This window comes from Bos taurus, chromosome 7 (assembly GCF_002263795.3).
Source record: "Bos taurus isolate L1 Dominette 01449 registration number 42190680 breed Hereford chromosome 7, ARS-UCD2.0, whole genome shotgun sequence".
NCBI classification, from domain to species: domain Eukaryota; kingdom Metazoa; phylum Chordata; class Mammalia; order Artiodactyla; family Bovidae; genus Bos; species Bos taurus.
Window position 1 is genome coordinate 43,339,985 of NC_037334.1, and position 111,853 is coordinate 43,451,837.

At 55.1% G+C, this 111,853-nt stretch overlaps 8 protein-coding genes, 1 long non-coding RNA gene and 2 other non-coding genes across 24 annotated transcripts; 8 read left to right on the plus strand and 3 right to left on the minus strand.

Annotated features, from left to right (window-relative positions):
* Positions 1–27,489: 27,489 nt before the first annotated feature.
* Positions 27,490–38,207, plus strand: PTBP1 (polypyrimidine tract binding protein 1). Of its 3 annotated transcripts, none has more exons than NM_001302784.1 (15): positions 27,490–27,585; positions 29,828–29,858; positions 32,242–32,317; positions 32,484–32,656; positions 32,735–32,881; positions 32,968–33,138; positions 33,216–33,326; positions 33,400–33,574; positions 33,718–33,795; positions 34,386–34,534; positions 35,630–35,663; positions 36,054–36,146; positions 36,236–36,452; positions 36,590–36,667; positions 36,752–38,207. In NM_001302784.1, the coding sequence occupies exons 1-15, from the start codon at positions 27,578–27,580 to the stop codon at positions 36,882–36,884; spliced, it is 1,674 nt and encodes a 557-aa protein (NP_001289713.1). In that variant the 5' UTR covers positions 27,490–27,577; the 3' UTR covers positions 36,885–38,207. The 3 variants fall into 3 exon arrangements, with proteins under 3 accessions (NP_001289713.1, NP_776867.1, XP_010805519.1); XM_010807217.3 differs by having other exon boundaries at positions 27,495–28,491; NM_174442.3 differs by lacking the exon at positions 33,718–33,795.
* On the minus strand, positions 37,733–48,006 carry PLPPR3 (phospholipid phosphatase related 3). 4 transcript variants are annotated; one of them, XM_059888720.1, is made up of 8 exons: positions 47,591–47,828; positions 47,134–47,254; positions 40,928–41,113; positions 40,712–40,817; positions 40,431–40,626; positions 40,284–40,341; positions 40,038–40,211; positions 37,733–39,763 (listed from the first exon to the last, which is right to left on the minus strand). In XM_059888720.1, the coding sequence occupies exons 2-8, from the start codon at positions 47,206–47,208 to the stop codon at positions 38,408–38,410; spliced, it is 2,151 nt and encodes a 716-aa protein (XP_059744703.1). In that variant the 5' UTR covers positions 47,209–47,254; positions 47,591–47,828; the 3' UTR covers positions 37,733–38,407. The 4 variants fall into 4 exon arrangements, with proteins under 4 accessions (XP_059744703.1, XP_024850867.1, XP_059744702.1 ...); XM_024995099.2 differs by having other exon boundaries at positions 40,712–40,853; positions 47,591–47,825; XM_059888719.1 differs by lacking the exon at positions 47,591–47,828 and adding an exon at positions 47,881–48,006 and having other exon boundaries at positions 40,038–40,341; positions 40,712–40,853.
* LOC112447411 (uncharacterized) lies at positions 40,138–43,655 on the plus strand. Its single transcript, XR_003035600.2, has 2 exons — positions 40,138–40,225; positions 41,004–43,655. It is a non-coding gene; the product is annotated as an uncharacterized lncRNA (long non-coding RNA).
* A 3,983-nt stretch (positions 48,007–51,989) lies between the features above and the next one.
* On the plus strand, positions 51,990–54,888 carry AZU1 (azurocidin 1). Its single transcript, XM_002689142.6, has 5 exons — positions 51,990–52,059; positions 52,346–52,502; positions 52,888–53,029; positions 53,841–54,074; positions 54,622–54,888. The coding sequence occupies exons 1-5, from the start codon at positions 52,002–52,004 to the stop codon at positions 54,769–54,771; spliced, it is 741 nt and encodes a 246-aa protein (XP_002689188.1). The 5' UTR covers positions 51,990–52,001; the 3' UTR covers positions 54,772–54,888.
* On the plus strand, positions 53,355–53,461 carry LOC112447659 (U6 spliceosomal RNA). The gene has a single exon (XR_003035838.1). It is a non-coding gene; the product is annotated as a U6 spliceosomal RNA (small nuclear RNA).
* Positions 54,889–64,257: 9,369 nt separating the features above from the next.
* PRTN3 (proteinase 3) lies at positions 64,258–67,650 on the plus strand. Its single transcript, XM_002689143.4, has 5 exons — positions 64,258–64,335; positions 64,999–65,158; positions 65,573–65,714; positions 66,782–67,012; positions 67,369–67,650. The coding sequence occupies exons 1-5, from the start codon at positions 64,269–64,271 to the stop codon at positions 67,537–67,539; spliced, it is 771 nt and encodes a 256-aa protein (XP_002689189.2). The 5' UTR covers positions 64,258–64,268; the 3' UTR covers positions 67,540–67,650.
* A 3,688-nt stretch (positions 67,651–71,338) lies between these two features.
* ELANE (elastase, neutrophil expressed) lies at positions 71,339–73,744 on the plus strand. The gene is made up of 5 exons (NM_001105653.1): positions 71,339–71,430; positions 71,753–71,909; positions 72,072–72,213; positions 73,051–73,281; positions 73,436–73,744. The coding sequence occupies exons 1-5, from the start codon at positions 71,364–71,366 to the stop codon at positions 73,640–73,642; spliced, it is 804 nt and encodes a 267-aa protein (NP_001099123.1). The 5' UTR covers positions 71,339–71,363; the 3' UTR covers positions 73,643–73,744.
* Positions 73,745–76,282: 2,538 nt separating this feature from the next.
* CFD (complement factor D) lies at positions 76,283–78,819 on the plus strand. Its single transcript, NM_001034255.2, has 5 exons — positions 76,283–76,364; positions 76,985–77,141; positions 77,231–77,375; positions 77,463–77,720; positions 78,600–78,819. Exons 1-5 carry the CDS (start codon positions 76,307–76,309, stop codon positions 78,759–78,761), a joined length of 780 nt encoding a protein of 259 aa, NP_001029427.1. The 5' UTR covers positions 76,283–76,306; the 3' UTR covers positions 78,762–78,819.
* MED16 (mediator complex subunit 16) lies at positions 78,816–96,420 on the minus strand. 7 transcript variants are annotated; one of them, XM_024995104.2, is made up of 17 exons: positions 96,321–96,420; positions 95,398–95,531; positions 94,867–95,044; positions 94,211–94,318; positions 93,795–93,964; positions 91,938–92,369; positions 91,190–91,295; positions 89,325–89,480; positions 88,875–89,086; positions 88,037–88,243; positions 86,995–87,205; positions 86,492–86,625; positions 86,159–86,351; positions 85,448–85,664; positions 84,153–84,236; positions 83,526–83,666; positions 81,058–82,452 (listed from the first exon to the last, which is right to left on the minus strand). In XM_024995104.2, the coding sequence occupies exons 3-16, from the start codon at positions 94,997–94,999 to the stop codon at positions 83,540–83,542; spliced, it is 2,490 nt and encodes an 829-aa protein (XP_024850872.1). In that variant the 5' UTR covers positions 95,000–95,044; positions 95,398–95,531; positions 96,321–96,420; the 3' UTR covers positions 81,058–82,452; positions 83,526–83,539. The 7 variants fall into 7 exon arrangements, with proteins under 7 accessions (XP_024850869.1, XP_024850872.1, XP_024850870.1 ...); XM_024995102.2 differs by having other exon boundaries at positions 96,300–96,420; XM_059888717.1 differs by having other exon boundaries at positions 96,175–96,400.
* A 270-nt stretch (positions 96,421–96,690) lies between these two features.
* On the plus strand, positions 96,691–96,797 carry LOC112447653 (U6 spliceosomal RNA). Its single transcript, XR_003035832.1, has one exon. It is a non-coding gene; the product is annotated as a U6 spliceosomal RNA (small nuclear RNA).
* Positions 96,798–99,396: 2,599 nt separating this feature from the next.
* On the minus strand, positions 99,397–109,762 carry R3HDM4 (R3H domain containing 4). 3 transcript variants are annotated; one of them, XM_005209307.5, is made up of 9 exons: positions 108,769–108,912; positions 108,072–108,143; positions 103,531–103,685; positions 103,034–103,158; positions 102,537–102,660; positions 102,145–102,230; positions 101,602–101,687; positions 101,465–101,520; positions 99,397–100,389 (listed from the first exon to the last, which is right to left on the minus strand). In XM_005209307.5, exons 1-9 carry the CDS (start codon positions 108,849–108,851, stop codon positions 100,286–100,288), a joined length of 891 nt encoding a protein of 296 aa, XP_005209364.1. In that variant the 5' UTR covers positions 108,852–108,912; the 3' UTR covers positions 99,397–100,285. The 3 variants fall into 3 exon arrangements, with proteins under 3 accessions (XP_005209364.1, XP_059744364.1, NP_001040013.1); NM_001046548.2 differs by lacking the exon at positions 108,072–108,143 and having other exon boundaries at positions 99,399–100,389; positions 108,769–108,903; XM_059888381.1 differs by lacking the exons at positions 103,531–103,685; positions 108,072–108,143 and having other exon boundaries at positions 108,769–109,762.
* Positions 109,763–111,853: the final 2,091 nt, after the last annotated feature.

Consider the following 111,853-nt stretch of genomic DNA (forward strand, 5'->3'; position numbering starts at 1 on the left):
TTTTTTAAACGATTTGCTAATATTTAAAAATCAGGAAATTTTTATAAAAATCTGGATTTCTCACTTTTCTTGAGGAAGCCGAGCATGGCTGTGGCTGGGCAGCTCCCAGCAGATCCTGTGGGGAGAACCATCCCTCGGGTTTCACCACATTTCCCTTCTGCAAGAGAAGTGAGGAAACTATAATTGGATAAAAATTAGCGAGGGCAGTGCTGAGAGCAGTTTCTTTAAAAATAAATCCTCCTTTGCATCTTTTTTAACTTTCCATGCCTGCCATGCTCCCCCACCTCCATCTGCCTCTCAGACAGGCTGATGCCTGGACCCAACAGCAAATTTCCAGGCAGCGCCTTCTGTTGTTCAGTCGCTCGATCGTTTTGGACTCTTTGCGACCCCAAGGACTGCGGCACACCAGGCTTCCTGTCCTTCACTATTTCCTGGGGTTTGCTCAAACTCAGGTCCACTGAGCAATCCAACCATCTCATCCTCTGTCTCCCCCTTCTCTTTATGCTTTCAACCTTTCCCAGCATCAGAGTGTTTTCCAATGAGTTGGCTGTTCACATCAAGTGGCTGAAGTATTGGAGCTTCAGCTTCAGCATCAGCCCTCCCAGTGGGTATTCAGCACTGATTTTCTTTAGGAGTGCCCTCTAGTGGGACTGAATTTGGGGATAAAAACAGGGTCAGAGCTCTGAGGTTATTTGCAGGGCCCTGTGCCCCGGTTTTCAAAGGTGGTTGCTGCTGTGGGTTAGGTAAGCCCCCTTCCCTAGATTCATGTCTAATGAAAGCTCAGAATGTGACCTCACCTGGGGACTGGTCCGACTGGTCAGGGGTCTTTGGATTGCAAGAAAAAAAAGGTTGAAGTAAACTCTACTCAAATGGGCTTTGGTAATACTGGGCTTTACTGGTTCACATAAATGAATAGTCAAAGTAGGACAGCTGCAGGCTCAGCTGGTTCCAGCCCCCAAACAGGGTATTCTTCTTCACCTCTGAGAGCCCCAGATTCAAGACCCAGCTCTGCCAGCCTCAGTTTCCTCATCTGTAAGGAGACTCTGGTGGCTCAGATAGTAAAGAATCTGCCTGCCAATGTGGGAGACCTGGGTTTGATCCCTGGGTTGGGAAGATCCCCTGGAGAAGGGAATAGCAACCCACTCCAGTATTCTTGCCTGGAGAATCCCATGGACAAAGGAGCCTGGTAGGTCACAAAGAGTCGGACACAACTGAGCAACTAATGCTTTCAAGAAGTAGTCTCGCTGACCCCTCCATAGGTGGGTGGTTATGAGGGTTACCAGGCAGCTGACACACAATCAGGGCTGCATAAATAAATGTTGGCTCTTGTTGCTACTGACCAAGTAAACAAAGGAATCCTCACCAATCAGGGACTCAGATGCAACTTCCTGGATCGAGGCTGAAGGGAGCAAATGCATGCTGCCACCAGAGGGCAGCAAAACATTAACTAAGTAGCATTTAAAGGCCATGAACCCTGAATATTCACTGGAAGGACTGATTATGCTCAAGTAGAAGTTCCAATATTTTGGCCATGACTCATTGGAAAAGACCCTGATGCTGGGAAAGATTGAAGGCAGGAAGAGAAGGGGGTGACAGAGAATTAGATGGTTGGATGGCATCACCGAGCCAATGGACATGAGTTTGAGCAGGCTCTGGGAGTTGGTGATGGACAGGGAAGCCTGGTGTGCTTCCTGTCATTGAGGTCAGACACAACTGAGCGACTGAACAAGCAGCACCAGTTCTCATCCAGCATGAGAAAGCTGCCTCCCTACTCCTCAAATTGGCTGGCATTTTCCCAGAACACCTTGAGGGCCCAGACTGGAGAAAGTGCAGCATCCCCCCCGCCACGCCCACCCTGTCCCTCTTCCCCCACCAATCCAGAGAAACCCCTAGGCTGGTGAAGGTAAGGAGTAGGGTAGTGTGGAGGCAGCAGCACTGAGCGATGTTAGAGGAAACTATTTGCCTTCTAGAAGTGTTTTTATGTATTTTAAAAATCTATTAATTTTTTCCCAGAACAAAGTAGTTGAAAAAAAGCCAAAAAAAAAAAAAAAGAAAGAAAGAAAGAAAGGTAGGTATATTAAAATGGCATTATTTTAGGCTTAAATACATACATTTCATTTCTACTCTAAACAGAATTTATGCTTTTGTCCACAGTCTTGCCCCTGCAAACTGCGTTTCCTTCCTTGGTTTCCTGCTGGGGACCTGCAGTGTCTGGATAGAAAGTCCATTTGGCAAAGAGCCTCTGGTGTCTCCAAAGAATTCTAGATACCTTGAGGTAATATTGGGGGGGCTCGCTGGACAGGTGCCCACTGTGGGCACTTTGTCACGTGGGATTCGGAGGGAGGCAGGGTAGGGCGTGGCCGGGAGCTTTGGAGGGAGACCTCGTGCACTCTGCTCTTCCGCCACAACCTTCTGGGGCTCCCGGTGGCCAGTGGCCAGAGGCCAAAGGCCACTGACAGCACAGTCTCCAAGTCCTTCCTTCCTTCATTCACTCAAGCCTCCAAGTGCTGTCAGACCAGCAACAAGAAATCATAACAGCTCACCTTTGTGTGTGCTTAGGGAAACCCTTCTAAATCATCGTGGTCTTTATAGTCCTTGGAAACAGAACGCACCCTTGCTCGCCCCCTACGACCCCCACCCAGGCTGGATCCCAGGACCCCTCCCACCACCCCGCATCATCCCTCCATCATTCTTCACCCCACCCCATCCCACCCCTCTGGGACCCCCGCTGTCCTCTCCGCGGTCTGTTCTCCCTGTAGCCCGCAGAGGGCGCTTGAGCAGCCGGCCGGGGCGTCCCTGCTCTGCCCCGCCACCTGGGGACTCCCGCGTCCCTGGGGGTGGGAGTCCAGCCTTCCGCGCCCTGGGGCCCTGCACAGCCTGCTCCACCCTCTACCCACGTGGATCTCCTTGCTCCTCTTCCAACACACCTACCCTGGGACCTCCAACAGGTATGCGCGTCCTCAAATGCCCCTCCCCGCCACGTGGTATTTGCTCTGTAAGTACTGAGTGACTGAACTGACTGAACAACCTGTGAGGCGAGAACAGGCTAGAATGCCCAGGCCCAGAGGGAAGCCGGCAGGACCCGGCGTGCAGCCTAGGTGTCAGCCTGCGCGGCCCCTGGGGGCGTGTCCGACGGTCACTGGCCGAAGGTGGGGGAGGGTTGAGCCCCTCTCAGGGCTCAGGCCCCCTGCGCCGACCTCACGGGGCGAGACGAAGCCACCTGGTGGAGAGTCCATCCCGGGGGCCCGGCACAAAGTAGGTGCTGAATAAGTGTCCCACGGGCTGAAACCCTGGAGGAGAGGGCTTCCTGAGGTGCCACCTAGCTTGGTCTCCCCCAGCGTCTGTTTGGGGGGGGGCGGGGGCCGCCGGGGAGGTGGAGGCTGGACGGTGGGAGGACCAGTGGCATGAGCCCCCTGGGGCCAGTCCTGACGGAGTCCAGTTGACCAGTGCTAGTTCCAGGCACAGACTCGGGTGGCCCTGGAAGCTGGGGGGAAAGAGAGGAACTCTGACCTCTGACCCCTGACCCCCAGGCGTGAGCTTCAGCCTAGACTCCCTCCAGCTAAGCTGGTCTCTTTAGGCCCATTGCTCACCCACTGGAGAAGGCAATGGCACCCCACTCCAGTACTCTTGCCTGGAAAATCCCATGGATGGAGGAGCCTGGTAGGCTGCAGTCCATGGGGTCGCTAAGAGTCAGACACTACTGAGCAACTTCACTTTCCCTTTTCACTTTCATGCATTGGAGAAGGAAATGGCAACCCACTCCAGTATTCTTGCTTGGAGAATCCCAGGGATGAGGGAGCCTAGTGGGCTGCCGTCTATGGGGTTGCACAGAGTTGGACACGACTGAAGCGACTTAGCAGCAGCAGCAGCTCACCCACTCTGAGCCTGTTTCCTCCTTTGGAGAGCGGGTGGGTGGTCCTGGTGTAACAGTGTGACCAAGGCTCCAGGGGCTTTACTGCTGAAGTTAACACCCAGGATGTTGGCAGATGCCAGTCAGCCCTTGCGAAGGACTTCAGGGGATCTGGGCATGGCTTTGTGGGATACAAGGCCCAGCTCTTGGGGTCCAGACAACCACCAGCAAAGTGCTGTCATTGTCTCCGTTGTTTAAAAATTGAGGTAAAAAATCACATAACATGAAGCTAACCACTGACCATCCTAAAGGATACAATTCAATGTTTTTTAGTGCATTTATAAAGTTGTGTAACCACCACCTTCAATTCCAGAACATTCCCTCACTCCAAAAGAAAGCCCCGTCCCCATCAGCAGTCACCCCACCTCCTCCCCAGCCCCTGACAATCAGGAATCACTCTCTGTGTCTATGGATCGGCCTGTTCTGGACGTTTTCCGTCAGTGGAATCACACCCTGTGTGTCCTTCTGTGTCTACTTCTCTCACTGAGCATCGTGTTCTCAGGGTCCATCCACGTGGTAGAAAGGTTCCTTCACCCCTTTTCATGGCTAAGAGATGCTCCTGGGTGTGGAGGGACCACATTTGTATATCCATCATCTGTTGATGGTCATCTGGGTTGTTTCTACTCTGGTTGTTATGAATCATGCTGCTGTGAACACGTAAGTAGTTGTGAGTGTGTATGTGTGTGTGTTTCGTTTCCTTTAGACATATACCTAGGAGTGGAATTGCTAAATCATAAAGTAATTTTTTTTTAACTTTTTGAGGAACTATGGACTATCTTCCACTGCAGCTACACTGTTTTACATCCCACCTGCCATGGACAAGTGTTTGATTTCTCCACTGGGAGCTTCTTATAAAACAAAGCGCCCACCAAGGGAGGCAAATGGCTCAGGAGGTGGCTTTGAGCTGGTGAAGACTCTTCCTGCCCCTGACTGACTGTGGGTCCCCCGGCCTGGTCTCTTCTCTCACCCGCAGGCTCCTCATACGGGCTACACCATCCCTCCAGCCCTGTATCCAGTGTCTAGTGGACGAGGCAGGAATTAACACAGCCATGGAGAGGGAGAGGCCTGGGGGTCTGGGGTTGCCCTAGCTGTGTGGTTTACAGCTATTCTGAGCTGCAGTTTCCTCATCTGTAAAATGTATACGTTATCATGTGTGGGACTTACCTGGTGGTCCAGTGGCCAAGACTCTGAGCTCCCAATGCAGAGGACCTGGGGTTCGATTCCTGGTCAGGGAACTAGATCCCACATGCCACAACTAAGACCCAGTTCAGTCAAATAAATAAATAATTAATTAATAAAATATATTAAAAAAAAAAAGAAGAATCCGCAGGGGATATGGGTTCAATCTCTGATCTGAGAACTAGGATCCCACATGCCAAGGGGCAACTAAGCCCATGCGCCTACAGCCTGCAAGCTACAACAGAAGAAGCCTGAGCACCACAGCTAGAGAATAGCCCCTGCTCCCAACAACTAGAGAAAGCCTGAGCACAGCAATGAAGACCCAGCACAGCAAAAAATAAATAATATAAAAAAATAGCTTAAACGAATTATCATGTGACTCAGCACTTCCACGTGTGGGTATGTGCCCCAGAGAACTGGGACATATACTCAGGCAACTCCTTGTACATGTACGTTCACGGTATCCAGAATGCACACAACACAGATGTCCGTCAGTGGATGCGTGTTACACACCATGTGATCCTGCTGCACCATGGAATATCATTCAGCCATTAAAAAGTGAAACACTGATTCTTGCTACAATGTGGATGAACCCTGAAAACATAATGTTGATTGAAGGAAACCAGACACAGAAGGACAAATATTACGAGTCTGCTTGTGTGTGTGTGTGTGTGTGTGTGTGCATGCGTGCGCTCAGTTGTTCAGTCATGTCTGACTCTGTGACCCAATGAACTGTAGCCCACTAGGCTCCTATCCATGGGATTCTCCCAGGCAAGAGTACTGGAGTGGGTTGCCATTTCCTGCTCTAGGGGATCTTCCTGACCCAGGGATCGAACCTGCATCTCTTGCGTCTCCTACATTGGCAGGCGGATTCTTTACCACTCTGCCACCTGGGAAGCCATTCATTTATTTGAAAACCCTGAAACAGGTGGGTTCACAGAGGAAGACAGTCAATAGTGGTCACCAGGAGCTGCTGGAGCGGGTATGGGAAGGCTTGCTAGTGGGGGCAGGGCTTCCAACTGAGGTGGTGAAAGTGCTCTGGAGTCAGACCGTGGTGGCATTTGCACAACTCTGAATGTACTACCAACCCCTGGATGGTTCATTTTAAAATAATGGATTTTGTGGTCGGTGGTTACATCTCAGTTAAAAGAAGATGCTTCTAGAGCTTTTTCAAAAGCAGCTGCCCCTCCTGTCACCTTCCTATCAGTGACATGAGGAAGTTCCCATTGCTACGGGCCCTGGCTGACACTTGGCATTGTCGATATATTTGGTTTCAATGGCTGGCCCCTCACTGGGGTCTTACTCTGCACAGGGGCCACACGGGGTTCAAGCTCTTTGGCCATTTGGGGTGTCCTTCTTTAGGACCTTCCCATTCAGGTCTTTGGCCCATTTTCTTCAATTGGGATATTTAGTTGCTTTTTTTTTTGTCATTGATTTGTGAGAGTTCTTTATATATCGTAGACCCCAGTCCTTTGCTAGATTATATGCTGTAAGTATCTTCCCCTACTCTGCCCTTTGCCTTTTGACTCTCCTAATGGTGTATTTGGACAAACTCACTTGTTTAAAATAAAAGACTAAATGTTTTAATTATAAATAAATTTTATAAGCAAAGAGGCTCAGCATGTGAGTCACCAGGGAGAAGGTTTGCCAACAGTAGCATCAGCTTTTCCATGCAGAGGGCAGAAGGGATAAGACTGGTTTCATTCACAGATAAAGAGACCAAGGTTCCCAGAAGCACCCTGACTTGTCCTGGGTCACCTGGAGCAGCAGCCCCGAGCTCTGCTGTCCTGCCCCTGCTTTGGGAGGGATGTTTCCAGAAGACACACATCCTGGCCCACAGAAAGGAGTTTCTGAGCAGATCTGGAGGTTTGGCATGAAACCCTTCATTTCAAGTTATAAAACCTCATTTCCCGTCAAGACAAATGGAAAAGGCTGGGGACAGGGAGACCACTGTTTATGTCTTGTCCACTCTGGCCGGCCACTGGCATAGTCAGTCATGTAACCAAATGATATGGGGTGAGGACACAGCAACCCTCAGGGGCTCCGGAAGACCGGGGTCAGCTGGCTTGAGCTGGACACTGCTGCTGGGGCCCATCCCCCACATGGGGGCCCCCAGGTCCACCTCTGTGTCCTCTTTGCTCTTCCCCTGGGGGCAGTGGGTGTTGGGAGGAGCCAGAGTGGGCAACCAGGAGCCACTTGAGTGATGCATGCCCCGCCTTTCTGGGCATTAGATATTTGGTGGTCGGGACTTCCCTGGCAGTCTAGTGGTTAAAACTCTGTGCTTCCAATACAGGGGTTGTGGGTTCAGTCCCTGGTTGTGGAAGTAAGATCCCACATGCCACACAGTTCATCCAAGAACAAGCACTAAGCAGACTATTTGGTGTTTGGAAAGTCTGATCCTGGATGTATATATACCCAAAATAACTGAAAATAGGTATTCAAAGAAAAACTTGTACATACACATTCACAGCAACCAAAAGTGGAGATTACCCAAATATCCACCCACAGATGATGGTGAAACATCATGTGGTCCCTCCACTCATGGAGCATCCCTCAGCAGTGGAAAAGAAGAAAGCCCTGACACTTGCTACCACGTGGATGGACCCCATGTTGGAAGTATCCTGGTGATTAGTGACGGTGGGCCTGCCCGTCACATCGTGGCCACAGGGACAGAGCAGACATGGGATTTTTTAAATTGTTTTTGAAATTTAGCAGATTGACAATATCTGTTAGTTTCAAGTGTTCAGTAAAGTGATTCAGTTTTTTATATATATATATATATATATATATACACCTTATCAGATGATTTTGTTATAGGTTATTACAAAGTATCAAATGTAGGTCTTTGTACTTAGAATTGGGATTTTAAAAAATTTACTATTTATTTATTCTCGGCTGTGCTGGGGTCTTGGGTTGCTCTGCGTGGGCTTTCTCTAGTTGTGGGTGTGCAGGCTTATCACTGCGGTGGCTCACCATTTCCAAAGTAGTTGTGGCCCACAGACTTGGTGCTGGAGATGCTGGGCCTGAGGACCAAGGTGAGCCTGATCACACCCCAGCGGCTGGTCTGAGCAGGATGCCACCGCCAAGAGGGTGGCCGCAGGCACACCAGCCCTATTTATACCAGGAACCCATGGAAAGTTCTCCTGGCTGCACCAAGCTGCTCTCATCAATAAGTCATTAGCAGGATGAATATTCCACCCCAGGGGCAGCCAGGAGGCGCTGCATTACCTTCTGCAAGCCTGCCTTGGCAGGATATTAAAACGGCCAGTAGGGCTGTTACTCGGAAGGTCAAACGTAGAGTTTCTGTGTGACCTGGCAGTCTCCCTCCTGGGTGGAAATAAGGTGAAAACAGGAGTCCACACAAATCTGTTCATCCACGTCCACAGCAGCAAGAGGTGGACATGCCCAGACACACATCTGTGGAGGGCGGGTGATTGCAGTGTGGTCCCTTCCCACACAAGAGCATCACTAGGCCACGAAGAGAAGCCCTGACATTCCCTCCAAAATGAGTGGACCCCAAGAACAAGATGTTCAGTGATAGAAGCAGACACAGAAGGACACACAGGTTGTGATTCCACTGATGGGAAATGTCCAGAACAGGCTGGTCCACAGACACAGGAGTGGGTTCCTGGTTGTCAGGGGAGGGGGGTGACTGCTCATGGGGTGGGGTTTCCTTTTGAGGTGATGGAATGTTTAGGTATAGGATAGAGCTGATGGTCACATAACTGAATATATAAGAAACCACTAAATTGTATAATTAAAATTTTTTTGTATAATTTAAAAAATGTTTACTAGTTTTTTGCACAAATTAAGGTATACAATACAGCAGGGTATAATTTCTTCTTAAAAGCCTGTCCCAATTCATCAATGTCCCATAATTCCATCAAGCTGTCTCTCTAGGAGCAAACACTTTTATTTTCCAGCTTTATTGAGTATGATTGGCAAATAAAAATTGTATATATTTAGTGTGCAGAATGTGATGGTTTGACACATGTTTACATTGTGAAGTGATGACCCAATCAAGCTAATTAATACAGACATCACCTGATGTAGTTACCTCTGCTCTTGTGATGAAAACATTTACAATCTACTTTCTAAGCGACTGTCAAAGACGCTGAGCAATATTATTAACTGTAATCACTGTGATTAGATCCCCAGGACTTATTCATCTCATAACTCAATACCCTCCAGCCCCTGGTAACCACCATTCTGCTTCTTTGAGCTTGATTTTTTTTTTTTTTGGTTGCACAGCATGCAGACCCGGCATGCAGTATCTTAGTTCTCCTACCAGGGATTGAACCTGTGCCCTCTGAAGTGGAAGTGCAGAGTCCTAAGCACAGGACCACCAGGGAAGTTCCTGCATTTCTCCATCTGATATATAATGTCCTCTGTGTCCATCTATGTTGTAACAAATGGCAGGACTGCCTTCTTTTTTAAGACAGAATAACATTTCATCATATATATATATATATCACATTTAAAAAATATATTCATCCATCAATGGACACAGGTTGTTTCCATATCTTGGCCATTGTAAATAGTGATGCAGTGAACATGGGGGTGCAGATATCTTTTCTGCTTAGTGTTTTTTGGTTTTCTTCAGAGAAATACCCAGCAGTGGAATTGCACGATGATATGGTAATTCTATTTTTAATTTTTTGAGGAACCTCCATGCTGTTTTCCACAGTAGCTGCATCAGTTTACATTCCCACTGACAGGGCACATGGGTTCCCTCTTTTTCTGAATCCTCACCAACAGTTATTGTTTGTGTTCTTTTTGATGATTGGCATTCTAAGCGGGCTTCCCAGGTAGTGCAGTGGTAAAGAATCAGCCTGCCGATGCAGGAGACACAGGAGACAAGGGTTTGATCCCTGAGTCAGGATGATCCACTGGAGAAGGAAATGGCAACCCACTCCAGTATTCTTGCCTAGAAAATTCCATGGGCAGAGGAGCCGGGCGAGCTACAGTCCATGGAGTCACAGAGTCAGACACGACTGAGCACTATTACTTCCTTACTTCCATTCTGAGTGGTGTTAGGTGGTATCGCATTGTGGTTTTGATTTGCATTTCCCTGATGAAAGCAAAGCTATGGTTTTTCTGGTAGTCATGTATGGATGTGAGATTTGGACCATAAAGTAAGCTGAGCGCTGAAGAGTTGATGCCTTTGAATTGTGGTGTTGGAAAAGACTCTTAAGAGTCCCTTAGACTTTACCAGTCAATGGTAAAGAAAATCAGTCCTGAATCCTCATTGGAAAGACTGAAGCTGAAGCTCTAATACTTCGGCCACCTGATGCAAAGAACCCACTCACTGGAAAAGACCCTGATGATGGGAAAGATTGAAGTCAGGAGGAGAAGGGGCTGACAGAGGATGAGATGGTTAGATGGCATCACCAACTGCCTGGATGAGTTTGAGCAAGCTCTGGAAGTTGGTCAGGGAAGCCTGGCATACTGCAGTCAATGGCATCGCAAAGAGTTGGACATGACTGAGTGACTGAACTGAACTGAACTGATGACTAGTGATGTTGAGCATCTTTTCACGTACCTGTTGGAAAAGTATTTATTCAGATCCTCTGCCCAAGTGAAAAGTATATATTTATTTGTGTGCACTGAGTCTTAGTTGTGGCATGTGGGATCTAGTTCCCTGACAAGGGATCCAACCCAGGCCCCTGCATTGGGCGCTCAGAGTTTTAGCCACTGGACCACTAGGGAAGTCCCCTCTGCTTTTCTTTTTCTTCACAAAATCTAGCTGTTTGTTATTTTGTTGTCACATATGGACCTCCCTTGCCCTGCTCTTATCAGTGTGCTCCCTCCTTAAAAAATAGCTTTCCATTTTTGAGCAGTTTTAGGCAGAAAAATTGAGCAGAAATGGCAGAGTTCCCACATAGACACCCTCACACTCATTTCCCTGCTGTTTCTTCCTTGGTCATGAATGTCTGGCGTTGCTGTGCTACAGAGTTACAGCCCATGATCAACTGTGATACTCTACTATTCACAAAGGTGGCAGTGACACAGGTTATGCTTCTTTAGTAACTTTTTTTTTTAGTAACTTTTTAATATTTTTTTTTATTTATTTGGCTGTGCCAGGTCTTAGTTGCAGCACGCAGGATCTTTGATCTTGTGGCGTGTGGGATCTTTAGTCATAGCATTTGAACTCTTAGCTGTGGCACGTGGGATCTAATTCCCTGATCAAGGCTGAAACTCGGACCCCCAGCATGGGGAGCACTGGAGTCTTAGCCACTGGGCCACCAGGGAAGTCTGCCGTAGCTCATTTCTTCCTAGCCCTGAATCACATTCTACTGTCTGCAGGTCCAGCGTGTGTCTATCCATCCACCTGCTGGAAGGCACCTTGGTTGCTTCCTGGCAAGGCAGTTAGGGCAGTTAAGAGTTAGAAGCTGCTGTAAATGCCCAGGTGCAGGTTTCTGTGTGGATGTGTCACCTGCTCTTACTTCTTCAGAGCTCAGGCCACTCGCCGCAAAGGTCTTGCTGAATCCTGGAGCCCTGGGCCAATGTCCACCACCACCAGTGACAGCGTGAGGGTGGGACCGATGGAGCTGAGCCTGGGGGCAGCTAGAGGCTGGGTTGGACAGACCCTGCTCCAAGTGCCACTTAGAGCTGTGAGCTGAACCTCAGTGTGCGCAGCTTCATGAGGCCCAGAGGAGCAGTGGGAAGAGGGCTGCTGGCACAGGCCTCCCCACCTTCCATCTTCTCCCTTCCCCCCTTCATTTTCCCCTGCTTCAGGTGGACGATGTTCGTGAGCAGCCAGTGGGGCAGCCACAGGTGGACAGCCATCACCCTTGAATCCTTGCTTGTCAGGGACAAGAGCCTCCAGACACGGAAAAGTGGGGCAGAAAATGTCCTCAGCAGGTTTTTCTGGCCCACGGAGTCCGAGGTGGTAACTCACCGTTGGGCTGCCTGAACTTGTCCAAGTTTCCCAATTTCCCTCCTGTGCACACAGATCTCAAATGAGGGAAACTCCCATGTGGTCTGACAGGTACTTCCCATGTCCTGACCCCGCCCCACCACAGCCTCAAGGGCCGCTGGGAAAAGCCGGAGTCCGCTGGTTTGAACCTGGGGACTCATGTTCTGTTCACCAAAGAATCCTGCTCACAGGTGGAATGAAGTAAAACGGGGCAGCTGCTGTGAAAACAGCAGTTCCTCCAAAAGTCAGACCTAGGTACCATCCATCCCAGTAATGCCAGTCCTAGGACTGTACCCCCCCCACCCCCAGTAACTGAAAAGCGTTAAGTCACTCAGGTGTGTCTGACTCTTTGTGACCCCATGGACTGTAGCCCACCAGGCTCTTCTGTCCATGGCAATTCTCCAGGCAAGAATAATTGAGTGGGTTGCCATTCCCTTCTTCAGGGAATCTTCCTGACCCAGGAATTGAACCTGGGTCTCCCACATTGCAGGCAGACTCTTTATTGACTGAATCACCAGGGAAGCCTGGAAACTGGAATAACTGAAAATAGGTATTCATACAAAGATGTGCTCACAACTGTTCATAGCAGCCCCAAAGTGGAGACAACCCAAGTGTCCATTGATGGGTGACTGTATACACAAATATGGTCCCTCCACACACGGAAACACCACTCATCATGAAAAGGAGAGAAGCCCGGACACGAGCTACCATGCGGATGGACCCTGAGGGTGTGATGCTCAGTGGGAGAGACAGACACAGAAGGACACACTGTGTGATTCCATTAATGGGAAACTATCAGAAGAGGTCAGTGTAGAGACAGAGACTGGATTAGTGGTTGTCAGAGGCTGCCGAGGGGGTGGGGGTGACTGCTAACAGGGACCACATTCCTTCTAGGGTGATGGAATGTTCTGAAATTAAATAGAGGTGATGGTTCCACAGCATTGCAAATGTACTGCTACTGAATTGTTCACTTGAAAATGGTCAACTCTGGGAATTCCCTGCTGGTCCAGTGGTTAGGACTCAGCACTTTCACTGCCCAGACCCAGGTTAGATCCTTGGTTGGGGGATTAGGATCATGTTCAAAACAATGTTACTCCCTATGAGACTTCATTGATCATGAAATTGACTGTAAATCTAAAAGAGCCGGTCATCTTACCAGCAAAATGGGTTTAGTGTGGAACAGCAGAAGAGTTACAATCTGGAACACACACTCCTGGGAGCCATAGGCCAGTATGGAAGACAAAGCCAGGAATCTTTTATAGAGAATAAAAGTCAGGAGGGTTGTTGTAAGCAAAGAGCCCATTGGAGGAAACTGGGAGCTAGGAGTGTGACAGTTTTTCATTGGCTGGGCTGTGGTGGTCTCTCATTGGCTGGGTTGTGATGGTCTCTCATTGATGGGCTGGGGTGGTCTCTCATTGGCTGGGCAGCTGTGATCCCCCTCATTGGCTCGGCTGAGATGATCCTTCATTGGGTGGGCTGTGGTGGTCCCTCATTGGCTGGTCTGTTGCTGGGCAAGGAGAAACGCTTCCTTCTCAGCGGGTGAGAAGTAGTAACCTTCCTGGTGGGATGAAAAAGTAAGTCTTCCTATTTGGGCTCTGCAGTAGTGGGGGTGAGGGTGCCCCCTTCCACCTCCAGCTCCACTTTATTTATTTATTTAATTCAAGTGATGTATTTTTTTTCATTTTTTGGCCTTGCTACTGGGGGTGGGGGACATGCAGAATGGAACCCATGCCCCCTGCAGTGGAAGTGTGGAGTCCTAACCACTGGATCACTCCAGAAGTTCCTTTTGACTCCATTTTAAGTGAGGTTTCCTTTGTTCAGTGTCAGAATTCTACTGGCTGGGTGCCTGCCCTATGCTGGGCAGAGATTATGGGCCCAGGTTAATCATAAAGGCCACCATCTTGAGTATGCGTCGAACGTCTGAACCTGGCCTCCAGCCTCCAATTTCCCGGAAAAAAATATTCCATTTCAACAACAGCAGTATCGCTGACTCTGTTGGTGTCCCACTTGAGTGCCGAAGCCCCCTGAAGCCTGACGGATATTCTCCAGTTTGGTCTTACCTGTCTTTCTGTGTGGAGGTCAAGACCACACAAAGGGCTTCTCACTGCATTGACCAGGCTCTGCAAGGGGCAAATCTTGCCCTTGTTTTAGAAGTGAGCCCTTTTACGCACAGGGCACAGGGACGGCTCCAGGGTGGTCAGCCTCACTAACTCTGTGCTGTGTACAGAAACCCGAACTGGATCACAACAGTCGAGGAGCTGCCCAGCCTGCAAGCCTCGGGGTGGTAGCCTCTGCCTCAGTTTCGTCGTCGGCAAGCTGGATGTCAGCTGTCCACTTGGCGTCTAAAATTCTGTTCCCTCCCTGATCCAGCCTGGCCTGCCAGTGGCAGAATCTCCTGCCCACCCTCCTCCCTACAGCGGCCACGTGGGGGCGGCCCAGCGGCACCGGCTGGAGGGCGGGAGTCGGGGGATGGGGGAGAAGCAGCCTGCGTCGTGGGCCTGGGGTCCAGTAGATGCTGGGCCCGCTGAGATGCAAAATAGCCCACAGTGTGGTAGTGGGGGGCGGGGCAGGAGGGGGCCTCTGGGAGGGTGCCTAAGGCTTGGCCAGGCGGAACTCAGCAGAATCAGAAAGGAAAAAGCAGTTCCTGGCGGCCTCTGACTTAAAACAAACAAACAAACAAAAGTGGGAAGGAGCGGAGGAATGCCAGGAATGCGGCCAGTTCCCCACGCGGGTGGGGCCCTGGCCGATAGCCTCCAGTCCCACCCAGAGGCCCACCCAGACCACCCCCAGCCTCTGCGCTCCACCAAGCGACAAAGACAATTATTAACAAGCTTGGAAGAAGCAGAGCCATTAAAATTGCTTCAAACCCTCTCTCTGGTTTTCTTTCACTTTTTGGTTTTGCTCGTCATCCCTCAGGCGGAAGTAAAAGGGAAAAATTATTAATATCAAAAGCGGTGCCTAGGAACCAAAGGAATTTTCCTTCCTTGTCTGGGGTCGTGATCTCGGCTGCCCTGCCGGCCCTCAAGTAAGGGGACCTAGGGGTCTGGCCGGGGAGTCCCTGGTAGTTTGAATTCTTCAAGCTCTGGGATGGAAGAGAAACCCCGTGGAAGGTTCCAGAGACAAGGGTTTCATAGGCAGGAATAACCATGAACTCTTCAGGGTGTCAGTGGCCCACCGGAATTTAAAACTGTGTTTCTAAAACCTTGGCCTGGTCTGTCCCTGTATGTCCCCATGGCTTTGCCGGAACCCCAGACAATATCTGGAAATGACACAGAACATTCCGGAGTCCAGAGGCCGCTCTCTGGAGATAAATACAAGACTCTCAGTACGTTTGTTTTTTTTTTATTATGGGACCTATTTTATCTTAAGCAGAAAGGAAGTCGCCAAGAAAACAGGCTAATGGAAGCTGGTGGGGCCTTCCTTTGCCCAGCTGCTTCTAGAATGTTCCTTCAGGGTGATGGATGGGAATTTAAAACCCTGTTGGCTCCACAGAGAAGCTTGGGGTGGGGGCAGGGGGTGCAAAATGTGAATTTCTTAAAAAAAAAGTTGGATCACAGGGAAGGAAAGGTGATCGCCCCAGGCTTTCAGGTTTTTTTCTGGTTGTTTGTCCAGCTCTGATGCTCTGATAGGAAGGCCCAGGGGCAGGGTTCTGGTGTTGGACGCTCTGGGGAGACCACAGGTTCTAGGTCAGCGGGGCTGGGGAGGGGGCTCCCAGACATGGGACTGGGGGCCAGTGTGCATGCACCTGGGCCCAGGGTGAATCCTGAGTTCAGAGTTGGCAGGGCAGTGGCCCGCATGAGGGCCCAGGGAGCGGTGTGAGGGCCGTGGCCTCAGCCAGGGGCTCCCACTTGGACAGCTAGCCAAGGATGTGCAGTGTTTCAACCTTGATCCAGTTAGAGTTAAAGGTGATTGTTTCCAGGGGTTAGGGTTCGGTCCCTGGTCAGAGAACTGAGATCCTGCAAGTCCTGAAAGTGAAAGTCACTCAGTCCTGTCTGACTATCTGCAACCGCATGGACTATACAGTGCATAGAATCCGCCAGGCCAGAATACTGGAGTGGGTAGCCTTTCCCTTCTCCAGGGGATCTTCCCAACCCAGGGATCAAACTCAGATCTGCTGCATTGCACGCAGATTCTTTACCAGTTGAGCCACAAGGGAAGAAGCCCAAGAATACTGGAGTGAATGGCACCCCACTCCAGTACTCTTGCCTGGAAAATCCCATGGACGGAGGAGCCTGGTAGGCTGCAGTCCATGGGGTCGCTAAGAGTCGGACACGACTGAGCGACTTCACTTTCACTTTCCACTTTTTCATGCATTGGAGAAGGAAATGGCAACCCACTCCAGTGTTCTTGCCTGGACAATCCCATGGACGGAGAAGCCTGGTGGGCTGCAGTCCATGGGGTCGCACAGAGTCAGACACGACTGAAGCGATGCAGCAGCAGCAGCAGCAGCCTATGCCTTCTCTAGCGGATCTTCCTGACCCAGGAATCAAACCACGGTTTCCTGCATTACAGGCAGATTCTTTACCAATTGAGCTATCAGGGAAGCCCTGGAAGTCTTGGGAGTGGGGAAAAAAAAGAATCGATGTTTCTGGAAAGTCCTGTGGATGGATGGTGGGGACGGCTGCATGACAGTGTGAATGTGTTTTGTGCTAGAAATGGAGAAGATGGTGAATTGTATGTTCTGTCTCTTTACCACCATTAAAACAAGAAAAAGGATGATTCAGAAGAAATATTAGTATCATCCAGAAAGTTTCAAAATATCAAATAAGTGGAAAGGAAAACGAGGAAACCATCTTAACAAGGAGACAGATCTCTCCCCTTGGTTAACAGAATAAAACTACAAAGTAAGAATTTAAAAACCTGTTCCAGGGAGCTTCCCAGAGGCCCAGGGGTTAAAACTTCCTCTTTCAATTTGGGGGGTGTAGGTTCTGTCCCTGGTCACGGGGCTAAGATCCCTTGCTGCCAAAAATAGAACATAAGCTAAGATTTATGAAGGGCTTCCCAGGTGGCACGAGTGTTAAAAACCCGCCTGCCAATGCAGGAGACTTAAGAGACACAGGTTTGATTTCTGGATCAGGAAGATCCCCTGGAGGAGGGCATGGCAACTCACTCCAGTATTCTTGCCCGAAGAATCCCATGGACGGAGGAGACTGGTGGAGTACAGTCCATGGGGTCACAAAGAGTTTGACGTGATTGCAGCAACTTAGTATGCACACAGATTTATAAGCACTTATTAAAAGCAGCAGAACACAGAATTATAAATACTTTTTCTTTTTGCTTTCTATGTAAGGCACTTGGAACATTAACCAGTAAATCCTACTTCAGTCTGTGGGACTGAGACTTTGTATATTAATTCCATCACCATCATTCTAACTTCACAAGGAAACATCATTCACTTTAATATAGATCATGAGCAGTTTTGTCTATCTACACATGCATTCCCTTCTTGGATCCTCATTCTTCCAATCGTTGTGGAGCTTCCATCTGAAATCAGTTTCCAAATCCTTCAATATAAACTTTAGGATTTAAAACACAACAGAAGCAACCATGTAACAAATTCAAGACTTAAAGACCTGCTGCATGTTTTACCTTTGGATTCCTGGAATGTTTGTTTCCCTTTCTGCATGGACTTTTAAAAAATGTTTTTCCTGCCTAAGCTTTGGAGATGCCAGAGCTGGTTGTTAACTGTATCAAGGAAAAATGGATACAAAAGGCTTGAGGACTGTTTACAAACCACAGGAGGGAACCTGTGTAACACCTGGGAGTGAGGTGCCACCTTTACAATCCCAGATCCCCACAGATGCTGGGGTGTGGAAAATGCCTGCAAGTAAAGAGCGTGAGCTTGGAGCAACAGGAATGTGACAGGACCAGGAGAGAAGAGCTTTGCACGCTTATTTTATATTTTTTCATAGTTGTGCAAACTTGCTACAATGACAGTAATTTTTAGGCAAGGTTTGGAAGATATCAGTGTGATCCCAATTTTGTGTATGTATCAATTGATGGCAGCAGTGAAAAATTTTATTTTCTTGGGCTCCAGAATCACTGCAGACAATGACTACAGCCATGAAATCAATAAATGCTTGCTCCTTGGAAGAAAACTATGACAAACCTAGACAGTGTATTAAAAAGCAGAGACATTACCTTGCTGACAGATGTCCATATGGTCAAAGCTATGGTTTTTCCTGTAGTCAAGTACAGATGTTAGAGTTGGACCATAAAGAAGGCTGAGTGCTGAAGAATTGATGCCTCGAACGATAGTGCTGGAGAAGACTCTTGAGAGTCCCTTGGACTGCAAGGAGATAAACCAGTCAGTCCTAAAGGAAATCAACCCTGACTATTCATTGGAAGGACTGAAACTGAAGCTGAAGCTCCAATACTTTGGCCACCTAATGCTAAGAGCCGACCCATGGAAAAGACCCTGATGCTGGGAAAGATTGAAGGCACAAAGAGAAGGGGGCAGCAGAAGATGAGATGGTTGGATGGCATCACTGACTCAATGGACATGAGTTTGAGCAAACTCTGGGAGATGGTAAAGGACAGGGAAGCCTGGGGTGCTGCAGTCCATGGGGTCGCAAAGAATCAGACACGACTTAGTGACTAAACAGCAACAACAATCTATGGTGTGTAAGTATTATATATATGCATACATGTGTATACATATGTTCACATGTGCACATCTATGTTTACATACATACACGCTTCCCATACAACCTACATAGATTCAGGAAGTATACTGAAGGCAAAACCTCTGATGTTAAAGGTAGTTACTGCTGACTTGGGGGGGGGGGCAGGTGTTACAGATGATTTTTAGTTTTCTTCTATTTCATTGTCTAATTGTGCAGAATGTGTATTTAATATATATAAATGTTAAAGTTGGTAAGAAAAAACACATCTAAAAGGCTCAGGAGCAAAGAGAAGCCTCACCCCTTGAGCAGTCACTTGCTCCTCCCCTGACCAGGAACCCACTCTCTGTATCTGTGGATCGGCCTGTTCTGGACGTTTCCCATCAGTGGAATCACACCCTTCGTGTCCTTCTGTGTCTGCTCCTCTCACTGAGCATCGTGTTCTCAGGGTCTGTCCACATGGTACCAAGTGTCAGGGCTTCTCCTCTTTTCCTGGCTGAGGGATGCTCCTGTGTGTGGAGGGAGCAGACCCATGTGTCTGTCTGCTGATGGACACTCAGGTTGTGTCCACATTCTATCTGCTGTTCATCCCTTTACCGTGAACTTTCATGTAAAAGTACTTATCTGACATGTTTTCATTTTCCTAGGGTGGAATTCACAGGATGGAATTGCTGGCCATACAGTAACTCTACTTTTACCCTTTGGAGGAATAGCCACTGTCGTCTATGGCAGCTGCACAGTTTCATCTCCCACCGTCCGTGGACAAGGATTCTAGCCTCCCCACACCCTGGTCCACACTTGGTGACTGCTGTATGGACACCATCCACCCTTGCAGTCGGGATGTGCAGTGTTGCTGTGGTCTGACTTTCGTTCCCTTTGTGATGCTGAGCATCTTTTCATGGGCATGTTGGTTGGCTGATCATCTATTTTTGCAGAAATGGAGAGGAATTTGGAGTCTTTGCCTTTGCCCCCACCCCTCTGGGTGAATGTCAAGTAGCCGCCACCCCTTGGCCCATCGAAATGAGAGTGAATTGGTGACAGACCATCTCCACCCCAGGAAGGAGACACTTCTGTGAAAACCATGGCACCACATGCATGCCTGCTGGTGTGTTCAGACTGAGAGGGGCCCATCCTGTTCCCTGGGGGGCAGTCATCAGGAGCCTCCCGCACAGGTGGCCCTGAGGCGCTCTAGCCAGCAGCCCGCGATGTGGGATCAGGTGTCCATTCCCTGCTATAAACTATTGATGCCAGTGATGTCAGCCACTCAAGGTCTGTGAGTCTCAGGTGTTACTGGCGGAGAAACCGGAGGGCTGCTGCTGCTCTGTCCTGGAGTCCCACAGCCCACCTGGGAGGCACAGTTCTTCCCCTTCCTGGATCGTTCCAGAATTAGCTTCTTACCAGGAAGGCTCCCACTCCCAAGGAGTCCTGACCTCCAGGAAGCAGGACTGCAGAGGCCCAGGAGGGTTTCGTTGAATTGGGCTATCTCCCTGCAGGCCCCTATGGCCCCAGAAAACATTCAGAAATACCAGAGTGTCTGGGCTGAATCTCTTTGGCTCACAGCATCCTCTGTGGGGCTGTCCTAGGAGCTGTGGGGTGTGGGGAGGCCTCCCTGTCCCCACCCACTCAATGTCAGGAGCCTCCCTCTGCCCCAAGACAAGCACAGATGTCCCCACATGCACCCCGGTGTGCCCGGGGGCAGAATCTCCCCAGGTGAGAACCGCTGCTTTACTGTGGTTAATTCTGGTCTTGGATTTGGTCTGGCCTTTTCAAGCCGGTCTCACACACATCCAGGGTCACAAGCCAAGATTTGGACAAGGCATTGACCGACTTTCCCAGAGCAAGTTCCAGACGAGGCAGCCCAGGGTGTGGCCAGGGAAAGTCTGGGGTCTCCACTCCCCTCACCCGGGCCCATGTCCAGCCTGGATCCCGAAGGCAGCCATGTGTTGCCCCATGACCCCGCAGACAGGCAGTGGGGGTTGGGGGGCAGGTGAGCAGGTGGCCTCAGATCGCTTACAGCTGGGCTCATGTTCCTTATCGAGATGTTGTCCTTGTCATGAATTTTGCAAGCTCGTGGAAGCAGCTGCCCTCCCCGCCTGGCTGGCCCCTCCTCCCCTTTTCCTGGGGGGCAGAGTGGTTTCCTGTGGCTCTGGCTGCTGAGAGCCCCAGGGGCGGGGTTGGGGTGGGCACCTAAAAGGGCACAGGGCTCTCCTCTTGCAGTGAGGGCCGGAAGCCTGAGGTCAAGGTCTTGAGGGACTGGCCCCTCCTGCAGGCCCTGCAGAGCCAGCTTCCTGGGGCAGCTGGCCACCTTGGGGCCACATCACCGCTCTGGGAAGGGGAGCCCACATCACATGGCCCCTCCCCATGTCTCTGTGTCTTCTCTTCTCAGAAGGACACCACCCTTGGCATGAGGGCCACCCACTTGGGGTGACTCAGCTCCTGACATCCCTGAAGACCCTGGTTCCAAACAAGGTTGTGTTCTGGTGCCGGTGGTCAGGACGTGGGCATCCCTTGAGGACCCAACCAACCCCTGGTGGGGTCTCTGTGGGTCCCTCCTGCACACGAGCCCAAACTCCAAGTGCTCCCCCATTAGAAGGCCTGGATTTGATCCCTGGTCTGGAAAATAAGATCCCACAAGCCACAGTGGGTGGCCAAATAAATACAAATTTAAAACAAAAAATCCACATGGGACCAGTGGCCACCTCACCAGGTGGCACAGATTCAAACAATAGTAAGTTCTGGTTTTTCACAAATTCTGTATCTGTGAATTCAGCTTCTCGCTGAAGTTGATTTGTATTTATCTGTAAAATGTATTGTTTTATTGTCAGTCAATGTGCCCGGTGCTCCTGTGGTCACTCTTGAACACACTATGGCATCCAAGCCCAGGAGATGTGGAACCAGGACTCTGCCTCTGGGTCTAATCCAGGATGGAAGCCAGGGTCTTTTCCTTGCTTGTTTAGTGCCTGGTTTTTCACATTAGGGCTTTTTGTGGGTGGTTTTGAATAAAAGTATTTGACCTAAGTTTTTCTATGACCCTGCTAGCCACTGAATCAATATATGTTGAATAAGGGGTCTTCAAACAGAAACTTGCACGAAACAAGATGTGTGTTGACTAGTTGGTGATGGTGTTTTGAGCAGAGAGGCTCAAAGGACCCTCACTCACCCTGCATTGCCCCCAGGACTGGGGATCTGTGTTCCCCAAGCCAGGACTTGCTGCAACTTTACAGACCCTGGATGTGAGAAAGATGTTACAATCACTAGGATTTTCTTTTTTAAAATATTTATTTGGCTGTGTTTGGCCCTATTAGTTGTGAGTGGGCTTAGCTGCCCTGTGGCATGTGCCATCTTTGTTCTCCAACCAGGGATTGATTGATTGCATCCCTTGCACTGCACAGTGGATTCCTGACTACCAGGGAAGTCCCATCACCTGGATTTTCTAAGCAGAATTTTTACTGAGCTGCAACTTACATGCAGCAAAACACCCCTTCAAGCTGCCATGCTTAGCCACTGACTCCCCAAGAGCGTCCAATCCCGATTTCTGGCACCGTGGGTGCGTTTTGCCTGATGCTGAGCTTCCATTTGTACACTTGGAATGAAGGTTTACCTGGCTGGTCTCTGTGCTTCTCCGCTGCCACGTGGGCTCCTGAGTGGAGGCACCACATGGCCTATCTGCATCCTTTGGGCAGTTGCTCACCTCCTTTCTTTCCAGTGTTTGTCTGTTATGTCCTTTTGTCAAAGCTGCTACGGAGTTTCTTGCCCAGGTTTTTGTTGACTGTTGTGTAAGCACGAAGGAGCACAAGTGCCTGACCTTAGGGAAGGCATACAGGCAACTTTTTAAGAAACTGCCAAGCTGTTTTGCAAAGTGGCTGCACTGCCCGCTCCCCAGCAGCATTTAGCGTTCACCTGCCCCATCCTCGCCAGTGCTGTCATTTCTGGTCTTCATCCTAATAATTTCTTAAAAACAGGTTTATTAGATACAATTCACATATCCATACTGCCTAGCCACTTGAATTGTTTTCAGTCTATTCACATAGCTATGCAGTGATCAATTTTAGAACAATTCATCACTGGGGAAGAAATGCCAGACCCTGACAGCCACTTCCCAGCCGCTGACAGCCAGGAACCCACTGTCTGTGAATCTGTCTGTTCTGGACGTTTCCCATCAGCGGAATCACACCCTGTGTGTCCTCCTGTGTCTGCTTTTTCCACTAAGCATCGTGTTCTCAGGGTCCGTCCATAGGGCATCTCTCCTTTTCATGGCTGAGAGATGTTCCTGTGTGTGGAGGGACCACGTTGTGTTTATCTGTCAGTGGTCACCTGGGTTGTTTTCACTTTGGGACTGTTGTGAATCACGCTGCTGTGGACATGCGTGTTCAGGGTTTGTGTGGACATCTGTTTTTGTTTCTTTTGGGCACATACCATAACTTTTGGGTCAGGTGATAACTCTACTTTGACCATCTGAAGACTGGCTAGACTGTTGCCCTCCCTCCTTGGTGCTCCCATAAAGGCAGAGCAGCCTGGGTAAAGCTCAGGCAGGGATGGGAGTGGGGGTTCCAGGCTGACAGGCCCCAGGCAGCTCACTCAGCCGCTCTGGGCTTGGGAAAAGGAGACTGTTTCTGACTCAGAGGATTAGAGTTAAAACAGAGCCTGTAGGGAGGCGCCAGCACAGGTTGAGCTCCCAAGGGTGTGGATGGGCAGGCGGGGGTCGGGGGGCGGCATTGCTCCTGTCCTAGGCAGGGTCTGGGGACACTGTGGGTCCTTCCTGGAGGGAGCGGCTGGCCTGCTGGTTTGGGCAGATAAGGTTTGCACGTTGATCTCAGAACCTGGGGCCGGGGAACCTGCTGTTCCTGAGGAACCCTGTCAGGGGGCAGGAGGCAGATTTTACTCAGGCCTGAGTGAACATTAGTGTCTGTTCTACCCCTGAGTTTTGGAGGCTGGGGTGGGGGTGGGGCTCCAGCCTGGAAGGGCTGAAGATAGCCTCAGGTCAGCACACTCAAGGCTCTGTCCCACAGAAATCTGAAAATGAGTCAGAGAGGCTGGTCTTCCCAGGTCAAGAACCCAACCTGCTAATGGAGACATAATGAGATGTGGGTTTGATTCCTGGGTGGGGAAGATCCCCTGGAGGAGGGCACGGCAACTCACTCCAGTATTCTTGCCTGTAGAATCCCATGGACAGAGGAGTCTGGTGGGCTACCAGCCATAGGGTCACAGGTCAGACAGGGCTGAAGCAACTTAGCAAGAGGCTAGGAGACCTCGCTTACTCCTTGGAAGAAAAGTTATGACCAACCTAAATAGCATATTGAAAAGCAGAGACATTACTTTGCCAACAAAGGTCCGTCTAGTCAAGGCTATGGTTTTTCCTGTGGTCATGTATGGATCTGAGAGTTGCACTGTGAAGAAAGCTGAGCACCAAAGAATTGATGCCTTTGAACTGTGGTGCTGGAGAAGACTCTTAAGAGTCCCTTGGACTGCAAGGAGATCCAACCAGTCCATTCTGAAGGAGATCAACCCTGGGATTTCTTTGGAAGGAATGATGCTAAAGCTGAAACTCCAGTACTTTGGCCCCCTCATGCGAAGAGTTGACTCATTGGAAAAGACTCTGATGCTGGGAGGGATTGGGGGCAGGAGGAGAAGGGGACGACAGAGGATGAGATGGCTGGATGGCATCACTGACTCGATGGACGTGAGTCTGAGTGAACTCCGGGAGTTGGTGATGGACAGGGAGGCCTGGTGTGCTTTGATTCATGGGGTTGCAAAGTCGGACACGACTGAGTGACTAAACTGAACTAAACTGAGGAGACCTCGGGGCTGGGGGAGCGCTGGCGGCGAGGGGGTTGGTAGGGGTGGCTATCGCTGCTGTGATCAAGGCAGTGAATAAACACAGGACCAAATACTCCCGAACTACCCAGCCATTTCCATTTGAAACACTGGGGAAAGCCCATGGGGAGGAAGGGGGCAGTGGCCCAGGCCTGCCGCTTGTGTTGACAAAGGAGTAAACTGAGGCAGCCCCAGCAGATCTGAAAAGAGAAATTTTGATAAGACCCAGCGGTCCCTGCCAGCGCATGGGACACTGACCCCCATCTGGCTCCCGCCCACCTCCCTTGCTCCGGCCCTGGAAAGTATCATTTTCAGAATTCTCAGACAATTGCAAGGTGATCACACATCCACATTCAGCCTAAATCATTGATGAGGCAGGCAGCTGGCAGGCGAGCTGAGCAGGGAGCAGGCAGACAGGGAGGCCAGCCAGCTCCCATGAACCAGGGCACTGATCCAGCTGAAACGTGGGGCCCAGGGGCTCCCCGGACACCTCTGCTCAGTGCAAATGTGGAAGGCCTGCCAGCAAACTTTCATATCTGATCCAGGTTCCATAGGGGGTCCTGGGCTAATGGGTGGCTCCCAAAATGGTGTGTCCACATTCTCCATCCCCCAACATAACCCCCCCTTCAGGATGGTTTGCAGGTGAGATGAAGGGTGGTGAGTGACGTGAGATCATCCCGCAGTCTCTAAATCCAAGGACAAGGGTCCTTTTTAGAGACACACAGAGGAAGGACAGAGAGGGAAAAGAGGACCATGTGACAACAGAGGCAGGGACTGGAGGGATGTCACAAGCCAAGGACACCTGAGCCCTCAGAGCTTCATGAAGCAGGAAGGATCCTCCGCTGGAGTCTCTGGAGGGAGCTTGGCCTTGTGGACACTTCAGTTCCAGAGTGAGAATAAACCTGTGTTGTTTTATGTCACCTAGTTTGTGGCACTTTTCCCATTTGAGCAGGGGCTGTCTTCTCCCTATTATGTTCTGGTGGCAGGCAAGACAGAAATCCTCAACTGTTTTGAAAGGCTGGGAGGCTATTCTGATGAGAGGGCCTGCCTTACAGCAGGCAGTGAAGGAAGGAGTGAAGGAACCTTCCTTAAGGGGAAAGCCTTGCACAGAAGACCTATGTAAATGAGGTCAGAAACCAAAAGGTGCTGGCAGTGTGGGGTTCTGTGGGGCCACAACGTCGGCTTGCGCTTTCTTGAGCCTGGACGGTGGTGATCACAAGTGGTTTTGAATAGATTCCAACCGTTTAGATCCATGCTGGGAATCTGGTGGAGGGTCCATGAACGTGGCTGCCCCCTCCTTTCCTTCTGGTCCACGGACACTCCCGCGTCTCCAACCATCCTCCCTGCTGTCACGGCGTGGTGGGGGGGGGCGCATCCCTGGCACCAGTCACTATGGCAACAAAGATAAGCAGCTGCCCTTGGTGGTGCCCAGAGCGGAGGGCAATGGGAGGCCTGGGGACAGCCAATCCGCAGGAATGCGCCGGGGATTCGCCCAAATCCACCGGGACATTCCTGATTAGCCATTCCTGGGCTTCAGTTGGCCTTCGGCGACACAGCCGGCCAAGGACCGCAGGGCGGAGGTCTCCGTGGAAATCGGCAGCCGCCCCCAATGCGAGAAAGCCCTTTGGCTTCGAGCCGGGTTTCAACGCTCCTGGGCCCCATCCAGGCCCGCGCGGCCCTGAGATGGGAACTGTTGCCATGACTTCGCCCAAGCTAAACCGACCTGAGAGGCGGGAGCAAGGGCCCCTAAGCAACTGGTCTTAGGGAAGCCAGAAGGATCATTTTTTCTCTCTCTCTAGGCTGGTACCAGTTAAATTTCCCTTTTTTAGCACGACTTACAGCAAACGGTATTGAGGCCAATGTCCTCTATTTATTGAACGTCTAAGCCACGCTGCAACTGCGCCAGCCCTGGATGCCCGTCATCTCCCAGATGCTTCCAGAAGTCTGGAGGACCGGACCGGACCGCCGCGGGCCCTCCCTGACTCCGTCTGCGCCTCTCCCCCTCGTCCCCCGCAGCCGCCTGGTTTCCGTCTCCTATCCTGAAGGCTCCCTTATCACCCACAGCCCTGTTCCACTCTTGGTATCGGCGTTCTCCGGGATACGTTTGCAGTGTTCCTCTCCCGAGATGGAGACCCGTCCCGTCCCGAACATCCCGGGACGGCGAAGTCGGCTCTACGCGCCCCTGGTCTCAAGTCCCCTGCGTGCTGGACGGGTGGGTAGCGTCCACCCTGCACCCCAGGGCTTCAGTTTCTCCCCATTGCAGCAGGCAGGCCGGGTCCACCCTGAACCCCGGGCCTCGTTTCCCTCCATTACAGACAGGCAGGGAGGGGTTCGCCGTGCGCCCCGGACCTCAGTTTCCCCACCCTTGCAGTCACGCGAGGGGATCGTGGTCAGGGTTCGCTGCTCTGGGGCGGACAAAAGACAGTCAGAGGCCACTCGTGGCCTCGTCGTGCCGCAGGCGTTGTGGCCAGCAGTGGAAAGAACCCCGGCGTCTCCAGAAAGCCTTAAGCCGCTGCCATTGCTCCGCTCGCTAACCTGAGTAACGTCTGAATTCGAAAGGGACTTCGGCCAGGTGCCCACAAACAACATGGAGCCCTGTAGGTTTCTGCCCGACTTCAAGATGGCAGTGAGCCTCCCTTTGACATCACGCCCGAGGTCGAGGTGGTCTCTGCCCGTTTGCAAGATGGCGGGAGGCTGGGGAAAGCACGCTTCCCACCGCCTGATCCGCCACGTACCCACTCCCAAGATGGCTTCTCCCGCAAAGCCCCACAAACGAGGTCAGCTCCGCTAACTGGCTCTGGCGCCATCACATGGTCTCACCTCTTCGCACCTCCTCCGACTCAACGGGCCATTTCCGCCTCGAGCTCTGACGGACGGCCGCCTTATCCAATGCCCGCTTGCCACTGTTCTTGGGCCCACCCCTCGAGCGACCTCCTAGCCATTGGGAGGCGCTGGCGGGGTCCGAGGGGGCTCGCCCCGCCCATCTGCGCGGCGGGAGCCAATGGGCAGAGCGCGCGGGGGACGTGTTCGGGCGTCTCCGCCATTTTGTGAGTCTATAACTCGGAGCCGTTGGGTCGGTTCCTGCTATTCCGGCGCCTCCACTCCGTCCCCCGCGGGTCTCCTGTGTGTGCAATGGACGGGTGAGTAGTGCTGGTTCGCGCTTCCCGGCGCCTATATCGCGATCCAGCCTTTGCCTCGCCGCCGCCCCGGCCTCTTCGGGGCGGTACATTCGGGGCGCCGCTCCGCCTCCACTCCAGGCCCTCGGGCGCCGCCGGGGTTTCTCTCCCTTCCCCCAAGTTCTGGCGCGGTTGCGGCCCGGGATGAGTAGCCGGACGAGAGGCTGTAGGGATCGGGGGCTGGGGGCGGCCGGGCCGAGCCTTGTCCGCTTCCGGTGCCCACGCGGCCCGTCCCGAGAGCACGCGGCGGTTGCGCCGCCCTTCCCGCTTCCCGTCTGGGCCCCAAACGCACGCGCCGCCTTCGGCCCGCCGTGTGGCCCTTGCGGCGCCCCGTACAGTTTCCGCGCGCCCCCTGAGGTCCCCCGCGCGCGTGCGCGGCTCCGCGCGCTCTCGGCAGCTCTGTCGCGCGTGCGCGGCCTTTCCCGCCGCGCGGACTCTACTCCGGCTTCCCCCGCCCGCCGCGGGCCGGGGCGCGGCTGGAGACGCCGCCCTCCTGCCCGGAAGGGCGCGGGCCCTCCGCCGCCCCCTTTGTTCCCGCCCGGCGTCCCGGGGTGGTGCCCCGGGCGCCTTGGGGGCGGGGCGGCTCCGGACCTGAGCCCGCTCCCCGCGTGCGGAGGTGTCGGTGTAGGCACCGCGGCGGCGGGGCTCAGCCTTGGGAAGCTAGTAGAACCCGGTGGAGCTGCGTTCTCGAGTCTGGGCCCCGCGGGAAGCGTCTGGGGGCAGTTGCGGATGTCTTGTGATGGGGAGCTTCAAGCCAGCCCTGTTTCCTCTGTCGGCCCTACCGGGCGGGGCGGGCAGTTACCAGTGCCTGGAGGGTCACGTGCCTTCGGTGCCTCGGGTTTGAAATGATAGGTTGCAGGCTGAATTAAGGTTAGCCTTTTAGAAAAATTGCTGCAACAAGAGGAACTTGATCTCGTGGTCTGTCGTCCGCTTAGGCTGGGACGTACCTTCCCAGAGAAGCCCATTCCTGAGCTGGGAGCCGGGAAGCCCGCCGGTCAAGCCCGGTGGGAAGAGCTCTCCTGGCCCCCTGGTCAAATTTCGGAGTTTCCCTTCCTCGTCACGGAAACGTAGTTTGGGGCGCGTCTGCGGCCTCTGGTCGGTTGTGTGGTTGTCTAGGCAGCCGGGCCTGGCCTGGCCTGCTGGTGCAGCTGCAGTTTGGCCTGCCTTTTTGAAAGTCGGGGGACCTTTTGCAGAAAGGCCATCTTTTTTGAAACACTTCCTGCGTCTGCGGTCCTCCCTGAGTAGGAAGCCGCCAGCCGTCCTGGGTTAGCAGTTGGGAAACTGCGTGCTTTTCATTCTTTGTTTTTCTGGGAAGTTGTTTCTTGGCTCAGTAAGATTTTTAAAAATCGTTGACATTAACCCTTAAGGTTTTTGTGGGGAAGAAGTGGCAGTCCCACGGCATAGGCTGGTGAGGCTGTGGGAGGGTCGGATCCCAGGTTGTGGTGAACCCTGAGCCCGATGCTGCAGGCAGTGGCCCCAGGGCCTCTGTCAGCCAGGGGCTTGGCCAGGGGACATGTGACATCACCGGAGGCTCTGGTCTCCTGTGATGGCAGGCTGGTGGCCAGGTGACCTGGTGGGGTGTAGCTGGCCAAGTTCTCCTGAGCAGACCCTTCCTGAGTCTTTAGGTGGCACCCTTCAAGGGCTCTACTGTCCCGAGGGCTTGGCCTGCAGGACCCTGGAGCCTGGGGCAGTCACACACCCTGCCTTCCCTAGCAGGTCACATGGACCCTAGTTGATGAGTAACTGGTGTCCCCTTTTATCTGATCCTTTTCACTGGGTCGACCCCTTTTCAGTCCCCTGGGGCGGCAGCTCTAACCTTGGGCCCCTGAGTTGCCTTTTCACAGCCTGCCTTTTGCTGGAAACCTCTCCCAAGCATTGCGTGTTTCTAGAAAGCAAGCAACAGCATTTCAATCCTAATTAGCATCTAGTGTCTTTCTGAGGGCCTGCAGAGGGGGTGTCTTTGTCTTTGGATGCATCGGAGGCGGGGCCGGGGTCTTGCCGGGAGGGAGGGAGGGGAAAGGAGCCCGAGGACAATGATGGCTCCTTTTCAAGTGGCGATTAGAGAGAGGACACCTCCCTTCCCTTCCTCAAGCCGCCTCATTGCTGAAGTCCTGGAGCAGGGGCTCCTGCCGCCCCTGGAGCCCATGCTGCTGGCATGTGGTGGGTGCTCCTTGCTGATGTCTCCTTTTTCTCTCTCTCTCTGCAGCATCGTCCCAGACATAGCAGTTGGTACAAAGGTAGGCACTGGGGACGTCGCTTTCTCCTTCCGCCCGTTCACTCTGCGGCCTGTGTGCTCCCATTGCCGGGCTGGGGGTGGGGGGTGGTGTGCCACAGCCTGCTCTGTAGTAGGAGTACGGGGTGGGTGGCTCCTCTGAGGTGAGGGGCACCCGCCCTGACTTCAGGACCTTTCCCCTGAAGTCCAGAACTGCATCTGGTTGGAGCTGGGATGCCCGCGGGCTGATGGGACTCTTGACAGTTTCAAGTGGAAAAAGTGGAAGTTTCTTCCCCAGGCCGTTTAAGGGGTGGGCATGGGTTGGGAGGATCCCTGGGGATTCTGGGGCGGATGGAGGTGCTTCTGAGGATGTTCTCGTCGAGCTCACTTTTGCTCCGAGAAGGGGGCCTCGCTGGCAGAGACCGGGTGTCCACCTCAGCCCTGGGGGTAGCCCATTATCCCTGGGAGCAGGCAGCAGCTAGTTTCTGGCTGTGGGGCCTGGGCTGGTTTCGGTTTTCCCAGGTGGACTCTTCACACGCAAGCCTTCCTGATCTTCCTGCAGATAAAACCTGTTTGGTGGCGAGAGGAGGGAGGGAGGGGATCTCATCCAGGTGTGCTTGTAACTGGCACGGTGACACCCCCCACCCCCCTGTTTCCGTGGGGGCCCATCCAGCCAGGCCGCTTCCAGAGGCTGAGGGTGCACCAGCGTGGGTGCCTCCGGGAGGGCATCCTGGGTCCCGCCTCTCAGGATAAGCACGAGCTGTGCCCCGAGTGACAGGTGTTGGGATGTAGTGGTGCTTAGCTGCTGCTGTCCCTGGCTCCGGGCACGCTTCGGGGGCTTCCTGGTGGTGCTGAGTTGATTTTAGAGCAGGGGCTCTAGTGCAGCTTGGCCTGCCCTTTGTCCCCCCAGGGTTCTGTCTGTGTGCGCTCTCTGCGCCCCCAGTGGGCAGTCCCTGGTGAGCCTCTGGTCACTACCTGCACTTCCTTATGCTGGGGGGAGGGGGGTTGCCAAGTGGGCAGACCACATAGGTATTCATGCCAGGCAATCTGCTGTGAAAAGGGAGTTGGAGCTAAGAACGACCCCCTCTGGAGGGAGTTCTTCCCCCGTCCATCACCTGTTGACAGGAGCTGAGATGCCCTTTTTAAGGTTGTGCAGCCGGCGTCTGTGTGGGAGCCACTTGGGTGCCCTGTCTATTCTTGTCTAGCTCTGGCCAGGGGGCTTTTGTGACCTGAGGGGAGGGGTTGGTAGGCCTCCAAGTCGACTTCCCTGCAGCTTAGGTGGGAATGGGGCTCAGGTGTGTTCCACCTGGTTTCTGGTTTGTTTAGCCTGGATGAGTCCAGGTCCCCCCCGCCCCACGCCAGGGCAGTGAGGAAAGGCATGATGGGGCAGGTCTGCCTGCTGGTGGGGCTAACACTTTGCTTCATTTACATCCAACTCCAACCTGTACGCATTAAAACCAAGCAGTGCTCTGAGCAGCCTCTGGTGCTGGGGAGTTTGGGATCTGGGTTCGTCGGCGTGCCTATAGCTGGCGGTCTGGCAGTGAGGAGGCCCAGAACATTCTCTTAGCCTCATAGCCTTGGCCTGGCTGTGCCCACTTTTCTGTCCTGAGGGCTGGGGAGGGGGTCAGCACCTGAAGGGGCTCTGGGGCACTTCAATGCTGGACCACGGAAGGTGGGGAGGTGTCCTGTATGTGGAGCCTACTTGTTTGTAAGTGGCTGAACTGGCTGGCAGTTTAGGGGAAGGGCAGAGATAAGGTGTCCTTGATGTGAGGAGGGCGAGCTGGCGGAAAGGCGGGTTGAGGGAGAAGGGTCAAGGCTGGGAGGCTGGTCTCCTGTTGCTGCCAGGCGCTGGTTTCATGTATCGAGGAAATCACAGGTGGATGGCCCTCTGGGGTTTCATTGCCCAGCCGGCAGGAGGCTGTTTGCCTTTCTCCTTGTTTAAGCTGCTTCTCAAGGGGTTCTGGAAGTTGATTCTATTAGATTGAGACTAACGAGGGAATTTCTGGAGATAACATGGGCTGGGAGCCCACCCACAGGGGCAGTTGGGAAGCCTGTTGGTCACCAAGGTACCTGCCGCCTGAAGAGGTGGTGTTTCTGGTCGCTGGGCTCCGGTTTCCTCAGACTGGAAAGTAGGACATACTCCTGCGGGTGGCCACAGGGGGACAAGGGGGCTTTGTCCTCACGGTCTGTGAGCCTGAGCCATGCAGACCCCAGACACTGGTGAGGGGGGTGGGGAGATGGAAGGTGGAGGTGGCCATGACACGCAGAGGCCTAGGAGGGGACAGCCTCTGTCCCTGCCTGGGGAGAGCCCCAAGGGCTCCACCGGCGGGAAAGGAACTATGTGGGCTCTGGTAGGGAGGATCAGGGGCCTCAGCGAGGACACTGGGTTCACCTTGCTTCTCTTGCAGCGGGGATCTGACGAACTCTTCTCTGCCTGCGTCACTAACGGACCCTTTATCATGAGCGGCACCTCGGCGTCCACAGGTAACCCCACCCGCCCACCGCCCTGCCTGGTCCCTGCACCTGCCTACTGCACAGTTCTGGGAGCCAAGTGTGGGGACTACTTCAGCCCGGAAACCTCCCGGTGCCAGGGAGGGCCCCGCTCTGAGGGAGCCTGGGGTGCCCTATGTGACTCAGTGCTTTTTTGCAGCAAATGGAAACGACAGCAAGAAGTTCAAGGGGGACAGCAGGAGTGCGGGCGTGCCCTCCAGGGTGATCCACATCCGCAAGCTGCCCGGCGATGTCACCGAGGGGGAGGTCATTTCCCTGGGGCTGCCCTTCGGAAAGGTCACCAATCTCCTGATGCTGAAAGGGAAGAATCAGGTACGAGGCCTGGGCCAGTTGGGGTGGGTCCCAGAGGCATCCCTGGTATGAGTCAGCTCACCCTGTTCCCATGCCCAGGCCTTCATCGAGATGCACACAGAAGAGGCTGCCAACACCATGGTGAACTACTACACGTCGGTGACGCCTGTGCTGCGCGGCCAGCCCATCTACATCCAGTTCTCCAACCACAAGGAGCTCAAGACAGACAGCTCCCCTAACCAGGCGGTGCGGCACCCTCAGGTGTGGGTGGGTGGGGGCAGGGTGGGGCAGGCGGGGTTGGGGCTGGGGGACTCACAGTACTGTCCTCACAGCGGGCCCAGGCGGCCTTGCAGGCTGTGAACTCAGTCCAGTCAGGAAACCTGGCCCTGGCAGCCTCGGCCGCGGCGGTGGATGCGGGCATGGCCATGGCTGGCCAGAGCCCAGTGCTTAGGATCATCGTGGAGAACCTCTTCTACCCAGTGACCCTGGACGTGCTGCACCAGGTAAGGGCACTGGGCTTTAGCTGTGGGCAGTGGGGCTGGTGCCTGGGCCCAGGCTGACCCACCAGCTTCTCCCACAGATCTTCTCCAAGTTTGGCACTGTTCTTAAGATCATCACTTTCACCAAGAACAACCAGTTCCAGGCATTGCTGCAATACGCGGACCCCGTGAGCGCCCAGCACGCCAAGCTGGTGAGTGGTCCCCAGGGCAGCCGTGCCCCTGGCCGCCAGGCACCTGCTGACAGCCTCCTCACTGTCCTCACAGTCGTTGGATGGCCAGAACATCTACAACGCATGCTGCACACTGCGCATCGACTTCTCCAAGCTCACCAGCCTAAACGTCAAGTATAACAACGACAAGAGCCGCGACTACACGCGCCCTGACCTGCCGTCCGGTGACAGCCAGCCCTCGCTGGACCAGACCATGGCTGCTGCCTTTGGTGAGACGCCGGGGGCAGGCCACCCAGGCAGGACTCGTAGTTCAGGCTAGGCGCCCGCACAGCCCACCCCGCACTTGCGGGTGGGGCCCTGGCAGCCGGCTCGCACCCGTGGGTGCGATGATTAGTGTCTCGTTTGTTTCTAGGTGCGCCTGGTATAATGTCAGCCTCTCCGTATGCAGGAGCTGGTTTCCCTCCCACCTTTGCAATTCCTCAAGCCGCAGGTACTCACATACTCGCCCCAGCGCCGCCTCTGCATGTCCACATCTCGCCAGTAGCTCTGTTTCCCCGGCGGCCAACGTGGCGCAGTACGGGGGTCTAGCCTTCTGGGCGCGGAGTCTGGACAGGGCAGGCGTGGCCGGGCTGCTGAGCCGCTGAGGACCAGCGCCTGTGGTTGGAGGGATGCGCCCCTAGTAGTGCATTTTGAGCGGCCTGGTAAGCGGAGCGGCATGCGCTGGGTGAGCACACCTGAGCATCCCTCCCGGGGGCCAGGCGCCCACACGCGGAATAGTCTTGAGCCTGTTATGCCCGGCATGCTGTTTGCATGGTGACGGGCACCTGCGTGCACGCACAGCCGAGGCCACCGGGCTCGATCTTGTGTCTGAGAAGCCTGAGTCTTCTGTGTTGTCGGCACATATAGGTGGTCAGGCCAGTACGGTGGTGTGCTCTGAGGAGCATGGAGGGTCGCAGGGCTGGGGGCCAGGCTGATGCCCCCACCCACCCCCTGCATCTCTGTTTGCATGAGGATGGGCAAGACCGATTTCCTTGTGGAGACTGTGGGCACCACACTCAGCTAACCCCATTCACCCTGCAGGTCTCTCTGTTCCTAATGTGCATGGGGCTTTGGCCCCTCTGGCTATTCCGTCGGCAGCGGCAGCAGCAGCGGCAGCGGGCCGGATCGCCATCCCAGGCCTGGCGGGGGCAGGCAACTCTGTCCTGCTGGTCAGCAATCTCAACCCTGAGGTACGTGGCGCCTCCGGGAATTAGGAATTGGGAGTGCCCCTAGTCCTAGTGCAGATGGAGCCTCTGACCGGGCACTGGGCTCTGGAGCTGGGCCAGGCCCAGCCAGTGCCCGTGGGCGTCCCCATCCTCCTCTCTGCGCTGACGTCACTCACTGCTGCCTCCTTTCCCGCAGTGCTTGGAGTTCTCTTGTTTCCTTAACATCTTAATTTACGTTCCTAATTTCACGATGTTGAGAGTTGAAGTATTTGGTACATGAGAACAAACTTGAAATTTCCAGCCCAGCGAACCTTGGCCTGCAGAGGGGCGCCTTGAGGGGAGGGTGCAAGCTGAGGCCACCCGGCAGTCCCTGAGGTGGCAGCCAGGCCTGGCTTGTCTTGGGGCTGGATTAGCTCAGGGAGCTGGGGTCCAGTGAGCGAGGCTCAGTATTTGCTTCTCGAGAGACGGGGTTCTTGTTTAATGAGCTGCTCTCCTGCCTGTCTGACCTCGTGTGACTCTCAGTCTCCCCAGTCCTGTCCCAGTTCCTCTGGCCAAGCTGTCCGCTCGCAGCGCCCGGCGAGCCTGACTGGAGGCTCCGGTGCGGGCTGAGGAGACGGTTCCTGGAGGGCCTGGTTGGGGGAGCGAGTGGGGGGCCAGCAGGCGCCGCCTCCTCCCCGCGGAGGGTGCTCCGGCTGTCTGCCCGGCGTGTGGCCTGTAATGTGTGTGGTCTTGACTGATGGGGCACCGCGTGTTTTCTTATGTATTTACTGACCTGTGTTTTTGCTACTTTTTTTCTTTTCTCCCCTTCCCCTTTCCCAATTTTTTTTCTTGCCCTGATCCGGAATTTCTTTGCCAACTGACTGCACGGTACTTCTGCTTCCTGTTGTTGCTTGAAACAAAACAAAACCATAAATAAATAAAAAAAAAAAAACAAAATTCCCCCTCAAACCCTGCTCTCCGGAAACCAACCTGCCCTTGAATATTAACATCCTGACAACTTCATCATCCATCAACCTGCACGCCTGCGGGGCTGCCTCCTCGTGGTGGACGATTGGCAACTCGCCCCCTGACCTCTCCCTTTCCCTGTCCCTCGCTGCCTTGCTCTGCTGTCCTCTAAAGAGAGTCACACCCCAAAGCCTCTTTATTCTTTTCGGTATGTTATCGTTCACACTTTTATTACCTTGTTTTCATGTAATTGAGGTGGTTGTTACGCCCTGAGATTCCGATGCGTGCGGTCTGGGCTGCGGTTTGCGTATTTATTTGGATTCTATAGAGCATGGTTCCCTACCCGCATGCTGTTGGCAGCGTAAATGTGTCGGTAGCATGCTACAGGATGGTTCCTTGGCAATTGACCTTTCCTGGATTTTATGGCTTCTTTGCGGAAGGCAGCCCTCCCAGTCATGCTCCCTGTGTCTAGACAGGTTCTCAGAGGCAGAATAAGCAAACTGGGGAGAGCCAGCCCTGTGTGGGAGTGTGGGTCGTGGGGACGGCGGGTGGGTGGCTGGGGCCTGGGGCTCAGCCCCCTGTCCCTGTGCTTTTGAAGGCGTGTATGGAGATGTGCAGCGTGTGAAGGTCCTGTTCAACAAGAAGGAGAACGCCCTGGTGCAGATGGCCGATGGGAGCCAGGCACAGCTGGGTAAGGGGTGGCCAGGGAGGGCAGGGCTGTTGGTGGTACCCAGGGCCCTCAGGTCACGTATGCTGTCTCTTCCTCTGCCCCGCCCCCAGCCATGAGTCACCTCAATGGGCACAAGCTGCACGGAAAGCCAGTGCGCATCACACTCTCTAAGCACCAGAGCGTGCAGCTGCCCCGCGAGGGCCAGGAGGACCAGGGCCTGACCAAGGACTATGGAAACTCGCCCCTGCACCGCTTCAAGAAGCCTGGCTCCAAGAACTTCCAGAACATCTTCCCACCCTCGGCCACTCTGCACCTCTCCAACATCCCGTGAGTGCCTCTGCCTCTCAGATGCTTCCATCATCTTATCCCTCATTTCTGGGCACCCCCGAATCCCTGGACATTCCTGTCCTGAGGGAATGACCTTGATCTTGCACAGACAGGCTTACATCTCTCTCCACTTACAGGCCCTCCATCTCTGAGGATGACCTCAAGATTCTTTTCTCCAGTAACGGCGGGATCGTCAAAGGGTTCAAGTTCTTCCAGTGAGCAGAGTCCCCTCCCCCACTGCCCCTAGGCTCCCTGGCCCCTTGCGGCTCCTCATGCCTGTGTTCCCCCACTCCTTGCAGGAAGGACCGCAAGATGGCGCTGATCCAGATGGGCTCAGTGGAGGAGGCCATCCAGGCACTCATCGACCTGCACAACCATGACCTGGGTGAGAACCACCACCTGCGGGTGTCCTTCTCCAAGTCCACCATCTAGGCCGCCACCCAGGACCAGCCTGCCGGGCACCCGGCAACAACTTCCATCATTCCAGATAAAAAGCCACTTTAAAAAGCAGCTGAAGTGACCTTAAAAGACCAGAGATTTTATTTTTTTAAAAGAGAAATCAGTTTACCTGTTTTTAAAAGAAATTAAATCTAATTCACTTGCTCACCTTGGGGAGGTGGGGTGCCAGCCTCAAGCTCTTGGTGACGGTGGATGGCACCACCCGCCCGGCCCCTGCCTGTGCCTTTGCCGCCTGCAGGGCGGGCGCTCCTAAACCCCCACTTGGCTTTCTTGTGCCTTAAACCCGCTGCCCTGGCAGGGCTTGCGGGGTCAGCCTCCCCTGGGATCATGTGCCTGGTGTGGTGGGGGGCTGTGGCCGCCACCCAATCCTTTAATCAAGTGTGTGATTCTCCCCCAGCCTTGGGGCCTCCCCGGACCCTTCCCTGTTGCTTCTTCAGCTTTGTTTTCACTGTAATCTCTGTATTATGCTTCGATGCAGCTGCAGACACCTGTGCCTAGCAATATTTCCAGTTGACCAAATATTCTAATCTTTTTCATTTATATGCAAAAGAAATAGTTTTAAGTAACTTTTTATATAGCAAGATGATAAAAATGGTATGAGTGTAACCTAAACTTTCTCCTTGTGGTATGACCTTGTATACTGTACTTTTATTTTATTCCTTGTCATTGAGTCGCAGGGCAGGATCTAGTTTCCAGGGCAGACACAGCGGGGCCGGCATCTGCCGCCCGATGCCTTACTCACACCTGACTGTCCTTTCTCTGAGGACAAGTGCTCTTCAACTTTCAGGGTTTCTTTTTTTCCTGCAAATTTTGGACCAAAGTTTTGTTTCTGTTTTTCTCCTGCCTCTAATGCTGGGACCCCAGGAGGTGGGGCAACAGCCCTCCCCTCCGGTCTTCACGCCTCGTCCTGCACTCACGGGTCCAAGGGGTGCCCTGCACGCAGGCCTCTGCTGGCCGGCCCTCACTTCGGGGCCTGGGCCTCAAGTTTCCATGTCGGGGTGGAACAAGGGTGTAAATATTTATAATTTTTTATACCTGTTGTAAGACGTGAGGGGCAGCAAATGCGGTTTTTTATGGTGACACAGATGTATATTTTGATAACAGCAATTACAGGCTCAGTATTGTAAGGAGCACGGCAGGCCCCGCCCACTGCCGGCTTGTAATGCAGAGAGAACTGAATTAAAGCGATTTTATAACAACTCCTACCTTTTCTGTAGGCTCTTTTTTCCTGTCCACATGTAGAAGGCGGTCTGGCCAGTCTGTACTGGACTCTGAATAAACTCTCTGTATCCTGCACTTGATTCCCCTCTTTATTGGGCCTGTTGATTTCACTGCTGTTTCCTTTCTGTAAACTCAGCCATGTTACCCTTCATGTGTGGGGGTTTCGGTCCCACCCCTACACCCAGTACTCCAGAAAGACTCAGACTGTGAGCTCTTCTCCAGGATCACCTTTTATTGTCTACCAAGACCCCCCTGCCCCACCCCCACCCCCGCCCTCAGTCCTTGAACCTGCGTGCAGCCTGCATCTTCCGGTAGTAGCTCTCGGCCTCGGCTTCCGCTGCTTCCCGATCACCAAGCGCTGGGCCTGCTTTTCGACGCAGCGTCGACTCCCGGCTGCCTGGTCCCAGCACACCATCGACTGCGCCCAGTGGGGGCAGCCCCTCACCCGTGGCCAGGTTGACAGTGGCCACGGCCCCAAACCGTGGCTCCTCCTGGTCCACGTCACTGACTGATGAGCCTGGGGAGATGCCTGGGGGCTTGGCCCCACCGCGGAAGCTGCGGGCCAGGTCCCCGAGCTCATAGCCACCCTCTCCCTCCACGACCTTGGCCCCGACTCCCGCCGCCTTCCACTCCCAGGGCCCATTACCCGCAGACAGGTGGACCACAGGGTGGTGGGGTGCGTGTGCATCAATGGTGACGATGCTGGCAGAATCGCGGTCAGACGGTGACCTGTACTGGGAGGAGTCAGAGCTGGCACTAGATGAGGAAGCCGTCTCGGCTGCCTTGGGGCCGGGTGCACCTGGAGCTTTGGACATGGCAATGACCTGCAGCAGCCGGGGCGGGTTGGCCATGCGGGGCTGGGCCGAGGCTGTGGCCACTGCTGCTCCACTCTTCTCAGCCATCATGAGCCACTTGGCCCGCACAGCTGCGCTGCTGTTGGGGGACAGGCCAGCTGCTGCCTGGGCCCCCTCCTCAGGGATATGAACCAGAGGTTGCGGTCCAGGCCGAGGCGGCAGGATAACGCGTGGCCCGAGCCCTGGCCGAGCCTGGACTGTGGGGTACAGTGAGGGAGGTGCTGGACCCCCTTCCTCCCCCTCCTCCTCCTCCTCCTCTTCTTCCTCCTCCTCCTCCTCTTCCTCCTCAGCCATGGGCTCTGCGGGTGCCCGCAGGTGTGCAGGGCTGCCCTCATCCGGTAGCCCCAGGCCTCGGCCCTCCAGTGACTTCTGCTTCCATTCACTAATGAGCTGCTTGGAGCGGGAGGCGTCCAGTGGAACATGGATGGTCATGTGGCGGCGGGCGGGGTCGTCTAGCGAGGGCGTGCTGACACGGGGCAGTGTGTGGCTGAAGGTCACCATGTTCTCCTTGCCCATGGGGCTGCGCGGGGCCAGCAGGTCCACATCCACACTGGCCCGCTTTAGGCTGCCCAGCGAGGTCTTGTCGCGGGCCACGGGCCGGGGCACACCCTCCAACCGGCTGGGTGGACCTAGCTCATCGGTGCTCACGGACTTGTTCTGCTGGTACACCGAGTCATGGCCCCGCTGGGTCAGAGCCCTTAGCGCGTCCTTAGTTGGCACCACGGCCACTGGTCTCTCTGCTGGTGGGGCCTGGAAGTTGCCCACTGCATGGCAGGCCTAGAGATGAGATGGGGACTGGGTGTGAGGCCTGTGGCTGGAGACTAGGGTCCCCACTGGGCCACAGACATGCCTTGGGGGTCAGAGAGGGGGAAGTCCACCTTTTTCCCCACAGGACAAATTCTGGCTTCTGGTTACTTTGCACATTTGGCAAGTCTGGGCTCATGAGAGTCTGCCTCCAGCTCCCAAGGGAGAAGATGGCAGCATCCCCCTGGGCGGGGGTGGGGAGGGGTGGCTGGCCTTCCCCCTCGGGCCTCCCTATTCGGCCCCTCACCAGGTAGGCCGCTATGCCAGCCCCAATGAGGAAGCCTGCGTAGACGTCCACCGGGTGGCTGCGGTACTGCGTGATCTGGGTGAGGCCGCAGACGCCCGCTGCAATGGCGAAGGAGAACACCAGGATGGGCTTCAGCAGCTTGGTGGTGTCCGAGATGACCGAGTTGAAGTACATCTGCCGGGGGACAGGTGGGTGGTCAGGGCAGTTGGTCCCTGTGGGGCATCTGGGGTGTGGGGCAGCACTCACCGACACGTAGACAGCAGCAAAGGCAGACAGAGTGGCATGCTGGGACGGAAACGTCTTCCTGTAAGAAACACCCATGTGAGCCCTAAGGCTCTGGGACCTGCCTTAGTTTCCCTACATGCTTGTTGGGACAGGGCCAGGCATGCTCACCGGGCAGACAGGATGGCATGGGTGTCGTGGCCAGAGCATATATCCTGTGTGATGTAGGGATTGGCCTCACACGATGTGCCCAACAGGGTGTAGTTGGGTTTGCAGACAGTCAGGAAGAAGGGTGCGTGGTAGCCCGTGGCCAGCTGGATCACGTCAGTCACCAGGGCCGTGGCACACAGGCCAAATACGTGGACACCTGTGGGGTGGGAGTGCAAGGGCCAGACACGGGAGCTGGGGCCAGACCCACCACCCTCAGTGTGCAGATGCCATGGGGGACTCACCTACAAAGCGCACCGTCCGCCGAAGGAAGGAGTTGAAGTTGCAGCCGCCGGCATGGATGCTGCCCTCGGGCCCACCTGGGCCCCCGCTGCGGCCCCACAGCCGGGACTGTAGACAGTACAGCATGCCCTCACCCACCATGATCTGTGGACATGGAGGTGCTCAGCAAGGCTCCAGCCGGGGGCCCACAGCCAGCCCCGCCCTGCCCTGGGACTCACCGAGGCTGCAGGTGCAGCAAAGGCCAAGCTGAGGAGCATGAGCAGTGGGATGAGCTCTTCACTTGTTTCCACGTAGGGCATGGACAGCGTGCGGTCGTAGCACTGGAAGCCCACCTTAGCTGGCTTGAAGAGGTCGGTCAGCTCCAGGAAGTAGAGGGACACGATGGAGGATGCCACTATGGGCAGCTGCAGGAAGAACGCTGGCCAGGGTCACACCACACTCATTCACTGAGTGAGTCATCCGCCCACAAATTCAGTCCCGTCACTGACTTGTCCACCCATCCGTGCTGTTCACCCACTGATCAGCTCATTCATCAACTGAGTCACCCACCACCCATCTGTGCATCTAACAGAGCCATTCGTGCACCCAAGATTAATTCGTCAACCCACTAATCACCCTATCAACTTCCAACATCCATCTATTCATTTAGTCATTTTCCATCCATCTGACCCTCACCCATCTATCTGCTGATCTTCCCTTCCTTCTGTCCATCCATCCATCAATCCACCCACTGCCCCATCCAGCATTCATCCATCATCTTCCATTATGCATTCACCATCATCACCATCAATTCATCATCCATCCTTCCATCATCCACTCACCCACCTCTATCCATCTATCCCCTCATCTTTCATTCCTTCTATCCATCCACCCACCCACCCATCTAGCCATTGTCTTCCATCATCCATCCATCAATCCACAATCCATTCATCCATTTACTCATGCTTGCTTCCTTCCTCCATTAGCCCATCCATCCAGCCACCACCAATTAAACCATTTATCCTTTCATCCAAACACCCACCCCTGTCCATCAACTTGCAACATCTGTCCATCCATTTATTCATTATCTGACACTCACCTACTAACTCATCCTTCCTCCCATCTATCATCCATCCATCCATCCACTCATCTTTTCCTTCCTTTCTTCCTTACATTCATCCTATCTACCCACCTATCCTCCCATCCATCCACCTATCATCCATCCATCATTCCATTCATCCACTCATCCAATTATCCTTTCATCTAAACACCTATCCTCCACCCCCAAATTCCAACATCCATCCATCCACCCACCCTCCCTTCTATCCATCCATCCATATACACATCCCTTCTGCTGTCCTTCCATCATCCATGCAATCTACCGTCCATCCACCCCTCCTTCCTTCCTTCATGTATTCACCCATCCATCCACCATCCTTTCATCCACCCACACCTGCTCCCTTCCATCTGGCCACCCATCCATCCATCCACTCACTCTCCCATCCATCCATCTACCCACCTGCCATCCCCCCTCCCAAAATAAATCCACCATACATCCATTACCCATCCATTCAATCATCCCTCCATCCATTAACCCCCATCTATTCATTTATCCATTTTCTAACCATCAAACCACTCACCCATCCACCCATCTGTTCGTCCATCTACCCATTCTCCCACCCATCCTTCCATAAATTTCCATCAGCCATCTACCTCCATCTATCTATCCACCTACCTATCCATTCACCCATGATTCATTCCTTCCTTCCCTCCACTCACTCATCCATCCTTCCATCCACCCACCTACTCACCTGCCCATGCTTCCATTCATCCTTCTGCCCACCACTCATCTACCCACCCACCCTTCCTTCCTTCCATCCACCCATCCGCACATCCATCCATGAACCAACTATCCATCCACTTACCATCTATCCATCAACCCACACATTGAATCATCAATTTGTCCAAACACCCATCCCTCTATCCATCAACTTCCAATTCTTTCTATCCATTTATTCATTTCCCATCCATCAGCCCACCCAGCCAGCCACATTACCCTGCCATCCATCATCCTCCATCCTTCCTTCCACCCATCAACTTACCCACCCATCCACTCACCCATTGACCCGTCCCTCCATTAACCCATCCATCTATCATTCATTTATTCAAAAACATCATCCATAAACTTACAACAATTTTCCATCCATTTATTCATTATCCATCCATCTGACCACCCATGCTCCCATGTACCACCCATCTATCCATGCCCTGACTATTCCACCCACCTATCATCCATCTATCCATCTCTCAACTCCATCCATCAATCCACCATTCATTCATCCATCCACTTATGCCTGTTTGGCTGTTTCCTTTCATCCACCCATATATACACCTACTTGCTCACCCATCTATCTACCCATCCATTGACCCACTCACCCATCATGCACCCACCCACCCACCCATCCATCAACTCATTTATTCCCCCCAGTCAAGTGTCATCCATCCAGTCCACCATCCATCCTCCCTTTTTCCCATCCATCCAAGCAACCATTCTCCATCATTCACCGATCAATCTACCTTCCATCCATCCACTCACATTTGCTTGCTTCTTTTTTCATTCCTTCTACCCATCCACTTACCCACTCACCCATCCTTCCATCCATCCATCCACCCACTAATCACTTCATTCATTTCTCTCCAAGGCACCTTTGCTGCCTTGAACAATCTGGGAAGGGCAGACGGGCTCCTGCCTCTTGGCCTCTTCTCTCAGGGATGGATGGATGGATGCACTTAGACCTGCCTCTGGGGTCCTGCCCTCCTTGGAGACACCCTTCCTGGCTCCAGCCTGTTCATCTCTTCTGCTGCTATTTCTCCTCTGCACCCCATACCCCTACATGCCAGCTTCACACTAAGCCCCAGGAACATGGGTGTTGGGCCTGAATAAATGAATTTTTATTTATAAATGAATTCTTTTGAGTTGCTCATTCATACAACTGTCCTTCTGCACAACCTGATCATGTGCCCCCAGGTGATAGGCAGAGGGCACACGTGACGTTTTTTCTTGCTCAGAGCAGTTATGAGGAACAGGTGGGAGGTTGAGGTTCGGGAAAGCTGAGCTGCACCTGACCGAGTCACCAACAGTGTGCTCGAGGAGGGCAGCGGGGCAGGCTGTACACCACCACTCACTCAGCTACTCGTACTGCAAAGCACTGACTGAGCAGATTCCAACGGAGGCAAACCCTCCCAGTGTCCTCTGCCTCCCCTTCTGGTCCATGGGTCTCAACCTGACATATCCACTGGGGCCACCTCTGGGACCAGAGTGTAGGTGGGCCCCTAAGGGGGCTCAGCTGCCTTGGGAAGCTCCCAGCTCTATCTCTACAGTGCCTTGAGCGGGGCCTCCACCCTCCATGCAATCCTGGCTGGAGGCTTCCAGAGGGGAAATGCCAAAGTTGGGTGAGCTGGGTTTGAAGGAGCTGGGCTGGTGTCCAAGGAGCATTTATAGAGCACCTGCTGCATGAAGGCAGGAGGCCCAAGGCAGCTGAGTGAAGCAGTTCATGGCCACCTGCCTGGGCTTGCATCATGGCTCCTCCCCTTCCCTGTGCCTCAGTCTTCCGAGCTGAAAACAGGAACAATACAGTGGCCACCCCCCAGGATGTCTGTGTAGGACTGGACGAGCAAACACAGTCGAAGTGCTTAGCATCTGGCTCAGTGGGCAGATGGTGTCCGGCCACAGAGAGGGTTTAGCGTACAACTTAAAACCAGCAAATCTTTCCACTAGAGGGTCACGTTGAAGACCTCCCCCATGTCTTTCCAAGTCCCCGGCAAAGTGGCTGTAATGCCTGGCCAGCTCCCCCTGCTTCTCCTCCAGCCCTCTGCCCACATCTCCCTGCCAGATCCAGCTGGAAGCACCTGGTGGCAGGGTGGGTTAGGGGCAGAGGCCCCACTTCAGAGTCTGCCACTCCCTGAGGGTCTGTAAGTGCCTCCTAAATCACATCACCCACCTCTCACTGCTTCCAGAGACCCTCAGCTGAAAACCAGGAACCCCTCAGAGCATATCTGCCCCAAAGGAAAATCATTCACACACTCACAATGGCAAGCTACCGTGCTTGCTTTGGGGGCATGTGTATTTAAGAATGAATAAATGTAATACTGGGCTTCCCCGGTGGCTCAGACGGTAAAGAATCTGCCTGCACTTCAGGAGACCTGGGTTCGATCCCTGGGTCGGGAATACTTCCTGGAAAAGGCAGTGACTACCCACTCCAGTATTCTTGGACTTTTCAGGCAGCACTAGTGGTAAAGAACTTGCCTCCCAATCCAGGAGATGTTAAGGGATGCAGATTCGATCCCTGGGTCTGGAAGATCCCCTGGAGGAGGAAATAGCAACTAGCAACCCACTCCAGTATTCCTGCCCGGAAAAGCCCATGGACAGAGGAACCTGGTGGGATACAGCCCACAGGGTTGCAAAGAGTCTGACACTATTGAAGGGACTTACCACGCACACACAAACATAATGCTGGCAGTACAGGAAATGCACACCAGGGCTGGGATATGGCTTTGCACCTCTTGGGTTGGTCAAAATTCAAACATCACCAACACAGGTGCAGACACGACTATGGGGAAACAGGCAAGTGCAGGGGCCTCAGTAGGAGGAATTTGGGGTCTTTCCACACCCTGCTCGATAGAGATGCACAATGCAGACAAGCTCTGCATTCTGTGCAGGATGACACAGGCCAAAGAGTTTACAGTCTCCTAGTATTCTTGCCTGGAAAATCCCATGGGCGGAGCAGCCTGGTGGGCTGCAGTCCACGGGGTTGCTAAGAGTCAGACACAACTGAGCGACTTCACTTTCACTTTTCACTTTCATGCATTGGAGAAAGAAATGGCAACCCACCCCAGTGTTCTTGCTTGGAGAATCCCAGGGATGGGGGAGCCTGGTGGGTTGCCATCTCTGGGGTCGCACAGAGTCGAACAGGACTGAAGCGACTTGGCAGCAGGAATGTTTGTGAGACATCAAGACTAGGAACCCCCCAAACGCCCAACTCCCTAGGGCTGGCACTGGAGTACTACAGGGCAGTGAAAAATGATGGGGCGATGGTAAACAAAGATCTCTGCTAGAAACGCCAAGGGCAGGGACTTCACTGGTGGTCCAGTGGCTAAGACTCTGCACTCCCAGGAGCCCAGGTTTGATCGCTGGTCAGGGAACTAGATCCCACATGCTGAAACTAAAGATCCTGCATTCCACAACTAAGACCCTGCCTGAAGCCAAAAAAAAAAAAAAAAGGCTGAAGGCAGAACCTGCGTTTCTACAGGTGGTGGGGGAAGGGCTACATATGGTGAACTTGAATGGGAGGCTGGCTGTAGTCCTGTCGGACTCTTTGCCACCCCACAGACTGTAGCCCACCAGGCTCACTGTCCATGGTGATTCTCCAGGCAAGGATACTGGAGTGGGCTGCCCTGCTCTTCTGGGAATCTTCCCGATCCAGGGATTGAACTCACATCTCTTACTCTCCTGCACTGGCAGGCTGGTTCTTCACCACTAGCGCCACCTGGGAAGCCCAGGTGAAAAGTGAAAGGCTGGGTGAAAGGTGTTCTGGAAAGGCACACAGGTGAGAGTAGTGGGAAGTTGGGAGAAACTGAGGGTGAGGGGCTGCCTCCGTGTGGCCTGTAGAACACTGAGGAGGAATAACCTACTGTAATAAGGATTCAAATGCAAACTTGAAAAACTAACCAGGTTTTCGGCCTGTGGGGGAGGTAACCAGCTGTCTGGGTGACCCTGCTCAGGGTAGGGTTGGGTACTATCTGCTCAGGTCCGGGGGACTTCTCCACCCACGCCCAGTCTGGGCCCCTCACTCCAGCCGGGTTTCCTGGCCTGGCGAGCATTGTGGCATTGTGGGTAACCCAGGTTCTGATCAGGTGGATTCGCCTCACCAACCCTTCATTAGCGCTCAGTATGTGCCCGGTGGCTGCACTTACTATCTTATTTTGCAGCACTCCTAAGGCCCTCACTACATGCGGAGCCTGTTCTGTCAGAGCTCAGGGAAGTGCACGAGCCTCCACGATTAGCAGAGGAGGAATTTCAATTCAGACACTCAGGCCTCCGGCCTTCACATTGCAGGAAGACATCATATCTATACTGCGCGCCCCACTCCCCGCCCGCCCACCGCGCCCAGCACCTTGCTCCAGCCCCTTCGTGTGAGCTGCTGACCGGAACCCCGGACTGAAGATTCCGCCTTGAGCATCTATCCAGCTCCCGCAAAGCCTAGAACATTCTCTTGCAACTCCTACTCGTCCTGCAGAGCCCAACTGTTCTGACCGCCCTCCCCGCTGCCCCACACACCCAGGTCCCTGGCTGTGCTCGCCCCGGTCCCTCGGCGTGGGGGTCCCGAGGGCCGGCTGAACGGAGGCCTCTGCCCCGCCCCCACCAGCGCGACCTCCCCCCAGTCACCTCCACGAAGTAGAAGCAGGGCAGAAGCGTCATGCTGTCCTTCGGGCTTTTATTCTTCTCCTTGGTTGAGATCATCGTGCCCGGGGCGCCACAAACCGTAGTTGGAGGGGACAAAGCCGCGCTGGAGGAGGGGAGGCGCAGACTGAGCCCTGGGGGACCAGTTGCCCGGCGCCCGCGGAGGAGGGGCGGGCCGGGATGCGCAGAAAACGCCCAGGGAAACTGAGGCCGCGAGGCGGGGGCCGTGGCCGCCCCTGGCGCACTGCGGTCCTGCCCAACCCTCCGGCTGCCTCCCCGGATGGAGGAGCCGCGAGAGGGCTCGGCAGAGAGGGCGGGGTCGGCCTGGTCGAGAGCCTCCGGGCTGGGGTCCCACCCGCGAGTCAGGGCTGGGGCCTCCAGGACCCCGAGGGCCGGAGCCGGTGGAGGGGTGGGGTCCGCGCTCCGCCCGCAGGCCCCTCACCTGGCGCGCCCGCGCTCGGAGGGCGGAGCTGGCGGCGGCGGGGGCTGCGGCGCGGCTGGCACAAAGCCGGCCCCGCCCCCGCGGGGGCGGAGGGGGGGCGGAGAGCGAGCGGCCCCGCCCGGCCTGAGACCCCGCGCCGGGCGGCCTGGAGGCTGCGCGAGGGGCGGGGGCTCTTTGTCTCGGCGCGTCGAGGGCGCCGCGCGCGTCCGTCGCCGTCCCCGCCTCCCTGCTCCGCGCCCTCGGTCTCTGGGTCTCTCAGATCTACGTCCCCCGCAGGAGGGAGCACGAACCGGGCTCTGCGGGCTCTTCCCCTCCCGAGCGGCTCAGATGGTCCCGGGGAGCCCCATCCAGGCTGGACGCGGGCGGGATCTCCGGGTCTCCCGCGTCTCTGCCCCCCTCCCCGGTACGCGTTTCCATGGCGAGTTCCCTGAGCGCCCGGGCCATCGGGAGACAAAAGAAGCTGGGGGTGGGGATGGGGGCGCTGTCTCACTCCCGGGCCCGCGCCTCGCCCACCTGCCCTGCATCTTCCCTCAGCCACTCGGGGTCCACCCTCCCCTGGTCCGACCGCGGCCCCTCGCCTGGCTCACAGCATCCGAGGCGCACAGGCCGGGATGCTCCGCGATGCTCGCGGGGAGGAAGGGCCCTCGTGGTGAATTCACGTGAGGCTCCTTAGGCAGCGCTTGCTGTTTGCAGGTGTTTCCACAGTCATGAGGGGTGGGGGCCAGCTAACCGTCGTTTAACAAGTGGGGAAACAGGCCCCCGAGCACTTAAATCACTGTCCACAGTCTCCAGGCCCCAGACGGCAGAATTTTCTTCGGCTCATTTTGTTCACTATCTCCTATACACCTAGCTCGGTACAGTCTCGGGGGAGCCGTCGAGAACCGAGACAGACCCTCAAAATCAGTCCCGCGGTTAAACGTCCAGTTGGATGGGGGTGGGGTGGGGGAGGGCTGCGCTGCCGGAGAGCCCAGTGTGTGCAGCCGGCCATACTCCAGACCCTTCCTGACTGTGGCCTTTCTTGGGTTAAGAGAATCAACTCCATGTGTCTTCAAAGATGATCCTCCGTGTGGTTAAGGGTGGGGTCCAGAGAGCTGATCCCACCGGGGCCTCAGTTTCCTCACCTGGAAATGGGCATAACAAGATGGCTTGGTGTACGTGACACATTTGGCATGTCTGTCCCACCTCCCCAGGCCTGATGCCCACCTGGACTCCGTTTCTCTGCCAGGCAGGGGCAGAGCCTGGGCTGGACAGCCGTTGGGAATCGCTGGTGTTGAAAGGTGACCACAAACTGTCCTCTGGAGGTAGGAGGAAGGGAAATGGGGCAATCATGTTTGATGCCTCCTGGGGGCTGGGCAGAAACGAAGGGATGTCCCTGGAGACCTTCCTGACAGCTTGGGGAACCAGGAGAGAGTCTGGGGCAGTATCAGGAGGGGTGGGGGGCTTCTTCCTCCTGTCGATCCCCAGTGGTGGAGAGGGAGTGAGGTCCAGCTCTGATGGTACATGGCCCAGCAGCAGCCAGGGGTGAGGGGTTGGCGGGTGGGGGGTGACAACTTGATTCTGGGCACTAGGGAGCCATGGCAGAGTTTAGAGCAGGCAAGAGGGTGGAACACACTAGGTGCTGCTCAGAGACTCCTGAACACATTAATACACTTGATGCTCAACACAGCTCTATGGGGGGGGGGGGTGTTAATGTCCTGCTGCACAGACAGGGAAACTGAGGCCCAAAACGGGGCCCCTGAGGTCACCCAGTAGGAAGGGATGGACCTCTGGACCCTAGGGTCACCCAGCTCAACCGGCTGTGCTCTGAGCAAGACAGCAGCTGGGTCCAAGGAACGGACAGGGTGGGTGGCATGCTGGGGACTCGGGGCAGGGGGTAGGAGGGGTGCATGGGTGGGATCCTAGGAGGGTGGAGATGGGAAGCAGTCTTCGGGGGCGGACACTGAACTGGGGTAGGATCCGGTCCTGGGGGCCATGCTGGGGACACGGCTCAGCTGTGGGACCATAAACACAGCAGTGATCAGTCTGAACCCGAGGACCCCACCATTTCAGCAAGGCGGAGGACCCTGAGGCCTAGCACAGGACCCTGACACCTGCTCCCTCCACCTTCCCCAGGACTGCCCTGGAACAGCCCCCAACAGCCCCAGACACCAACTGGTGATCTGAGACGTGGGGTCCACCACCAGTCCAACCGCTTGGTGTCACCTGTCAGAACACTTCGCTGATGGTCCAGTTGTTAAGAATTTACCTGCCAATGCAGAGGATGTGGGTTCAATCCCTGGTCCAGGAAGATCCCACATGTTGCAGAGCAACTGAGCCCATGTGCCACAACTACTGAGCCCAAGTGGTGAAACTGGTAAAGCCCATATGCCCTAGAGCCCGTGCTCCACAAGAGAAGCAACTGCAGTGAGAAGCCCCCACAATGCAACTAGAGAGTAGTCCTTGGCTCACTGCAACTAGAGAAAGCCCGCATGGCAGCAAAGACCCAGCACAGCCATAAATAAATAAATAATAAAAGCTGAGGTGTCAAAAATAAGTAAAATTTTTAAATTGATGTGAAATTCACGTGACATAAGATCAGCCATCGTAAATTATACCATCCACTGGCTTTTGGAACATTTAGAGTTGTGCAACCACTTAATTCTAGAACATGTCCCCCAAAGAAACCCTGTTTCCTTCAGCTATTATTCCCCTAACCCCCTAAATCCACAGTCCCTGACAACCAGGAACCCACTCTCTGTGTCTGTGGATCGAACTGTTCTGGACATTTCCCATCAGTGGAATCACACCCTGTGTGTCTTTCTGTGTCTGCTTCTCTCACTGAGCATCGTGTTCTCAGGGTCTGTCCACGTGGTAGCAAGTGTCAGGGCTTCACCCCTCTTCACAGCTGAGGGATGCTCTCATGTGTGGAGGGACACGTTTGTCTGCTGAAGGGCATTTGGTTGCCTCCAACTCCTGGCAGCTGTGACTCACACTGTGAACATGCGTGTGCAGGTTTCTGGGCCCTGTTTTCAGTTTTCCTGGGCCTGCACCTTGGAGTGGAGCTGCTGAGTAACAGGATAATCCAGTGTTTGAGGAGCTGCCTGGCTTTCCCTAGCGGCTGCAGGGTTTTGCATCTCAGCCAATGTGTCTGAGTTCCAATTTCCCACCTCCTCACCAACACTGTGTTTGTTCTGCCCTTTTCATCCTAGCCATCCTAGTGGGTGTGAAGTGGTGTCTCGCTGTGGTTTTCATTTGCATTTCCCTGATGACTAATAATTTTAAGCATCTTCATGGCATGTTGGCTGTTTGTGTATCTTGGAAGAGATGTCTATTCAAACCCTCTGCCCATTTTTAAGTGGATGGTTTGTTTTTGTTGTTGAGCTGTGAGAGCTCTTTATATATTCTGGATATGCAACCCTGTCTTCCTCCCCGCTTGGCCTCATCTCTTGCTCAGGTACTGGATGCCTAAAACTTCTGAAGACCCTACTTTGAGGCCAGAGAAGGGCAGGCAATGTCTCCAGAATCTCAAGGCTCTGGGGGCTCCACGCACCTGCCCACTATATAGATGCACAGACTAAGGGCAGGTGAAGGACCCAGCCACGTACCTACAGATAAAAATCCTGTAGGTAAAAAGCTGGCCACAAAAGGCCACAGAGTGTGTGATTCCACTGATGGGAAACGTCAAGAACAGGCAAATCCACAGGCACAGAGAGTGGGTTCATGGTTATCAGGAGTTGGGGGATGGGGTGTGACTTCCCATAGCTACTTTTTTCTTTTGGGGTGATGGAATGTTCTAAAATTCGGGTGATGGCTGCATAACTCTGTGAAGATACTGAAAACCATGAAACTGCACACTTTAATTCAGTGAATTGTGTGGTACTTGAATTATATCTCAGTAAAGCTGTTTAAAAAAACAAACAAACAGGGACTTCCCTGGTGGTCCAGCAGCAAAGATTCCACGCTCCCAATGCAGGGGCCCAGGTTCAGTCCCTGGTAGGGGCACTAGATCCCGCACGCTGCGATTGAAAGATTCCCACATGCCCCAACTAAGATCCGGCACAGCCAAATAAATAATAAAATAAAAAGCAGTAAAGAACACACACACACAAAGGCAGCAGGACTCAATCCCAGACCAGGTGGGCAGTGGTGGGCCCCGGTGCTCAGGCTAGGAAGCTGGGCAGAGCCACGAGTGGCAGCTGGGTGGTGGCCTGACCCACACTGAGGGGTGGCCCAGTATCCAGAGGGGAAGACAGAGGGTGCAAGCTGGCACTTGGAGGATCCAGGCAGGTTCCAGGAGCAGCCAGCTGGGGAGGTTTTGGGCAACTTCCTCTGCTCCCGCCAGGAGGGGCTGGGCCTGGGCGGGTATGCGCTAACGGCTGAGGCCCCAGGGTATAAGGGCGCCCTGTCCCCAGCCACCCTCAGCAGCCCCGTCATGACAGCACTCAGACTCCTGGCCATGCTGGCCAGCCTGCTAGCAACCTCCAGGGCTGGTGAGTGCTCACCCCAGGCCGGGCGTCCACATCTGTGCAGAGGTTCAACTGCAGGGGACAGGCCTGGGGGAGAGGGACTGGCGGGTGCTGGCCCCAGTTTCCCAGACACAAGGCTCAGGGAGGGACAGTGAAGCAACCGAGCCCAGGCCACACAGGCAAGCTGGCCCCGACCAGCCTGGGAGGGTGGGGACCTGTCCTTTTAGGGAACAGGAGTGCGGGAGGCTGGGGTCTCCCTGGGTATGGGGCTGAGACTGGGAGGCTGCAGCACACCCTCCTCTCCCCCCAGGCTCGGCCCCTCTGGTGGACATAGTGGGAGGCAGGAAGGCCCGGCCGCAGGAGCTCCCGTTCCTGGCTTCCATCCAGAACCAAGGGAGGCATTTCTGTGGGGGCGCTCTGATCCACCCCAACTTTGTCCTGACAGCGGCCAGCTGCTTCCAGAGCCGGTGAGCCGAGGGCCATGGAGTGGGCAGGGGGGCTGGGAGAGGGAGAGAGCTCAGGGGGGTTGGGGGAGAGTGGGGGGGTGGGTGTGCCTCGCAGGTGAGGAGGGGAGGGGCTTGGCAAGGGGGGCTGGTCTTAGGAAGGGTTGAGGGGCTTAGAGAGGGAAATGGGGCCCTGGAAACAGAGTGAGATGCAGCCACAAAAGGAGGATGGACAGAGGCCTGACTATCACTGATGTCCTTCCTCTGGCTCCCGGGCCGCGAGCCAGCAGGCTTGTAATTTCCTACCTTATTTGCAAGCCTGCCCCTGTGTAAGTGCCCGCCCAGTGGTTGTAGAAGGCTGGGGGCTTCTGGGGAAGCCCAGCCTGGTATCTGCCCCCGCTGCTCTTAGGAACACCGGGATTGCCACCGTGGTGCTGGGTGCCTATGACCTGAGGCGTCGCGAGCGGTCCCGGCAGACTTTCTTCATCAGGAGCGTCAGCGAGAATGGCTATGACCCCCAGCAGAACCTGAACGACGTGCTGCTGCTGCAGGTGGGAAAATGAGCAGGGAGCTGGTGTTGGCCTGAGGGGCTAAGTGGGGACAAGCCATGTGCACAGAGCCTAGTGTGTAAATCGTACAGCCAAGTGCACAATCCACTTAGCCAACCTCTGGATCCTGGACACTGAAGTTGTTTCCAGATGTTTTTGTTATGACAGAATCACAGTGAGTTTTTGTGCATATTTCTTTGTGAAAGTTTTCCCAGAGCAGCCACAACAGCTAGGCCAACTTACTCTCCCACTAGCAGAATTTAAAACTGCCCGTTTCGCCACATCTTTACTGACACTGCATATTATGATTTTTTAAATTTTTCTGCCAGTGCTCACTTTGGCAGCACATATACTAAAATTGGAATGATACAGAGAAGACTAGCATGGCCCCTGTGCAAGGATGACACGCAAATTCGTGAAGTGTTCCATATTTAGGAAAAAAAAATTTTTTTCCTGCCAATCCTGACGGAGGATGGAGGGTGGTGCTTTGTTTTATCTGCATTTCCTGGGCGAGCTCTTCACCTTCATGGTCTCTCAACCACGTTTGCAGTAAGGACCATTGATTCCTTCTCTGGAGGAACCAGAGGCCCAAAAGGTAAACTCATTTGGCCAGGAGCCTGGTGGGCTACAGTCCATGGGGTTGCAAAGAGTCGGACAGGACTAAGCGACTTCACTCACTCACTCCACAGCAGATTACTGCCTAAACTGGGGTTTGAACCCAAACTGCTTTCCAGATCAGAACTCATGTTGCTGCCTCTCTGGCTCCCAGCTGGCCCCCAGTTATGCCCTCTCCTGACCCAGTTTCCCTCACCAGCTGGACCGTCAGGCCAACCTCACCAGCAGCGTGGCGCTGGTACCACTGCCGGAGCAGAACGCCACAGTGGAAGCCGGCACCGGGTGCCAGGTTGCAGGCTGGGGCACCCGACGGCGTAGGGGGCGTCTCTCCCGAGTTCCAAGGGTCCTCAATGTTACCGTGACACCTGCAAACCAGTGTCGCCCCAACAACGTGTGCACTGGCGTCCTCACCCGACGGGGTGGCATCTGCCAGGTACCCGCTGGGTGTTATCTGGTGTGGGCTCGGTGTGGTGGGGGAGGAGGGGTCTTGAGAGATTGTGAGCTCCTCTTGGGGGAGAGAAAGCAAGTTCAGAACTCACCCTGGGATTAAGTATTCAATTAGAACTAGATGTTTCAAATATTGGAGCCTGAGAAACAGTATTTATTCAACTCTGCCTGCCAAGCCCTATGCTGGGGGCTGGAGACACAAGAGGGAACAGGAGAGACTGCCCTTCTGGAGCCAGGAGCTCCCATAGCTTGTGCTTGAAGGGCTTGGGCATCAGCTATTAAGACAGGGATGTGGAAAAAAAAAAAAAAGACGGGTGTGCAGCAGCCTGGGGCCTTAGGAAGTTGAGGAGATGGGGGCGGCATTTAAGACCCGAGCTGCGAGCAAAAGTAGGAAAAAGCACAGGCAGAGGAACAGCACGTAGAAAGGGCCAGGGGCATGAGCAGCTTCTGTGGGTGGCAGGGGTGGTGTTCTGGGCAGGAGCGGGGTGGAGGGCTGGGCCTCGGGCGCCCTGACCCTCCTGCCGCCCTTACAGGGGGATGGCGGCACCCCTCTCGTCTGCAACGGCCTGGCACACGGCGTGGCCTCCTGGTCCCGGGGGCCCTGCGGTAGGGGCACCGACTTCTTCGCGCGGGTGGCCCTCTTCAGGAACTGGATTGACTCAGTTATAAACCAGCCGGCCTGACGGACCCTGCCCAGCCTGCAGGGGGCGCTCCGCAGCCAGAGCTCAGCCCCGACCTGCACTCTGCCCCACCCCGGCCCCCGCGGTTGTGACTCTAATAAAGGATCTGTCCCCATTCTGCCCACGGCGCCTGACTCTGCTCTTTGGGGGCGGGCGGGGGCTGGGGGCCCAGTGCCAGGACCTCTGCCCACAAGAGTGGCATCCACCCCAGGGGTCTCCACTCATGGAATCTGATCGCGGTCCTGGGAACCAGGGGCTCTCGTGACCTCCACTCCACAGAGGCAGCACCGAGGCTCACAGAGATTGGGTGACTCCCCTGAGGCCACACAGCCAGAGCTGGGCTCTGAACCCACACCTGTGAGATTACAGCCCCCACGAACCATCTGTCATGTTGGTGGGGAATACAGTCACCCCTGGGGCTTTCCTGGTGGCTCAGATGGTGAAGAATCTGCCTGCAATGCAGGAGATGTAGGTTTGATCCCTGAGTGGGGAAGATCCCTGGAGAAGGGAATGGCAACCCACTCCAGTATTCTTTCCTGGAGAATCCCATAGAAGGAGGAGCCTGGTGGGCTACAGTCCTTGTGGTTGCGCAGAGTGGAACAGGGCTGAGCGACTAACAGTTCACTGTTACCAAGGCTTAGTGTCTGCAGGGGCTTGGCTCCAGGACCCTCATGGATGCCCAAATCCCCAGATGCTCAAGTCCCTTATATCAAATGGTGTCATATTTGCAAGTGACCTACATACATCCTCTGTGCACTTTATATAATACAATGTCAATGCTGTGCAAATAGCTGCCTGCCTACAGCAAATTCAAGTTTTACTTTCTAGAACTTTCTGGTAAATTTTTTTCCAAATATTTTTGATTTGTGGTGGGTTAAATCTGTGGGTGTGGAATGTGCGACCACTGAGGGCCGGCTGTATATTGTACAGCGAAGTCAAGAAACACATGAGAAACTGGCTTTAGACTGCCACTTGAATCACAGAAAGATAATGAGCCTAATATGAAAGGAACTAAAATATAAACATTAAACAATAAATATAATTATATAATGATGTATAAAACATAAATATACTTGTATAAAGAACCTATAAAACATAATAAATATAACTGTATAAATGATACGTAAAACTTAATACATATAATGTATTAAACTAAAATAAAATTGTAAATCACAGACTTCCCTGGGGGTCCAGTAGCTAAGACTCCATGCTCACAATGTAGGCGGCCTGGGTTCAATCCCTGGTCGGGGAACTAGATCCTACATGCTACAACTAAAACCTGGCACAGTCAAATAAATAAATAAATATATTTTTTTTTAAGTTAAATCTTACATTATATATTAGTACCAATTACATATTATACATGCATTTTAAAAATATACTTAGGAACTTCCCTGATGGTCTAGTGGTTAAAGATCTGCCTGCCATTGTAGGGGACACAGGTTTGATCCTTGGTCTGGGAAGATCCCACATGCTGAGGGTCAACTAAGCCCCAGTACTGCAAATACTGAAGCCCAAGCACCTAGATCCTGTGCTCCACAACAAAAGAAGCCACCACAATGAGAAGCCTGAGAAGTGCAACAAAGAGTAGCCCCCACTCGCCACAAACCAGAGAAAGCCTGCATGCGGCAACAAAGACCCAGCACAGTCAAAAATAAATGAACAAGACATGAAACGTTATAAAAATACCTGGGGAATAATGAATCAATATTAGAAAAACTAAGATCATGACATCTGTGGTCCCATCACTTCATGGCAAATAGAAGGGGAAAGAGTAGAAGCAGTGACAGATTTTATTTCCTTGGGCTCCAAAATCATTGTGGACTGTGACTGTAGCCATGAAACTAAAAGATGCTTGCTCCTTGGAAGAAAAGCTATGACAAGCCTAGACAGTGTATTAAAAAGCAGAGACACCATTTGCTGACAAAAGCCTGTATAGCGAAAGCTATGGTTTTTCCAGTAGTCATGTATGGATATGAGAGTTGGACCATAAAGAAGGATGAGCGCCAAAGAATTGATGCTTTCAAATTGTGGTGCTGGAGAAGACTCTTGAGAGTCCCTTAGACTGCAAGGGGATTATACCAGTCAATCCTAAAGAAAATCAACCCTTAATATTCATTGAGTTTATTTGTTTTTCGTAAGTTATTGATGAAATTCACATAATATAACATTCACTTTTTTTAAGTGTGTAATTCAAAATATAACTAGTGTATTTCACTAGGCTGTGCAGCCCTCACCATCCAAACCTCGCTATCCAATTCCAGGACATTCCATCACCCCAATAGAAGCCCACTTCCATCCACATCACCTCCCATCTTCTCCCCCACCCCATGACGACCAGGAACCCAGTCTCTGTGTCTGTGGATCTGCCTGTTCTGGACATTTCCCATCAGTGGAATCACACCCTGTATGTCCTGCCTGCTTCTTTCACTGAGCATCATGTTTTCAGGGTCTGTCCGTGTGATAGCATGTGTCAGGGCTTCTCCTCTTCTCAGGGCTGAGTGATGCTCCTGTGATGTGTAACCATCATCTGTGGATGGTCATCTGGGTTGGTTCCACCCTGGCTGTTGTGAAGCCGGTTGCTATGGACATTCATGTACAAGTTCTACTTGAACATTGATATTTAGTACCATGATTTTACCAGGAGGTGTATTGGGGCTTCATAATGGGTCCTCTTTACAGAGGGGCAAACTGAAACCCAGAGAGAAACGTGTGTCTCAGGAGCCCAGAACAGTCCAGGGGCCCCACCTGTTCATTGTTCAGATGGGGAAACTGAGGCCCTGGGGGTTGGGGTCCCAGAGCAGAGGGTCCCAGCTTGGAGCCCCAGACACTGACACCCTCGAGGATGGAGTGTTTTCCTTTCTTAAAGAGAGAAGAGCAAAAAGAGGCAGAAACTCTGAGGATGAGCCTCTCTCCCTCACCCTCCCTGGATCCCAGGTGTGTCGCTCAGGTCTGCTCGGCCCCCTCCCAGCTCCAGTTCCCAAGACCGTTGTCTGTTGCGCCAGCCACAGTTGGAGTAGGAAGGGGACAAAGCCGCAGCTTCTAGCCCTGCTTCCTCTCCACCCATGGGCCTGACCCCCAGAGGCCCCAGAGAGTTCCTCCAAGTTACGGCCCCCAGTGCCCCCAGCTCCCCACCCAGGCCCACACTGTCCCATCTTCCAGACCAGCCTCTGCCTTCAGGAAGCCCCCGAGTCCTGCGCTCACCTGCCGGCCCCCATCCCAGGCCTGGAGCAGAGAGGCGGACCCCAGGCCATCCTCCTGTTGTGACCGATGCCGTGAATGCCCCCTGACTCTGAGAGGCTCTTTGGTGGGTGAGAGCTCCCTGCCAGGACCTCCTGGGCCATTCTCTAGCAAAGTTATGTGTGTGTGTTTCTTTTTCTTTCTTTGGTTAAAGATTTATTGAAATGTACTTCACATACCATACATATAATTCACCCACTTAACAATTCAGTGGCATTTAGTACAGTGACTGGATTGTGCAACCACCACCTCTAATTCCAGAATATTCCATCACCCCAAAAGAAGCCCCATCACCATCAGCAGTCACCCTTCTTCTCCCCAAGCCCCTGACAACCAGGAACCCACTCTCTGTGTCTGTGGATTGGCCTGTTCTGGACGTTTCCCATCAGTGGACTCACACCCTGTGTGTCTTTCTGTGTCTGCTCCTCTCACTGAGCATCGTGTTCTCAGGGACTGTCCACGTGGTAGCAAGTTTCTCCTTTTCAGGACTGAGTGATGCTCTGTGTGTGTGTCCTATTTCATCAGCTGACAGTTCATGGAACTCTCTTCTGTATCCGGTGAATCAACCCCTGACATGGGGATGTTCTCATCACCCCCATCACTAACAGATGGGGAAACTGAGGCTCAGAGAAGTGGTGTGCCCAGCCCAGATTCACAAAGCACAGCAGAATGTGAACCCAGGTGAGGGACTATGGAGCCTGGTGTGACAGGCTGGCACCTCTGCTCACCGTGTGCCCAGCACCCTCCTATGCTCTCATTTATGCCCCCTCCCACTGTCAGCCCTGGGGAGGGACTATGACTACCATCACCCCACTACTGTTCAGTTACCAAGTTGTGTCCGACTCTTTGCAACCCTGTGGACTGCAGCACACCAGGCTTCCCTGTCCCACATCATCTCCCGGAGTATGCCCAAGTTCATGTCCACTGAATTGGTGATGACATTCAACCATCTCATTCTCTGTTGCCCTCTTCTCCTGCCCTCAATCTTTCCCTGCATCAGGAAAAGTTGGTTTCCCGATGAGTTGGTTCATCACATCAGGTGACCAAAGTATTGGAGTTTCAGCATCAGCATCAGTCCTTCCAATGAATATTCAGGGTTGATTTCCTCTAGGATTGACTGGTTTGATCTCCCTGCAGTCTAAGAGACTCTCAAGAGTCTGCTCCAGGACCACAGTCTGAAAGCATAAGCATAACTCAATGAAGCTATGAGCCATGCAATGTAGGGCCACCCCAAGACTGAGGGGTCATAGTGGAGAGTTCTGAAAAAATCTGATCCACCAGAGGAGGGAATGTTAAAACACTCCAGTATACTTGCCGTGAGAGCCCCACCTCACCATACAGGTGGGGGAACCGAGGCACTGAGCAACCAGCCTGCTGGACCAGAAGGAGCTAGTCTGCAAAGATGCTCTTGTTGAAAGAGAAAATCCTGTTCTGAAAGCAGAGAGCACAGCAGCCCTGGGGTTCTGTGGGGACACGTCAGAGCCACACCCAGAGCTGTGGCAGACGCCCTGCAGGAGGACCTGGGGACCTTTCCCAAGTGACTGGGCTGATGCATGAATTAAAAATGTGTCAGCAATACAGATGGCCAACAGGCACACAAAAAGCTGCTCTACATTGCTAATTCATAGAGAAATGCAAATCAAAACTACAATGAGGTATTACCTCACATCAGTCAGAATGGCCACCATTAAAGTCTTCAAGGGACTTCTCTGACAGTCCAGTAGTTATGAATCTGCCTGCCAAGTCAATTTTGAAAAAGAAAAACAGAGCTGGAGGAGTCAGGCTCCCTCACTTCAGACTATACTACAAAGCTACAGTCATCAAAACAGTATGGTACTGGCACAACAGTAGAAACATAGATCAGGAGAGAACAGGAGAGAAAACCCAGGAATAAACTCATGCACCTATGCCAATTAATCTATGGCAAAACAGGCAAGACTATACAATGCTGAAAAGACAGTCTCTTCAACAAATGGTCCTGGGAAAACTGGACAGCCACATGCAAAAAGGAAGTCAGATCATTCTTTACATCTATACCCAAAAATAAGCTCAAAATGGATTAAAGACCTAAATGTGAGACCAGATACTATAAAACTCCTAGAGGAAAACATAGGCAGAAAATCCTCTGACATAAATTACAGCAGCATCTTTTTTGATCCATCTCCTGGAAAAATGGAAATAAAAACAAATAGATGGGACCTACTTAAGCTCAAAAGTTTTTGCATAGCAAAGGAAACAAAAAACAAAATGAAAAGACAACCCACAGATTGGGATAAAATATTTGTAAAAGTGTGACTAATAAGGGATTAGCCTCCAAAATATATAAGCAGTTTATGATGCTTAACAGCATCAAAACAAACAGCCCACACAAAAAATGGGCAGAGGACCTGAATAGACATTTCTCCAAAGAGGACATAAAGATGGCCAACAGGCAGGTAAAAAGATGTTCAACATTGCTAATTATTAGAGAAATGCAAATCAAAACACCAGTCAGAATGGCCGGCATCAAAAAAACTACAGGGACTTCCCTGGTAGTCCAATGGCTAAGACTTCACGTTCCCAATGCAGGGGGCCTGGGTTCAATCCCCGGTCAGGGAACTAGATCCCACATGCTACAACTAATGATTCCACATGCTGCAACTAAGACCTGGTGCAGCCAAATAAATAAATAAATGTATTTTTGAATTCATAACAAATGCTGGAGAGGGTATAGAGAACAGGTACACTGTATATACAGTGTACATACCTGCACTGCTGGTAGGAATGTAAACTGGTACAACCACTATGGAGAACAGTATGGAGGTTCCTTAAAAACTAAAAATAGAGCTACCATATGACCCTGAAATCCTACTCCTGGGCATATGTCTGGAGAAAAACATTATCTGAAAGGATACCTGCACCCCTATGTTCATAGAAGCACTGTTTAAAATAGCCAAGACACAGAAGCAACTTAAATGTCCAACAACAGAGGAAAGGATAAAGAAAATGTGGTGTATATATATATATATATAACATATGTGTATATATATATAATAGAATATTACTCAGCCATTTAAAAGAATGAAATAATGCCATTCACAGCAACATGGATGAACCTAGAGAGTGTCACACTGAGCGAAGTGAAGTCCAACATAGAAGGAGAGACACGGTATGACAGTCCTTACATGTGGAATCTGCAAAGCAACGATACAAACCACTTACTTACAAAACATAAAAAGACTCACAGACTTAGAAAAGGAAATTATGGTTGCGAGGGCAGGGGGAGGATAGTTAAGGGGTTTAGGAAGGTCATGTACACACTGCTGTATTCAAAATGGAAAACCAACAAGGACCTATTTTATAGCACATGGAACTTTACTCAATGTTATGTGCCAGCCTGGATGGGAGGAGGGTTTGGAGGAGAATGGATACATGCATATGTATGACTGGGGCCTTTAGCTGTTCACCTGAAACTACTACAACATTGTTAATCAGCTATGCTGCTGCTAAGTCGCCACAGTCGTGTCCGACTCTGTGCGACCCCATAGACGGCAGCCCACCAGGCTCCCACGTCCCTGGGATTCTCCAGGCAAGAACACTGGAGTGAGTTGCCATTTCCTTCTCCAATGCATTAAAGTGAAAAGTGAAAGTGAAGTCGCTCAGTCGTGTCCGACTCTTAGCGACCCCATGGACTGCAGCCTACCAGGCTCCTCCGTCCATGGGATTCTCCAGGCAAGAGTACTGGAGTGGGCTGCCATTGTACCCAGATACAAAACAAAAAGTTAAAAGTTCAGGGAAAAAAATTCATGGTGCATCCATACTAAAGCAGTTTATGTAGGCATTAAAAAAATAAAATGTCTCAAAAAAAAAAAAAGAATCTGCCTGCCAATGCAGGGCTCACAGGTTCAATCTCTGATCCACTGCCGAGGGACAACTGAGCCCTGCTCCACAACTACTGAGCCCAGATGCCTAGAGCCCATGTTCCACAAGAGAAGCCACTGCAAACAGAAGCCTGTGCACCACAACTAGAGTAGCCCCCTCTTGTCTCAACTAGAGAAAAGCCTGTGCACAGCAATAAAGACTCAGCACAGCCAAAAATAATTAACTTTAAAAAAGTCTACAAATGGGTCTGCCCTAGTGATCCAGTGGTTAAGAATTCGCCTTGCAATGCAAAGGACATGGGTTCAATCCCTGGTCAGGGAACTAAGATCCCACATGCCTTGGAGCAATTAATGCCACACACTGCAACTACTGAGGCCCCACTCCACAACTAGAGAGTCTGTGTGCAGTAATGAAAGATACCACATGATGCCACTAAGACCTGACACAGCCAAATAATTTTTTTTTGAAGTCTACAAACAGCAAATGAGGGAGAGAGTGTAGAGAAAAGGGAACCCTTCTACACCGTTGGTGGGAATGTAAATTGGAACAGTCACTGTGGAGAACAGGATGGAGGTTCCTTGAAAAGCTAAAATTAGAGCTACCATATGATCCTGCAATCCCATTCCCGGGCACACACCCAGACAAAACTAGAATTCCAAAAGATATATGCGGCCCTATGTTCACAGCAGTTCCATTTGCAATAGCCAAGACATGGAAGTAACCTAAACATCCACTGAGAACAGAATGAAGCTGTGGCATGTGCATACAATGGAATACTACTCAGCCATAAAAAAGAATGGAATGTGCCATCTGCAGCAACATGGACGGACTAGAGACTCTCAGACCGAATGAAGTGAGTCAGAAAAAGAAAGACAAGTACCACACGATATCACTTGTATGTGGAATCTAAAATATGACACAAATGAACATATCTACAAAACAGACATAAAGAACAGACTTGTGATTGCCAAGGGGATAGGAGGGTGGGGAAAGGCTGTACTGGGAGTCTGGGATTAGCAGATGCAAACTAGTATAAGTAGGAGGGATAAACAACAAGATCTTACTGTAGAGCGCAGGGAATTATATTCAATATCCTATGATAAACTATGATGGAAAAGGATATATATACATATATGTATAACTTAGTCACTTTGCTGTACAGAAGAAATTAACACAATGTTGTAAATCAACCATACTCAATAAAATTTGGAAAATAAAAGTACGTTGGCAGAGATGGGGCGGCCGATGCAGGGGACCTCAGCGGGCAAAAGGCAGAACAGGCTGTTTCTGCCTCGGACGATCCTCCCAGACACTAGATCTTTCCAAAGGGGGAAGTGTGACTTGGCAGGAGGGACCTGGAGTCTGTGGGACCCCCACCCAGGACGCAGATCCTGACTCCTTGTGGGGGCCCCACATAAGCTCCAAATGCCCACCAGTACACAATAGGAGGGACAGGAAAGGCTGAGCAGCTGCCCCAGAGCCGAGGAGACACAGGAGGGCTCCTGAACCAGAGACGGGTGATTGTGACATCCAGGCAACCTGTGGAAGAGATAACATTTGTGCAAGACCAGGGTCCCAGGGATGCCGTGGCAGCAAGTCTGGGAATTTTGCAGGCTTCTGTAAGCGTGAAATGGTTTCAACATAAAAAACCTGAAAAGTGTGTTTTTGCCCCCCAATTTCATGAGCTCTTCTACCTATGCTTCTGTAGGTTTGAGCCAGTTATAAATAAAAACACAAATAAATAAATGTCTCTTGGGCACCCAAGTCTCCCCCACCCTCCCACCCTCGATACAGAGCAGCATCTCTGGCCTCAGCCACTCCATGCCAGGTGCCCCCACCCCAGTCATGATGACCACAGGTGTCCCTGGGGGAAGACCACCCCAGGCCAGAACTCTGCTATGGAATGAAGCATGAATCCCTCAGACAAAGTCAGGGCAGAGAGATGACCCTGTGGGTGTGAGAAGGTGAAGGGTGCTGAGACCCGCCCCCCATTCCCTTTTATGTCCCACAGAAGGGGCTTCACCCTAAGCCCTGCACACACCAGCCACGTCCCACCTTGCTGGGGCTACGGGGACCCTGTAGGAGGGGGGCAATGTCCCCTTGGAAATGTGGAAGGCTGGAGGGCTGTGGCCACATTGCCCCCTGGCCCAGAGGACCTCAGCAGGGGGTGGGTGCTAGCCAGCTTCCCACACCTCTTGGAGGTGGGGCGGGACCCTGAGCCTGAGCTTGAAGCCCCTGCAGCCTTCTTGGGGTGTAGCTTTAAACCCCAAGCTTCCTGAGGCCCTGGAGTTGTAAGGAGGAAGTGGGGATGCCCAACTCAGGCGTGGGGCAACCCCAACGGCCTGCTGAATGAGACTATAAGAGGGGGTGGGCGGGTGGGCAAGGGGCACCGCTGGACCATGCCTGGAAGCTGCAGACGCCCTAGCCCCTCCCTGGCCCCAGTGCTGCTGGCCGTGCTGCTGGGTGGTGAGTGGGGTCCATGTCTGCCCAACTGTCCACCTGTCCCACACCCTCACCGCCCAGGTGGGGAGAGTGAGGCAGGCTTAGGCTCAGGATGGGGGCCTCAAGGGGAAGGTAGGAGGAAAGGAGGGGGAGGGTCTGTTTCCCCATCTGTGAAGTGGGCAAAACCTAGTACCTCCTGCCCAGGCAGGTGTCCTGGGGACACAGTGTAACCGGAATCCCCAGACAGTGCCTGGCACACAGCAAGCGCTTAATACATGTGTGAAGGCACACCAATGAACATGTGACCGGATGAATGAGGCAGGTGTCATAGGAGGCCCGGGTGAGGGGCCTCCACTCTCACCCCAAGGAGGCTGACTCATGCCTCAGCTTGTCCATCTCCTGGCCCCCAGGGCTGGGCACCGGGCCTCCCAGAGCCTCCAGGAGTAATGATGATGACCTCGGGGCTCTCCACCCAGCGCTAACAGTCCCAGGCCAGGTCCCTTTCCCCCATCAGACCCCAGTCGGTGTTGCCATGGGACCCCCAATTTGCAGATAGGGAAACGCAGGCTCCGTGGGATTCCGGGCCAGGCAGCGACTCTGCCTCCTCCCCTGTCCCCTGTCTGGGCTCCCTGGAGGTGGGGCGGGGGCGTCAGAAGAGGCGACTGCCCCTGACCCCCGCGTCCCCAGGAGCAGCCCAGGCCGTGGAGATCGTGGGCGGGAGGGAAGCCCAGCCCCACTCGCGCCCCTACGTGGCGTCGCTGCAGCTGGCTTCCGGCAGCCACTTCTGCGGCGGGACCCTGGTGCACCCGAGCTTCGTGCTGACCGCCGCTCACTGCCTGAACAACTTGTGAGTGCGCCGGCGCGTGATGGGCCGGGGTCTGAGGGGGAGGACGGACCTGCTGTAGGGTCCGGGGTCCGGGTTCCGGGGGGCGGAGGGCGGGCCTGCCCGAGGGTCCGAGTCGGGGTTGAGGCCCTGCTTGAGCTTCTCCTGGCCTCACCCTTCCATCCGTCCACCTGCCCAACCCTGTCATCCCGGACTAGGCGGGCACCTGCCCTGCCCGCTCCCCGCCCCGCCCGACGTGGCCCCCTGATGCCCCAGGAGGATGAGCTCAAGCCAGGGGCCCAACCCTCGGGGGCAAGATGCAGACGGGGTGGCGGGTCTCTTGGGGCAGCGGTGGGGAGTTCCCGAGGGGCTGCACCTTGGCCTCAGGACGGGAGTAGGGAGCACGGATAGGCTTAGCACGAACGCCCCGACCGTCAGGAACCCGCAGCGCGTGCGCGTGGTGCTGGGGGCCCACCGTCTGCAGACCCCCGAGCCCACCCAGCAGAGGCTCGGCATCAGTCGCCTGTTTGAGAACAACTACAACCCGCAGGAGAAGCTGAATGACGTGCTCCTGCTGCAGGTAGGTGGGCGGTGCCTGCGCTGTGCTCCACCCTCCAGTGCCTCCCGCTGCCGGCCGGAGGCCGAGCCAGGCACCAACTTCGGAGTATGCGGGGACCCCCCATCCCGTCCCCACCCCCCTCATGGACTTTGCCGGGCTGTGTCCCCTACCCCCTCCCTGCACTGTTCCCAGATACCCTCACCTTTGGCTTCCCAGATAGCGCAGTGGATAAAGAATCACCCACCTGCAATGCAGGAGATGCGAGAAATGAGAGTTCAATCCCTGGGTCTGGAAGATCCCCTGGAGGAGGGCATGGCAACCCACTCCAGTACTCTTGCCTGGAGAATCCCATGGATGGAGAAGCCTGGCGGGCTACAGTCCATGGGGTCACAAAGAGTTGGCATGACTGAAGCGACTGGACACCCACAGCTTTGGCACCAGCCTCCCCTCCTCAGGGAGGCCTCCCCTAGTCTGTCCCTGTGTCACCTGAGTGATGCCCCTCCACTCACTGTTCAGGATGAGGCTCTACTTCCCTTGACTGTGCCACTTGCCCTCCTCTTCTCAGCCCTTCCTGGCCCAAAGATCAGCTCCCAGAGCAGAGACGTAGTGTCCCTAGGTCTTAGCCAGGATCAAGCATACAGTTGGGTGACTTCGCTGGTGGTCGAGTGGCAAGACTCTGTGCTCCCAATGCAGGGGCCCTGGGTTCGATCCCTGGTCAGGGAACTAGATCCCATATGCCCTAACAAACAGTTCGCATGCTGCAACTAAGAAGACCCAACACAGTCAAATAAATAGTTAAAAAAAAAAGCATACAGTTGGTGCTCAATAAGTGCTTTGTATGTGAATGAACACCACAGTGACCAGTGCTACAAACAGGTGGCTCACGGCCTCAAGGAAGGTTAAACTGAGCCCTTGTGAGTTTGGAGGGTGATCAGGACAGCCTCCCTTGAGGAGGTGACCCTTGAGCCAGGCAGAGGGAACAGCATGTGCGAAAGCCAGGAGGAGGCACTTTGGGATAATGGTCTGTGGGTGGATGTGGGTCTGGAGGCAGGAGCTCACTGCCTCCCCACCCCCGCCCTCTGCCGTAGTTGGACCAGCCGGCCACCCTCAACACCCATGTAGCTGTGGCTCAGCTCCCCCAGCAGGCCCAGCCACTGCCCCATGGCACCCAGTGCCTGGCTATGGGCTGGGGCCGCCTGGGCACCCTCGAGCCGCTGCCCCAGGTCCTACAGGAGCTCAATGTCACCGTGGTCACCTTCCTGTGCCGGCCACAGAACGTGTGCACCTACGTGCCCCGACGCAGCGCTGGCATCTGCTTTGTAAGTATCGGCGGCTCTGGCGCAGGGACCGCAGGAACCGCCCCAGGAGGGAGGGTGGGAAGCGGGGACCCAGCTCTGCCTTCTCCTTCCTGAGCAGCTGCTGCACCTCCACCTCCCCATCTGGAAGGTGGGCACACAAAGGTGATGTGGCCTTTGTGGGTCTGGGGGCTCATCCATCCAGAGGCCCCTCGAGTGGGTGACCAACTCCCACTCTGTGGCCACACCCATCTCCCTGTCTCACTGGAGTGCCTTCAGTGAGAAGGGGGAGCATTTCACCCCTGCGCGGCCCCTTCCCCAGGCAGCCTCGTCTGGCTGCTGGCCTGGCCTGAGGGATGGACCAACCTGCCCCTCCACAGGGGGACTCCGGGGGCCCCTTAATCTGTAATGGGGTACTCCATGGCGTGGACTCCTTCGTGATCCGGGGATGTGCCACTGGCCAGTACCCCGACTTCTTTGCTCGCGTCTCCCTCTATGTGGACTGGATCAACTCCGTGCTGAGCAGCGTGGGGGGCAAGGACAGCCCCTGAGGCCCCCAGAACCCCTGCAGGCGCTGTGGACAGAGGCCTGTGTCTGTGTCTGTGCCCCCTCTCCCCCTCCCTGGCAGCCCCACCTGTGCCGTCAATAAAAGCTGAACCACCTCCCTGGCTCCTGTGTGTCCTTCCCAAGGGCGATGTCGGGGAGAGTGGGTTAGGTTCCTCAGTGTCTGGGTCCTGAAACCCCAAACTCGAGGTGGGGGTGAGAACAAAGGCCTGGAGGTCAGATGAGGGCCCAGGTCACCATGGATCCCACTCCCCAGATGCCCACAACCCTGCTTGTGTGACCCTGGGCAAGTGGCTGCCCCTCTCTGTGCCTCTGTTTCCTCATCTGGAAAATGGAGTCACCCCACACATTTCCAAGTGTCCAAGGAGCCCCACTCTGGCTCTGGGGGCTGGGGGTGTCCTGTCCAGTTCTGTGTGTATTAGTTAGTTGCTCAATCATGTCTGACCCTTTGTGAGTCCATGGACTGCAGTCTGCCAGGCTCCTCTGCCCACGGAATTCTCCAGGCAGGAATTCTGGAGTACGTAGCCATTCCCTTCTCCAGGGGATTCTCCTGACCCAGGGATCAAGCCCGGGACTCCTGCATTGCAGGCAGATTCTTTACTGTCTGAGCCACCAGGGAAGCCCTTTCATCAACATGGCCTCTTGACTAAGCCATCACAACCTGGGGTGCCCAGGGCCTGTGGGGCTCCTGAACAAGTCAGGGGCCAGTATAGGGCTATCAGGAAGGCTTCCTGGAGGAGGTGGCAATGCCTGAGCTGACTCCCAGTGGAGGAATAGGAACAAAAGAAGGGTTGTGCAGACAAGGCACAGACCAGGCAAGGGCCCTACATCAGAAGTAGCTTGGGGATGTGGGGAACAGCAAGGCCAACTGAGTTGGGGAGGGAGAGCAGGTCAGGGAAGGGCAGGGCTGGAGCACACACGGCCACCAGATGACCTGGGGTCTAGAGGAGGAGCCTGAGGCAAGGCAGAGGTAGGGGTCACGGGCCAGCCATGGAGAGGGCAGGTGGCCATGGCAATGCAGCAACGGAGGCTCAGAGAGAGGAGCCAACCTGCTCTGGGCACACACCAGTGTTGGAAGGCAGCTCTTTGGTTATTGATTTACTCTGCTGCCACCTGGTGGAGGCACACAAATTCAAGCTGGAGCCAGAATCCCCTCAGGCCAGCTGCCTTTTTAACTGTTTCACAACTCAGCTGACCACCCCAGTGGAGGAGCTGAAGCTGGTTTGTAGCAGCAGCAGGAGCGAGCCTGCGCTGAGACCTGGGGCAAGGCCGGAATTCTGGGAAACCCCCGCTGATAAACGTCAGGGGAGGGCCGGGAATTCCCCCCCACAGCTCCCACAGGCTCACGGCAGGGAAGTGGTTTCTATAAAAAGCCCAGAGGGACCTCTCCCGCCACACTGGGGACAAATGAGGTTTGCTGGAGGGCATGTTGGACTGAGCCCATTGATGGGAACCGAAAGACCCAGAAAAAAACAGCCCCGGGTGTTTTCTATTTTCTATGAGCTCCAGCACTTGAGTGTGCGTGGTGTGTGTGTGTGTGTGTGTGTGTGTGTTTGATGAGTCAGAGGAAAGTTCTGCACAAAAAGGATTAGCTCCAAGGAGAGGAGGAGAGAACACGGGCCTGGGAGCTGGGGCTGACTTCTGGAGGTTGACAAGGCTGTTGACATTCAGGGGAGGGCCAAGCCACAGGAATTATAAACAGGATGCCGCGGAGAAGCGACCCAGGGAGGGGGCTGGCCGGGAGAGCAGGGCGGCCCCCAACAACACAGGATCCCCTGGCCTCCAGAGCAGCATTGTCCTGTGAGATGCTCCACGTGGCATCACTACTCTGATGGGAACCAGAACACCCCCAAGAGAATCATCACCATACCCTCTGGGAGAGGGTTAATGGTTAACAAACCCTCAAGGACAGCACTTTCTTATCTAAGAACTTCACACAAGTTCATTCATTTAATCCGTGGGACAATCTCGTGAGATGGGAACCTACAGCTTCCATTTTACAGATGAGGAAACTGAGGCTTGGAGAGGGCCTGAAGTCACAGAGGGCAAGTCCCCTGGAGTCCACAAGTTTAGCCATCGCGACCTGCGAGGATGTAGCATGCAGGTGGTCCTCAAAAGATCTAACTTTGTTTAAGCCTCCTCCATTCTCCCCACCCCCTCTGGAAACTGGGTTATGTATACAGCAGGTGCTTACCAAGTGCTCTATGGTAGCTTTAACTCAACAAAGTGGGGAGCCTGCCAAGAGGGGAGAGGTGGGGGTTGACTTGCTTATGGCCACACACCAGGGGTGGGGGGATCCAGGGACAAACTGGATTCCCACCTTAGCTGGGCTCTGGGTGTCCCTGGGTGCCCCCGCCCACCTCTTCCTCAGATGGATCCGTTGGTTCCCGCCCCAAGGCTTGCTCCAAGCCAGGAGAACGTTGCTTCTTGCGACAGCCTTGGCTACCGTTGCAGCTGGAGCAGCTGGGGTTGGGAGGTGGGTGGGGGGAGGGGGACGGGTGCCGTGGGGCTGGGGATTGGCCCTGGGGGACCCCATCTCCCTTGTCCAGCTTGAGCTCTTCCAAGGTCCATACCAAAGCTCTCAAACTTGGATGGAGATCCATGGTCCAACCTCCAGGCCCAGGAGGGAATTCTCTCCCCTGGCTCCGGCTGGAAGGGGTTTCAGAGTTCAGAGGGGCAATGGTGGGATGGGTTGGGAGGGGTTCCTTCCCAGAACCTCGGAGGGCCCCCAGAGATTGACCGAATCCCAGGTAGAAGTGAGTTCCCTGTTAGGAGCAGCAACCAAAGACCAGAGGTTGGAAATCCAGGCTCCCAGAGGGACATCCAAAGCCGAGGAAGTCAGCAAGCCCCCCTATAGCTGTGAATTTTGGGTTCAAAGCCCAGCTCCCCCAACCATGTCACTGGGCAGGTGGCTGATGTGGAGACCCCGCCATGCCTGCAAAATATTAGGACAGAGCTGGGTGCACATGATTGCTGTTATCAGAGAGCCCTGATGAAACTGAGGCACGTGGCATCCCAAACAATTCCTTTGGGCCAGAGTGACCGGTATTCTTGCCTGGAGAATCCCATGGACAGAGAGGAGCCTGGCAGGCTACAGTCCATGGGGTTGCTAAGAGTCGGACACAACTGAGCGACCTAGCACGCATGCGTGCATGACCACATTTAGCAAAAATACAGGACGCCCTGCTAACTTTGAATGTCAGATAAACTAACTTTGAACATAACTACATGTAGGAAATATTGGCTTCCCTAGTGGCTCAGGTGGTAAAGAATTTGCCTGCAGTGCAGGAGACCTGGGTTCGATCCCTGACTCAGGAAGATCCCCTGGAGAAGGAAATGGCAACCCACTCCAGGATTATTGCCTGGAAAATTCCAAGGACAGAGGAGCCTGGGGGGGGTACAGTCCATGGGATTGCAAAGAGTCGGACACAACTGTGCGACTAACTTTCACTTCACTTACATAGGACACCCTGCTAACCTTCAATGTTGGATAAACTTTGTTCATAACTACATCCCATGCTCATATGTGGGATACACTTATGTTAAAAAGATGTCTATCTGACATTAGGGTTTAATCATGCACCCTGAGTTTGAACTGGTGACCCTCCTGGAGCCTCCTGGTCACTTGCACAGGTCCTTCCCCAACTGTTCTTCCCATCACCCAGTCAGCCGTCCCCCAGTCCCCGGGATGGGGAGAGGAAGTAGGGGCACCTGACCCCACCGTTAACAACTGCAACTGCCTCCGGGAGTGGGGACTATAAGAGGGACAGGTGGGCACAGAGGGCAGAAACCCTGGAGCCCCCAACCGACCATGACCCAAAGCTGCAGACGCTTCAGCCCCGCCCTGGCCCCCATTCTGCTGGCCCTGCTGCTGGGTGGTGAGTGGGGCCGAGTCTGTCCCTGGTCTTCTGCTTCCCCCTCTCCACTCACCCTGGACCCTGCCGGCCCCCTCCTCCTCATGGGATGAGGAGGAGACTGAGGTTCTGAGTTGTGAGGGTGACGGGGAGGGGGGGCGGTTCACCCCGCACCCTGTGGGGACTTCAGGTCTGGCTGCGCCGGAGCAAGAGGACCGTACACGCCCCCTCCCCTCTCTGGGTGACAAGCAATAGAAGAGCCCAACCCTGCGGGGCCCTGGTGGGGGTTCCAGGGGTCGGGGGGTTCCTCCTCCGCTTACCGCCCCACCCCTGCCCGTGCCCCCAGGCCCCGCGCTGGCCTCGGAGATCGTGGGGGGCCGGGCGGCCCGGCCGCATGCCTGGCCCTTCATAGCTTCGCTGCAGCGGCGCGGAGGCCACTTCTGCGGCGCCACGCTCATTGCGCGCAACTTCGTACTGTCGGCAGCGCATTGTCTGAACGGCCTGTGAGTGTCTCCGCGCGCGCACACATCGGGGTCCCGGCGCGAGGGGCGTGGGGCCGGCCCAGGGTGGGGGCTTCCGGCAAAAGCGCGAGGGTTTGCAGGGTCCCCCTGCGCCCCAGCAGGGTCTCTCCGCCGCCATCACCTCCTGTCCGCCCCCGACCCCAGGAACTTTCGATCGGTGCGCGTGGTGCTGGGGGCGCATAACCTGCGGCGGCAGGAGCGAACCCGGCAGATGTTCAGAGTCCGGAGGGTCTTTGAAAACGGCTTCGACCCCTTGAGCCTGCAGAACGACGTCGTGGTTCTCCAGGTGCGCGGGGGGCGGGGCGGGCAGGGCAGGTGCAGCGCCCTGAGAGGCTTGGGGAGGGGGGGAGGGGCAGGAGACTAGGGGGTGCGGCGGGCGGGGGCAGACCTGGTGTCCCCACTAATCCCGGTGCTTCAGTCACCCCGCTGTGAAATGGAGAAGTACACCCCCGCACCCCGCAGGGCTGCCAGAGATTAGATAAGACAGCCAGAAGCTCTGAGCAGCTGTCTTTGCTAGCGGTGGGCACCGATGGCCTCCCTCTTTGGGAAATGGGGCAAAATTACCTACATTCGGTGGGTGGGAGTCTGGAGGCAGAAACCTACCTTTCCCCTCTGCTTGCACAGCTATGATTATTCTCTGAGAATGTTCTAGAACAAGGGCCTTATGGTCGCTGGTGTGGCCCACGGTTTGTTCTGTTGAACACCTACTGTTTACTGCACCCAAGACACGACACATTCAGGGACTTCCCTGGTGGTCCAGGGAAGACTCTGCACGCCCAAATTCAGGGGGCCCAGGTTCAATCCCTGGCTGGGAAACTAGATCCCGCATGCTGCAACTAAGACCCCACGAAACCAAATAAATAAATAAATAAATAAATAAATATATATATATATATATATATATATAAAAGACACGTCCAGAGACGTGGCCTCGGCCATGGTGGTTCCTCCCACTTTACAGACGGGGAGCTCGATGGGACGCATGCAGAGGGTGGGCGTCCTGCTCTTAAACACCCCGGGACAATGGTAGAGCCTCCGCGGGGGAACCTGGCCCCAGAGTCACAGCCGTGGCTCGCCGCCGCTCCCCCGTGACTGCTTCATACCCCACCACCCTCCTCTGCAGCTCAATAGGATGGCCACCCTCAATGCCAACGTGCAGGTGGCCCGGTTGCCTGCCCAGGACCAGGGCGTGGGCGAAGGTGTTCGGTGCGTGGCCATGGGCTGGGGCCGTCTGGGCACGAACCGGCCACCGCCCCAAATCCTGCAGCAGCTCAACGTGACCGTGGTGACTGGCCTCTGCCGCCCCACTAACGTGTGCACCCTGGTGCCACGCCGGCGCGCTGGCATCTGCTTTGTAAGTACCCTGGGTGCCCCCAGCCCCTACCCCACCCCCTCCCAGGCTGCTGTAGCCAGACCCCTGGAATATCTTCCCCACCCTGAAGGGCAGGTAGGTGGAACTGAGAGGGCTGGGCCGGGAACCCTAGCCTCCAATTTGTCTGGCTCCACAGGGGGACTCCGGCGGGCCCCTGGTCTGCAACGGGCTGGTCCATGGGATCGATTCCTTCATCCGTGGGGGTTGCGGCTCTGGGGTCTTCCCAGACTCCTTTGCCTCTGTCGCCAAGTTTGCCAACTGGATCAACTCTATCATCCGGCGCTACAGTGACGACGATGGCCCCTCTCTCCACCCCAGGGACCCCACGGGCAGGACCCACTAGAAAGGCTGTACCTGTCACGCCCCCTCACCTGCCCTTGGCTGGGCCCTTCCCATGAAGCATCACTCAGCATCTGACACAATAAAAACCTCTCTCTGTTTTGTAGAAGGTGTCTGCGTGTTTGTTGGTTGTACAACTGAGTCTTGAAAAGTCCTCAGGAGAAGGTCTTGGGAGTGTCACGAGTACGCTGCCACCAGGTGGTGGCTGATTCAGGGCCCTGGGGTAAGAAGTCCTGTCTCTACCTTCCACAAAAGGATCCCAGTTGCTATTTCTTGGACGGAGAAGCCTGGTAAGCTGCAGTCCACAGGGTCACTAGGAGTTGGACATGACTGACCGACTTCACTTTCACTTTTATGCACTGGAGAAGGAAATGGCAACCCACTCCAGTGTTCTTGGCTGGAGAATCCCAGGGATGCGAGAGGCGGGTGGACTGCCATCTATGGGGTCGCACAGAGTCAGACACAACTGAAGCGACTTAGCAGGAGCAGCAAACAATTAAACCAGTGCTGCAGGTGGTGATAACGCAGAGCACTACAGCAGGTGTTCACACGTGCTTACAAGCACAGACATCATTCTGAGTCTTTGCAAGTATTCACTCAGCTGGTCCTCTCTCTGCCCTTGAGGCAGGTCCCATGAGTGCCCCACTTTACAGATGAGGAAGCAGAGGGGCAAACAGCTATGAAGTCACTCTCAAGAGCCTGGGTTCGAGCCCCAGCTCTGTGACTTTGAGTAACTTGTGTGCTGCCTCTGAGCCTCTGTTTCCCTGCAGTAAAGAGTGAGGCACTGTCTAGGAAGCAGCCAGCCAGGAGTTGGGGTCCTAGGCCAGCCTCGGCTTCACTGAGTCGGGAGACAGTCCCTCCCCCTTCTCCTCAGCCTTGGTGGGGAGGTGGGGGGGGAGGGAGGCAAAGATGTCAGATGTCTCACAAGGAAACACTTCAGCCCGAAGGGGTCACAACAGCCCTGGGGAGGCGACCAGCCTGTACCCCTCTTTTGCTTCCCTGGGCTTGGGAAGGAACCCCCAGGGGCCCACAACACATGCGGCCTCTGCCATCATGCAGCTCACAGGCTGATGGTGGGAGAATCAATTGTCTAAGCCAGCAAATAAATTTGAGAAGTAACATCAGGCAGTGCCCCCTCCCCCACCCCTGACCCCACACCACGAGGCCAGGATAAATTCCTCTCTGCACCACACCCCCCCATCCCGCTAGTGGGGCACACCAGCCTGGCCCTACCTGAAGGTCCTGACTTTTGCTAGTCCCTCTGTCTGCTGGCTCTTCCTGAAGGTATACCTCCCAACTAGTGCCAGCGGCTCAGAAATGTGACCCACTGCCCAGCAATCGCTTTTTCCACTTAATACTATACCCTGGAAGTCTTCCCAGGTCAACAGAGCATCTGGGGACACGTGGGGTTATTCATTGAACTGACCTGTCTTGTTGGGTCATTTCCAAATTTTGTCGCAATTTCCAATACACTTACTTACATAATCTGGACTCCACTTGCAAATGTGCTTTTGTTTCAGAGATTCTGATTTTAGTATGGAAACATGTCAGGATCTAACAAATCACATTTGCTATGTTGTTTTCTAATTTTCTTTTCACTGTGAAAAGAAGGAGAAGGGGAAAGATGGTGCACTGCTTCCACTGGGAACAGCTCACAGCTTGAGGTCCTCCCCACTCTTCTGGGAGTACCCAGCATCTCCCTCTAGTAGGTTCATGAGATATTGACCCACCATCCCCAACTTACAGAGGACCATGTGACTCAGGTTCTGCTCATCAGAACCTTTCATCCTCTGCCTGCAAAAGATGGTTTAGGGGCATGAGATCCAAGTTCGGCCAATCCGAGACAGGCTTGAGACGCTGGCTACAGTGATGGGGAATTTGTAGAGGGACTGACCCAGCTTCTGGGCTGAGTCTAGGGCCCCTGGGGCCACAACAATGAAGGAAAAAAGTCATCAAGGAGGAAAGGAGGAACCAGAGGGAGACCTGACCTTGTTAAGGTGCCTGGATCAAACTATAGCTGAAGGTGGACCCATGAATTTTGCGTGTAATTTCCTTGTTGAAAGTTCTACCCGGTTTGCCTTGGTTTTCTGTCACTTTTATCCAGTCTTTCCAGCCACCCCTACACATCACTTTTCCCATATTCTACTTGGGGTATCAAGCTCCAGAGCCACACCAGTGGGAACAAGGGTGTTGGATGACCTCTCCCCACCCCCACCGGACCTCTTCTCCAAGTTGTAGGAGGAAGAGAAAGAAGGGAGGAGCGGAAAAGGAGGAAGTGGGTTGTTTACAGACTGTGGTCTTCAGCTGCTGTTGCGAAACTTTTGGAGCTGGGTAGGCACTAGGGGGGACTGGGCTGGGGGGCTAAGGGTGGGTCCATCCCTCTGCTCAGCCTGCTGCCCATCGGAGGGGCAGCTTCCCACACCAGGGCTGGCCCTGGGTCACAGGGGGCCAGGGGTAGCTGGCATACCCAGAAGCCCGTCTATACTCAGTACAAAGTCCGTGGGAGAGAACCGCACCCCTGGGGAGAATGGACAGGCAGCTTCCCGTTCTCCAACTGGGCCGATGCCCACCCGGCAGATAGGGCCTGTGGGAGCGCCCGCCTCCTTCCAGCCTCATAAAAGCAACCCCACGGTCCTGCCTGGGTCAGTGTCAAGTCTACGGAGGCATCATGGCAGACAGATCCCTGCACCTGGTGGTTCTGATCCTCCTCGGGACAGCCCTGTGTGGTGAGTGGATGCGGGATGACCAATGGGGGCCACCAGCTTGCAGGGCAGTCAGCGAGGTGGCCCCTCCATCAAACGGGACTATTCCCCAGCCCCACGTGAACAGAAGGCTCTGGAAACCAAGGAATTCTCCAAACTTTTAGGGATTTGGGGGTTGTTTTTTGTTTTGGAGGTGCCAAGCAGCTTGCAGGATCTTATTCCCTGACCAGGGATTGAACCCCTGCTCTTGGCAATGAGAGTCCCAACCACTTGACTGCCAGGGGATATTCTTAAAACTTTGCATCTAGCTTTCCACACACTGGAAAACCGAGAGGCAAATGCTGGCAGGGATGTTGGGTTTGGGCAGCCCCACTTTCCTCGTGTTTAAATTGAAGCCATCAGGCCCAGTGTGTAGGCATGGGGTTTTCCCCAGGTTCCCTCACTCCCTATTGTATGTCTTCTCAGCTGTTCCTCCCTGGGGCCCCGGGAGGTTGTGATTCTGTTGGGGAGGATTGCAGGATGGAATTCCAGGTCTGAGGGGGTGTTACAGCCAATGGAGGGTGGGGTGTTGCAGTCGATGGGGGATCCCGAGGGCTGGGCTGCAGTTACCCCCGAGGTCCTCACGCTGACCTGCCTACTTCTAGCGGCACAGCCCCGTGGCCGGATCCTGCGTGGCCAGGAGGCTCCATCCCACTCCCGGCCCTACATGGCATCCGTGCAGGTGAATGGCAAGCACGTGTGCGGAGGCTTCCTGATAGCAGAGCAGTGGGTGATGAGCGCAGCGCACTGCCTGGAGGACGTGTGAGTGGCCCGGGGCAAAGAACGGGGCCAGGCGGGGCGGGGCGGAGCGGAGGGGACGTGGTTCTGATGTGCGTCCACCCCACTCCCAGGGCCGATGGGAAGGTGCAGGTCCTCCTGGGCGCGCACTCCCTGTCGCAGCCGGAGCCCTCCAAGCGCCTGTACGACGTGCTCCGCGTAGTGCCCCACCCGGGCAGCCGGACAGAGACCATAGACCACGACCTACTCCTGCTGCAGGTCTGTTGGGTCTAGCCGCAGTCCCCCCGTTGCTCTGGGGCTCCGCCCTGCCCTGGCCGTAACACTGGCTTCTGCCCCATCCCCCAGCTCTCTGAGAAAGCCGTGCTGGGCCCTGCCGTGCAGCTCCTGCCATGGCAGCGCGAAGATCGCGACGTGGCTGCGGGCACTCTCTGCGACGTGGCGGGCTGGGGCGTGGTCAGCCACACCGGCCGGAAACCCGACCGCCTGCAGCACCTACTCCTGCCGGTGCTCGACCGCGCCACCTGCAACCTGCGAACGTATCACGACGGCACCATCACTGAGCGAATGATGTGCGCGGAGAGCAACCGCCGGGACACCTGCAAGGTGCGCAGGCGGGGCGGGACGGAGAGGGTACCAGCCTGCTGGGGTTGGGGCCTGTAGAGGGGCGGGGCAGCGGGGCAGATCTACTGTGGGTGGGGGCAGTAGAGGGGCGGGACAGACAGGGGACCAGCCTGTTGGGGGTGGGTCCAGGAGAGGGGCGGGGCGCCCTGGGGACGGGGCAGAGAAGGGCAGGTATGTTGGAGGGCGGGGCCAGCAGAAGGGCAGCGCACGTGGACAGGCCGGACGGGCACGGCTGGCCTGAGGACAAAAAAGGGTTGGGAGGAGAGGTGACAACTGGGAGAGGATGTGGATGCGTTGGGACCCGAGCTTGAAGGCTTCGAGGGGCTGCTGCGCAGAGACTGGGACGGAGGGCGGGAGTGGAGCTTGAAGTGGCGGAACCGAAAATCCGGAGGCGAGGCCTTGACGGGCGGCGGTGGGTGGACCCTGGGGAAACTGAACAGTGAGGGAATGATTGGGGCCTCAGGGCTGAGCGGAATTGCAACAGGCTGGAACTGCAGCAGGCTCTGCTGCTGCTGCTGCTGCTAAGTCGCTTCAGTCGTGTCCGACTCTGTGCGACCCCAGAGACGGCAGCCCACGAGGCTTCCCCATCCCTGGGGTTCTCCAGGCAAGAACACTGGAGTGGGTTGCCATTTCTTTCTCCAATGCATGAAAGTGGAAAGTGAAAGTGAAGTCGCTCAGTCGTGTCCGACTCTTAGCGACCCCATGGACTGCAGCCTACCAGGCTCCTTTGTCCATGGATTTTCCAGGCAAGAGTACTGGAGTGGGGTGCCATTGCCTTCTCTGGCAGCAGGCTCTAGTGGAGCCGAACCAGGATGCGGGAGGGCGGGCCTGTACCGTACCTCACGACCCTGCTCCCCGCAGGGCGACTCCGGAGGCCCGCTGGTGTGCGGCAGCGTGGCCGAGGGCGTGGTCACCTCGGGTTCACGGATCTGCGGCAACCACAAGAAGCCCGGTATCTACACGCGCTTGGCGAGCTACGTGGCCTGGATCGACGGCGTCATGGCTGAGGGCGCAGCCGCCTGAGGAGGCCCTGAGAGGCTGCGGTCACGGGGCCCGAGCAATAAAATCATCCATTCCTGCACCCGGTCCGCTTTTATTGATTGCATGCTGCCTGCAGGAGTGGACCAAAGCGAGCAGACTGAGGGGGTGGCGGAGTTCTGGTAATGATGTACCAGAAGGCAACCAAAAGGCTGAGACGTGCCTGAAGGAAGGGCATTCAGGCTCAAGTCCGGAGGCCCCATGCCCTTCAAGCCTGGCTTCACTTTATGCCTAGGCCACACGGTGGCGCCCTTACTCTTCCCAGGAAATAGAAGTGTCCTGAGACCTAGCAAGGGGTGCGGGTTGGGGTAGTGTCCCCTTGGTTTCCACTTCTCAAGAGGAATGTGAAGGCCTACTGTGTGCAAGACCCTGCTCTGGGCTGAGATCTAGGTACACAGACAGTTTGTGTTCTTAGAACCGTGTCCCAAATGGGGAAACGCTCAGAGACGCTATGCGACTCTCCTTAGCAGCCTGGAATTCAGCCCCGAGCAAGGCACCTGGCCGCGTTCAGAGGCCGGCCTCACATGCAGTGTGGCTCACTGACTGTCCAAAGCTGACTGGTGTCCCAGAGCAGCTCCACTGATTGGGGGACCAGATGACTCACCACCTTCCTGGGTCTTGGTTTTACCCTTCTGTGCAAGATGACAGGGCAGAACCCAGGGACTGAGGCCCTGGGCCCTCTCCCACTTGGACAAGGGGCCATTGAAGCCCAGCACCTACTTGGCCCCAGATGTTAAGCCTGACCCACAAAGGGAACCTCTGACCTCCCTTTGGTCAATAAAGAGATTGAGGGTCTGAGAGATGGTCATGTGCCCGAGGAACTGGAACTGGAAACTGGCCAGGTGTTTTCCTGCTATGAAGCGTTCATTCACATGGAAGCTCTTGAGACACAGCTAAGACCCAGCCCTGCTCATAGCAACCAGGTCAAATATTCCCAGATGCATGGATGGAACTTCTGAGTGATACTGATGATGGGCTGGGGGTTCTCCTAGGTGTGCTCAGGATTTTTTTTTCATGTGGGATTTAAGAAGCTGCATGCACTTAAGTGAGAGTGGAAAGGAAAACGTAACTGCTGGTCAGTCAGCCATCACAGACTCACTCCTCCCGTGGTTACTTCCTGAATTAAGCCAAGACACTGGGAAGTGGCCCTGAAATGATCCAGTTGGGAGGTGGAGCAGTAGGATTACCAGATTTAGCAAACAAAAATGCAGGCTGTCCAGTTACATGAGAGTTTCAGGAAAATTTTGTTAAGTATGTCCTATGTCCCATGTAATATTGGGGACAGATTTAGACTAAAATACCATTCATTGTCCATCTGAAATTCAGACTTAACTGTTCTCCTGCATTTTATCTGGCAACACTAGTTGGGGGTACAGATGAGATAAAACAGTGAGCAACAGCCCCTGAGGTCAGTGGCTGGAGCAGAACCAGATGGAGCTGGTGGGGCAGGTGGAGGTAGAGGGGACTGTAGGCCTCCAGTGGGAGACACAGGCTCCTACCATATACCCGGGTGTGTGTGGGGGGGCACGTTGCTGCAGTCATCTGTGACCCTGGACCCTGAAGGGCTTCTGCTTCCACTTCTATCTGGAGGATGGTGTCTTCAGCCTCCTCAGCCACAATGGGGTCCCATGGGCCTGGCTCTGAGGAGACTAAGGGCACAGGAGACATCCAATCAGAGGGACTGAACTGCCTCTTTCTGTCACAGGAATGCCTGCTCTTGTCCCCAGAAGGGGACCTGTGTGGACATGGGGTGGGGGAAGGATGAGGGGCAAGGAAACCTCCCCACCCACAAACCCCCTCCCAACCTGGAAGGCTTTCCAACAGGGCCCTCAGATGACCTGACGTTTCTGGATAGCCAGGCATGGGCATGCCCATTGGGCTCGTCACAGCGGCTCTTGGACACTCCGGTCATCCACCACTCAGTGACAAGCTGCCCTAAACTCGGTGATGCTGAGCCATCCCATCCCCTTCATCTCACTCAGCTTGTGCGGGTCGGGGTCACACAGGCATGGGGGTGTCCCTGCTCCATCCCCTGGGTGACCAGACCCAAGGGGCCAGCCTGCAGGTGTCCAGAGGCTCTAGGAGGAGGCCCAGGAGCCAGGCCAGGTCCCACCAACCCCAGGTCAGCCGGCACCACCTCCCCTGCACAGGATGGGTCGGAGCAGGTCCAAGGGGAAGGGACCAGGACTCGTCCTCCAGGGAGCATCTGAGGATGGTGGCTGTGGTGTAAACCCCCACTATTTAACCTTACAGCAATGAAATATGAGTGCAAGAAACACGCTCACTTTTCTAAAACAAGTAGCTGCTTTAAAGACTTTAGAATGACTTCAGAAAGGTAAGTGGCTTAAAAAATACATGGTCAAATGAGGTAAAAGGCTGAGAAAATATATGCAAGAACCTGGGCCATGTGCCGCTCTGCCAGAGAGGCTGCCCATTTCAGGCCCGTTTCTCCAAGGGGCTGGGGTGCCAGCAGCAGCACAGGGTGGGGGGTACCCCACAGGTCCCTGCAGAAAGCACCACTCAGATAGCAAGACATGGACACCCCTGAGTGCTGGGGCCACAGGCAGGTGGGCCAACTGGCCCAGGTAATGGGGCCCCTGGAGCGCTGCCAGTCCCTGAAAGCCTGACACAGCAGGCAGCATGCTAACCTCCGCAGGACGCCTACCCAGCCTGCCCTCCCTCGAGCTTCCAGAAGGAAAACAAGAGAAGCAATTACTGCTTAACAGGCAAGTACTGTGTCTGGACTCTGGGGAGCCACATAATTGGTGAGAGTGGTTGCTGGTGAGGCAGGACCCCTGGGGGCCACAGCCTGAGCTCCCAAAAACCTGGTGGGGGAGGGGAGGAAGGCAGGGAGGCAGAAAGAGACAGAGATACTCCTGTGTGCAGGAACCCAGGCAGTAGGGAGCAGCCCCCACCCACATCCAGCCCACTGCTCCGTGCTGGGACGCCTGCGTCTGGTAGACAGTAGGTGCTCAATAAATGCTGGCCAAGCAGGAAAGCAACACACACAGGCACAGAATCCCATGCCTGTGGAGGGGGATGGGCTGTGGGGGGGTGGCGCCCAGGACACCAACAAGACACCTGCTGCCCAGGGGGACGTTTCTGGGGCCTGCCCATGTCAGAGACAGCAGTGACAGGTACAGGTGGGGGACCCGAGGCTGACGCCCGGTTGGTGTCAGTTGACAGTGGCCACTGGACGCCTGGCAGCTTCATGTGTCATGTTCTAAAGCAGAGTCCTCAGATCCTGGACCCTCTGAACTGGGACCTAGGGGTCCTTGGGGTCCTGAGGGGCGGCACTTGCCGTGGTTCTGCCTGGGGCAGGCCCCAGCCTATCTCAGTTACCACCTCGCAGGGTGATCACGTGGCTAGGTCCTCCTCCCAGATAAATCAACAGGCTCCGAGGGAGAAAGAGGCTTGACGGCTGGGCTGAGGTGCCAACTTGAGGCTTCAGGCTGTGTCCTCACTGGCCCTGTCGGTTACAGGGGTGCTGGCGCAGCAGACAAGGCCCCCAAAGCATAGTTCCAGGGTGGTGGTGTCTAAGAACACCCAGCGAAGGTCTGGAGCACATGGCTGCTCTGTCACTGGCAAGAGGATAGCATGGCTTTCCTGTAAGTTCCTCAGGAATCCACTGACATTTTGCACAGGAGAAGAAACCATAAACAAAACGAAAGACAACCTACAGAATGGGAGAAAATATTTGGAAACGATGCAACTGACAAGGGTGCAATTTCCAAAGTATACAAACGACTCATATAGCTCAATATCAAAAACCAACCCAATCAAAAAAATTGGCAGAAGATCTATATGGACATTTCTCCAAAGAAGACATATGGGTGGCCAATAGACACATGAAAATATGCTTCACATCGCTAATTATTAAAGAAACTCAAACGAAAACTACAATGAGGATTCACCTCACACCAGTCAGAACGGCCATAGTTTAAAAGTCTGCGAATTCTGGTGAGGGCATGGAGAAAAGGAAACCTTCCTACATTGTTGGTGGGAATGTAAGTTGGTGCAGCCACTGTGGAGAACAGTATGGAGGTTCCTCAGAAAATGAGCATTCTCACTCCTGGGCAAATATCCAGGCAAAATTATAATTCAAAAAGACACATGCCCCTCAATGTTCACTGTAGCACCATTCAGGACTGTCAAGACACGGAAACAACCTAAAGGTCTATCAACAGATGAATGGATAGACACATCGCACATAGATACACAATGCAATATCGCTCGGCCACAAAAAAGAAGAGTCCCACTTTTAGCAGCAGTGGATGGGCCCAGAGATTGTCATGCTAAGTGAAGTAAGTCAGACACACACAAAAAAAGACAAATATCACTTGGTATCACTTACATGTCAATCTAAACTATGACACAAATGAACTTATTTACAAAACAGAACCCAACTCAAACAAAGAATGCCAATTTATGGTACCAAAGGGAGAGAGGGGAGGGGTAAACTGGGAGTGTGGGATGAGCAGATACACACTGCTACTATAAAAAGGATGAACAACAAGGTCCTACTGTACAGCACAGGGAACTATATTCAATATGCTATCATAAGCCATAATGGACAAGGTATGAAAAAGAACACGTGTGTATACATATGACTCAATCACTGTGCTGTATGCCAGAAACAACACTGTAATCCTTACAATAATAACTTTAAAAAAATTATTCAACTAAGAATTAAAGGCCATAACAAGTGAAAAAAAGAGAGAAGAAAAGAAAGAAAAAGAATGCACTTACAAGCCGGGATGTAGTCAGGGGTAGCTGAGGGGCATGCGCCACCAGAGCCCCCCACACAGGCAGTTCTTAATCCAGCGCTGCTCCCACTGTTTGACGGCGGTGGTCTTGTTGGGCGACTTGAGCATGGTGACGCAGCCGCACCTGCAGATAGAGCAAGCAGGTGGGTGGGGTGCCAGGCAGGCCGGCTGTAGCCACAGGGCCTGGCACATGCTACTCCACCTCAGGATCGTGTTCCCTGCACCCCTACACCCCACACAGTGAGCTAATTCCTCCATATCCTTCTGTCCCCACTCAATACCACCCCTCACTTCCCTGAGTGGACAGAGGCTGGGCCAAGCCTAGTGGTGTGACCCTGGGGTCGTCTGGCAGCAAGCGAGGCCCCATGTGCACGAGCAGCGCGGAGGCGGCCACTCCTCCATCTCTGCCCTTGTCAGACCACTGGGAGCCCCAAGAAGGCAGGCTTGGGCCAGCCGCTCGCTGCTACCCCCCACCTCGGCCTCACCCTTTATCAAGACCGCCAGGGATACCCACTCAGGAGCCCCAGACAGACACAATCCTGGGACCCTGGCCCGTCGGCTGGGAAGCTGCCAGTGGCGGAGTGGAATGGCATCTCCTGCAGCCACTCACCTGGTACACGCCTTGCAGGCCTCCGTGGGGTAGGCGCCCAGGTGCAGCCTCCGCAGGTGGTCCATCTTGGGCTGGCCCGGCGCCCTGATGGAGAGGAGCAGGGGAAGGCTCGGGCGTGTGCACATGCATGGGCGCACACATGCATGCACACACGCAGACACAAGCACATGCGCACATACAGACGTACGGGTCAATCTCCTAGAGGCAAAGCGTGTGTGAGAACACGGAGAATCCAGGAGCCAGACTCCTACACACCCTCTGCCCACAGGCCCCTGCTGAGGGTGACGCCTGGAGCAGAGTGGAGCGAGCCCATCAGGATTTCTGAGGCTGGGGCACTCGTATCACACAAGTTTGAAAACTTCCTAGAGTGTGAAAGCCCTTTGGCGACCAGCCGCCTCTCTGTGTAAAGTGTTTCCTGAAACTCGAGCACAAACCACAAGTGTGTGATTCATCAAGCCGTTCCTCCCACGGCTTTAGAGATGAGAAAGAAAATCCGGAAGTGGAGGAGGAAGGCCCAGAGTCTTCCCGGAGGGGAAGGGGGCTGTGGGGATGCTAAGGCCCCTCCCCAGTAAAGGACCACTTGAGAATCCATCCCATGACACCCTGAATGGGAGGTGGCCTGTGGAGTCCTAGGTTCGCCTTCTGGCCTGGCGTCTATCTCTGGACTGTCCCTTGGAGATTGAGATTACCTGCCTGTAAAGTGGGGACAAACCCCCACCGAGGGTGCTGCTCCCTCAGCAGGCCTGGGCTTTCTGGACTCCGTACATCCAAAGAATGGCCCCCGAGGTCACTCCCAGCAAGGTCTGCCTAAGAGTGTTCTGCTTCCTGGCACCTTGGGACCTGCCAGGCACTCTGGGCTGCAGCGCGATTTATGGTGGGGGCTTGGGGTGTGAACCTGAGCTCCAGAGTAACCAAGGTTGGCCAAGTGGGCCCTCCATGCGGGCCGTGACAGGCTAGGGGGAAGATGACGACACCCGGACAAGCAAGGACACAAATTAGTACAAGCCGATGACCTGTACACCATAGTACAGTATAGTGTCTGGATAGAGGGAAGTGACAGGGCAGGGGAGGTGGGTGGGGCGGGGAGGAGTCTGGGGGCAAGGAGGAATCTCAGGGGCAAGGGAGGGGAGGAGTATCGGGGGTAGCACTCAGGTCAGGCTGGAAGGAAGCAGCAGGCGCAGCATGGGCAGAGGCCCTGAGACAGACATGTGACAGGGAATGTCAGGCAGGTCTAAGGGAGACTCTTCTGAAAGAAAAGGTATCCAGGGCCCTGAGTCAGAGGTGAGTGCGCATACCTGATGAGGCCATCCAGCTGCAGACCAGTGGAGCTACCAGGAAGAGCAGGGGCCTTGCCAAAGTGCAGGCGCAGGGGCTGCTTGGGCTGCAGGCGGCTGACCAGTCCGTCACTAACAGGCAGCCAGTCCAGGCTGGGGATGAGCAGCTGGCTGGGCAGTAGGCAGCACTCATCCACCAGCGCCTCGTCTGGCTCACTTGTGGGACCCTCGTCACGACCTGCGGGGGGAACAGGGGACACAGGACATCATGCTTAGCGGCCCTACCCACAGCACTGCCCACCAGGAGGCATCATGGCCTCCTCCAGGCTCACAGAGCGCCAGGTGCAGGCCCCAGCCCTGCCCTGACTTCTTGAGGAGCCTGGGAAGCTCCTCCCCCTTCTCGGGCCTGGTCCTCTCCTCTGTAAAATGGGGACCCATTTATTTATTTTAAAAATGTGCAGCGAGTACTGGGTGCCCTTCCTGGCATCAGGGAGGCAACAATGACAAAGCCTGGTCCCAGAAACACATGACACAGGACAAATAGGAGCCTAAGAGTGGCCAATGTTTACTGAGCACCCACGGTGTGCCTGGATCTGTGCTAGGTGCTGGGGAAATAGTAGGGGGACCACAACAGAGCAAATTTGACCAATAGGAGATTACATTATGGTGGGGGGACTCAGCCAGGGCTTGTATTTTGGTGGGGAAATGAGAGAAGAGGAGTAGTTGTCTTACAGCAGATCCAGAGCTTGGTGAGCAGGCGAAAGAGCAGGGACATGCTGTCCTGAGTGTCTGAGGTAGCCGTGTACACAGGCAGGCAGCTGGGCTTCAGCAGGCCCCAGATGCGGATGACAACCATCAGCTCTCGCAGCATGCCCAGCGACGTGCCATCCCGCAGGAAGCTGTGGCCTGGTCGCAGCGGGGAGCCCTATGGGGAGGAAGGTTCTGGTTGTGTACTTTCGTGTTTGAGCATTCCAGGACCTCTGTGAGTTGCCATCAGATGGCCTTTGGGGAAGGGTGGGGCTTCTGGGAGGACCTGAGCTGGAGGAAGTGGGGCGGAGGGCACACCTGGTTGGGCAGACTGGCCAGCAGGTACAGCACAAAGTCGCCCACCCACTGCAGGAGCTGCTGCAGTGCCTGGAGCGTGTTCATGTCCAGAACGAACTCCTCCGTCTTGAGGTTGATCATGACCTTGTCAATGTCTGGGAGGGGACAGGCAGTCAGGGGAGGCTGGGACCTCACATAGGGGGCCCTGGAGGGCAGGGCTGGAGGGAGAGGCTCCGGGTACCCACAGCAGGGCTTCAGGACACCTGACGCCCCTTGGACCCCCTGGGCAGGACAGCCTGGAATTCCTGCCGGCCTCCAGGCGCCCACACATACAGTGCCCCTGGGGATGCCACCCAGGCTGCCTCATCTTTGTTCCCAGTAACACCCACCATGTCCCCAAGGGCAGTGGTGGGGGGAGGGGAGCACATGCAAGACACCTGAGGGATCCTCCCTGGCAGACAGCAAGGGCACTTGGAGGGTGGGGGTGGGACCCAGGGTGGCCTGCAGGATGGAGCTGGACCCACCGACGTCTGTGATCTTGGCACAGATTTCGGTCAACCGGTCGCCAGGACTTTTGTCGGGTGTGTTGAGCACGTGCGGGCGCAGCAGCGACTTCAGCGTGGAGCTGATGGCGATGAGGAAAAGCTTTGCGTGGTAGTCACAAACGCGAGTCACCGTGCAGGGCGACAGCTTGCACAGCGAGGCCTTCATGGCCAGGATCCGGGTGGACAGGACCTGGGTGGCCATGATGTGAGCAATTGGGGCTCGCGCCTCAGGGCGGGGCCAGAGCAAGGCGCTGGGCCCAATGGGCAAGGGGCTAAATCTCTGGGCCTTGCCCTCCTTCTGGCAGAATCAAGTAGAACCTTCCCTCACAGGACAGCAGGGTTTCAACCTGTGGGTGGGTCTACCCCAGGGGCCAAAGGGCCACGTCTGGGATCCCTAACGATTTGGGGGTGCCTGGCATGAAGTGGATAGGGGCGGGGATGCTGCTCTACCCCACCTCACTCCTCGACCCTGATGTCTCCTGGGATGCCACGACTGAAGGACTGACAGCATCAATGTGCGCGTACACAGCTCAGCCGAGCACTGAGTGGCTGGACGCTAGCGGTATTCCTGGCTCTGAAGCCAGCTCCCTCCTGTGCAGTTCACGCCGGCAGCACCCTCTCACATCTGAGCTCTCTCAGATCTAAGCCCCGCACATCCGAGCTCTCGCACATCTGAGCGGGCTGCTAAAAACCACGCGACCTCTCCTTTCTGTTTCCTCCTCGTGTTGGAGACCGAGGCACAGAGGACAATTCCGGATTCCTAGCAGTGCTGACCTCATGGAGGCTCTAGGTTTGCAGTTACGCCAGGTTGCGTCTGGGGGATCATTTCTTCCTGCCCCTCTCATCTTTAAAACTCGAGGTCACTGTTCTTATCGCAGGGGCAAAGGCCTCCACTGACACGCAGAGGCAGGTGCAGCCAGGCCTGCAACCGCACCCTCCTGGGCTGAGAAGGCAGGGAGGTGGGCTGCCTGACCCACGGGTAAGAAGGGGGCCCCAGGGGAGGGCGGGGAGGGGCCGGCACCTGCTGCAGCTCGGCCTTCTGGCGTGTGTACTCCTCATGCAGCTTCTCCACCAGGCTCTGCACCATGCCGGGCTGCACGTGCAGCAGGATGTCCCACCAGTCATAGCCAGTCACCATGCAGTACTCCAGCAGGAAAAGCAGGTGCCGCAGGGCCAACCCCACGTCCAGCGAATGGCCCATGGATGGCGAGATGCGCAACATGCTCAGCTGTGGGGAGAGGGCGGGGCGTGAGGGGATGGGAGTCTGAGCACCAGGGACAGGGCGGGCTCAGCCCATGTGGGGTCCTGGCCTGCCTCATCTCCTGTCACCTGGGAGGGCTACAGAGCCACAGCCTGGCCAGGGGGCATGAACAGAGCCCTTTCCACCAAGGGTGTGCCTGTGGGGTGGCAGGGCCTGCAAGTCCACTTGGGGGCCGCATGGTCCCTCTCACCAGGCCAAACCCATCCCTACCCCACCCATCCCAGATGCCGAGGGTAGGGCCAAGTAGGTACACTGCCCGATAGTGATTTCCTGGGGAGTAGGGGGCACATGCACGTGTGACCAAGTGTGTAAACACATGTAGATGTGTGTAAGCAAGTGTGAGAGTGGATGTTGAGAGGCACCTGTCCTCTTGCCAGGCCATGGATGGGTTCCTTTTAGAGGCAAGAGGCCAACACAGGGCACCTGGCGTGCATGCGGGGGAAAGGTGAGGGAGGCGTCAGAACCCCACGTGAGGAGAAGCCACCCTAAGCCACCTCCTGCACAACCCCCACAGGCCACAGGCCTCACCCTGCAACAATGACCACACCCCACAGAGGCATAGGCCCCGCACTCTTGGCACCCCCAGCACAGCACTGACCCTGCCGTGGTTGTCAATGCCCACGAGGGCCAGGGAGGTCCAGGAGAGTTGCATGGCCTTGAAGTGGACGGCGGGGCCTGTGGTCCGGGGGCGCTTGAGAGCTGGCTCGTCTATGGGGCGCGGGGCGGCAGAGCTGTAGAAGATGGCCATGGTCTGCAGTGAGAGCCGGTGCACGATGTGGACACTGCCGTCGTGGAAGGCCAGGGCCAGCCCTGGGGGCACATGCAGGTCAAGTGGCTGAGCCCAGTCTTGGACAATGGGAAGTGGCTACACCGTGCTCAGCTTGTTGGCAACCTCAGAGCCTTTCTAGCTCACTGGATATCAAGAGCAGTGTCCTCATCCCCACTGGGACTGACGTAAGGCTGGGCCAGGTTCCCATGACCCTGAGACTGGAGGCCAAGGCCACAGTGCACCCCTCCTCTGACCCCCAGGAACCCTGAGACACTGTACCGAGGCCGGGGTAGAACTGGGTGTCACTGGCCACCTTCAGGTCAGTGTTGGTGAGTGAGATGGGCAGCTTGGGCAGTGCCACAGCAGACACACGGTCCAGGTCATTGGTGGCTGACAGAATCCGCCATTTGAGAATTGTGGGTTGTTTGTCACCAACTGAAAGGGGGTGTGGGAGACAAGGGGCAACAAAACGAAGACGAGACTGAAACGCAACAAGGGTGGACTGGACCCAGCGCCCTTCCCCTCCTGGGGCTCCCAGCCAACTCACAGGAGCAGGGAAGGGGGCGGGGGTCCCCCACAGGGCCCGGTTCTGGGCCCTTCACAGCGACGGGAGAAGGTGTCTGCCTGGGCAAGCAGCTGTCAGGGGGCAGGGGTGGCCACCTTGTCCCCTCGAAGGAGCCAACGTGCCGAGGAGGGGAACCCATCCCAGACCTTGCTGCCACACAAACCCCAAAATTCTCCTGTGGACTTGACTGGTGTGCACGGGGTTCTCTGTCCCTGTGGTCCAAGAGGTCCTGGATGGACCCCAGCTCCCTCAGGAGAGGGACAGACAGGCCCCTCCTGGCACCCACACCCTCGGTGCCACAATGGAGCCCCCCAGCAAGAGGCGGGGTGGTTCCCATCCATCTGGGCTTGGTCTCTGCGTGCTGTGGGCAGAGGTGCCCAGACACCAAGGTGACGCTGAGACAAGCCCAGGCACCCAGCTGGTGGCCAGCACTCCAGCTGCCCCAGGGGGCCGGCAGACTTAGGGAAGCAGGCCGGAGCAGTGAGGTGGCCCAACCTAGGAGCATCCAGGAGCAGTGAGGTGGCCCGACCCAGGAGTGTCCAGCTCTGTTTCTGAAACAGAGTTTGAGGCTGGCTGTGATAACACACCTCTGCGCCCACCTGTCCTGAGAGCTCTGCCCCAGACGTCTCAGCAAGAGGAGTCTCCTGGAAAATGTCATCCCACAGGGAGAGAGAGGCCCAGAGAGGGGCAGCACTGAGCAGAGCTGTCATGGTGACAGCCAAGGCTATCCCTAGAGAGGGAGCACGTTCAGGCCAGGCCCGCACCAGCTGCCCAAACTGGCTTCCTAACGGCCTTGGCCGTTTCTAGGTCACAGAGGACAGTGGCTGCTGTCAGAGGCTGAACAGCTTGCCTGAGTCTACCTGGACCCACTATCCACCCAAGTCAGGCCACCGCCTCTACTGCGGGCTGGACAGTAGCTGGTAGGGTGGGGCCCGAGGGAGACCAGTGTGGGCAAAGGTTAGGAGGAAGGGGCAGGAGAGGCAGGTCTAAGAGCCCACAGGGCCGTGAGGCTGGGACAAGGGATGGGGTGTGGGGGCAGCAGGTGAACTCAGCAGAGACCCTTGAGCACCTGGATGCCTGCCTCGGGAAGAGGCTCCACCAGGACGGGAGGCCCTTCTGAGTGAAGTCTGGTCCTACTGTGATAAGGTCCCAGGGTGGGACCGCACAGCAGGTGGGGAGCAGGGCCAGCGTGGGACTCGGGAAGGGCCAGGACCCCACTCAGGAGGTGCAGCGGACCACCCTCACACAACTCCTCTGGGACTGTGTTGAGCAGCGTATGTAACCCACCTGCGGGTGGATGGACCTCAGGGGCCTCTTGACTCAGGCCAGTCACTCCAGGGCCATGAGCACTACTGGCAGCAGGAACGCCCCGGGCTATGTGGCCGCGGTTCACCCCCGGCATCTCAGCCACATAGGTATCAGGAAGCGGGCCCCTCTGGCGGGGACGTGGGGATCCATGTGGGTGCAAGGTCAGAGAGGGAGGGAGAGGTGGGCACGTTCTAGCAAACTCAGGCCACCATGGTGCCGCCTCGCTGCACGCAGGGTAGTCTGAGTGTGCCTGGCCACCTGGGCGACTCACCAGCCGGAGAGAGCTGCTGGAAGATATTGTTCACAGGAAGTCCCTCCTTGCGCAGCGACCAACACTCCACCACACTGCTCGTCTGGCTGGATGCACACAGCAGTACCTAGGGATGGGTGCGTGGTGAGGGGCCTAGAACAGCCCATGGCCTCTGCGGGGTTCTGGCTCATCTTAGGGCTCACATGCCATTGTGGGTACAACCCAGGCCCGCCTGGCCCGCGTCTGCATCTGCCCACCCACTGTCCTCACTGCCCTGGGGAGTGCTATGCTGTGCTGGAGACGGTCATCCATGGTGCCCTGGCGGGAAGCAAAGGTACCAGAGAAACACATCAGGGACTGGTGAAGCTACGGCTGGTCAGTACAAGGCTACGAGGGACCTCAGGGAACCTGGTGCAGGTAGCTCAACTCTGCCCCCAGAGACCCCCCCCCATCCTGGTCCTGGGACCCGGGGATACATCACCTTATGGAGCAGAGGGGACTTGGCAGGAGGGATTAAGCTAAGGCCCCTGAGATAGGGATGACCCTGGTTTCCCCAGGGGGCCCAGTGTCATCACAGGGTCCTTATAAGAGGGAGGCGGAGGGTCAGAGGCAGAAAGACAGGGGATTTGCACTGTTGGCTGTGAAGATGGAGGGAGGGGCCGCAAGGCAGAGATGCGGTGCCTCTAGAAGCTGGAAAAGGCAGGAGCCCCTGGAGGGAGCAGCCCCGCCCAGGTGTGGGTTTAGCCTTGAGGTGGCAGGGTGGGCTCACCTGCTCCGACATGTCGCGGGCCAGGAACTTCAGGTGGGTGATGGCGGGCAGCCGGTCGCGGCGGCTGAGGTCGGTGGTGCAGCGCATGAAGAGCGAGGGCAGGAGCTCGGTGTCAATGCGGCACTTCTCATTGACCACGCTCACGCACACCTTGTACAGCTGGACCGGTGACGCACTGCTGCCATCCGCCGTGGCCACCACAATGTTGCCGCCACCAGTGAAGGCAATGTCGGCCAGAGCCACGCGGCCGCGCAGCCGGCACAGGCTTTCAGTCGAGGTGAGCACCTGCCCGCTGGGCTTGAGCAGGGACACAGTGACCAGGCCGCTGACCGTGACAGCGATCCAGCCCTCCATGGGCTTGCCCCCGAACAGTGTGAGCGATGGCGAGAACTTGACGCGGGAGAACTTTTCCCCGAAGCTGGAGGCACCAGACTGTAAGGGAGGGGAGGGGTCAGCTGCAGGGGGGTGGGGGTGGGGGGCCCAGTTCATGCTCGGCCTCTAGGGGTCTACCTTCGTGGCCCAAGGACCCCCTCCTGGGAACCGCACCCTCAGGAACACAGAGGAACCAGGCAGCAGAAGCCTCAAGAGTCCAAGCCTGAGGTCAGATTCAGCTTCAGCCACTGAGCGCTGGGTGACACAGGCCTCTCTGACCCTCAGTGTCCTTGTCTGCATGTCCAAGGACATGATAAGGAGGTCACAGCTAGACACATGAGGGACAGCAGTCAGCCGTGTTTTCCTTAGGGCCAGACAGACATCCAGTGTTCTCAATTGCTCAGTTCAGCCACTCCGGGCTCGTGCGTGGGCAGTGTGGGAGCACGCCTGAGCCAGTGCACAGAACAAGCTGGGCACCAGGCAAGTGGCTGCAGGACTCAGATATGCCCCCTGCAGGCAGTGCTGGGAAGCGCAGCTGCCACTGCTCTTTCATCTTTTCATCTTTTTGCCCCTGGGCCACCAGCCACTGCTGCGCTGGCCTCTGCCCCAGCTTTGCCTTTCCCAGCATCCCTAGGGGCAGACCCTAGGGAGGCCTGCCCCCCTGACTCCTTTCTGTCAGCACAAAGCATCTGTCACTGAAACAGCACGAGCTGGAGACTGCACAGAGCTCCTCCGAGCAGTGGGAGACTCTGCCCCTCTGTCTGGGGACGAGGAGCAGACTTACTAAGCTCACCCAGGCACCCCCAGGCTCATGGGACTAGACATCCAGGGACGGCAGGGCTGACCACAGCCCCAGCTGAGTTTCCCGGACGTGTAGGTGAGAGCAGTGTTGGAAAGAAAGAAGCAAAAGCCCCCAAATGAGCCCCAAGGGGAGATGCTAAAAGTCTGAAAAAGAAACCTCCCACAGAAAAAACGGTCCAGATGGTTAGGCAGTAAGCCTTGCAATGAGTCACTCCCTAGGGGAGAAGGAACAGGAGGCAGACACAGGGAAGGGATGGAAAGGTCATTTCCCACAGCATCATTCTAGGAGGGCCTCCTGGCTTGGGAGCAGAGCTGACCAAGCCACGTGAGCTCTTGCTGCTGCCATAGGCCTCACCCAGGCATGGCCCTGACCAAGCCCCCCTTGCTTTCTCATATTGAACCCTGACCCAGCCCCTGGCCCCACTTGACAATGAGGATGGCTGAGGTATGACTTGGAGACTGAACTCAGCACCCTAACCCAGGAGGCTCCCCTCTCAGGGGGACACCGGGCTGAACCGTGGGGTGCAGACAGGAATCAAGGGCTGTCACCACATCAACCACGTAGGAGATGCTAGCAACACAGATGTTGACAACTTGGTGGCAGGTGTGACAGCCTGGCACCATGAGAGGAGGAGCCAAGCCCTCCTTGGGCTTGAGGCCTGCTCCCCCAGGCAGAACATCCACCTTTTCCACGTGCAGGGCCAGTTTCACGCCGTTGTGCAGCCAGGACAAGGCCACGATGGGGTCCCCTTCCACCACGCTGCCCACGGGGCTCTCCCAGCTGTTGGCCAGGTGGTCAGCCATGCTCCAGCACTTGATCTGCCCATCGGCATCAGCTGACAGCAGACGAGAGCCTGGGGAGAAGGGGGAGATTGGGCAAACCTCTGTCACAAGCCCCATCTCCACAGTCCATCAGGGTGGGGGGCCAGACTGGAGGTGTAGAGCAAGGGACCAGCACAGGCGAGTTCAGAAACAGGGGCGAGAAGAGCAGAAGCCTCAAAGGCACAGGTCAGGGTTTCAAGTCCCAGCTCTGAGCCCAGGGCCAAGGCCAGAAAGACAGAGCAGGCAGCCCTGGCATTCAGGGTGGGGGCTGCCCTCACCGGACTGGTCCCACTCCAGGCAGGTGATGGCCTCACTGTGCTCTGAGCGGATGGAGTGCACGTCCCAGGGATGCTCAGTGTCCAGGATATGGATCATGCGGGTCAGGTCTGCAAGGGACAGTGAGGTCAGTGCGGCAACAACGGCCTGGTGCCCAACCACCCCAGGGGATTGGGGTGTCGAAGCCCATCAGGAAGTGTTGAAGCTAGGTTGCAGGGGCTCCAGAAACATGATTTATACACAGGCAGCCTGAGGGGAGACCCATGACCCTGCCTTCTGTGAGGTTACAACTGTGCTTTCAAAATGGACCCAAAACACCAACAGCAGGTGTCTCTCCATGGAAAGTTAGGGTTCTCATGCTAAAGTTTCATGTTTTCCTAATTCTCTCTAAGAAGTGCATATTGCTCTGTGGTGGGAAGAATACCAGCCCTGTGGCAGAGTGCACCGCAAAGCTGATGGTGACACATGCGGCTGGAAAACTCCCTCAGGAGCCTCAGCAAGCCACAAGCGGCCACTGCCCCCTCCCCCTGCCCCGCAGCCGCGGCCGTTCCTCAAGGTTATCTCTGTGCCCCTCAGCACCCCTGTCTCAGAGGAGGAAAGCCCATGGGAGCTGGGGGGGAGGGCCCTATGAGGGGGCCTGGGATGGGGGGTGGCACACCTTGGTCATCACTGCGCAGGTCTGTGGTGAAGGCGATGAGGTTGCGGCAGGACCAGGTGCAGGCCAGGGGACCCGACGGGCAGTGGGTGCTCTTGGGCCATTTCTCCCACTCACAGATGTAAGCCAGGTCCATGGCTCCCAATTGCCAAGGTCACACAGGGAGGACGGTCACCAGCTCCTACAGGAGGGAAGACAGGCTTGTCATCCATCTTCACAGGGTGCCTGCAGGCCCCGAGTGCGGTGGTGGATGCTGGTTACCACGGGGGACAAAGTGGACTCAACCCCTGCCCTGCGTGTGGCCAGGGAGCTGCGTTTTACACAAGCATGGCCAGGGATCAATCCATGCAGTTGGAAGGAAGAGCATGTCAAGCGGAGAGAAGAGCCAGTTCAAAGGCCCAGAGGCTTGACTGAGCCTGGGGTGCTCAAGCAGTGTCTGGGCCTGCAGAGCAGGAACAGAGTGAGTTGGGGGCGTGGAGCAAGGTAAGGATGGGGAGGGGATGAGGCAGGTCTTGCAGGGCCTGGGGGTTTCACCTGGAGGGAGATGGGAGCCCCAAGAAGCCTGTTTCTGTTTCACAGGCCCCTCTGGCTGTCTGGAGGGCACGGCTGGGGAATGGGGTAGAGGTGATGGCACTGGTCCAGGTGCACCGTGACGAGGACAGTGAAAGCTGCGATGAGAAGGAGCACCCAGGTCTATTCTTAAGAAGGAGCCCGTGGACACAGGAGAACCAGTGAGGCTGCCTTAGACAGAGGCAGGGAGGCAGGGTGGGGGTTAGGCAGCACCTTGGGGCCTGGCTTCCAGGGGTACAGAAAGGGTCAGTGAACGCTTCCTGAGCAGGCTCTTTGCGCCCAGCAGCGACTAAGGTTATTTCCTTTCACCTTCCCAATCACATTACCCGCTCCTTCTTAAAGCCTCGCCCCGGAACACTGAGACCCCGTCCACAAGCCCAAACAGCAGTCTTTTTAAGCTCTGCCCCAAAGCCCTCCGGCCCCGCCCCTACAAAATGTGCTTTCCAGACCCCACTCTCAATTTGTCCCTGGCTTCCCCTGGCCCGGCCTGAACTTCTGTTTTTATCCCAAAGTTTCCAAAACAATCCCAAAGCGCCTCCTCCACACACCTGGCCACCCAGGACCCGCCCCAAGCCACCCGACAGTCCCTAAGATCCGCCTCAAATGCATCCCAGGCCCTCCCCGGGGAGGTACAACCTTAGGCCCTCCCCGATTTTCCACCGCCCAACGCAGGGCGCCTCAGGTCACCCCAAATTTCCGCCACGACCCCCAGACCACGCCCAGCGCATTCAGGGAGCGTACCCAGCACCCTCTGCTCTCCAGGACCGCCCTCTGACTCCACAGGCCCTGCTCCGACCCACAATCCCAGCAGCGTCGGCGCCATCCGGAGGCTAGTCGACTGCCCAAGCCCCCAGCCCCGCACTCACTGGACCAGCCTGTACGCCCACCGAGAAGGAGGCTGCCGTCTGCATTCGCTCTAACGCCCCAGCTCCGGCGCCGCCATCTTCCTAGGACCAACCAGTCTCCCGCGCAGCCCGGCTGCTTCCCGGAGACTTCTGGGACCTCAGTGGCTCCGCCCCGCTTCCGGGGTAATTTGCATGCGATCGTGGCTTTCCAACAGCCATCTGCGTTATATTTGGTGGAAAAAACAAACACTTTCTTAATTAAGTGAATAATTCCCTTAGATTAAGCTGTGATTGCACTAGTTTCGTAAAGAAAAGGGGAAAATTGCTCGATTGGGTTTTAATAGAATTCACCCTCAGCGAAAAGTATTTGATTCTTTCTACTATAAATAGTTCTGGCGTCTCTGTGTTGTTCGTGCTCGCTTCGGCAGCACATATACTAAAATTGGAACGATACAGAGAAGATTAGCATGGCCCCTGCGCAAGGATGACACGCAAATTCGTGAAGCGTTCCATATTTTGGCTTAATTTCACGATGTCTAGCCAAGGTGTTGTAAATCGCTCATAAGCAAGCTAACTTAACCCATCAAGGGCCGGTAGAATTAGTCTCCATCCTCAATTCCTGCTCCAAAAGCTATCGGACTCTCCCCAGTTTGGAAGGTCTTTTCCATAAAGACAAGGGATTGATTGCAGGGGAAGGGTATGCAGTCAGCAGGCAACACCTGGACAAAGGTCTGGGGACCGGGCTGTCTAGGGACGCGGTGTGTGGAGAACCCACACAGCCAACCAGGAAGCTGGACAGGATGGAGTCCGCGTGGGTCTGGAGGCAGCCTGTGGGCTTGCCCTGGGCCCCACACCCGTGCCCTGACCCCAGCCGGTGCTCTCAGTTCAATTCAGTCGCTCAGTTGTGTCCGACTCTCTGCGACCCCATGGACTGCAACATGCCACGCTTCCCTGTCCATCACCAACTCCCGGAGCTTACTCAAACTCATGTTCATCTAGTCGGTGATACCATCCAACCATCTCATCTTCTGTTGTCCCCTTCTCCTCCTGCCTTCAATGTTTCCGAGAATCAGGGTCCTTTCCAATTAGTCAGTTCTTCGCATCAGGTGGCCAAAGTATTGGAGCTTCAGCTTCAGCATCAGTCCTTCCAATGAATATTCAGGACTGATTTCCTTTAGGATTGACTGGTTTGATCTCCATGCAGTCCAAGGGACTCTCAAGGGTCTTCTCCAACACCACAGTTCAAAAGCATCAGTTCTTCGGGGCTCAGCTTTCTTTACGGTCCAACTCTCACATCCATACTGGAAAAACCCTAGCTTTGACTAGACTGATCTTTGTAGGCAAAATAATGTCTCTGCTTTTTAATACACTGTTTAGGTTGGTCATAGCTTTTTCCCCAAGGTCAAGCTTTTTTTCCAAGTCTTAATTTCATGGCTACAGTCACCATCTGCAGTGATTTTGGAGCCCAAGAAAATAAAGTCTGTCACGGTTTCCATTGTTTCCCCATCTATTGCCATGAGGTGATGGGACCTGATGCCAAAATCTTAGTTTCTTGAATGTTGAGTTTTAAGCCAGCTTCTTCACTCTCCTCTTTCACTTTCATCAAGAGGCTTTTTAGTTCCTCTTCTCTTTCTGCCCATAAGGGTGTCCTCCGGGCACTGGAAATTCAGTGCCCTTGGCAGGTGGGGAAGCTTCAAGCTGGTTATTCGAGTATTAATATTTCTTTGTGTCCTCCTAACAAGCCCTTGGGAGTTCCATTATTTAGTATCTACATGTAAAACTTTTTCAATGCCTGTTAAAATAGAAGACACCCTTGTAGCTCAGTCGGTAAAGAATCTGCCTGCAATGCATAAGACCTGGGTTTGATTCCCTGGGTCGGGAAGATCCCCTGGAGAAGGAAATGGCAATCCACTCCAGTATCCTTTCCTGGAAAATCCCATGGACAGAGGAGCCTGGCGGGCTACAGCCCACGGGGTAGCAAGACACGACTTAGCGACTAAACCACCACCAAACCAGGATAAAGCAGGAATATACCAAGAAGCCCTGTGCATCTTGTAGCAGCAGAAAGTAAGGCCGTTTCTCAAATAAATAAATATAGGGGTGCCTCACTGAGACCTGTACACAAGCCATTGAAGGGGCTCCCAGAAGCCAAATCTTGAACACTCTAAGCAAGAAAAAGGAATATTAGATCACAACACAAACTAAAAAGTAAATGCCCAGGCATCCGTACTGATAGAATTGGCTAAATAAATACTGAATACACAGGGTGAAAGAGAAAAATCTCTCCTGGAGAATTTTCAGTAGTTAACATGGATACTCCACCTTCAGACACTTGGAGATCAGCAGAGGTCAGTAGCAAGGATCCCCATGGAAAGCAGGGAGCTCTGGTGTGGCTCCATGGGAACAGCAGAAAACTCAGGCTAAGGGGCCCTGCAGGACACACAGCCAGTCCCAGACACACACAGATGGAAAACATGGGGGAGGAAGCCATATGAAGACAGAATCAGAGGCTTGAAGGATGTGGTCACAAGCCAAGGGAGGCTGGAGCCCCTAGAAGCTGGAAGAGGCAGGGACTGGACCTTCCCCTGGAGCCTCCAGAGGGAGTAGGACACTGGGACACCTTGATCTTGGACTTCTGACTCTAGAACTGGGTGCCAATAAATTCCTGTTTTGTTTTTTTGCCAGGTCTTAGTTGCAGCATGCACAATCTATTTCCCTGACCAGGGATCGTTCCCAGGCCCCCTCCATTGGGAGTGCTGTCCTAGCCACTAAAGCACCAGAGAAGTCCCTCAAATTCCTGTGGTTTTTAAACTGCAGTGTGGTGTATTGTGTTCAGCCACTCGGGAAGCTCACACAAGTGACCTCTTTGGAGGTCACACAGGTGGCAGGTGGAAGAGTTAGGGTTTCAGCCTGGGCACCCAGGAGAGGACCAGCCAGGGCAGCATAGCCAAGAGCCAGGATCTCCTGGCAGAGTCTTCACACACACCTGCCTCCACCTGGGGTCTCACTCAGCACTAGCCTTCTCCTTAGGCCTGCATCCCTCAATGACCAGGACCCAAGGGCATCGTGAGTGCCTGGAGCATCCCCAGCCCTGCCCCAAGGGAAAACCACAGCAAGAGACCAGAGCACCAGAAATTTATTGAACACTCTGCTTTTCCCAAAGCACAACTAGCCACACCCACGGGGGTTGTGGGAGGGAGAGAGTGGGGCAGTCTCCCAGCCCTGCGCTCCTGTGCCAGGCCAGGGTGACCAGCAGGAGGACACCTCAGAGCCAGGCTGGGGGCGGAGGACACAGAGAGGGGAAGAGGACAGTCTGAGGGTGGAGGCTTCTGTCTGGAAGTCCCACGTCCCTAGTACAATGGGAGAGGGGTGTGTAGAGCAGATGGGGCCCTAAGGGCAACCAAAGGGCACCAGGAAGGCAACACACATTCTCCAAAGAGGGTGACACATTTTTTAAGATGAAGCTCCTGTCCTGGGTCACCGGGAACACACAGGCTCGAGCACGCACACACACATACACAAAAATGTTACACTCCTGCGAAGAGGGGCGCAGCCCCAGAGACCCAAGCCAAAAACTGGGAGAGGGTCAAGCAGGGACTGGAATGAAGCCCCCCGATTTATCACTTGGGGTGAGTTTTTGGTTTTTTTTCTTCTCAAAAGGGATATGTAAAAATCCACAACAAATCATGCCAAATTCATTAAGAATGATAAAAACCCAGCCTCTCCCTCCTCACTTGAGCATCACACGGGGCCAAAATCGCCCACCGAGGAAGTGGCAGGGAAGTGACCAGGCCGGGTGCCTCCTCCCCAGTCAGAGCCCGGAGGCGGATAGCTCAGGCAGCCCAGCTGCCAGCTTTAATCTGGAAAGCTGGGCGGGGAGGGGGCGGGGGCCACCCCAAGGGGAAGAGCACATTTCCAAGGCAGAATTCTAAAAATAATAAAAGATATTTGAGCGGATGGTACTGGAGGTCTTGGCGCTGGGGTTGGGGATGGGGGTGGGGCCGCCATCAGCTGCGCTGCTCCAGGTAGGCGGACAGGAGCAGCCCTGGCGGCAGGAAATCCAGGTGGCGATTGCTGACCTTCATCTGCCGCTTGCCCTCCAGGTCGGCGCCTGCAGCGGAGACAGGTAAGATCGGGAAGAAAGGCGAGGGTGCTGACACCCAGAGACCGAGCCCTCCGCCCACCCTGAGGGAGGGTTCCCGGGTGAGTTAGGTTGCCCCACCCCCAGGTCCCAGGGCAGTGTATTCAGCAGCTCCTACTTCCAGCCTGCCTTCCCTCTCCCATTACTTATCCCGTGTCCTAATGGCACCCAGATGTACTACTGAGACACACTGGCCCAGTGTCAAGGGGACTAAACGAGGGTCCTGCCCCTTTGGTCTCCCACCCCCTCAGAGGACACTCCAGGCCCTGGGTGACTCAGTCCCCACTGACCTCCCTTTTCCCAACTCGTGTCACCCCAAAACCTGAATATAGAGGTACATAACCCAAGCTAGGCCCACCTCCCAGCCTCTGCCCTGGCTGTTCCCTCTCCCTTGATCCCCATATTCCAGGGCTGTTCTCCTATGTTCAGGCCAGGGTCCTACTCTGGCAGAGAAGCACCCCCAGCCAGCCCCTCCATACCAAGTCAGTGGGAACAAAAGCAAGTGTGGGAGCTACACCTCCCTCAGAGCCATCCTGAGAGGAATCATCTTGGGGTTGCCATGGAAACTGTCTCCTCTGCAACTCTGGGCAGGAGACATATAGGCCTGGAGAGTATGGATGGGATGCCAAGGGCCACGAAGGGCCTGCAAGGACCCTCCCTGGGGGGACTTTGTCCCAAGAGCCTCCACACTGAAAAAGGGGGTGCTGGCCCCTGGAGGGGAGACTTGCCAAAAGTCACACTTGTGGCACTGTGGAGGTGGGCTACAGCTAAGTGAGAACTCTACAGACACTGGGGTCCCCTCATTTCATCAGGCCCCTGAAGATGCAGACAGAGGCTTGTCTGTGTCCACAGCATCATCCATCATGGGGACAGAGGTACAGGAGCTGCTGTTGAATTAAGGCAGCATCCCCCTGTTACCTTTGTGCTCATGAGGTCCCTCCTCCCCTGATGCCTACTGCTGGGTGAACAGACTCCAGTAAGCCCAGCCTCAGTTTCCCCAGGACAGAATCAGCTAACTGGGGCCCAGGGGCCACCAGGTACTTACTGGCTGAGATGAGATCCATGTACTGGCAGATGGCGTGAAGCAGGAGCCTCTCAAAGCTGCAGAGAATGGGTGGTGAATGGCCTGAGCTTGGCACCGTGGGAGGGGGGTGCCCACTGCACCTGCCCCCACATATTCACCTGTTGTCCAGCATGGCCGTGTACACGGCCTGGGGGGACACAGAGAAAAACCTCAGCAGCCGCTCCTCCCAGGTCTCCAGTGTTTCCTGTAGGAGAGACAGGTCCAGCAGTCAGGCCAACTATGGCACCCTGGCCCCCCAAATCCATGCCAGCCTCTGGAGCCCAAAGCCTTGGGTTCAAATGTGGCCTCTGACTCACTACATGAAGCTACTTAACCGTTTCCAAGGATACCAGGCACTTAGACATATCCACACTTTTGAATGTCTCAGCCTTCTGCCTGGTGAACTCCTACACATCCTTTAGTACCCAATTTCCTTGCCCCTGACGCTCCCACCCTCAAGGAGAGCCCTAAACCAGCCCTGAGTCCTGCACTCTGATCACACTGGTCTGTATCCTGCCCATCTTCTCCATCACACCCCGTTCACTGGGTTTCTGGTCTCCCCTCAAGGCAGCCCCCAATTAAGAAGCTGAGAAAAAAGGCCTTCAAGAAAGACCAAAGACAAAGAGAGGCAAGAGAGTACAAGGCCGGGGCCTGGTACTCACCATGGGAATACGGCTCCGCTTGAGGACAGCTCGCAGACGCCTGCTGATGCGCTGGAAGCACTCCCGGGGCGTATAGGCCGGGTCCTCTGCGAGAGTCCGAGCAGTGGAGGCAGATGAGGGAGCAGAGCCCCAAGCCCCACCCACACACGAGACTCCACCCCACCCACACTGGCCCGGCTCACACCGGGGTCCTCCCATCTACCAAGCCCCACCTATATATCAGACTCCACCCCGACTTGTTCTGGTCCCACCCCCACACCAGGCTCCTCCCTGCCTGCCCTGGCCCCACCCTCTCACCCTAGGCCACGCCCCCACCCTCTGACACCCCTCCCCCCCAGGCCACGCACCCATCATGCCTCTGACTGCCACTTGCACCCTAAATCCAGACCCACCTCTCCGCCGGTCTTCCCCGCGGGTAGGCCCCCTCCTCCGCGCCTTGCTCTTGCCCTCATCCTCCAGGTAGCGGAGAACACGCTCCTGCTCCTCCCCTGAGCGGTTCATGAAGTCGTTCCAGATCTGGAAGAGAGGCAGGCAGGCCCTGACTGATAACTGTGCACTCTCAAGCCTCAGTTACCCTATTTGGCCAATGCACATGGTGGGGCCACAAGCGCACGGAATTACTCCTCGTGGACACATTTGACCACTGGGTCAACAGTTTGTGGATCATCTGTGTTGGGGGGTGTCAGTATGGACCAAATACATCCCCAATTCTGTCAGTAATTCCAAGGTAAGCAAACGAACCTCAGGTGCTGGAAGGTTTTGGGGTGGAGGGGTTGCTGGCCTCTTGAGGGAGACCCAGGGACGTTCATCAAGGAACCAGAGAGGGTTCAGTGCAGGCAGTGCTGGTGGTTTGGGGGAGTGGGGAGCCAGGCAGGACATGGGGCCCCACCTCCACATAGGTCTCATTGCTGCAGGCTTCTGCAAAGATGCCAGGTGCCGCGGGGGGTGCCAGGTCCCCATCCTCTGGGCCAGGTGTTGCTCCATCTGTCTCCAGCAGGGTCAGGAGGTACTGTGCTAAATGGAAACAAACAGTCTCTGGGCTGGGGGTCACCCCAGGCTTCATGGGGTCCAGAGGCCCATGTTTCCTCCCATCCACCCCACTTCTATATTTAGGGCCTTTACTCTCCGGCTCACACCAGCCTCCCCTCCTCCACACTCCAGCTGTCTTTCCCAGAAGACACAGGAACCATCCAGCCTCCAGAACTCCTCCTACATCGCCCTGGCTTGGCTTGTTGAATTCCTACACCACCTTTACGGCCCCAGCTCCAATGCCCAGAGCTTCCTCACATTGTCCAGCTCAGGGCCAGGCTCAGATAACAGAACATGCACGCCATTGCTGTCTGAGGCCTAGGAGCCCCCAGGAGGCGCCCTTCGACCCCTGCTCACTGTTCTCCAGGCGCTGGAGGCTCTTCCGCCCCTTGGCCTTGGGCACGAGGTCTGAGTTCCGCACAGCCTGGTTGATGAAGTGCTGCTTCCGCCGGGAGGCCGACAGCCTCTTCACCTGGGAGCTGGCTAGAGCGGGCAGGCAGCCCGGAAGGGGCCTGTGGGTCGGGTTTGGGGTTGGGGGGCCAGTCCTCAGGGCCAAAACAGGCCAGGACCCCCAGGAAGAACCCTACCATCACCACTCTCTCACAGCCAACCCCAGCTTGGTTTCCCTCTGCAGTGGGAAGCTCACCCCCATTGCACATGGAGCCCTGGACCCTTAGAATGTCACTGTGCCACATCGCTCAGGAGGCAGATACCACTGAGGACAGATGAGTAAACCAAGGCTCACTGAAGGGAAGCCACACATTGGTGGGGGCAGTGAGGGGGCTGAGGAAGCTGCTCCCTGTGCTCCTGGGCTTCCAGGTTTGAGCTGCAAGCCAGTGAGGCCCGCGTCTCCTTCCTCTGGGAGTTTCTCAAGAGATTTAATTTGATGATGCATTCCTACCTGCCCCCCCAACCCCCAGCCTCTGACAGCAGGTAAACCAGAAAACAGCCCCCAGAAGCTAAGGCGCTACCTGAACCCACCTGCCTTGTGCCCCCAGAGCCCCCCTGCTATGTGCTCAAGGCCTGGATGGGGGAAGCAGGCAGAGTGGCCCCCTGTGAGCACAGGTACTAATCCTGGAAATGGAAATGGCAGGCCTCCCACTGGGGACCTGAGGGCTAGGCAGTAGGTGGCTTTGAGGGAGGGAGGGGGCAGGAATTGAATGGAAACTTCCTGGTAAGAAGCTGCAGAGCTGTCATGATCAGCCCCTGACTATGGGCTGAGAGGAGGGTCCCATCAGTCTCAGAAACCCTCATGCTGAGAGGCTGATGGTAGATTCTGAGCTTCGGAGGGTCTCGGGTGCCAGAACTCCCCCTTCCTCCTTGCCCTAGCCCACCAGGCACCCGCTCTGTGCTGGCTGTCCCCCACCCCAGTGGATTCCCGTGCCCCAGGCTCCTCGCTTGTCACTCCCATCTCCTTTTGCCTTCTGTTCAAACCTCCCCAGCCCCTCACTGCTTTCTTCTCCTGATGGCCACAACTCCTACCTCCCTGCCTAAAACCCACCATGACCTCCAGGCACAGGTAGGGTCTGGTGTCCAGTGCACCCCGGTCTGGCATACAGCAGGTGCTCAGAAAATAATCACCCAATCAGGTCTCCAACAAAACTCCATGATTCCAAGACTGAGTAGAACCCAGAGTCCAGAATTTCACCCAAACTTTCCTGGTGTTTGGGTGATCCCAAGACACAAATTAAAAACAGCAGTGTGAGTCCTCATGCACAAACAGCTGCTAGAAAATGCCATGAAGCCCTAGGATATGAAACAAGGTGCCTCAAAGAGGTTAGGAGTGAAGGCCATGCTTATTAAGGCTTATACATATATAAGTCCTTGAAAGGAAAGCTATGACAAACCTAGCCAGCATATTAAAAAGCAAAGACATCACTTTGCCAACAAAGGCCTGTATAGTCAAAGCCATGGTTTTTCTAGTAGTCATGCATGGATGTTTGACAGTTGGACCATAAAGAAGGCTGAGCACTGAAGAACTGATGCTTTCGAATTGTGGCCTTGGAGAAGACTCTTCAGAGTCCGCTGGACTGCAAAGAGATCAAACCAGTCAGTCCTAAAGGAAATCAACCCTGAATATTCACTGGAAGGACTGATGGTGAAGCTGAAGCTCCAATACTTTGGCCACTTTATGTGAAGAGCTTTCTCACTGGAAAAGACCCTGATCTGGGGAAGATTGAGGGCAGGAGAAGGGGGCGCAGAGGATGAGATGGTTGGATGGCACCACTGACTCAATGGACATGAGTTTGAGGAAATTCCGGGAGATAGTGAAGGACGGGGAAGACTGGCATGTGGCCATACATAGATAGGGTCGCAAAGAGTCGGACACAGTTTAGCCACTGAACAAAACAGAGTCCCCAGCGTTAAGTTTTTGCCCTGGACAGAAAGGTTGTTACATCTTGATCAGGAAGCAAACAGGCTGATGAGCCCCAGCCCTGTCTCCTGAGATTGGAGTGGGGCAGACTTCATGGATGATACTATATGTTAGGCAAAAATCTATGGAGAATTAGCTGATTGATAAATTAATCTGGCATAAGTACCCATCAGTGGAGACACACAATCAGCGGATAGGATTCACATACTTTCACTACTGGGGCCTGGATTCAGTCCCTGGTCAGGGAACTAAGATCGCACAAGAAGCACTGAGCAGCCAATAAGAAAAGCAAAATAGGAGACTAGCATGCAGGCAGAGGCAGGGGTCAAGCCTGGTATCTCAGCCTTGAGCTTTAATCCCAGCTATGCTACTTCATGATATGACCCAGAGCCTCAGGTCTCTCTCTGCAAAGAGGATAAGAATGGCCCCCTGCCAGTCCAGGAGGGGCACTCAGAGCCAAGAGAAACCAGGACACACACCTCTGCTTGGTTTCCTCCTATGACTGGGAGCTCACCCCCTGAGCCACAAGATTGATCACAGCAACATTCCTGGTTAAGTGACAGTCCTTAGTTAATCAATCACTGTCACAATAGGAGCCAAATACTACTGTCCAGACAAGACACCCTTTATTCAGATTTGCAAACCAAGGAGCAAAGTCTTTATCCCAAGATCCCACAGCTGCAAAGAGGGCAGCTAGGAGAGGATGGGGCAAGTCAAGTCAGCACATAGCCAATGACTCTGAGGCTGGATGTGACCTTCCCGAGGCCCAGGCACCAACACCCCAAGCTCCAGATTCAGCCGTGGCCTCCTCAGGGCTCTGAAACCTGGGTCTCCACCCCAGCAGCTGGACGCATGCCAGGATGGTGCCTGGTAGGGCTGATAACAAGACCACATCCGGCGGGGAGCTGTTGGGAACATTAGAGCTGGGCAGGGCTCAGGGAGAGCTCAGGCCCTTGGGGTGTGAGGCTCCCTGTTACCTCAGGACCCAACGTGGAACCAGGGTTGGAACCTGGTCTGAGCAGGACCACTCCCAAGCCACCAGCCTCTGCTTCCCTCTGGGGCCACAGTGGGGCCAGGGGCTCAAACTCAGGTCTGGTGGGCCCCTCAGACCACACCCCACTGTGCTAAGATCCAACTGCTCCCTGCCCTGCTCCACCACTACCTGTGGCTCCCCAGCACCCTCAAGGCAAGGCTCAGCCCCTCCCTGGCCTGGCAGTGCACTTGCCTGGTCCCACTGGGCTCCTGGGCCTTGCTGCTCTCTAGGATCCCAGCACCTTCCATCAGGAGCCTTGGGGCTGATAGCAGGGCATCCATGCCCCACCCTGTCTCTCCCTTTCACTCCCTCTGCTCCAGGCACTGAGTCCTTTTACTGCATTTTAAACCCACCTCAGGGCCTTTGCATGTGCTTAGCCTCCTGCCTGAAGCAACCTTTTCCTGGTTCCCAGTCTAGGCTCAGAAGTTACCTTCCTGGTAACCACCCCGCCCCCAAGCTGGCCCAATCAGCCCCGTTTCCGGCTTCACCAGTTGGCATCGGCAACCAGCTGGCCCTCACACTTGTTTACTCCTGGTTCTCACCTCCTTCACTAACCCCAAATGATAAGGACAGGGTCCCTCTCTACCCCTGCTGGGCCCTCAGCACCTGGCCCCCAGCAGGTTCTCAAGAGCTATTTGTTGAATGAATACCTGAACTTCTGTTTATACTCACCCAAGTGCCAGTTCATTTGGGTGGCCAGCTTCCCTGGCCACCCAAAGAGACCACTTTACAGACGGGGAAACTGACCACACAGACAGGCACCTGAGGTTTCCTAGACCAGGCAGGCCTCGGGGAAAAGTCTACACCTGGCAGGGGCCAACATCCAATAGGGATGGACGGGCCTGACGGTGGGAACAGCTGCTAAGCCAGGTTGGCCCCGGGGAGGACAGAGAGGCTCCTTTGCCTTCCCCAACTCTGCTCCCCAGTTTTGAGACTGGCCTTTGACATCCCCTCCCCTGGGCAAAAATACACCTTCTCAGGCACCAGCCCCTCCCCCAGGGACAGGCCAGAGAGGAACCTACTTCCCCAGCAGGAAACCAAGGAGGGCTCAGAGCGGAGGTGACTCAGGTTGGGGTGGGGCTGACTGGGGAGCAAACCACCACCCCACCCAGGACACAGAGGTGAGGAGGGTGGGGACAGGTCAGAGGGACTCTGCTGTCAGGTAAATTACCCACTTTGGGTGGTTAAGGCCCTTTAAAAGGGGGTAAATAACCACATCTATAGACACCGGTATACCTTCTGGGTAAATAGCAGGGTGGAAGTAATAACACCAAATAAAAAATACAATAAAGCAATCATAAAATACCAAAATGATAAAATTATTTTAAGACACCTACAATAGTATGCTATTTAAGATAATTATCAAAGAACAGATGGTCCACTTTTCTGGGTACCTCCAACCGCAGGGTCACCGACCCCAGCCACTCTGAGACGGGGCCCGTTGTTCCATTTTACAGATGGGGAGACCGAGGCACAACAGCGGGTACTAACCTGCCCAGGCCGCTTGGACGCCCATGAAGGAGCAGAAACGGAACAAGCAACCAGGGTGGACCGCGGGGATTTCTGCATAAATACTCGGGTTAGGAAGAAACCTACGACGCCCCCCAACCCCGGGGGTGGGTGGGTACCCATATGGGGTCGTCCACCCGCTTCCAGTCTACATCCCAGGACACAGCCTCGTGTTAACCGGCTGTGTAAGACCCCCTTTCTTCTGGGTGTTCACCCGGAGAAAAACAAAGAGCGCGTCCGCCTGGAAGTTGGGGGCAGACAACCCCGACGGGTACCCAGGACCGGTGCTGGGTGAATCCCCAGCTTGGAGACACGAACAGCTGCTAGTGGGAAAACTCCAGATCACCACCAGCGCGGTGACGGGTACATCGCGCGCAGCGGCAGCGCCTCCCCGGAGCCGGCTATTCGGCGCCTGGGACCCCCGAGGCTCCGGGACTCCAGCGCCCGGGGCTCCGCAAACGCGGACGCGGGGGTGCGCCCCTGCACTCTGGCAAGTACCCAGGCGTGACGGGGATGGGGTTTCCCCAGGAACACCCTGTAACAACAAAGCCCCTCGCCACCTAGCTCCACTCGAGTGGGGTACCCCCAGGAAAAGGGGCGGGGCGGGGGCTGCCGCCCGCGATGGGTAAGGGGTGGGGGCCCCGGAAGCGCGCCCTGCCCGCCCCCAAGCAGCGCTCACAGCGTCCGCCGCCCGCCCGGGACGACCCTCGCCGCCGCCGCTGCTTCCTCGGGACCGGCCTCAGGGTTCTCCAGAACGACCATAGCTTGGATTCCGCCGCCGCTGCTGCCGCCGCCGCCCGGCAGGGCCTTCTCTGGGCCCGGCAGGAAGTGACGGGCGCCCGGAGGCGGGCTAAGGCGGAGCCTGGAGGCTGGACACGCCGGGCGGAGGCCCGGCCACGTCCCGGCCAGGCCCCGGCGGCGGGCCGGGGACACCCAGCCCCGAGGCAAGGACGGGGACACCGAAGCCCCAGCCCCAGGGGACACAGCGGCCCCCTCGCCGCTGCCGGGCTGTGACCCCTGCCCCCGGGGGACAGTGGGGAAATTGAGGCCTGGGGAGGGAGGCAGGAAGGGGACGTCCTTTTCAAATGCTTGGACAGACCTAGTGCCCCGTGCCACACACCACCCCACCCCACCCCCCAGCGGCAGCAGGGCTCTCCTTCCACCAGCCCCCTCCGGGAACCTCCTTCAAAGAGCAGCCTCCGGATCCCGGCTGAGCGCCTCAGTTTACTCTTCTCTAAAGATACAACGTTGAAAGGACTGATGCTGAAGCTCAAGCTCCAATACTTTGGCCACCTGATGCGAAGAACTGACTCATTGGAAAAGACCCTGATGCTGGGAAGATTGAAGGCAGGAGGAGAAGGGGACGACAAAGGATGAGACGGTTGGATGGCACCACCGACTCGATGGACATGAGTTTGAGCAAGCTCTGGGAATTGGTGATGGACAGGGAAACCTAGCATGTTGCAGTCCATGGGTTCGCAAAGAGTCGGACAGGACTGAGCAACTGAACAAAACTGAAAGATACAATACGGACTTCTCTGGTGGTCCTGTGGCTGAGACTCCTCCAGCCAAGTGCAGGGGTCCAAGTTTGATCCCTGATCAGGGAACTAGAGTCTGCTTGCCTCAATTAAGACCTGGTGCAGACAAATAAATAAATAAATAGAAAATAAACATTAAAGAAAAAAAAAGGAACAAAGCTGGCAGCACCTGTCTTTGCCTTTTAGAATTTATTCATTTAGCAAATTCCCACTGTGACTGGGGTAGGGGCTAAGCTCTCCAGACCCAGTGGTAATCAAACAGACCCCTTCCCCTGTGTGGGATCAGGAAAAGAGGACTTTTGGAAAGAGGACAAGCATATGCAAACGTGAGAAGGGTGTAGCAGGCAGAAGGAAGTGTCAGTGTAAAGGTCCTGGGGCATCCAGATAGCCAGAGCAGGATAATGGGAGAAGGGGGTGGTGGTGGACAGAAGAGAGGTAGAGAAGAGGGGACAGACCAAAGGTGGTCCTTTAATGACAGATCTGGCTTTTGACCCAAGGGCAATGGGTAACCAGGGGAGGTTTAAGAACAGAAACTTAGAGTTGCTCTAGAATCTAGAATCCATCCTTCATTCCACAAGAAAAGTGGGAAACTAGGACCATGATGGCCTTTCCCAGGTGATGCTAGTGGTAAAGAACCCCCCTGCCAGCACAGGTAGACATAAGAGACCCAGGTTTGATCCCTGCATGGGGAAGATCTCTTGGAAAGGGAAATGGCAACCCACTCCAGTATTCTTGCCTAGAGAATCCCATGGACAGAGGAGCCTGGTGGGCTACAGTCCATAGGGTCGAAAAGAATCAGACACAACTGAAGCAACTTAGCACTCATGTTCACAAGACCATGACATGGGACAGCAAGGGATGCAACCCACCCAGATCCAGCCTGGTGGATGCTACACAGGACAAATGATCACACTTTTGAACAAGTGAAGAGCAAGAGAAGAAAAAAAAAAAAAGAGGAGGAACTATTACAAGACCCAAGAAACCACACACTGTATGACCTCATGTAGATAAATGTGGAAAGAAGGGAAAGAATCAAGGTGATGGGAAATGGGATCTCTGGGGACAGTGCTTGGGCAGGGTCTCTAGATGTAGGGGTGATATTTGGTCTCCAACTCTAGCCCACGATGACCAGCCACTCAACAAATGTGCCAACCTGGGTCTTGACCTGATTCTTGAGCCTCACTCAGTCTGTCCTCACCCTTTTATTTTCTCCCCTTGACTCATTCCTCTCCTCACCCCCCCCCTTTTTTTTTTTGGCGGAGGTGGGGGAGGGCAGCACAGTGGGGCATTTGGGATCCCCAACCAGGGATCAAACCTACATCCCCTGCTGTGGAACCGCAGAGCCTTAACCACTGGACAACCAGGGAAGTCCCTGTCATCACCTTCCTAACACCTTCCCAGATCCTTGGCCTGCCTCGGAGCCACCGCTGTCCCCCAGAGCCCCGGCCCCCTTCTCACTGCTCTCCCAGGCCCACACAGCTGAGCAGCCTCCCCAGAACAGTTCCTCCCCTCTCCAAGTATCCTGGGGTCTCCTCATCCTAACCTGGCCCTCATTACCACCTCTGTGTGCTTAGTCACTTCAGTCATGTCCAACTCTCTGTGACCTGTTGGACTGTAGCGGTCTGTAGGAGAGACTGCCAGTCTCTCTGTCCATGGGGTTCCCCAGGCAAGAATACTGGAGTAGGTTGCCATGCCCTCCTCCAGGGGATCTTCTCCACCCAGGTATCAAATCTGTGCCTGCTGCATTGCAGGTGGATTCTTTACCACTGAGGCACTGGGAAAGCCCCTCCAATACCACCCCAAAGGGATGTTTTTCCCTTTTCTGAATTTTTAGGCCATTGTCATGATGCTGAAGGTATGAAAGGGGTGAACAGAGAAATGTTCCCCTTGCCCCCATCCCAGGCTCATTGTACTTTCTTTTGGAGATGTTTAAGACACTTTGGTGCCCATGTGCATTTTTAACATTAATTAATTTTTTTACTATGCTGGATCTTCGTTGCTGCACTCAGGCTTTCTCTAGTTGCAGATAGCAGAGGTTACTCATTGAGCTGGCTTCTCTTGTTGCAAAGCACAGGCTCTAGATTGGGCTTCAGTAGTTGTAGCATGTGGGCTTAGTTGCCCCCTGGTATATGGAAACTTCCCAGATAGACCAGGGATTGAACCTGTGTCCCCTGAATTGGCAGGCAGATTCCTAACCACTAGACCACCAGGAATGTCCTTTGTGCA

Coding starts and splice junctions, on each gene's coding strand:
- ELANE (NM_001105653.1), top strand. CDS start 71,364: ATGACCCAAAGCTGCAGACGCTTCAGCCCCGCCCTGGCCCCCATTCTG. Junction 71,910..72,071: donor GCGCATTGTCTGAACGGCCT/GTGAGTGTCTCC, acceptor CCCCGACCCCAG/GAACTTTCGATCGGTGCGCG. Junction 72,214..73,050: donor ACGACGTCGTGGTTCTCCAG/GTGCGCGGGGGG, acceptor CCTCCTCTGCAG/CTCAATAGGATGGCCACCCT.
- MED16 (XM_024995101.2), bottom strand. CDS start 94,999: ATGGACCTGGCTTACATCTGTGAGTGGGAGAAATGGCCCAAGAGCACC. Junction 92,370..93,794: donor TGGCCCTGCACGTGGAAAAG/GTGGATGTTCTG, acceptor CCTCCCTTACAG/TCTGGTGCCTCCAGCTTCGG. Junction 88,244..88,874: donor GCATTGACAACCACGGCAGG/GTCAGTGCTGTG, acceptor CTCTCCCCACAG/CTGAGCATGTTGCGCATCTC.
- PRTN3 (XM_002689143.4), top strand. CDS start 64,269: ATGCCTGGAAGCTGCAGACGCCCTAGCCCCTCCCTGGCCCCAGTGCTG. Junction 65,715..66,781: donor ATGACGTGCTCCTGCTGCAG/GTAGGTGGGCGG, acceptor CCTCTGCCGTAG/TTGGACCAGCCGGCCACCCT. Junction 67,013..67,368: donor GCAGCGCTGGCATCTGCTTT/GTAAGTATCGGC, acceptor GCCCCTCCACAG/GGGGACTCCGGGGGCCCCTT.
- PTBP1 (NM_001302784.1), top strand. Junction 33,327..33,399: donor GCGCCCAGCACGCCAAGCTG/GTGAGTGGTCCC, acceptor CTGTCCTCACAG/TCGTTGGATGGCCAGAACAT. Junction 36,147..36,235: donor TGGGAGCCAGGCACAGCTGG/GTAAGGGGTGGC, acceptor CCCCGCCCCCAG/CCATGAGTCACCTCAATGGG.
- R3HDM4 (XM_059888381.1), bottom strand. CDS start 109,561: ATGGACTGCAACATGCTAGGTTTCCCTGTCCATCACCAATTCCCAGAG. Junction 102,231..102,536: donor CGGGGAAGACCGGCGGAGAG/GTGGGTCTGGAT, acceptor GGACTCTCGCAG/AGGACCCGGCCTATACGCCC. Junction 101,521..101,601: donor ACGGCCATGCTGGACAACAG/GTGAATATGTGG, acceptor CATTCTCTGCAG/CTTTGAGAGGCTCCTGCTTC.
- CFD (NM_001034255.2), top strand. CDS start 76,307: ATGGCAGACAGATCCCTGCACCTGGTGGTTCTGATCCTCCTCGGGACA. Junction 76,365..76,984: donor CCTCGGGACAGCCCTGTGTG/GTGAGTGGATGC, acceptor GCCTACTTCTAG/CGGCACAGCCCCGTGGCCGG. Junction 77,721..78,599: donor ACCGCCGGGACACCTGCAAG/GTGCGCAGGCGG, acceptor TGCTCCCCGCAG/GGCGACTCCGGAGGCCCGCT.
- PLPPR3 (XM_059888719.1), bottom strand. CDS start 47,208: ATGATCTCAACCAAGGAGAAGAATAAAAGCCCGAAGGACAGCATGACG. Junction 40,627..40,711: donor GCGGACGGTGCGCTTTGTAG/GTGAGTCCCCCA, acceptor CCCACCCCACAG/GTGTCCACGTATTTGGCCTG. Junction 39,764..40,037: donor CTGGCATAGCGGCCTACCTG/GTGAGGGGCCGA, acceptor TCTCATCTCTAG/GCCTGCCATGCAGTGGGCAA.
- AZU1 (XM_002689142.6), top strand. CDS start 52,002: ATGACAGCACTCAGACTCCTGGCCATGCTGGCCAGCCTGCTAGCAACC. Junction 53,030..53,840: donor ACGACGTGCTGCTGCTGCAG/GTGGGAAAATGA, acceptor TTCCCTCACCAG/CTGGACCGTCAGGCCAACCT. Junction 54,075..54,621: donor GACGGGGTGGCATCTGCCAG/GTACCCGCTGGG, acceptor CCGCCCTTACAG/GGGGATGGCGGCACCCCTCT.